General features: G+C 40.9%; 3 protein-coding genes across 7 annotated transcripts in view; 2 read left to right on the forward strand and 1 right to left on the reverse strand.

Annotated features, from left to right (window-relative positions):
* The first annotated feature begins 25,740 nt into the window (after positions 1 to 25,740).
* Positions 25,741 to 50,762, forward strand: ZC3H12C (zinc finger CCCH-type containing 12C). 2 transcript variants are annotated; one of them, XM_086481794.1, is made up of 6 exons: positions 25,741 to 25,764; positions 31,185 to 31,951; positions 44,206 to 44,345; positions 47,169 to 47,403; positions 48,306 to 48,412; positions 49,143 to 50,762. In XM_086481794.1, exons 1-6 carry the CDS (start codon positions 25,741 to 25,743, stop codon positions 50,534 to 50,536), a joined length of 2,667 nt encoding a protein of 888 aa, XP_086337920.1. In that variant the 3' UTR covers positions 50,537 to 50,762. The 2 variants fall into 2 exon arrangements, with proteins under 2 accessions (XP_086337920.1, XP_009944421.1); XM_009946119.2 differs by lacking the exon at positions 25,741 to 25,764 and having other exon boundaries at positions 31,182 to 31,951.
* A 13,926-nt stretch (positions 50,763 to 64,688) lies between these two features.
* RDX (radixin) lies at positions 64,689 to 113,539 on the reverse strand. 4 transcript variants are annotated; one of them, XM_086476117.1, is made up of 15 exons: positions 113,503 to 113,539; positions 105,593 to 105,664; positions 95,589 to 95,672; positions 90,497 to 90,592; positions 88,051 to 88,325; positions 84,068 to 84,151; positions 83,459 to 83,605; positions 81,930 to 82,026; positions 81,112 to 81,275; positions 80,325 to 80,455; positions 78,038 to 78,198; positions 77,050 to 77,142; positions 75,949 to 76,191; positions 74,807 to 74,967; positions 64,689 to 65,398 (listed from the first exon to the last, which is right to left on the reverse strand). In XM_086476117.1, the coding sequence occupies exons 2-15, from the start codon at positions 105,602 to 105,604 to the stop codon at positions 65,362 to 65,364; spliced, it is 1,785 nt and encodes a 594-aa protein (XP_086332243.1). In that variant the 5' UTR covers positions 105,605 to 105,664; positions 113,503 to 113,539; the 3' UTR covers positions 64,689 to 65,361. The 4 variants fall into 4 exon arrangements, with proteins under 4 accessions (XP_086332243.1, XP_086332250.1, XP_086332258.1 ...); XM_086476124.1 differs by lacking the exon at positions 64,689 to 65,398 and having other exon boundaries at positions 72,587 to 74,967; XM_086476132.1 differs by lacking the exons at positions 64,689 to 65,398; positions 113,503 to 113,539 and adding an exon at positions 105,128 to 105,489 and having other exon boundaries at positions 72,587 to 74,967; positions 105,593 to 105,619.
* Positions 113,540 to 135,511: 21,972 nt separating this feature from the next.
* Positions 135,512 to 144,179, forward strand: part of FDX1 (ferredoxin 1) — a 16,007-nt gene continuing 7,339 nt past the window's right edge. The window contains exons 1-2 of the mRNA XM_086481795.1: positions 135,512 to 135,678; positions 141,962 to 142,086. Coding sequence (XP_086337921.1) covers positions 135,512 to 135,678; positions 141,962 to 142,086 — 292 coding nt within the window. The remainder of the gene's footprint in view (positions 135,679 to 141,961; positions 142,087 to 144,179) is intronic.

Raw genomic sequence — 144,179 nt, forward strand, 5'->3', positions numbered from 1 at the left:
TGCAATATACTGTGCGAGCAGAAAATCTCGCATGCTATTAGACAATATCATGAAGCAGAGGGTATCCAGTCAAGAGTTTGATTGGTCTTCGATTTCAGAATCACAAACCAAATCAAGTCTTGCAAGGTTTTTAACATAAAAGCCTTCAATCCATGTGTCACATTACATGCATAGCTGGGGCTCACCTGGGATCTTGACCCTGCATAAAACAACTGATCAAAAAGCCCACTCCAAGCCTTCAGTGGGCTCCGCCCTGATGATCTGGAGGTGCAAGAACAGTTCAGACTTGAAAATCTGATTCAGCTCTGTCTCCACAGAGAAGGGAATGTGCTATCTTTCTTCTCAGATGATTTTGAACCCAGAACACCAAAGAAGCAGGAGCTAAATATGATGTTTCTAGATGAACAAACAGCGGCAACAGCATATGAAGTAAATTTCCTATCTTCTATCTTGGTTTCTGTCTTTCAAATTGCGATGAGTTCTCTAAACCAGTGATATCCATTTGAAATCAGAATCCCAGGTGCATTATGGTCATTATTAGTATCATAATGCTATTAAAATCAAGGTATGATCAAAGTGTAATGGATTTACCACAAACGCTCTTTACAGATACTCATGTATTCTCCCACAGTCCTAATATTAGCCTGGTCATTTGTAATTTTTGTATCTCCTTTGAACTCAGACCACTCTCTCCACTTGAAAATTGTTCCGTTATTCTCACAAAACTGTTCTGAGTTTCTTACAGATTGATTGACACACGAACAATTAGAAGATTCAGAAACAATTATCCTCCATCATAAGATGCACTATAGTAATAAGGAATTTTTTTAAGGAACAATTATAAATCATTTAAGCTGTTTATAAAAATAGAACTGAGAAGACTAATATTTCTGAACACTGAGCTGCAATGGAGCATATTTTTAGATCAACTTGCTTTTTAGATAAATGCAAAAAATCCTCTCACTACTCCTCCCCCACATACGAACTTGAAAATTTACTCCACAACTTCACGAATGAAGGCAATACCTTCTTAAACTAGCGATTGAGATAGACAATAATGTTTCTTAAGAGCACTTCTGGCATCTTATTTTTAAGAGCTTCTTTTTTAAAGCATTTTAGACATAAGTCATCAAGAAACAGCCAGCACACTTTTGCTGATGTGACACTTGCCAATTTTGATACTCTCCTACCAGGCCTTGTGGCTCACTGGTATCCAGCATCAGCTTTACAGTAAGTATAGCCTGAAGTGAGCACTACACAGCCGCACACATTGCTTTTGCTTCAATGGTGATGTAATGGAAGAGAGCTTTTCCTCTGATTAAGTTCCCCACCCACTGTCCTAAATGATAAGCCGGGGTTCACACAGTGTACATTTAATGCCATGCAGTCTCTCTTCCACCATGTTTAGTTTCAAGTTCCTTATTATGAGAACTGTGAGCCAGCTGGAAGGAGTCCAAGAGGAACAAAAAGGATGATTTGAGAATAAACAGTGTTTAAAGAAATAGTGGACCTGTTTAGGCTATAGAAGATGAGAGGCAACATGATAAACAAGGGGAAAGGGTACAACAAAGAGGAAAGGAATAAATTGCACACCATACCTGTCCTATGGATGAGACAGAGCGAAAAGGCTTTTGATATAGGCAAGCTGTTAGGTGTGCTCTTTCCATCTCAGACGGCTCTAAACACCTATCTGTAGACAACTGAATCAAGATGCAGACCTTCACTTCCAGCAGAAACTTAGAAATCTATAGTATTTGTAGATAATATACCTGTAGACATCTACACTTAGAGAATTAATCCCACATTGACTATTTTGAAAGACATTTTCCAGGGAAATTATTCCAACAGTAGAGACCAGTCAGTGTTGTAGCATTTTGCCTACAGAGTACACTGTGTCGTCATCACCAGACATTCTCAAGAAGTAGGACATCTTCAGAATTAATTTAGGTGAGATGATCCTGCTGTGGAGTATAATGATGGGGCAAATGATGTCTTTTCTCATACTATTTTCTATGACTTCTATGATTCTGCTTATAAGGATGTCCAAGGGTGGCCAGGAATTGGGGAAATAGGCCCCAAGAGACTCAAAGACTAGAGTAGATAAAAAGGTCAGTGTATAAAGTCATTATTGCCTCCCAACTGAAATATAGACACTGGAAAATCTTCTGTTAGTTAAAAAATTGGAAAAGAAATCAAAGTGAACCAAAATCTGAGAATGTGGCTGCTCAGTCCCAACTATCATAGAATTGCTATCTCAAATACAACGAATAAATAAATACTGAGATGATTTAATGCTTGTTTCCTTTCAGGACTTTGTTCAAAAAAAGGGGGCAGAAAAATTATATAAACGGAAGGAATAAAGAAAGTAGAGATTTTCACCTCCCAGGAGATGAGGTATAAAGAACAGCAACCATTAGGAGAGAAGATATTACTACTATCTCATTAATGATATGCAAAAACACTAAGAAAATGGTAGTGTGCAGTTAGCAGCTTTTGGACAAATTGCAGTTCCTGAAAAAAAAATGAATTCTCACTCCAGCTGAAAGCCTTGCTGTTCATTTGTGATAACTGTTGTGTTGTGTTCACTTCTGAGCCATCGTGAAGCAGAACTATATACAAAATATGTCCCCACCCACCTAAGAAAACAAGGACAAGCATTGATTCTTTTTTTTTTGTGTCAGTAAGATTAGCCTTTATCAAAATGAAGGAAACAAAATGGTATCACTTCACCTTACAAAAGCACCGACTACCCACAGCACTGAGTTATAAAACCTATAATAAAAAATACTGTCAGGTGAAACAGCAGAATATGACTAAGAGTCATACTGGCTGCAGAAGGACAGAAAAGAGCTTGTTCCTCTGTAGTGCTCTGCTGATTTTTGCCAGTTGTGAAGAAAATAAAAGAGCTACAATCAACATTTGATTATCTGAAAATTACCACACAAGTGCTCCTTCATTTTAATTTTTGGCATTTAAAATATTTTGATATAAACTAAAGGAAATTTCAGAGTGAAAATTTCTTCCTAATCAAGGAATCAAAACACCCAACTAAGGATGGAAACACAAATTACTTTACTTAATGAAAATTCTGTAAAATTTATGTGTCCAAAAGTGCTCAATGTTTTAAGGTTTTTGACTCAAAATTTGAAATGCCGTAGCAACTACTTTTGTCTGAATTTTCATTGCTTCAAAACACAAACATTCAATAGTAAATAAATGGGATGAAAGCATTTTACACTCCTGTATCCTTCTCTCCCTTATTCATTATACCACAGCATGACAGTAGCAATAGATGAATATATGGGGTAATAAAGACCTTCCTAAAACAGGGACAGAATTCTTTCTCTTATGCTGACATTGGGTTTCTCCATTGCTTTCTCCCAGCACTTTCCCTAGCCCAAAGGGGATCATAGGTATGAAGAATCCCTCAGCACCGACCTTCTTCCTCTGGCTATACAGTGTCTCACAGTTCTCCAATAAGCTGCTGCCTGAGGTGACTTTTATCCTTCCTGACCTCCAGAAGCCAACATGTAGGCATCCTGCTAAGCAAAAGCCCGTTTAATATTCCTGCCAGTCAGACTTTCTCAAACATCAAATTCTTGCTTTCCTATGCTCTGCTGGGAAAAAGATTCCCACGCTAGTTTTCAATCATACCTCTGGATATGTTGACAGTGGATAATTCTCCTTCTTGCTGATGCTCTGGAAATTTTGAGAACCGCGAGCATGACCCTCGCCCTGACCCACTTCAGGGATTCCCAAAGTGATGTCTCCCAGCTGCAGAAAGTAGGTTTGCATCCGCTTGATTCACTCTCCAGCAGGCACAGCAAGGGAATTTCTTCACTGCTACCCCCACCCCCAGCATTATTGACCCATTTTGTGGCCTTAAAGTGCCTTAGGATTTTGCTTGGCTTTTTCATGATGAAGGAGAAGGTGATAATGGAGTCAGGCATCTGTCCACACTACTCTGTGTCCACGGATGTGGGAGGCAATCTTTTTTTCTTTTACTAAAAAAAAGGGAATTCAAAAAAAGCTCTGACTTACCAAAGGCAGATTTCTGCCTCCTGCTCATTCTTTTGATCACTTCCCAGGCTAAGTGTCTCCTGCAGTGCTGCAAGGCTGCAGAAGCACAGCCCCGGACAAGTCAAAGGGTTTCAGAGCCTTCTCAGTGAGCAGGCTAATAAACAACAAAGTAAGAATGCTCACGCTGGGACAAGCATCTCGGTCCAGCCCAGGACCCCTCTCTGACAGCAGCCAGCTTAAGGCATCCTCTGCCAAACACAAGAACTAAGCAAACGTATAAAGGCTTCAGCAGGGCTGGAACTTGGGGCTTGGGGCTGGTTTAGGAACTTGCTGAAACAGAGATCTCTGCACTTCAGTTTTTAACAGCTCTAAATGGATTTTAATTCCATGAACGTATCCACTTGCTTTCTGAAAACATTGGTAGTTTCAGGGAATTTCTCCTTTTTGCTCGCTGAAACCTGACATCTCATAATTTTACCTGATGCTCCCTAATTCCTATATTAAGAAAAATGGGTACTCTATTCGTGGGGTTTGTGCCATCCATGATTTACAGATCCCTCTCATACCCTCTCTTGGCTGTGTCCTTTTTCAGGAGTGAAGAGTCTGTCTATTCAGCCACACCTCACAGAGACACTGTCCCATGTCCCCGATCACCCATATTACTCTTTTCTAGTTCTACTGTATCCCTTCTGAGACATGAAGGCAAGAGCTGCTTGTGGCATTCAAAAAACTGGAACACCATAAACAGTGGTAGATTGATGCTTTCTGTTTCCTGTTCTTTTCTTAATACCTAATTCTTTCAGCCATGGCTGAACACGGACATTTTCCTTGCAACTCCAATGTCCTTTGCCTCACATGAAGTCGATGGTTCTTCAGTGTTGGATTTTAGTTTTTATGATCATGAGAAACCAAATATTATCATGAAATGCTGCCACTTATTCCCTGCCTCTTCTGCCACATCACCTATGAACATGTTGATCAGCACAGGTACAGGGGCAACACATGTTCTGTGTAGAAAAGCACACTATTCATATTTAACAAGAAATCAGTACAGGAAGAAAACCCTCATTCTCTGAAAGGATACAAAATTTGCCAGTTGTCCCTAAAGTAAAAAAGGGTAGGTTTAAACTCCTGATGAACATTGTCTTTAAAACCTCAGCAAATAATGTATTCAACATTGGCAATTATTGCAATAGCTTTTTTATTCTAGGATGCTCAAAATATGCATGAGTCTGCTCTCGCAGACGTGCTGATTTAAGGCTATACAAGCAAAAATTTGTAGAAAGAAGCAATATCTAATTAGAATAGATTAACATGATTGCAAAAATAGAAAACCGATCAGGAATGCCTCTGTTGATTGGATCTGCCAAGTAAACAAATGCCAATTGTTCTTTGTATAAGCTATTTATTTTAAATTGAAATGTAGAAGTGAATGTTCAACTTTTTTAAAATAGACAAGACTTTTCAAAATGAAATCATGCCTAGAAAATAAGCAACATAGTACAGTTCACATTAAAAACTTCTATGGGTTCCTAGCAGTGAAGATCAGAGAATTTAGGACTGTGCGCATTAGGTAGGTCTGGAACAGAGTAATATTTCATGAATGAGTAATTTTATCTTGTATATGCCTAAAAAATCTCAGATTTATGTTAACATTATGTGGGGTTTATGCAGAATGTGTTTGAATAGGCTAACAACAGTCATCTAAATAATTTTTATTGCATGTTTGACTCACATGGAATTATCAGCATTGTCAGCAGCTCAATGCAGTACAACTCACCAGTCTGTCTGTTGCGGGCTACCAGGAAAATGAGAAAGGTTTTGGTCTTCAACTACGCTTAGAGAAAAATGGAACAAAACATTTTTTGTCCTCCAAAGAACAAATGACTAGGGATCCTACTTGAAAAGAAAACAGAATGTACAGTGGGACCGGATAAAGGAATGATGATTAACAAGAAGCCTCAGATCACATATACTCACAGAAAAACAGGTCAGGAATGGACCTTGATTAGTCACCTAGTCCATACTCCGATTCTAATGTCAGATCAATAGTACTTAGTATTTGTCCAGTACGTACTTAAAGACATCCAGTAATGGAGACACTGTTACACTCTCTGTAATATAAAGCTGTGCCTCACTAATGTTGCCATTAAAAAAGCTTTTCCTCCTTGATGCAATTTAAGTCCATTACATCTTACCCTACCTACCAAGAACAGAATAGTCCCCTTCTCTTTGCAGTGGCCTTTTAAGTATAGGAAGACTCCTAGCATGTCTTTCATCTGCCTTCTTTTGTTTAGCCTGAACAACTCCAGCTCTTTTACTCTGCCCAGTCCACTGTTAATTTCTTGTTGCCACCTGCTCTGTCTCCTGTTGGTTCACATACTTGAGCTACGGTGCACAAAACTAGCCCTTCCATGATGTCCTACCAACACTGCATAGAGCCCACGGATCGCTTCTCGCAGTTCATCTTCCTAGAATGTTTACTATTTTTGCCATGAAAACACATTGCTGACTCATGTTCAGCTTGTGACTTACAGTAGACTCCAGATTCCTTTCTGGAAGACTAATTTTTCACCAATTGTTCCTTTTCCTGAATTTGTGCCATTTTTTTACACCTTCCTAGGCTCAGCAGCTTGCTTTTGTCCCCCCAACATGTGCTTTATGTTTCCTGGGTCAGTTTTGTATTTGCCAAGTTCCTAATCCCCTCCTCTATCATGCCTACAATTCCTCCTAGAATTGAACAGAACTGGATTTAGATTCCTAGAGGATTCTACCTGGTAAACACATTTTGACACTAGCCATTGATACCTACTCTGTAGGCACAGTTATCTACCTAGTTAAGCCCCCAGCTCCATTGTCGCTCAACACAGACTACATTTCCCTAGCTTTTTATCAGAATACCAAGTACAATACCAAACAATGTAACATCACATTTTCGCATGACTCAGTTGCTGTGGTAACATAAATTAACAAAATGTACATTGTCGGAGCAGCTTTGTCATATAAAGTATGTAGGCTTTTCTACGCAAATTACAGCAGAAACAGCACAAGATTCTGAGACAAAAAAGTAACTGGACAAAATGTGTGGCTGAGAAGGGAAAATAATTCCAGGTGGCAGCTAAACAAAGAGCTGACAAACCATCTAGACATTTCAAGGATGTCAGTTTGGAACCAGGGACCATAACTGTGGTTAAGTGGAAGGAAACGATGAAGGTCTACCTGCCAAGGCACTCAAACGACTGAAAGCCAGCAATAATTAGACTTAATGTTTAGGATCTTCAAGTACAGCAGCGATTATTTAAGAAGACAAAAGCAACAGGCACTAATAGTGATGACACTCTGCTGAAATCAGTTATCTGTTCTGGCATACCTGATAATCTCAAGAGCAAGCTGGATCAAGAGAGGTTTGGGCAGAGGTTACCTGAGAAGTGGGATGTTGTGGATGGAGGCATGATTGCAGGCTTGCCAGGCCGAAAGGGTGAGGAATAGGTTCAATTACAGGGGCTGGCCAGCTCTTTGGACAACTGCAGGAATAAAAGAGGCATTCTCCATGTCATAGGCAGAAAATATTCAAGTCATGGAAAACAGCTATAGCTTGTAAGGGTGGCATGGAAATGGCAGATTAAATGCACAACATAACCGAGAAGGTAAAGAAATTTTGAAAATAAGAATGTGTATTTTTTTTATTTTAAAAAAAGAGGTAACTGATGCAAAGCTGCTAAAGCAAGTCTGACTTGACAGAGATTCATAAAGAAGACAGAAGGGAAATCACAGATAACATGTATAGGAGGCTAGTTGTATAGAGAATGTATTATTTATAAACTTCTGCTATTCTGTATCGTTACGTTGTAGTTATGCACATACAGATTCTGGAAACGAAGGAGGTTCTGGTTTCAGAATGGGGCAGCTGGTCCTGTTTGCCCTCTTCTTGTTTTTAAGTACTGATTAATCCCACGAGCATGTTCCCATTTATTACAACTTTTCCCTCCATTTGCTGACCAGGAAAGTGTTGTACAATGTGTGAAAGTCCCAGAGAAGCTACAGAAATCCTGAGTTTCAGCAAAACCTCAAGAACAGTGATGTGGGAAAGACTGTGGACATACAATGGGGAACCAAACCCAGAGGAAGAGAGTGACGTGGGCAGTTCTGGAGGTATATGAAACCCCAGCCCCTGCCTGTCCTACGCAGAGAAAGTCTTTTAACACTTAATGACATGCCCTGCCCCGCCCCCCCCCGCCCCACTTCCAACGAATACTGCCATATTTGGAGTTTATGGTCATGGGACAGAAAAATAGTAGATTCTGACTCTTGGATGTCTGTTTTAATTGGGAAGTAACTTGCTTCCTAAGACAATAGAGAGGAAATGCGGCTTTACCAATGAGCAATGTGATGACATCAAGCAGTTCATTTTGAGTAAACCTCACATTTGGGCAGACTTCAACTTATGCTTATAGCTAGCATGTTTTAATCGATTACAAAGGTACTGTAGGTTTACAGAATCATGATCTCTTTTAAACAGGAGATGAGGTCAAAAAGATCCTTTAAACAAACTCAGCAGGAACTATAGTATACTAAGGAAAAAAAAAGTTAATATGAAACTCTCTTGTGACTTTAAGTAGTTTCAAAATCAATTCCACTCCAAATTATTCTGTTCTCTCTTATTCTGATAATTGAGAATCATTTTCTCCAGTACTGCAGTGCTTTTAACTGACTCATATTATCCTCAATCACCAGCAAAGGCTTCCATAATAAGCAGCAAAGTAGGACTGCAAGTGTCTAATTCTATAGCCTTGCTTTCACCCATTTCCTCTATTAAATTAATATTCATAGTTGCATTTGGACACCACTCTGACTCTGAAGCAGCATCAGCATGTCTGGTAGTGGTCTCAAACTCCTCCTGCACAGCCAAGCAACTAACCAGAGGAGAGAGCCAGCCTTTTGCACCATGAGCTAAACCCTTCAAACTCACGTCTAAGACAGGGATGAGATGCACTGAGAGATTTAACAGACCTTGTACTGAAGGTGTTGAATGGACAAAATCATGCCACCGCTCTTACAGACTACATCAGCTCTAAGAAGAGGGATTTATTGAAACATATACAGGAAAGCAGAATAGCCCTGTTCCTCTACAATCTTTTGTCCAGGCAAATCTATCACATTTTATTGGAAAAATAAACCCTGCAGAGCGGCCCTTCAGGCTCGTATTTCTGTGCAGGATTTATGCACATTAGCTGCCAAATTTAAAAACCAACTTGTTTTCTGCTGGGTACTGGAAGACATTCTATAAACTTCAATAGTAGAACAGGAGGGAATAATTATTATATAGCCACACTTCCAGTCTGTGAGCTGCAATAGTTGTATGTCGCATCTTGTGCACGATATGCTCAGTCAGCTCACAAACCGTAATCACACCACTACAGTTTCATTCATGTCTTCTCACCAGCCTCCTGGCGCTCAGCCGCCCCGGCAGGAGCACAGAAGGCAGAGTGGGATGGTGAGAGGTAGATTACTTCATCTGCATAGAAGTAACTGCGGGGTGGGAGGAAACATCGCCTAATTAGAACACAAGACGGAAATTAAGGTTTCTACCAACTCCGCCACAGACCGAGTTTGTAACCCTTGGCAAAGAGCTCTCCGACCTCCCTTTCTCCACCTGCAAAGGCAGGGGCAGTAGGGCACGGGCGGACTTGAACAGTAAACGTCCACAAGCACCCGAAGATTCTCTCGGATGGCAGCAGGACCTTGGCCAGGCCGGGAGGACCAGCTGCCCAGACCTCGCCGCCGCCGGCCAGACCGCTTCAGCGCGGTGCCTCCCCTCTAGCCCAACCGCAGACGGTAACGTTTTGATGTTTCGGGAGGGTGTTACTACGGCGGCCTTCGCCCCCCGCGGGGCGAAACCACCACACGGCGGGTGACCTGTGGCCCTCCACCGCCCACCACCGAAGGCCGCTGCGAAGGCCAGGCCGGGCCGGGCCCTCCCGACGCGGCGCCGGGGCGGTCGGTTCCCCCGTCAGGTTTCGTTGGGGCCCGGCAGCAGGTGCCGCCCGGCTCTGCCCGCCCCGGCCCGGCCTCCCAGCGGCGCGGCGGGAGGCGGGCCGCCCGGCAGGCCCGGCGTGCTGGCTGCAGGGCCCCGCGGAGAGCCCCTCGCAGCGCCGCGGGCATGAGGCGGCGCGGCGGCGGGCGAGGTGAAGGCGACCTTGCCGCTGCTCCTCCCGCCCGCAGCGGCGGGGCGGGCCGCCTTCCTCACGGCATGCGGCTGCCGGCAGGCTGCAGGTGGGTGGCTGCGGGGGCGCGGGAGACCCGGCCCCGGGTGGGGCGGGGTGCGCGGCTGCCCCGGCGATGGCGGCGAGGGGAGCGCCGGATTGCATCGTGCCGTGCTGCGCTGTGCCGTGCCCGGCGGCGGCCCCTGCCCCTCTCTACGCTGCGGCCGCGGCGCCGCCCACTGCCAGGACCGAGGCGGCGCGTGTGTCAACACGGGGCCGCGGCGCCGGCCCTGCCCCCGGCGCCTCCCCGAGGTCGCCCGGCGGAGGTCGCCCGGGCGGCGGAGGCCGCGGCGCGGCGGGGAGGAGCCGCCGCTGCCGCTCGCTGCTTCCCGGGGAGGTAGGAGACAGCCCCGTCCCTCTGCCCCGCCACCCCGGGGGGCGGCGGCGGGCCGGCGCCGGCCGCCCCGGGCTTCGGCAGGCCCCGCGGGCGGCCCCTCGGCGGGCCCCGGCCCTGCGGAAAGTTTTCCTCGACCTGGTGGCTGCCGACCCCGGCGGAGCGGCGGGCCGAGCCGGCGGGAGCGGCCGTGCCTCCCCCCGGCGCCGGGCTGGCCCGCCCGCGGGGCTGCTGCCGGGGCCCGGTGCCGCGGCTGTTCCAGAGCTGCAGCGGTCCCGGGGGGACACACGTACCGGGAGTCTGAGAAGGAATTTAAAAGTTATTTCAGGTACTCTACCTACCCTGCCCTTCCCCTGCTCCTGACTTGTGGGTTTGGTTGTTTTGGGTTTTTTTAATAATTCTGTGAGAACAGTGGAGACTTATTCTCTGCACTTTGGGTGAGAGAACGGCTGCCTAAGTTGGCTCGTTCTAGTTAACCAAACCGTAATAGGCAGAAACCTCTAAAAACACTGGCTGCACCACTCTCAGATGTAGCTGTGGCTTTTAAGTTTCAATTTCTCATAAAAATTTTCATTCACCTGCATGTTTTGGACCGAATTCTGCAGGCAAGTCTGAGTAACGCCGGGCATGTACGGCTGTACTTGTGGAGCGGTGACGTTATTTTATAATGCCCCCGGGGGAGGAAACTCTGCTGGGCTGTTTGTTCAGCACCTTCTGCAGCTGGTCCTGGTCCTGTCTGGCACTGCCGTGGTTTGGTGGCTTTGATAGGGCCTTAAGCGATGATGTTGCTGAAAGTTGGGCTAAGTAAGCCCATCCTGCTGAACAGTAAAGCCCACTTCTTTAACAGCAGATGTATCAAAATGTCTTGTTTACTGTGTCTTATTCTCTTGGTCTGTGTTTGCAAAGCAGAGGCATAATTCATAATTGTGGCTCTTGGGGTTATGCAATTAACAACATACTTGAGATAGCAGTTGCATAGTCTTTTGATCTGGAAAGAAAATAAACCATTCAAGTATGTCTGGGTTTTCAAAGTGGCAGGATACTTCCTCTGCCACCGTCTCCTTAGCACTCAGCATTTGCCCATATAAGCAAGCCAGTGAGTTCATGATAACACTTCTTCCAATACTGTATTAGATGAATCTTAATGAACTAAATTTTCTGTCTGGTGATGCTTTAGGGTGAGATTACACTTCAACAGAATGTACTGTAGTGAATGTAGAGCATGTAGTCATTTTAAAGAGAATTTGTTCTGTCAGTATAAAACACATTTGCGACTGTTTTAGGGAAATAGGGAGAGGTTTTGGTTTTCTCTCTCTCCCTCAACTTTTTTTTTTTATTAATTAGACCAATTAGTCTTGAGAATTCAAGAACTTTTTTTTTTCCCTAATGGAGGTAGTTGAACCAATTCAAGGTGTTTCATCTCTCCCCAAACCTTGCTGTGTTTTTTGGTTTTAGTCCAACAGGGTACCCTTTGTTACCACAGTAGACTTCCATAGGGCAGCAGTCACTCAGTGGTCTTAGTGTTTGTGATACTTTTTAAAAGGCAGCTATTATTTGTGAGATCCTGATAGACAGTGCTCCACTAACAGTATTTTTAGGCATCTACAAATCAAAACATGCTTTAAAAAAATCTCATCTTATAATGTAAATCCAAAGAGAAGTGGAGTTTATTGAAGGTATGCAATTTAAAAACAAACCCCGTACTCTCAGCCTGACAGAGCATGAAGGGATTATCCAGACTTGACTCATCTGTGTAGATTGTGCATTTCAGGCTGACTGCTGAGCTGAGCAACAGTCCTTTGGAGTGATTTCAGTGCCTGCTCCTCTGGGTTGTACCAACGTTTAAAAAATTATTGGTGTTCCAGAGCTGTTTATTTTTTTGAAGAAAACTAGGCTTGCAGTCAATGAGACTTGAAAAGATTGGAGATTCAGTTCAATATTTGATGAAATTTATTTATTGTTCAATTTTACATAGGTAAGTCAAAAACCTTGTGGGATTTTCTTCTATGGGACCTTGTACATCCTACATGTAGTTGAAAGTACTCTGTAAGCAAGCTAGAGGAAGGCAGTTCAAAGTCAGCATGAAGTGAAACAAGGAACTTGGTTGGCTCAGGTCAGTTTTTGTTGTACTTGGAAATGGCTATGGCTAAGCAATTTCGTGTTCAGTAGAAAGGAGATGTGTGATTTAGATTGATTTCTTTCATTACAGAAGTCATAAAATCTTGTTTGATATTTTCTACATCAGATCTACTGTCTTGAACCAGTAAATTAAAAAAAAAATAATCTGCCCTTGAACACTTAAAAGTCTGTGCAGTTTTTTCACTCGTTGTACTTTATTTTTTAATTAAAACAGATCCTATTCTGAATTTTGCTAGCCTCCGCTTTCAGTCATGGATCTCTTCATAGTCTGTACTTTAAATAATTCTTTAAAATGTAAGTGCTTGAAAGAGAGCGACAGTAATAAGAAAGCTGGGAAGGGGGTTATACTCTGTAACTAAGAAGAAGGTTAGAAAATGTGTGATGTGTAAGGTTATGGTGTAAAACCCTTTTTCCTGTTGTGTGAATACTATTCTGCTGCTTTTGCTGTTCTGTGAAGCGGTGTCCCACATGTAGCTAGGAAGTCATGGATAAGGGTTTTTTTAAGTTATTCAAGAGAGATTTCATCGTTCACTCATTCCCGTGGTGTTTGTTGCCATGGCAGCTAGCCAGCGGCCTTATTAGTCATTAAGGTGGTTACACTTCATTTTTTGTCTTGTGGTACTGGAAACTATATCTGATGTACTGTAAGAGACAGATGTTGTGCAAAGACTGCAGTGAGTTGTTTCTGTGAAGAGACTGAAATGTTTCTGTCCTCAGACTGAAGTTACTGTATAGTGGTGCTTTGTATGTCTTCTTGTGCATAGATACGTTTAAAATGCCTCCTGTCTTCAAGCTTGCTAAATATTTACGATAAATGTACTGCTTCTACCATATGTTTGAAGCAAGAAACCCATTGATTGAACAAGCCTGTATTTTTATGCTTGAAAGAATTGACACTTACTTCATTTTAGTTACTAAATTATATGGTAAAGATTGAATATAACAAAAGCAGAGGTGAGACGGTGTAGCAAGAAGCAGAGTCATTTTTTGTACCTTCTGGTCTCAAACTGTAGTCATTTCCAGTTAGCACATAGATAGAAAATCAATCATAATCTGCTCATAATTGCCTTCCTGGTAGAGTTATGAGGCATTTCTCTCTATCTCTGGCCCCACCCACCCCCGCCTTCTTTTCTTCTTCTTTTTAAATTTTGTTGTTTTCTCTCTGTATCTTTTCCTCTGCATGTCTTGTGGAACAGGCAGCCCTCCAGAGTTAGAGGAGAAAAATACGGGTATTTTTCCCTGTAAAGCTCTGCATCTTAAAATGTTTTTGTGTAACAGCTTGAGGCTCTGTCAAAAAGCATGTTCCTTACCGTGTTGTTTAGTGATGAGCAGAAATTGAGGGAGGTTTTCATAACCTCGGGGCTTTCTGCTTAAATGAACTAGGCATTTCTCTTTTACCTATCAGGATTGATTACTTCAGGTTAGATCACATTTCTTGTCTAAAAGGCTGAGCTTGCACTACCAAAAATCCAAATTGTATTTTGCTTAGTATGAAGTGCTGGGCTTAACACTTGACACTGACTTTCCCATTCTGCAAGGATTTTGTATTCCCCAGTTAAGGAATTATTTTAGCTTTCAGGTAGACTTAAGCCGTATTCATTCTTGAATCATAGCTGCAGAATGAGAATGTTTTGAAAGAGTACTTTAATTTTAAGACTTGTACTTCTGCTGTCTTGACTGGAAAGGTCCAAACAAGATCTTTTCAAAGTTTGCCCTGGGGAGTAACGAAGCTCACCTTCTGCAACTGTGGGATTCATTGTTGTTCCAGGCTCACCTCACAGCATGCACCAGACTACCTCTCCTGACTGCCTGGCCATTTTAAGGTTGTATTTGCTTGATTTATGATACCACTGTAACAATTTAAAATTTGACATAGGTCATCCTCCTCCCTGGGAGGGGAGATGTCTGTTTATATATATGTGTGTGTGTGTACATGTATATGTGTGTTTATGGGTAGATACATACAGAGTAGAATGCTAGACCATCCCAGGGTCTGCTGTCCTTTAAATGTAGAAAGCTCGTATGTACTTGCAAATATAGCTCCCAATACGTCTGGTTTAGACCAAAGTGATTTTGGTTCTGAGTTCTTTCAGGATAAATATGTCCTTTGCATAAAACTTCTGCAAGATTATACAAAGTATTTAGAATGTATTCTGTGTTAAAATTACAGATTTCTTGAGCATGGATAGTGAGGAAACTAAAGCTATGTTCAGGAGGAGGGGGTTTACTTAATAGGAAGTTGCTATTTTTCGAGAAGAGGAGGGAGAGGCAAAGCAAGACATTCAGTGGTTGGGAGTGCAGGAGAGTTTAATGGATGTTAATAATCCTCCCAATGGAAGAAATACAGTGATTTCATTTGGTATGAAAAGAATGTCTTGGGAGACGGTTGAAAGTTGCAGAGGAGTGCCAGAGATTGGGGAAGTTAGTGAAGCTGGAGGTGTTCAGCAGTAAATGTGTTCTGGAAATACTTGAAAAGTGGTCTGCATGCTGTGAGTAGGTAAATGTCAGAGGCTAGGCAGAGTCTTCAATCCTTGAGTCGTTTACTAATTGACAAAAACTGTCACGATAATTCCTAAATGACCATTTGTCTGAGCCGTCCTCCCTTATGAGCTGTTAAGTTGCAAAATCAATGAATCAGTCCCATCAAACTGAAGTTTTGCAATGAGCTGAAAATTTCTATTGTGCTGGGACTTAGACCGTTTGTCTTAGGGCTAATGAAATTTGGTGGTTTGGCAGAGATTGGCTGGAAAAGGGACAGATTGCATTTCCTTTAACAGAAGCTACTTTCCTAGTCTCCTTTTGTTCTGAACCTAAGTAGCTGGTATCTATAAATCCTCACCTCTGTGCTTTCCTAGTCACCATTATAGATGGTGCCCTGACTCTGGACAGGTCTCTTCAATCCTTTGTCATCTGTAAAACTCATGTTTCAATCACTGAATTATCTGATCTTTCAAGCATCAATGCATGGCCTCATCCTTGATGAGAGACATTTCTCTTGTATAAAGTACCATCGACATGTTCATGGAGATCTCGGCTTATCTAAGTGGAGGGTCTGAGAGCCTCATATTTTGTAGCAACATCCCCTAAGGCCTTTCTACCTTAAAACATTCAACTGATTTGAAAACCTCAGGTGATGTCTCCTTCAGCAGTAATTCCAATATGTACTATTTGTGATGCCAGAGACACCTCTGGAAATGGTTTGTTCTGGCTAGGGAAGGGCCATGATGTGCAAGTGCCCAGGGCTGTGCACCTGGGTTCACGAGTCTCTGTAGCAGCTGGTTCTGGGATGGCTGCTGCCGTTCTTGCTGGCTGCCAACTGGGCTTTTGCTGCTCTTGCTGAGCTGCGAGTTGGACTCATTAGTGTTTCTGGAACTGTCGCTGTTGGGATTATAGTCTGGGTTTCTTGAAGTTGTTGCTGAGCTACAGCCCCTGCTTACTGCTGAAAGATTAAAATCAGAGCTTTCTGCTTCAGCTGCTGTTTCCCCAGCCACTTGTTCATTTGTCTGTTAATAGCTTTTTATGGTAGCTGTTGTGTGGAAGCAAATAACATCTGGTATCATGCATACATTGATGCGACTTTCTTCTGGTTCCAGCAAAAGACTGTGTGGCTCCTGAATGTGTTTAGGTCATGCCCACAACCTGGAGTTTGACCCTATTACCAAGACTCATTCAAAGTTCTGACTTTTTTGGGAGTTCTCTGCCACCTTCTCTGAATTGACCATCGCTTATGTTATAAATAAAACTTGGTAAACCACACTTGCCTGGTAAATTAGGAGAAATTAAACTGCAGGTCTTCACAGAGATTTAGCATGCGTTTGGATTGTGGAACTATACAGCCAATCTTTTTCAAGACTCAAAATTTAATTGCTCTTTGGCTTTGATAAGTTTAACTGTGTTGGTACGATGCATGGTCTCTCCATAAGGTTTTGTTCAGTATTTGGTGATGGTCTTCCATCTGATTTGTTTCATAAAACTAGTGGCTCCGAAGTTTGGTGAGGCTGTATTAGCAGTCTATAGTTCATACGGTATACCTTGCTAAATTTCAGTCATTAATGTGTTACAAATTGTTTACCTTTTGATGTATACAGCTGTTGCAAGAGAGACCTCAGATAAGCAAACTCATTAGTGTGAAAACAGGCATCATCATCTTAGGGCTGATCTTTCTTGCTGTGCTCTACGTACTTCCGTGAGCAGTTTGAATTGTTCATTTGCAGCTTGGATAAGCTCATTGGTATGCCTGCGGGAGCTCTGGAAAGAAAACGTTTGTAGCGGGCAGGCTGAAAACAGATGCCTCCAGTGGGCATTGTAAATAGAGTTTAGTTCATCTGCTGACATGGAATGCTGTTGTGGAAAGTAAAGCCTCATCCCTTGATAAGTGCGAGATGATGTTGCAAAAATAGGTAATAAGACCAAATAGGCCGTATTAGCAAGAGCGTAGCCAGCAGATCAAGTGGAGTGATCTTTTTGCACTGATGAGAGTGCATTTGGAGCACTGTGTCCAGTTTTGGTCTCCAAAGCACAGGAGAAGATACTGATTTACTGGAGCAAGTCCAGCAGATGGCTACCAGGGTGATTAGGAGGCTGAAGTACATCATTTACAAGGAGAGCCTGGGAGAGCTGAATTTGTTCAGACGTACTAAGAGAAGATTAAGGGGGATCTTATTGCTGTCTTCAGCTGCATAATGTGAGGGTATAGAGAAGACAAAGTAACCTGTTTGGAGGCATGCAGCAAAAGGACAAGAGAGAGCAGTCACAAATTACAGTGAAGAAATCCTGGCTGGAGATTAAGAAAAATGTCACCATGAGGATACTTAAACACTGGAATGGATGCTTGGGGAGATTATGGAATCCCTGGCCTTGGAGATACCCAGAACTTGACTTGGAAAAGGCACTGAGCAACCTACTGTAGTTGACCCTGTGTTGAGTGGGATATGTCGGACTAGCTGACCTCCAGAGATCCCTTCCAAACTAAATTATTTAATTCTAAATGTTAGTAGCATCAGCAGTTCTGAATGAAGTCTTCCCATTTGCATCTGTCATTGTCAGATCTAACTTCATAACTCTGAAAACCGAAATGTGAGCTGTGGGGGCCACAAATGGCTTGAAATATTATGAAGTAATCTGTGCAGGTATTCACAGGACTAAAATGTATTCGGCTTTCCAACTTAACAAAAATAAAAGGGAGAAAAAACATTCATGAAGCAGAGACTAAACATAAGGAAATTTGATGTGCAGTATTAATTCCTACTTTAAAAGTTGCAAACTTCTGAGCTCAGAATGAAATTACTCTGAGACTCTGAAGACCTACAAAAATGACATGAAATCACTGACAGATGGTTTGTCTCTTTTTGATATATTAGGTTATTAAACAGAAGTGAGCAAACTGTTTTATTAACATATAAAATACTAGGATTTCAAAGTCTGGTGTACATAGTTCAGTGTGGGGACTTCCGGGTGGTCTCTCCTGAGTTCAGGGATACAGTGAATCTAAAGAAAAGCCATACCTAAATGACAGGTAGCAAGGTAGACTTCTGTGTAGCTCTTTTATTTCTATTTATTTTTTAACTTGGATTTACAGCTACAGTAACGCACTTTCTGTAAGAGCTGGCTATTGTTGCTACTTGTCAGGTCTATTAAAAGCTTCCCCAGAAAGTAAGAAATAATTATATACTAAGTGTGTCTCGACAAACCACGTGACCATCTCTGTCTTCCCCGATTCTTAACTTACTAAATCTCGGTAAAAAATTGGACCTTAACTTATTCTCTGGCTCTTTCATCCCGGTAGAGAGTAAATGGCAAGGCTTAAAGTCTTGCAGAAAATCCTCTGCTGGCAGCTCTCTTGCAGAAGGCTACAGTCCAAAATGACAACTGCAGCCATGTGGCACAGGCATGGGAATTGTCTCTCAAATAAGCATAACCCTGTGAAGCCATTTAGGGCAACACAGAGTCCAACCAACACCTTGAACTCTGTCCAGGAACCCTGGAGATTATGGAGCTCTGTTGCCAGCAGCATGACCTGAAGCACAACCTGGCCATGTCGCTAGACAGTTTGAGAGGCCTATTTTCCTCTGACGAGGCTTTCAAACTCTTAATAATAGTCTGTGGCACAGATAAAAGATGTTGGGTTGACTAGCTAAGTCTCTTAAATTTGTATTTAAATTAAGAGAATACTTTTTTTTCACATAACCATGTTAGTTTTGTTAGAGGATTTTCTTCTGACAGAACAAATTTGAATGAAAGTACTTTGCTAAGCATGATGGCATACACTTTGTACAGTTGTAGGCATTGTCTGGCCGCCCAATATTGTCACAGGGAAAGTTAATTAGACAGTTCAAATTTTCATGCTCAGAAAGCATCCAGACAGCGTGACTCATTCTGGAAGTGGGAAGAGATCAAATCTAACGTATATCGCTGGATATTTTTTTTTTTCTACAGCATTTTGTATCTCAATGTCTCTGCTTCAATTCATAAATAATAAAATTAAGAAAGAACTTTAAACAGAGTGTCCTCCAGTGATAATCCTAAAATAAACACCGTTCCCCCATTTGTTGCAAAAATCTGCGGCGTATTCTGCACTGCCCTGGTGTTGATGAGAGCTGTTGCTCAACAGCCATCTTAGCTCATGGCAGGGATTATCAATGTTTTCTGGCTTGCAGACCCCTGAAAACTTTCCGGGAAAGCTGGAAGGCCCAACATCGACATAGCTGAACTGCAGGCTGGATTTTCTTGGGTTTCTTTGGCAAAGTGTGTAAAAACAGGATAGACCCTTTGGTGTCTATAGGCTGGAATTTGAAAACCAATGGCAGGTGCTTTTTTTTTTTCTTTTTAAAGATTTTTAATTTGGATAATTTTCTTAACTTAAGATGTTTTAGGCTCCTGCATCCCCAAAAAGGGCAGAAACAAATACAAGATATTGTATTAAGTGGTTTTAAAGAAAGCTAAAAAGACTAGTAGACCTACCTCTCTGTGCTAGTGGCAGCTGTTGTATTTTATTATGAACATGAGCCAGCAGTGTGTGCTTGCAGCCCAAAAAGCCAACTGTGTCCTGGGATGCATCAAAAGACATGTGGCCAGCAGGTCGTGGGAGGTGATTCTGCCCCCTACTCTGCCCTCGTGGGGCCCCACCTGGAGTGCTGCATCCAGCTCTGGAGTCCCCAACTCAAGAAAGACATGGAATTATTGGAGCGAGTCCAGAGGAGGGCTACCAAGATGGTCAGAGGGTTGGAACACCTTTCCTACGAGGACAGGCTGAGAGAGTTGGGCTTGTTCAGCCTGGAAAAGGGAAGGCTCCGGGGAGACCTTAGAGTGACCTTCCAGTCCCTGAAGGGGGCCTACAAGAAGGCTGGGGAGGGACTTTCTACAAGGGCCTGCAGTGATAACATGAGGGCTAATGGTTGGAAGCTGGGAGAGGGCAGGTTTAGACTAGATATAAAGAAGAAGTTTTCCACCTGAGGGTGGTGAGACACTGGAACAGGTTGCCTAAGGAAGCTGGGGATGCCTCATCCCTGGCAGCGTTCAAGGTCAAGTTGGATGGAGCCTTGAGCAACCTAGTCTAGTGGGAGGTGTCTCTGTCCATGGCAGGAGGGTTGGAAGTAGATGATCTTTGAGGTCTCTTCCAACCCAAACCATTCTATGATTTTCCCCTTATATTTGCATTTTTAAATAAAGTAAAAAGATTGGGTGGCGGGGGCAGGAAATAGTAACTGAGGTCTCAGTCCTAAAGGAAGATGTACAGTATGGGGTGAGGCTTACACATGGCTGTATCAGAGCAGGGAGTGAAGGGATCTGTCCCTACGACCACAGGCATAGTTGCAAAATTAAACGTTAACCAGCTGAGCTGTGGAAATGGTCACCCCAGAGGCAATGGGCACAGACTGAAACACAGGAGGTTCCCTGTGAACATTAGGAAACACTTTTTTACTGTGAGGGTGACTGAGCACTGGCACAGGTTGCCCGGGGAGGTTGTGGATTCTCCATCCTTGGAGATACTCAGGTGCTATCTTATCAGGGTCCTGGACAACTGGCTCTAGGTGGCCCTGCTTGAGCAGGGCGGCTGGACCAGATGACCTCCAGCAGTCTCTTCCAACCTCAGTGATTCTGTGATACTGCAGAAGGAGCATTGCTAAGGGATCCATGCCTGCAATGGATATCCAAAGTCATGGTGCTGAGGCAACTACTTTTTCATTATCCTCTTAGGTAAACATAGTGGGTTTTTGTTTTGTCACATAATCAAAACCATTCACTTTCAAAATGAAAGCCTTTGCTTCAGGAAACATACCTCATTTCAGGAGCTACTTCTCAGTGTGGTATTGATAGGTGAAGCCAGTGGTTTTGCTGTTGCAGAATGCTGCTTTCTGTGTGGTTGGCTGCTATGGCTCAAGCCTGTTGGGCTCCTAATGTAGACAAACCGTGCAGTTAGGCGCAGCTGCGGGCAGGCACCTTGTCATCTCATGATGAACAGCTCATAGTCACAGCCTTTGTCTGCCCACAGACAAGGAAAGACTGGATGTGTTTATACCCACGGTTAGCAAAAAAAGTAAATGTTACTTATGATAAAACTTGGGGGTTTTCTCTTCTTTTCAAAACATATTAGAGAATGTCATGATACTGTTGCAATCATTTGCTCAAGTCTTGCATCCTGTCAATACTGATAATGTAATGGGATTATACTAGAAACTGTAGATCTTCTAGCCTTCTTTTAAGATGATGGAAAATGCATCTCTGCGTTTCTGAATTTTAAGGATAGCTACAGACAGCTGTGTCCTCTTTCAAAGAGTGAAAGAACTCTTTGCCGCTTTGTTTTAATGCATTTGAAAGGGCATATTTTTCTATAGAGGAATTACGCTGCATTTGAAAATACAGTCAATCCTTTTTAAGTATGTTTTTTTTAAAGGCTAGTTATTCTCTAGGCAAAGCATTACTCATGTTTATCATAACATCAGTTGTTTTTCTGAATTTTAGGCACTTTTGACTAGTCGTTTAATTCACTCCTCTGTGTGGCTGTAGAGTGGTGGTATTTTTTTGGTCTTATGATTGTGTGTAGATACAGTCTAGAGCACCGCTTGCTATTCCTCAAAACTAAGTAAACTTCTTTCAAAGTGTTTTACTTAGTTTGCATCTCATAACATACTAACTGGAAAAGAAGAATTTCTGTTGTATTGCCACCTTGTAATTTTAAAGATAATCATCTCTCTAGCAGCTCCCAAGTCAACAGTAAATGCAGGATGTTTTGCAATGACACAGCAGTGAGTTTTGTCTGTAGCATACAACCTTCGTTTCTATTTCATAAATGCAGTTGTATGTGATGATTTGACTTGTACAGTGTATTCTTGCAAATGCATCATTTAGTACTGGAGGCTTAGCATAACGTTCTACAAGAAAAGATAATGAAATACTTCAATGGGACAAGTTGTCTTTCTAATTGCTGCAATAATACCACTTGAGTTACAGAATGACCATTTTGTATGCTTGTATAAAATAATTTCTTTTTAAATAAAGCTTTGTTTTCAACGTGTGTGAAACAAGAGTTGGCTGGAACTAGCAGCTTTTTTTTTTTTTAGGATAGTTTTTTTTTCCCTTTATAGTAGTGCTTCCCTAGTATCTTCAGCCCATGCTGTCTGAATTTCCCAGCTGCTCCAGCTCTCCCTCCTTTGGTCTTTCTGATCCTCCCATGCGTGCTTTTCATACCAAACTGGGCAGCAGGGGGGAGGGGACAGGACGCTCTCCTTCCCACCCGTGCCCAGCTGAGAGGTTTACCCTGGTCCGTGTCTCTCTGCAGCATCCCATCACCTTGCTGAGTGCTGTTCAGAAATCTCCTTCCACCATGGAGTCCCTGAGCCCATCACCTCCAGCCAATTCAGAATTTTGTGCTGGCCTGCTGTTTAATGAAGGGGCGTTAGGGACCTGATGGCACTGTACGCAATGTCTAGTCTCTAGGAGCCACAAAACTAGGTTTTTATCTTACTGATCTTGCAAGACCAGAAATTTGAAGAGCTGTTACATTTGCTGTATTTTGATGACTGAATTTAACTTACTGACCCTTTGTATTTTAGATATAATAATAGGAAATTGCTGAACCAGTCAGGTGGTTGGATTTTGAGGTTTTGGCACAAGAAGCAGAACTTGCTTTGTCCATTTGCACTTCTAGTGGTGCTGTTGTAGCCTCTCACAGATGTGATGGGAGAGCCACAGTGTTTCTTACTAAGGTTTCTTTGTTGAGCTTGTCGTTCCCAGAAGGAAGTCCGGTGCACTGGTTAAAACTTAATACGAATGCTTTTCTGTCGTTACAAGCATGATTTTATGGGATGATCTGACACCTTGTAAAGCTTGGACAGCCCAACTGCTTTTAGGGAAGAGTTGAGAAGATGCCTGCAGAACAGGCAGCTGGTTTAAGTAACTGATGTTGTGCATAAGGTAGAATTAGAAAATGTCTTCTTAATTCATGCACCTACAGCTTGCTAGAATATTTTCTGTAAATTAAACAATGTAATGTAAGTCTTCAGATTGCATCTGTTCTGACTTTGGTCATAGTCAGTGCTGCAGCATGGCATTAGCATGAGCATTAGTCTGCAACTGAAGTTTAGACCTAGTTCCCTGAAGACATGCACTTGGAGTACAGAGAGCTGGGGGGTGGGGATAACACAGACGTGACAGTATTCTTATTGTTACCACAGAAGACATTCAGGTGGCAGGTCTTCACAAGTAAATTTCTTACAACCTTATTTTTAAGACAGATTTTTAAGCCAGATCGTACACGTGCCCAAGTTGTGCTTGTAGGGCCCTAACTACGCCACTTTTGTGCTACAGAGTACTCAGTTTTTTACAGATGTACGTAAAGGCTATCGTAGGTGTTCGCTGCAAAACAAGCGTTTCTGGTATTGCAAAAGAAGTGCCTGGTTCTAATCAGGGAGCTACTCAACTAAAGACTAGCCAAGTGATCCTGCTTGCATTTAAGGGCAGTTCTTGGGCAGAGGTGAACCGGACTGGCTTCCTATTTTGCTTACAGAAGTTTTAATATGCTTAACATTATCCAATACCAGCAACTGAGGTAGTCTAAATACCGCAGCAGGGACTGATTAGCTTTTTCAGATCACTGCTTTTATTCGCTGTTTGCAAAGAGGCTTAATCCAGTGCCGGAGATCAGGCGTCCCACTGTGCTCGTGGGTAGCTTTCTCTCACTCTTTGTGTTCACAGTGGCAGAAATTAGTGAGGAGTCTACTCCTGCCTCAGACTTAAAAGCTCAAAAATAGTGATGTTAGTAGTTGTTCTTAGGAGTGTTTAATGGACAGTGCAGAGAAACTACAGTTGGGGTTTCTGCTTTGCAGCTTAATAATTGGGCACATGATAAATGCATCAGTGTAATAGCATGATGGTATGTGATTTCAATTGCTGTGTTGAATCACTTTAATATCCACATGAAGCTTGGGAAATGACTCAAAACAGTTCTAGCAAACCTATTCTCATTCTTTTCTTCTTTTAAATCACAGTAGATGTTTCCCAGCAGATCACCTGTCCTCCCAAGCAGAGGAGGACAGCTGCCTCTGTGGTTCTCAGTATTGATTTTAGTCGTGTAATGACGCTGAAGTTCAGTAAACATGCTTTTCTAGTAGTCAATGGGAAGAATGTTTGCAAATGTAGAATCTCCTCCTCGGTGCTGAGCTGTCTTCACTGAAGCTACCAGCAGTGGCAACTTTTTATTTGCAAGTCCACGTTGCTCCACTTTTATCAAGCATCAAACCTTGCTACTGTTACATTGCTAAAGGTGTGTGTTGCAGGGCTTGGTGGTATTGGAAATGTTGGGCAGTGAGGGGAGGTGTCGAGTGGAGTGAATATTTCTATGTGGCTTACTTCAATTAAAAACAAACAAACAAATAAAACTCAAAAAACAACACCACCACCACCCCCCCAAAAAAAAAAAACAACCCACAATAAAAAGCTGGCTATGGCCTAGCTCCTGACTTTTGTTCAAATATTTTGTCATTGCAAAGAGACAGGAAGATCTTGGCATCTAGAACAGATCTGTGAAATAAAAGGGAAAGAGGGAAAGAAGTTGTGTTGCAAACAAATGTGAGTGACTCCAGAACAAAAGAGTGGTTCATAGTTTCTTTCTCTCAAGTGCCTTAATGTTTCAGTGCCACTGCTTGAAAATACCCGTTATTCTACATATTAATATTACGTGGTTTTAGTTTAATCAGTTTCAACTTCCAATGAAATTACCCACAAGTACTCTGTTAGAGTTGTGTGTAAATACAAGTTTATTACATTTATTGACTGATGTACAAAAGTGTCAGGAAATTCAGAAAGTGGTTTCTGAATACATTTCAGTGTTTAGTGTGGGCTCCTTTGAAACCTCCTTGCACTTTATACCGATATGATTAATTTTGCTAACAAGAAAAGGGGACTACAATAGCTACTGATAGATTTATTTCTCTTTAATATTTTTCCTTTCAAAGAACTTTTTGTTTCTGTAATAGAAGGGATTATAGTCCTTAAGACTGATATCTTTTAATGGAACTCACAACTTTTACGACTTAAAAATAATTCCTTTCTTTGTTTCATGAATTAGAAACAATGAGGAGAAGCTGAAGTCTGCCCAAGCCAGGTGTTTCTTGTTGGCAGCCTGCTCCCTAATGACTCTGGCTCTCATACAGCAGCTGCCTGCTAGTCTCTTTTGTATGGCCTATTGTTGCTGCACACCCCTCGTTAATACACATGCTGCCCGGGGCAGACCCTGAGAATGACATCAACTTGCTTATCTTAGAAACCTCCGAACCTGATGCAGGGTGGGGAGGTTGCCTTGCATCTGCCCGGCCAACTAATTGTGAGCTCTGTGGGCCGTGATTGGCTCCGCATCCGCTCAGTAATAGGTTAAGCAAAGACATCGCGGGTCCATCTGTTCGTCCATTCATTGTTCTGCTTGCTTGCCTGAAGTCTGCAGCTGAAATCGTGTTAAGGAGTTGCTTCTGGAACAGCTACAAGAAACCAATGTCTGTGTGTTTTCCAGCGAACGTAAGTATATGGGCTTCTCTCTGCAGAAATGGGACGTTTCACCTTTCTGGTGTTTCAGCATATCAGTTTGCATTTGGACAATGTAGCTAGCATGTGTGTCAGTTGAGATTTGCACACTTTGGGTGACTCTTGGAAAAAAAGGGAAGGAAAAACAATTATGTCTGAAGATTAATATATTAAAGAGCAATGATCTCACCCAGTGCACTCAATTAAGCAACTCTCAAAAGCATTGGTGATGGTGTATTTCCCAGAATTTGAAAATGGTAGGCAGTAGCCATCAACAGAACCAATTCTCTTCTAGCCCCCTAGGGAGAAAGGGAGGTTTCAACTTTAAGTTATAAGTATTTACCCTTTTTTTGCAAATAAGCTATTATTCACTTTAATTTGTGAATGGTAGAAAAAGCTTTTAAGGAAAAGAAAAAATCAAACATGTTTCCATTATACCATGCAATAAATGAAGTTTCCTGTTTGTGAAAATAGGAATAGCTCCTTTGTGGGCTATCTGAAGACACTGTGGTGCAGAGTAGAGCATTAGCATGCTCTCAGATGGGAACATGTTCCAGTTAAAGGTTTTGTGCTTCAAAAGCTATTCATAAGTGTGCAAGATCTAGCCTGACTATTTTTATAAAGTTTCTGATCTGTTTTATGTTTTGAGTTCAGATGTTAGGCTGAAGAACAAACACTGTATACTCCATAAGCCTGTGTTCCAAGGATCCTGTAAAGATAAAAACAAAACAAAGACCTTCATGTATCAGTTGGGAGGGAAAGAGAGCACATAAAAGGGTTAAAAAGAGGTTTGCATTTCTACCACATGCCCTATTGTGTGAACATATGCATGAGTCTATTGAAAGTTTTCAGAAGATGGGCAGGCCACCAGTTGCTGGTCTCCTGCAGTTCCAGTAGACATCTGTTGCCCCAGAGCATTAACCAATCTGTTCAATGGGACATCCTTCCTTTGTTGGACAGAATGATGCAAACAGCACTCACTGAAATACAATGGTAATTAAATACATAGAAACTACAGCAGTAGGTATTTATTACATATTCATTATTTTATTTGCATTGTTGCAGCATCTTTATCATTTGGCTAACTGATAGATTCATTTTTTCTCTCTTCTGATCAGCTCTGCACTTCTGTTTGTGACAAGTAATGACAGTGTTTCAACAAACTGTGATTTCAGTATTTTCCATTTTGTGTTTAGAAGACTTAGAAAAAGTCTGCCTGTGTGAAAATATGCTGAACTATTTCACTGTAGAATGTGTCTTCAGAAACTTTTGATGGTCTTTGGAGAATACAGAATTTCTGTTATACTGTATCACGTGACACAGTATTTTACTCCTTGTTTTTTTCCTCTGTGAACTAAATTTGCATTAAATTGCTTTTCTTATGCTCAGTTGTAAGTGGAAAATATTCTGAATACACATTAAAAGGTTAGATGATCTACTTGCCCACATCCCTTTGAGAAGGATTTGTTTTGTGTAAAGGTGAATTAATGGGCTGATTATTGTTAATGGTTAGTGGAAAATAGTGGTGACTTCTAAGAAATGGGGAAAGATTAGTCTTCTACAGTGTAGTAGCACAGTGCTCATCTGGAGTATTACATTTGTACTTGATAAATGTCTTTGACTCAGTAACACAGTGTTTTAGGCCTTTAACAGTGAACCTCGTGTGAGATACTGTAGTTTTAAGCAGGTTATAGTTTAAAACTCATGTTGACATAAGAATATCTAAATTGTGAGTTACTCATTTTATTAACTTTTTCATAAATACAAACTGTTATTCATCTGTGGTGAGCTTAACCAAAAGTGAAATACTTCCTTGACAAGAATTTTTAGGCTGATTTTTGTTTGTTTGTTTGTGTCTCAGTTGAGTCAGAATTCATAGCAATTATTTTTCTTATTGCATTGTGTCAGTTAGCATACTTTAAAACCGTATGTGCATAATGAGAGCTCCTTGTAAACAGGAGTTCTTAGCTAATGTTACTCCTTGGAGAAATGTGGCCTTTTCTGGTTTTCATGAGCTTCATTGTCCTATATATAGGTACATTAGTGTTTATTTGGAATACAAATTCATTCAAATAGACTGGCTGGCATGTTGCTCTTCACTAACCAAATCAAGATAAAATAATCAATTCCAGCAGTGTTCAACAGTGACATCTGATTTTCATGGTTCTAATCAATGAATCTCATAAAGGACACCGTGTTGGGAGCTCTGAAGTCTAGTGTTTCTAAGAGATGCTGTTGTCCACAAATATGCTGTACAAAGCCCACAGGCATTGTAAAAATTTGTGTGTAAATAAATATAGTTTGCATGCCAGGAATAGTGTACTGCTTATGCAAAACTATTTCAGAAATCTTTACATTTGGCTTTACAGTGTAAACATAATTTTATCTATCCTTTTAAAGCAGTAGTATGGTGACTGTATACTATCTGTGGCAGATTTTAAAGCTGCTGCTCTTATTACTCTATTCTTTAAATAGTCTCTGCAAAGGAGTAGAGTTCTGTGCAAAAGAAGCAATTATGTATTGGAGCAAGATGGAGATTGACAGGAGACTTAAAGCAGATAGATGTGAGGCTGATTATGTATACATTCCCAACAATGGACAAAGCTCAGTTTACGGTCATTTTTCATATGCAGTTGATGTGCAAATCATCTAAGTATGTTTCATATAATGGCTGATCTTCAGACACATTCATATGCTAGTGACTTCTTTGAATCCTGCTGGAGGGTGTTACGATTGTAGTTGCTGTAAAGCACTTAAACTTCAAGGAAGAAGTGATTGGAGAATGACTTAAGTATTATTTTAACTAACACTAAAAAAAAATAATTCCTCTTTCTGGTCTATGCACTTCAAGCTTTGTTTATTCCATGCTGTTAATATGCAACCTCCTCTTCCCCCTTTCGAAAAAAGAAACCCACCTCCCTCTACTTTTAGTTCAATACTAAAATGACATTTCACAGTACACGGATTTAGGCAGTGACCCATTATCTCCTTGTATTCTGCGATGGCAGTACATGAGCCAGCTCAACTTTTCAGTCCAGCTTAAAAGTGTTGCCCATTAACTAGACTTCCTCGAGTCAGAGCAGATTGTGGGGTTGATGGAACAATGATGTCGGGGCTTCCAGATCGGTTTGGCAGCTGCATTGTTCTCCGAGGGGAAACCAGACGCACTTAAGTCCCGCTCTCTTTCATGGGCTTTTGTTCATACCAAATTATTCTTTTGCTGTGCTAGTATTCATGATGGTATGTTAAAGGAGCGCATCCTAGCAACTACAGGCTGGTTGCTAAGCAGCCTCACTTCCAATAGGGGTTTCTTGTTTGAGATTTTTTTTATATTTTGTGTGTGTGTGTGTGTGTCAGTTCTGTGAAGGCCATAGTGTTGGTTTTTAACTGTATCCTTTTACTGGGATATTGTTGTGATTTGTTAATAGCACTGTGCTATCGAGTGCATTACATTAGTTAATAAATCACTTGTGAAAAGGTTCATTTCCTAAATTCTTGTTGTGTTTAATCTGTGGTGTTGCTTGAAATCCTAAAGCTTTGAGTTAAAAGAAAATAATATTCATTGATACGCTGCCTGAGGATTACAGCCCTACTGCCGTCTAACGAGATCAGATCTAAATAAAACTTGAGAGTATTTTCTTCCCTATCAGTCTTGCCTGGATTAAGGCATTGGAGATGAAAACGCTGATGATAGATTTATTTATTTATTTTAACTAGAAGAAGTAAGTTTTTGTGCCCCATAGCCAAAAAGCTCCACCCCAGTGGTATGTCTTGGCACTCAGCGCCTATAGAGTCTGCTTTTACTGAACCACAGATCGGATTTGTTGCTTGATTCTCTATAGTCTTAAGCCTGGATGAATTTCTCTTGTGTGTGCTCTTAGGTCTTTATCCCAAGAAGAGGAAAGTATACCATATTTTAAAAATACTGAATCATTCTTAAATGATAACTTGTATGGGGATGGGAGAGTTAATCTATCTGCTGACAGAGATTTTGTCTGTTAGCGAGACATACCTGTAATTTGTATTGGTATAGATGAAGAGGTTCTGTTTGACATAATGTTTTTTGTCAGTGTGTCCTCCTTGATGAAATTACTGTCTGTAATGTATCTGTCAAGTTCAAGTGAAGTTCTTTGCCTCTGTATCTTGCTTTTATATTCTGCCTTGCAAGATGAAAGTGTGAAAGAACTCTTTGTTTCCTAGTCTTCCCTTAATGTAAATTCTTCTTTTTCATTATAACCTTGCGGTACAATTGGTCCATATGGTCCATTTTTATCTATGAGAATTAATTTATCTTTTACTTTCTTTATTGAAGCAGGTAGCAAAGATTCCTGTTTAATAGAACAAAATAAGGGAAAGCGGTAGTAATCTGCCTTTAAATGTAGATTGTGGAAGTAATCCTTGTGATGAAAAGGGTAACTAGCTTCTGTATAATTACTGTTATGCAAAATTCCTCCAAAAAAATATTATGTGGCAAGGGCATAAAGTCCAGAAAACTGCAACTTTTCTTCTTCCGTTCTTCCTACATGACTTTTTTATTTATATATATATATATATATATATATATATATATATATATATAGTTTTGATTCGGGAAAAGGCTTGCACAAGTCTAATCCAAGAGTTGAAATCAGCTTTTAATTTTGTTGCCTTGTTGGCTTGATGAATGGTCTGTTGCAATCAGTGCAAAGACTTCCATTGGCTTTATCGGCCGTTAGATCAATCCATGTCTCTAAATGCTGTATGTGTTAGTAATGTTAGCACTCTGAGAGCAATTAGTCTTTCTTGACTTAATTATTGCTTTATAAGGGAATTCAGAAATAGTTTGAGTGTATTGAGTTGAACTGATAGTGTCTTTTAGGCCAAATAAGTTTTTTATTTAATCATGGGTTTTGTTACTAATTCATTTTATGTATTATGATATCTTATATTTGCCTAGTAAGCCAGATAATCTAGTACTATGCTAATGTCTTTCTATTCATAGAGAGTTTAAGGTATTTAGTTTTAAAAGCTTTTCTAGTACTTGTATTTTATAGCTGCATTTTTTTTCTTTCATTGTTACTATACTGTCTTAAGCTAGAAGAAATATCTGGGTTTCTTGAAATCATGACAAGACTTCTGTCTTTGTTACAGTAGGTAAACTTGCAGTGCTTAGTTGCCTATTCTTTCATAAACCCATTTCTGGAAATGTTTGAGTAAAAGATGATGTTAAGAAAGCATATGATCAGTTGTTTATCCGCTTAGCAATGGATATTCCTTAGGAAAAGTTTTCCCCAAAAAAAGTTTTCCATGTTTAGAAAAAAAAAAGTCATATTTCTCTGCTGGGAGACAATATAATGCAGTTCTGAGGAAGCAGCAAGAAAATACAAAACGAGTAATATGTGTAACCAGTTGCAACATTTTTGTTCTCTCTTCAGGAATACGGAACACTTTATATTCAGGAATACAAGAAAAACAACAAAGTGGAGTCAAGTACATGCAGCAGCTTCATGGGCTTGAAGGATCATCTGGGGCATGACTTAGGCCACCTTTATGTGGGCAGCACTAGCACACAAATAAATGCAGTTGTACCTTGGTCAATGGCGGAGAAGCCAACAATGGATAAGGTTAATTCTAGGAAAGAAGATGTAGACAAGGAGGCATCTGAAGAGACTTCTGGAAGCTCCAGCTGTGACTCTGAAGAAAGCACAAATTCTGATAATGATTCAGAGAGACTGAATAATTCTGCATCAGAATCACATTTATTGCCTAAGACTCACCGAGAGCTGTGCCGGTCTCCTTGCTTAGAGCCTCATATACTAAAAAGAAATGAAATCTTGCAAGACTTTAGGATAGAAGAGGCTCAGATAGTACCTAAGGAAATCAAAAAGCCCCCTGATGTGGTGAAAGAATATCAAACCAAACTGGAGTTTGCACTTAAGTTGGGTTACTCTGAAGAGCAGGTTCAACTTGTACTAAATAAACTTGGTACTGATGCTTTAATAAATGATATTTTGGGAGAACTTGTCAAACTTGGGAATAAAACTGAGACTGACCAGACTGTAACTAATGCTAACACTAGTGTAATACGTGAAGCATCTTCCATAGAGTCTCAGAGGTCAGAGTCTCCACTGCAGGAGGATGTGACAGAGGATGGTGATAACCTGAGGCCCATAGTTATCGATGGCAGCAATGTTGCAATGAGGTATGTGACCATGAAGCTTTTGCATTTATATTTAAATGGAAACAGAGTGGTATTGTCATGTTCAAGCACTGATGTTTGGTATAACTGCCTAATACTGAATGCAGATTCTCTCACGTCTTTGTTGACCACACAGTATGTCGGTCTTGCAATCAGACTAGAGGTCTGTAAGAGTCCAGTGGTTTATACTGTTAGAACAACCATAGGTTAATGCCAGTCTCCCTTTGTAGGCACCTGTCAAATATCTCCTTCCTACTGCCAGTCTAGTACTTACTTAATTTTTGGTAGGCAACATTGATATGGGCAATGGCTGTATCCAGTTACGTACAGGAGGTTAAAATAAATGTAAGATTCTTTAAGATTATAAAATAGTGATTTAGAATTAAGGTGACTTAAGAGATACTTCTCCTTGGTCGGTTATGGTCTGCCTGTAAAATAGGTCTTGGTTATCAGATTTGGAGTTAGGTTTTATTGCTATTAATTCCTGAGGTTACCATGCTTTAGACTTACACTTACATGCCCACAGATAACACATTCACCTACAGCATTCACTCATCCTGACCCCAGTCATCTAGGTGCATAGCAAGAAACTTGTCTGTGTGGAGGCACAAGGTTCGTGCTTCATTAGAGGGAGGAGGAAATGGTAGAGAGATGGGGGTGTTATGGCTATGTAAATGATCAAATGCCAAATTGATTAGTAGTTAATTGGGTAACTTGTAAGGATTATCTGATTACTAACAGCATGGTTTAGAAGGTCAGTTTTAGTCTTCTGATGACTTCATGTGGTTTACATTAGCTTAGCAATAAGACCTAGTGCAAGACATTTCTGGGCTAAAGGCCCAGGTTTTTTTAGCTCCTAATCAAGTCAATTACCTTTAAATGAGGCTTTTTAAAATTAAATTTAAATACAATTCTCTTTTACACCAGTCTGGTAGGTTTTGTTTATTTAAGTAGATGTATTAGCCCTTAAAGCAAGGATATTACTTCTGTGTAAATGGGGTATTCCTGTGACTTTTCTACCTAATTTTTTTGTTCAACTTGAGCTGTAAAGGAAGTATGTCCCGTTGAACAAATAGTATTCTGGTACTCAGCCAAGAAGTTATCCAGAGACTTCTAAAGCAGGTTTGGACCGTTTCTCACATAAATCCAAATCAGTTGTGTAAGTGTTAGCTAGTTAGCCCAGCTCAGACTTGGTGGGTGGACATAGGTTCGACTTCTCCCACAAACTGCACTGAACACGTTCCAGAAGTAGCTCCAGATCAGTCAGTTTTCCTTAATGTGTATTCATCTATTAGCGTAAATATTTAAGACCTGCCTTCCTATGCTCAGTTTACTTTCTTGACCACCTACATAAAATGACCCAAATATGAATGCATGCTGTGCATGCTACAGGGCCTTAAAAGAGATTAAATCTATTAGTATAATAGTCTTTCTGTATCCAAGAGTCGAATTAACAGGTCTTTACTTGTTTTCTACCAAATTTAATCACAGAATCGTTCAGTTTGGAAGGGACATCTGGAAATCTTCTAGTCTAATCCCCTGCACAGAGCAGTGTCAATTCAAGGCAATGTCAAGCTGGATTTCGAATGTCTCCAAGGGCGGAGACTCAACATATTCTCTGGGCCAGTGTTTGAATGCCCCCACTGTAAGAATGATTTCTTTTTTCTTATGTTTAAAGAACATTTCTTGTATTCCAGTTTGTGCCCATTGCCTCTTGTCCTGTCACTGGACATCAGTGAAAAGTCAGTTTCTGTCCTCTTTATTCCCTCCCATTGGGTATTTTTACATGTGAATAAGATCTCCCTGAGCCTTCTCCTCTCCAGTCCCAGCTCTCTTGGGCTCTCCTCATATGTCAGGTGCTACAATCCCTTGATTAACTCTGTTTTATACCAGAGAGCCCAGAACTGAACCTCGCACTCCAGATGTGACTCACCAAGGCTGAGCAGAGGGGAAGCATCACCTCCTTCAACCTGCTGGCATCACTTTTCGTAATGCAGCCCAGGAGGCTGTTTGCCTTCTGTGCTGCAAATGCACATTGCTGGCTCGTGGTCAGCTTGGTTTTCACCAGAACCCCAAGTTCCTTTTCTTCAGACTTTCTTCCCAGTTGGTTGGCCCCCAACCTGTACTGATGCCTGGTATTAGTCCTCCCCAGGTGCAGGATTGGCATTTCCCTCTGTTGAACTTGCTGAGGTACCTGTTGGCCTCTACCCTGCCAGGGTCCCTCTGAATGGCAGAACATCCATCTGGTGTACTCCTTCCAGTTATGTGTCCTCTACAAACTTGCTGAATGTGCACTCTGTCCTGTTGTCTAGGTCATTAATGAAGGTGTTAAGCAATGCTTGCCCCAGTATCAATCCCTGGGGTACATCAATACTGACTGGCCTCCAGATGGACTTCACGCAACTAATCATAACCCTTTGGATGCAGCAGTTCATCCAGATTCTCTGTCCCCTTATCTTGCCCATACTTCATTAGTTTTTCAGTGAGGGTATTATAAAAATAGTGTCAAAAGCTTTGTTAAACCCACAATTAACAAGAGCATCCACTGCTCTCCTAATCCACTGAGCCAGTCATCTCACCATAGAAGGCTATGAGGTTGGTCAAGCCTATTTTCCCTTCGTAAATCCCTGCTGACTGTTCCCAGTCGCCTTCACTCAGTCTCCATAATTTGTTAGGAAAGGGCTTCCAGGAGGATTTGTCCGTCACATTTGCAGGGATCACAGTGAGGCTGACCACCCTGTAGTTCCCTGAATTATCCTTCTTGCCTTCCTTGAAGATAGAAGGGATATTTGCTCTCTTCTAGTCCTTAGGAACATCCCCAATCACCACAACCTTTCAAAGATTACCAAGAGTGGCCTCACAGTGTCATTAGCCAGCACCCTCAACACCCTTGAGTGCATCCCATCAGGGCCCAGCAGCTTGGGAATGCCCCATTTCAGTGTTCCCTAACCTCTGCTGAGGTAAAGTCTTGTCCTGTCACTTTTGTCCAACTTCCTGCACATCAGAGTGGACCAATCTTGAGCTTGGCAGTGGTGATCCATGAAAATCTACCAGCTTTCCTGTTACTCTGGAGAGAAGAGGTGTTTTCTCCAGGGTCATATCATGTGAGATTCTCCTGAACAGGCCCAAGTCTGCTCTGCTGAAGTCTGGGGCTGTGATCCTGCTTTTTGCCTTGCTCTTTCTTTACAGGATCCTGAATTCCAGCACTCACAGTCACTGCAGCCAAGGCTGCCCCTGATCTTCACATCTCTGACCAGTTCTTCCTTATTTGTAAGTATGAGGTCCAGCAGGTTTCCTCATTGGGTCCTCAGTCACCCATGTTAAGAAGTTATCAGCAATGCACTCAAGAAACTTCCTGGATTGCTCTTGCCTTGCTGTGTTGGCCAGCCTATTGGCAGCAACACTTTTGCTCTGCTTTTGGTCAGCCAGTTGTCAAAGATACTTTTTTTCTTTGTCAAGTGGATCCCACCTTTTCCTAGAAATGAGTCCTTAAGTATGGAAGCCAGCCCCGTGTTTGTAGAATACGAGTTCCAGTTGCTGACACCAGCTGTGCAACCAATTGTTTACAAGGATCTGTCCTTTCCCCTTCAAGAAAAATATGTGATAGCAAATAAGCACTTTAAATACTTGAAAGGAAAGATTTCAGCTTTTACATGTAAAAGACCAATGTTCAAAGCAGTGGGGGAGGTACAGGAACTCACCTGCAGTTCAGACAATCTTGTTCAAATTTATATATCTAGATGTCCAGGGTCCTGTTACAAGTACCTAACCCATAAATTGACACAGTCTGTTATTTTCTTTCTTCTTTGCTTTTCCAAGCTGTGGCCAATGAGTTCACCTTGGAGTTGCTAAAGGGAAATGGGCCTGTGCTCTAAGCCAGACTATTGATAGTCTTTCGAGACATATTCTTGGGAGCTCTCTCATTTATTCTCACAGAAATGGGTAGACTGTGATTTTTATTCTTACTCCTGTGTTGTAATATGTATACTTGATGATACCATTTACTATTAAAATTATTCTAGATAAGAATTGCTAATTTTCCTTTAAAGGATGTTATTTCATGAGGGAGTGGGAAGTTTTGTGGAGAAGGTTGAGATGAGTGATGTCCAGTAATACAAGTAGGATATGACAGCTGTCCTCTTCTGGAAGGATTGCTGTATGCTGTGCTGTCTCTCCATTGCATGACTAATTAAGGATGGGTTTCACAGAACATCTAATGAGTGACACAGAATGGCTTACTTCAGTCTCGCCTCTAACTCGCTGCCAGGGATGCTTTCCTGCCTGCATCTCATCTAGTGACTGTGTGGCTGCAAAATGAGTTGATTCAACTTCCTAATTCAGAGAAAAAATAAAACAAAAATCAGAAAAGATTATTTTTCCATTAGACCTGTAAATGAAACCCAGTGTTTTTGTGGTTGGGAGAACAGCTAGGTCTGACACAAAGGTGGAAGGATGTATCCCATTATGTTTGTACTTGTGTAACTGGTTGCATCTAGTCAACTGATGATGGGTGGATTTGTGAGTTCCTTAAGGGCAGCACGGAACAAGGCTTGGGCCAGAATAACTTAGTCTGGGCAGCCAGAGCCAGCATGTATGCTGGTCTAGTCTGGTAACTACTACTGTTCCAGACAAACTGCTTTAGCAAACTGCAGTTAAAACAACAACAACAACGACAACAAAACCCCAACCCTCTCAATTTTTCTGCGTTTTGGTAATGCTTGGAAAGCTTTTCTACTACTTTGAGATGGCATTGCTTGTCATTTGTGCCTTAAACTGAAAACAGTTGATCAGATGCATCATGTGTATTTCAAGTTTAAAGCCACGATACTGGCTAAAGAATATGAATTGGTTAAAGTTGTGTTTTTTTTAAAAAAAAAAGCAAAGCCCCTCTTTCAACTGAATAGTAGAAAGGTGACTTTTACAGGCTATGACTTGAAGAATTGCCATTTAGTTTCTATGGAATACTTCAAATCTGTTCTTGTTCTTTCATTTTTCTAGCTTTCATGGTGTTGACTTAATCCTTTTCCAGAAGAGGAAAGATGACTACGCATTTAAGCCTAATACACACAAAGTCTTTTATTAGAACACTCTTACAGATGAGACTGATTTTTCTGTGTGTATGTAAACTTAGAATCAGAGATGAACAGCAAATGAGATAATCCCCTAGAGCAGCTGTGGCGCTCTTGATAGACACTTCCCACAGCTGAGAGTGAGAATGGACTAAGGGATAGGACCCAGGATTCAGTCATGCCATATCTAAGCAGTGAGCTGTGTTGGCTTTCCAGAGAACTCTGTAGCTCTAACCGTGCTTCGTAAGGTGAGGGGGTTTTGCATGTAGGTGATGATGTTGTAATGCAAAATCTTCGTTTAAAACCTTAGTCCACGTGAGTAAGAAAGGCATTTGTCCATTGACATAAAAATGCACTCAGGACATTGTTTAGTGTAAACTGCACATCATAGATACTAGACAGATAGTGCATTTCAGTCATTAGTAGTTCTGTATCCCTGTGTGATGAGATTTAAGCTACCTTAAATTTTCTCTTTACGTAACTGAGGTAGGCAAAAGAAAGTGATCTCTGCCCATTTAGTAACAGCAGATCATCAGCTCTTCTCCCCTACTTCTCCAGTGTGTTCTTGGACCTGCTATTCATGCATCCCTGGCTTCCTTAGCTGAGCCTTCACAGTCTGGAATGGAGGGCGGAAAGTCCTCTTTCTCCATGAGGCAGCAGAGGCAAGGTTTTGAGGTTCTCTTCTGCCCCTTCATTTTAAGACTTCCTTATACTGCTGAAGTTGAGAGAGAGAGAGAGTTCCTTCTGAAGAGAGAGATACACTGCAGCATATTTGCAGTCCTTTTCCTTTGGTTGTCTTTTTCAAGGATAAGGTTAGGATACTGAAAATTGCCTAAAATTGGTTAGTGCTGTGATACTTTGCTGAAATCAAAGTCAGGCTTTACCACCAAGAAGTAAGGAATAAGGAACAGAGTTGTTGGTTACAAAGACAGTGTGAAAAATTTAACTATTTTATTCATTTGCTTCTGTCCATATTTGTTAGTTTTCCTTGACTACCCAGAGTGCCTTCGGACTTTTTCTGCCAACAGCAGAAAGAATGAGTTTCGAATTTTACGTAAATGTATATAATACTTCATGTTGAGAATATATAGCCAAAAAGAACTCTGCTGTGCCTACAGAGTGCACAACATGAAGATAACACTGATAAGCTAATAATTGTATGTTTTACTTGATGTATTACAATTTTTAGACAACTACTTTCAGAATTATATAGGCAAAAGAAAAATATTTTGATCATGTGCCATCTGGGTTTGCAGGTTGAAATCAATTAATCTTGTTTTGAGCAATTAGATTTTTCTGAAAACTTCACCCTTAGGATTCTCGGGCCATGGAGGTGATGCACTTCAGTCTCCCCTTTTGGAAAACCTTGGCATATTTAAATAGCGCGTGATGGTACTTCGTTGCACAAGGGAAAATGCAACGTGAGATAACCATTGAATACTTAATTTTTATTTGTGAAAGTAAGATGCTGATTTGGGAGGTTTGTTTTTTAGTTAAATGCACTCCCACTTGAGAGATTTTGCAGTTTTCTTACAGCTTTTGTGCCCAGCTGGCCCTGCAGGTGTGGATGTTCTAGGTGGTTGCTGGCATCAGAAACATACATCCAGGCCTGACAGAAGTGACAGAGACCCCAGTGCCATTCAGGAGTGGCAACTGGAGGAAGTGTGAGATGCCCAGAGGTGCCTAACCAGCATTAGACATCTCTGTTTAGGCAACTGAGTCTTGACCCTATGCATTAACTGTGAAGCAGGTCATATGGTCTTAGTAAAAGGTTCACTGATACCCTGTCTACAGAGAAGTTTTTCCACAACTGCAAATTGTGTCAACCAAAGGATGGTTTCGTTGTCTTATCTGTGCTGTATGTAGTTTTCATATGGCAATTTAATTGCATGTGTATTTCAGCAAACTAAAAAATTAGCTGCATTAGCCTCTTCTCAGATGGTGTGTTGCTGAGCTTGGTAGACATGATTGTATCTTGATACCTTGATTCAAATGTTCTTCTTTCAGTGGTACCAGCTGTCTACTTGCTTAGGTTATGTTGAGAAGTCACTTTAAGGAACAGATAAAAATATTTTTCCAACAAGTAACAATCATGTGGATAGGAGCTTGTCACTGGCAGCTTTGACTGCCTGTTTTGACCTCTGACTACTGAGTGTGTGACTCTTGCTCCGTCAGACACCCACCTGCATGTCTGGCTGGCAACCACGCTTGCCATACTTTGTAGAGTACCCTGGCATTGGAAGCCCTACAGACAAAAGATGTTTTGAAAGATGTTAGAGCTTCCAAGGATTTTTTTCCTTCAAAGACTTCGATGCACTGGAGTAATTTGTCAAGGGCTAATGGGAAAAAAAAAAAAAACATTTGGGAACTGTTTCATCTGCTTCAGGTGGGCAACAAAATATATATAAGGAACAAATGCAGGACTGATGGAAGGCCTGGGTTACTGAGAAATGCTTTGGGACAAATTATTTATGTGATTAGGAAATTAGTAGAGCTTTAAAAAAAAATAAAAAAAGGGATGAGGCTAGTGACAAGCTGCCAGGCTGATGAGTCACTATTATGATACAGGTTGGAAATTCTTATCTCTTTGCTATGGACTGAACACTGTTTTCTTCTTATGACATGATAGAAGAAAATAGTTTGGTAACTCTCGAAGTATCCCAGGCAGATCTGTGTTTTAGTTTTGTTCTTCTTGCTTTTAATCAATATGCTTTTGCATGGGAAGCACCTTGCTGTGGCCAGATTTCAGTTGTATAAACACCTGTATCTGTATTGCAACAGCCATTATTGTAGACCTCAGCTTTAATGTCTCTTGTCATTGATGTCTATGTTTTCTGTAGCTCTCAAAATCTGAGAGCTCTGCATTGAATATTACATTAGAGTACCCCAGAAGTCTTGTAACTATTGTGAGTAGTCAGTGTTTTAGGAGTGTATACCACAACTCTTTTTTAAGATAGTCACTTGAAAATTCAGTTTGGGGGCTAGGTAGCAGAGGAAATTAAAATATTCTCATCAGATGTTTTACCACCTGCTACTAACTCTTGTAGCCTAGAAAATGCTTGCTTGATTTTTGCTCAGGAAGTGTTATACTACTTTTTTTTTTTCATTTAAAAGTAAAACCACAGCTGTCAACAGGCCAAATATAAAAGTGGTGATAAAAAGAATCATTCTTGTATGGTATGAAAGAGGAATAGATACTTCTTCAGGAATATACTTTATCTTCCTTTAGCTAAGAGTGGTAGATTAAACATAGTCAGCAAGCAGAACCAAGGCAGTGAACACCAATGTCTCATTCAGGGCTACAGCAGTTGCCCTGACTGCTCTCAGCTTTCACATACTTCTAATAATTGGGAAGAGATTTTTTAAAAAAAAAAAAAAAAAAAAAAAGTTTCTTGACAAAGAAATACAAACATTTCTCCTCTTTTTTTACAACTAATCAGAAGGAAAAAAGTCAGAAGCAGCAGCATGATTTCAGTCTTTTCACCATATGATGTATCATAAAGCTGATGAAGCATGAAGATCACAAAAAGGAGAGCATCAAATCTGCATGACAACAAAACAGAAGAAAAGAACAAATTTTAATTGCGCATCTTTTTCACAGACTTTCTCACTAATAATTTAAATTTCTTTGAATTTGTATCCACTTGGATACCAGCTTAGGCGTGTGTCTGAAAAGGAGCAGAAAAAAATATGAAGATTTATACAAGCTGTAAATCCGCTTGCTCAGCAATTAGAAAAGCTAGTATGCACTGTAATGCATTTCCCATTTCTGTTTCATAGAGTTTAAGTGTATTTAAAATTTATGTTCTGGATGAAAGAATTTTAGTAATCTGTATTAGCCAAAAGAAAACTAAGAAGCTGAACTGCTTTGTCCTCCCTCTGCCTTTAAAAGTGTGGCTCGAATTCCAACCTGATGGAAAGCAATAGGCAAGAACGTCCACTTCTTTCAGAGGCCAGGATTTCATTCCAGAAATGATTTCTCAGGCTTACGGGAAGAAACATACTGTTACAAAAATGTAGGCTAACAAAACGCTTTTTCGCTGTCAGGAGTGAAAAGTGATTTCATCCTTTTGAAACCATGGAGATTGTTTAGAGTAATAACAGTACAGTGATTTCACTGGAATTTAGTAGCTGAAACAAGCCCTTCCTGACTGTTTGAAATGGATTGTAATATGTTTATGGGTGCACATGACCTGCTGATAGCATGAACAGTAACTTCTTCTATCAGGCATTGCAAAGGAGACTTTATGGCTGGGTGCTGAATGTGCACCAAGTGGCCTGATTTTGTGTTGTCGCAGGGAGATGTAATTGCCATGGCTGGAAATACTGTTGGCCATTTTTTCTATACATGTGTGCATGTACTTTTTAAATCTGATATAACTGTGTGTGGTTTGGTTACCCATTCCTGGGAAGTTATGAAGTACAAAGATACTACTCTTTCAGCCAAACAAGCGCAAGAATAATTGTATAGTATAAAACAATGGCTAGAAAAAATATTGCTAAGTGTTTTATTATTACAGTGTTATTACAATGTTATAGCATATTACATGCTATTATCATACAAAACAGGGAATGTATTATTGCAGAGGCCTGTAACCGTTGCTAAACAGGATATTGAGATACATAGATGTCTGTCTCCTGACAGCGTTCCTAGTATAGCCCTATAGGCACAGAAGATGGGCTTAAACTATCCTTGCAGCACCCTGGGCCAGCTAAAATCTAGAAACTTTTTATGGCTAGCAACACTTCCAGTATCTTAGTATATGACTATGTTTCCAGGTCCTCCTTCTTCCTACAAGAGGAAGTAGTACAATTCCTCACTTAAATCCAGATAATGGTAGTGGGCTCATTTTTTCTCCACCGCTCCCTCCCCCCCCCCCCACACACACACACTTTTTTTTGCTTTTGTTTGGAACCTGTGCCCTTCAACATAGCCTCTGTTGAGGATGATGCTTTGTGAGAGGTGTTAGCCATGACTCATTCTCTCTTGACACCTAGACACAGGTGAACATGTACACCGCCTCCTTGGCAAGCTTCTGGAATCTGAACATTTTTTTCAAAATTTTTCTCACTTTTACTGTGCCACTTCATCCATTGCACAATTACTCAGGCTCCCTCAAAGTATCAAGGAACATACAACAGTGCTATGTTTTAGAAAGCTAGAAATAGTAGGTGCTTTAAAATGTCCTACTGAAAAAAAAAAAGTTTTTAAGTAACTTTCTTGCGTTTTTATTTACCTCAAAACATGCAAGTTGGAGGAATTAGGATCCCTGTGGCTATCCATCATCATATTGTCAACTTCATACATCACTCCACCGTGAAAGAATTGTCTTTTAACTTTTCTGGAAAACAAATTGTGGCATAACTGCTATACACAACAAGCCAGTCAAGCAAAAAGTAATGGCTTGCTGCCATGCCCCTGTGTCTCTTCTGCTACATAGAGCTGTGGGGTTGGGAAAGACCTCACAAAAGTTGCTCATTTCCTCCTGAGTGTGGAGAACCCAGACTGGCCCCAGAGGAGCCGTCTGACTTGTTCTGCAGTGTCCCATGAGGAGATCCCAAAATCCATGGGCAGGCTGTCCCACTGATCGGTTAGAAAGCTTTTTCTAACATACTGCTTAACTGTTACTTAATGCTAGTTAGGGATGTTTCTGTCAGTACTCAGTGGGTATATGGTGGGTCAGCCGTGGCTCCTCCCACCAGCAGAATCAGGGAGAAAGTAGGAGGAACAGGAGCAAGAAAACTCGTCGTCAAAATAATGAAAGGGAAGTCACTCACCGGGTACTGTTGCATGCCAAACAGACTCAGCTGGGGGAAGTTAACTTAGTTCATAGCCAGTTAATGTCAAGATTTAATTACTGATGTGGGTATTGGGAAACAAAAAAAGACAAACATTAAAATACTTAGGGGGAAAACCATCTCTCCTTTTCCCAGGCTCAACACCTGTCCTCACTTCCTCATCACTGCCTCACTCCAGACACCTCTCCTATGCCTTGTCATGGCTGTGGGTGACACCCGCAGGGGCTTGGGGTCAGGACGTCGCAGGTTTTTTCTGCTGCTCCTTGCTTCTTGCACTTTTCCTGTTCTCCACAGGCCATAAGTCCTTCTGGGGGTGCACCTGCCCTTCTTTTAGTCTTGGTGTTCCCTCATTCCTTTCTCCTCCATGGTGGAGCCAGCTAGGGTTAGGCATGCCCGGCATGGGGCAGCCCCTGACCTCTTCTCACAGAGGCCACCCTGCAGCTCTCCACTACCTTTCCATGGAAACCTAATGATTGATCTCTGTCCTATATATCGAAGATTGTTCTGTTCCTCCACAGGCTGCCTTTTTTCTTCAGGTTAACCAAATGCACTTCCTTCAGTCTTTCCCCGTACGTCTCACTTTACTTTTGGATTCTTTCCAGTTCATCTGTATCTTTTGTAATATGTTGTGCCCGAAACTGGATGTAGAAGTTGGCTGAGGACTCATCTGCCTTTAGAAAATGACATAATTGCGTCTCTTGCCTTACCTCAGACAGTTATTGTACAACAGATGCACATCTTTTGTTTTGCTTGGGTCTGATCGGATTCTGCTTAACTGTCTCTCCACAGCTTTTTAAATACACAGTTAATTTCTCCTTCTGAAGTGCAGAACTAAGTAAATTCTTAGTTTTGTCATGTTGATTTTGGACAGTCTCTCAAGCTTGCCTAATCTGTTCTGCAGAGTGCTTGCCATCCCCCTGGGCTTGGAGACCTCTCTCTTTTCCCGTTCAGATGGGACCTCACAGAGCTCCTGCAGCGGGGATCTGCTGTCTCTTCCCCTGCTGCCATGCACACCAGTGCTCAATACTCATCTGCTGGCATTTCCTAAACACATTGTGTTCTTTCATGTTGGTATTTCAGGCCTCCTGCTTTCTTTCATCAAGTCTCCCCCCATACTTTTGGTTCAGCTATGAGGATTTTTAACACTGCCTACTTATATTTTTGCTTGTCAAATCTGTATACAGATGCTAAAAATGTTTGGCAGATTTGGTATCCCTCTCCCATGCCATTTTGCAGTGTTTGGGCAAGGCTCATGACTGGCTTCTACTTGCCTTTAGAACCCACGGAGCAAATGAAGAGCGTGGCTTTGAGATCCGCACTTCACTATGCTCCATTTATGGTCATAGAAAAGCAGAGTCATATAATAAGGAATTTTAATGTGTGTTTCAGCCACGGGAACAAAGAAGTATTTTCTTGTCGAGGAATCAAATTGGCAGTAGACTGGTTTTTGGAAAGAGGCCACAAGGATGTTACTGTGTTTGTGCCAGCATGGAGGAAAGAACAGTCGAGACCTGATGCTCTTATCACAGGTAAGCTCTGTTCCACCTTTGCTCATTTGTGTGATGCTTTGCACAGCATGAGTGCTGCTGCTTAAATGGATGAATCTTTAGAAATGAAAGACTATAATAGGAAGTGTATTTGGTGTAGTTACTTCATTGTGATCTTCAGGAAGGAAAAACACAAAGCGATGCCCTCTCCAAGTCCTCCTTTGCTGCTCACCTGATAAATTTTCTGTTATCGTTGCTACTTCTTGAAGAATGTAATTGCCATTTTTAATTTTTTTTAATTTGTTACGCCTATCTAACCTTGGCAGCGAAGGTGTTTGAAGCTAGTGATTTGCTGGATGATCTTTCTTGTGGTGAGCAGATTCTGCCAGGCTGGCCTGTCTGCTGGTCACCTGTGGTGAGTCACAGCCTGCACTTGGGGTTACAGGAATTATCCTGACAGAAAGGGAATTGTTCCTCTTTCCATCATTACTATTAACAAGTGAAACAGCTTTTGAAAATTTTAATTTGGAACATGTTTATCTAGAAAAAAAATTGTGTGGAGGTATTTATTTCTTGATCAAACTAATTAATCTGTATCAAGGCTGGAGAGTTGTCCTTCCTCTGCCCTAAAGTTGAAGCAGAGGAGAATTTGGGCTTGGAAAAAACCCTAGAATTTAGGGGGGAAGGGGGATTGGGTTTGGGGGAGGTGGTTTGTGTGGAGGGGTTTTTAAACATGGCTAATTTAAAGCGGTGGGAGCTTTTGAAAGTAGCAGCTATGGCTTCTAAATGAATATGGAAGCATGTTTTGATTACCACATGAATTTTCAAATATCTGGAAAGAGCTTCACAACACTTCATTTCATTGACTTGATTGCTACTATCATGTTGATGCAAGAAAATGTTTGGAAAGCTGCTGTTCTCCCCTCATCACAGACAGTGTGGAGCCTTTCTCTTGAAGCCTTTCTTTTTCACTGTACTAGTGTTTGAGGTATGAGAAGAGCATTGGCTAAGTAGTAAAGATTTGGCTGTTTAGAAATAAATTGTGACCTCTGCTAGAGCTGTGGATAGGGCTAGAAGCCCCAAAAGGAGTTGCAAGACAGTAGCAAGACTTAGAATTGACCAGTAGTCTAGCAATGAAAAAATCAGTTTGCCACGTGTCATCATGGACCCTGAAAATGGGAGAAAGATTAAAGCAGGTTATTGTATCTTCTGTAAAACAGAGGTTCTTCAGTTTTCTTATCAGGATGCAGGGAGCCTGATTGCTACCCGTCTTGTGAAATACATTGTGGTGAGACTCCATTTCCAGAGATATGCACCTGAAATATGTGGCCACCTGAAATTTTGAAACAGCCTTAGATGACTAACAGGAGGATGATTCTAGACTGCCAGTATTCATGAGAAGCTTCTTGGACTAACCAACAGCTTCATCTTTCTTATTATTACCTGCCAATCATCATATTACATGGCAGATTTTTTTGTTCTTTCTTAGTGGGGAAAAAAATCACCTTCCATCACACTCTTATTCGACATTTGCCACATGGCAGGGGGACTGAATACAAAAAGACTAGATTTCATTTAAAATCTTGGTGCTTTTTCTACTAAGCAGATAAATGCTTGTATCAAATATATTGCTTATATGTAATATTAATGATGTATTTCTTCCTGTTGGAGTCTTTTTTTTTTTTTTTTTTTTTCCTAGATGGAACATGTTCCCTGTCAAGTTTCTTGTGCTACAAAAGTTATTTGAGATCTCAACCATTACTAAGAGCTGTGACTCATATTCGCTGCGCAAGCATCTTCTGCTGCTTTAGATGTTGCCTAGCTTTTTGTTTGGTTTTGTTTCATAGTTTGTCTACGCTGAGGAGAGTGATAGCTAGGAGAATCGACACCAGGGGTGTATGCCCCAGTACTAGTACAACCTCCTTAGTAGCCTGAGCCGATCTTTCAAAGCTCCTTGGGATCTCCAGGTTCCACACAGAGAAAGAGAAAATGCTTTTGGATAGGTGATTGACAGGCTGTGTAGGACAAGAAGGAATTACATAAAATATTAAAACATGCTTATTTAGCAGGATTAAAGAGAAATCTGTTTACATTTGATAAGACCTTATATATAAATTTGTAAACCCTTCAAGGAAAGATACATTTTGAACTATTACTGGAAGTAAAACAAACAAAGCAAGCAACCCAAAGTCACATTTGCTGTTGGTTACGAGATGACATCGGAGGTCTTTTTAGAGGATGCTGTTAATGTTTGTGAAGAGTCTGAGTGTTTGTACAGAACGTGAGTTTTCTAGTCCTTGTGGGTACTAGTAGTAACCCCTTCTCTCAATGGACAGTCTTTTATGAGACAGTCCCATTAACATGAGCTACTGGAATTGTTTCAAAAGATGTTTCTTGCTGGGTACCACAAAGAGATGGAAGAGGTCTGTCTTTACCAAGGAGCTCAGTTACAGGAAACCATTCACTGTACTTGGGTGTAGCCCTCCTATTTGCTGAAACATTAGGTAATGTTTAAAACCACCCCTTCAACCAGAGGGGTGTTTCACAGGCATTTTGATAAGCAGTGTTTCTTTTGAACCACAGCAGCATGAACAAGGTCTCCTGTGTTAGTCTTGGAAAAGTGGCATGGAGCAGGAGGTTTTAATTTGTTTGTGGGGTTTTTTGAGAGTTTTATCAGTTGACTGTGGACTGTGACTTCAAATATCATATATCAGACACCTTCTGCTGGACCATAACCATTTAAGGCTTGTTTAGTCCTAAGTGCTTGGGGTTTCTTCTTCAAATCTAATGTCTTTGGAGATTAAACCAACATCTTTCTCTTTTCTTTCTTTTTCTTTTTTAACTTTCGATTCTTATTCCTTGTAGATCAAGAAATCTTGCGTAAATTAGAAAAGGAGAAGATTCTTGTGTTCACACCATCCCGCCGGGTGCAAGGAAGAAGGGTGGTATGCTACGATGACCGATTTATAGTGAAGTTGGCCTTTGAGTCAGATGGCATCATTGTTTCTAATGATAACTACAGGGATTTAGCTAATGAAAAGCCTGAATGGAAGAAGTTCATAGATGAACGCTTGCTGATGTATTCATTTGTTAATGACAAGTAAGTCGTTCAATCTTTATATGTGCCACTAAAATAATTGAGGAAAGGACAGTTTGAAGACTTGTATGAATTTCTTATCTTACACCTAAATCGTTAGATACATGTAGGAAAACAGGAGGAATGGTCGATCGTAGATTTGGTCTTCTGATTAAAAGTACTCAAACTCTTTTTTGCTAGAGCTTTTTTGTAACAATATCTCTTTTAATGCTATTTTTTTCCCTTTTGGTGCATAAACATTGGCATACTATGCTTGATGTATGCGCTGGTATAGTATTCCAATTCTCTTGATATACTGAGCCAGCATTTTTGAGTGCCTGTAGTTAGACTACTAAATCCTAGAGTCATAGAAAAATCCGTGTTGGAATGAACCTCCTCAGGACGTCTCTAGTTCAACTGTTTGCTTAGATCCATCTATGGTATCTTCATACCCCAGCATACAGATCAATTGCAGTTACTACTGGTGGCTTCTTGTAGTGGGAGGGACTCGGTACACTGCCAAGCAGACACTTCTGTTTGAGTGCCTAAATACTGATGCAAGAGTCCTAGACAATCAGCACAGTCTTGTAAAGTTAGTTGTGGTGTTTTAAGAGATCGCTGTCTGTATTGCTGCCCTTACTTTGATTTAGGAATGGGTTGTGTGCAGCCCTGCTTTGCCGCAGTGCAGTCAGCTGAGCCAGCCTACAGGTGTCCACGCAGTCTATTTCGAGGACTCATCTCTCAGGCAGTACCTGCAGCAGAAAGGAGGCCTATCAAAACAGCTCTCAAAGTACCCAGGCTTAAAAATGTCAGCATGGCAGGTTATGGTGGAGGGCACAGTCATGAGGTTCTTGGTCATTGCTTAAGAAATATGAAAAGGCTTGTTTTCTTCCATAATAATTTTTTTTTTTTTTTTTGCTTTGTAGATTTATGCCTCCTGATGATCCTCTTGGCCGCCATGGTCCAAGTCTGGACAATTTTCTTAGGAAGAAGCCTATTGTGCCAGAACATAAGAAGCAACCGTGTCCTTATGGTAATTTGATTTAACTGCTGGAACTGGAGACCAAGCTCATGCTTTGTTTTAACCCTGCCAAAAATGAAACGCTTTTTAACACAGGTTTTTATGTTGTTGTCTTAGCCTGAGAATGATTGAAATGCTGAGCTGATGGTGGAAACCAAGGTGATTTTTTTCATGTGCTAGTTAGAGAATGTTTCTATCTACTAGTTGAACTAAAGGAGCAACTTTATTAATCACTCATAGGAATAGATCCAAAACATCAGGCTCCAGAAAGCCCTTTTCTACTGTGATTTGGTCATAATCTAAGTTTTCTTCCAGAAAATTGATTGAGCTGTCTGAAGTTTAGCTATTGAGCATCCCTACAGGCACACCATCTTGACTTAGCTGAAACCTGCTGGTCTTACGACTCTGTGGGACTTTCCTATTAAGTTTTCTGACTGTATATCTCCTTGGCCCAACAGAGTAGGTGTGTACAGACACACTGACAGTGTCACGTTCAGCTCAAAATGTGGCTGGTAGTGTTGGTCTGCGTTCCTAGAGCACTAGCTACTGCACACCATGAGTGCCTTTCTTCCCCCACAATATGAGAGAGGAGATCTTAGATCTCTCCCTGTGTTGCACAAAACCATTTGCAAGATCTTTCAAATCATCACTAAAACTTTAAATGAGGGGCTTTTCCGTTGTGCGATGATTAACAGATTTTGGTTGAAGTTTTTTTTTTTATCTGATATGTTTGTATTGATAGGGAAGAAATGTACCTATGGACACAAATGCAAATACTATCATCCAGAAAGAGGAAATCAGCCTCAGCGATCTGTAGCTGATGAACTTCGTGCCATGTCTAGAAGCACAGCTGCCAAAACTACAAGCGATGGAGGACTGGTAAAAAGCAATAGTGTTCCCTGTAGCACTAAAAATGACGGCACTTCTGAGCTGAAGCGTGCTGCTCCAAAGAGGCAATCGGATCCCAGTATAAGGACTCAAGTCTATCAAGACTTGGAGGAAAAGCTTCCCACCAAAAACAAATTGGAAACCAGGTCTGTACCTTCTTTAGTTAGTATACCAAGTTCTGCTGCAAAACCCCAAAGTACTGCACCTTTAACTAACGGCCTTCCATCCGGAGTTCACTTTCCACCTCAGGATCAAAGACCACAGGGACAGTATCCTGCAGTGATAATGGCAACCAAAAATCACGGAACGCCAATGCCTTATGACCAGTATCCAAAATGCGAGTCTCCTGTGGATGTAGGGTATTACTCTATGCTGAGTGCATATTCAAATCTAAGTATGTCTGGGCCACGTAGTCCTGAAAGGCGCTTCTCCTTGGACACAGATTATAGGATTAGCTCTGTAGCTTCCGACTGCAGCAGCGAAGGGAGCATTAGCTGTGGCAGTAGTGATTCCTATGTGGGTTACAGCGACCGCTCTTACATGAGTTCGCCAGACCCACAGCTAGAGGAGAACTTGAAGTGCCAACATATGCACCCCCATGGCCGCCTTAACACTCAGCCCTTCCTGCAGAGCTACCACGAGCCTCTCACGCGAGTGCAAAGCTATAGTCATGAAGAACCAAAGCATCACCACAAACCTCCGATTCCATACATGGCTGTGCATCTACAGCATCCAACAGTTGGTGCTCGTTCTAGTTGCCCAAATGACTACTCTACATCTCAGAGTTCATCACATTCAAAGACCATGCATCTGGGGAGAGCCCTCGTGTCCACCAGAATAGACAGCATTTCAGACTCACGTTTGTATGATAATTCTCCATTAAGACACAGGAAGCCTTATTCTGGCCAAGATGGGCTTGGAAGTTGGGATAGGCAGAGTTACGGGATGGATGCCTATGGCTACCGCCAGACCTACTCCTTGCCAAGTAACCCCACGCAGCCGTGTTATGAGCAGTTTGCCTTCCAAAGCTTACCCGAACAGCAGGACCAGACCTGGCGCGTTCCTTACTGTGGAATCCCTCAAGACCCTCCAAGGCACCAGGACACCCGGGAGAAGGTTTACATTAACCTCTGCAACATCTTCCCCCCTGATCTTGTGAGGATCGTTATGAAGAAGAACCCTCACGTGACGGACGCTCAGCAGCTCGCTGCAGCCATCTTAGTGGAAAAATCTCAGCTAGGTTATTGAGAGATGATGCATCTTTGTGGTGTCCAGTAGTTTTCAGCTCAGCTCTAAGGCTGAGGGAGGTTTGCTACAATAGCATTTGGGATCTCCTTCTCAGCAAGGAGGTTATATAGTAATCCGTTTATGTGAAATACTGTATCATGGAGTCTGTATGTATAGCCCCATGCATCGGAAGTACCAGATATGTTTTGTGTTCTACTTTGAAAATTTTTAAATGGCTATTTTCACAGCTGGAGAATGTTCCAGTTTAAATTAATATATATATATATATATATGAAAAAAAAAAAAAATCTGTGGTCTCTGGTTATAATATTTGGTGCATCAGGGGTTTATATGCAGCACTTTCTATCCTTGTTACATGTTGTTGGGATTTTTGTTTTCATTTTTTAACTTGCTGGATGTTTGTCCTTGGGCTGTATGGTATTAAAACAACCTGCAGAAAGAGGATTTCGCTACTTCTGGCAGGCATTTTTCAAGCCAAGTTTTTGAACTTTTTACACCACCATAAATATGTATGTATGTTTGTTTGTTTGTTTTTTGTGAACTTTTTTGTGCTATAATCATCTATTTATAGAAAACAAAGATTTACTGCAGCACTGACTTCATTTTTTTAGAGAAATAATTAAGTTACCAGTTAACAGTGAAATGGGTAACAATATATTGGTAATTTATAGTATGGCACTTTTCATTACTTTGTTTTGTTTAAATAGTTATGTGTTTTGTTGATGCAGTCAATTAGTAAGATCAGATGCAATCAGAGGAGGGAAAAAAAAATTATTTTCTTTTTTACTAATTTTTGGTAAGGTAAAATCCTTACTGCCTGATTTTTGAAGGTGCTGAGCATTTGCAGCCCCCTTTGAACTTAACAGAAGCTGCAAATGCTCAGAACCTCCCCAAACTAGGCCACCCTGTTTCAGTTCCCATGTGTTGTTACCCAGCTCTGTGTATTTCTGGTCAGTAGAAGGGGACCTGAAACCGTGGGGTCCCATTTAGTTGTTTTATGTGTTTTTTTCTTTGTATTGCTGCACAAGTGTACTGGATAAAATATGCTTTTCATAAAATATTTACTTGTTTTTAAATGAATTTAATTATCTCAATGCAAGTTTTGTATTTAAGATACTGTTTGATTTTTCTTGCTATTTATCAAGGCTGGCCTGAAAAGGTTTTGTGTGTTGAGGATATGCAACATTTATTAACTGCACTATGGTAATGATATTGTAGCTCAAAATAATAACTTAACCTTTTTTTTTTCCTTTTTGTTTCAGCTGGGGAAGGGAGGGTTGCGGGGAAAGAAGATACTGTATGTGTTCCTGAAGTTAGTTTTTGCCCTGTGGCATCATGTAGGCCTGATTCTTGCCACAAATAGCGTAGTTTAGAAACAGACAAACCAAGTCTGTTTTAGTATTAGTAAGGGATATTTCTGGTTTTAAGTCATGGGTTTTACTAGCACCTCGTAAGCTTTTTTACATATATATATATATGTAATAGAAATAGATTTTGCAGTTGATGTCAGATGTACTTATGTAACTGACTGCCGACAGTTTTAGGTTTCCATCCATTGTAACGATGTTCAGTGTTAAAAAAAGAATCACTAGTTTACACTTATTACTGCTGATAATTTTGGTACACTTGCTGGCATTTAAAGTAAGGCCCTGAAGAACCAGAAAGTACCTTTTACTGTTGATACAAATTGTATCTTTTTAACTGAGAACTATTTTGATTTGTAGATTTAGTAGAAACACAAATGTATAACTATAACTAGTCTTTTGGGCAACATTTTATCCCTTATTTAAAAATTAGACATTTCAGACATAGAATAGACTTAGCCAAGTAAAAGTACATATTTATTTAGGTGTCTGTCTCAGTTTCACATGTTAAAAAGAAAAAAGAAACTATTGGCATCTTCTTCCTTCTAAAATCTTTGTAGTGGGAACTCACTAAAATAAAGGTAAAATGCTGCCTGAAAATGATGTCCAAGCACCTTTGAATACGAAGACGTTTTCACTACTTGTGCGACACCGTGTGTTGCAGCGAGTAGGGTTTGGGTATACAGTAAATGCTTCTAAAGAGCATTGTGCTTATAGACATATCCAATAATCTGAACCATGTTCAGCAAACCAATTCAGGACTACGTAGTGCTCATGCAGCTTCCGCTGCTGATGTGCTGCGGGATCTGCCATCGCCTGTCCCTGCGGCGATTCCGGAGGGGCTCTGCACCATCTGTCCTGCGTTGTCTGCTTAGGGAGAGGACCTCTTCACCTGTGGCAACAGTTTTTCCCTGGATTTGGTTGGTTGCCATCTGTAGAGCATGTTTTAATGTAGAGATTGATGCAGTGCTGACGCTGAGGTTTGGACTGGGAAATGGGTCTCGTCTTAGTTGTACACTAAGATTTTTTAAATTGAATTACACTTAAGTACTACACCATAGTGTAGATGCAGCTGTTTTAATAATGCAATTATAATATTTGTGTTTTTAATGGGTTTCTACATTTATTTTTTATGTAGGAATTTACTTCTGCAAAAAGTTGAATTCCTTTAAGCATGAACAGAACATGTACATAATAAGAGGCGTTTTGTCTTTTTCCCCGATCACGTGAGCATCAGAATGCTTCCTGCCACGTACCTGTAGCAGTCTGGCCTAGAGTTTTGGATCAGCAGGCTTAGCCACGTTGTTAAAACGGTGTGAGGCGGCGCTTGGGACTGTGTGCTGCAGCACCCAGACCTGGGTTATCAGTGTTGATTGCCTCTGCGTACGCTTAGTGCAGTATTGATTCTCTGAAAGCGTGTCAATTGCTAGAGGATACTTGTAATAGGTTCTGTGCTTTGTACTCAAGCACTGAAAATGCTTTAAAAGTATAAGAACAGGAGCAATTTGGTCATTTTTAATGTTGTGCAATGATGTGATAGTTCCCCTTAGACTATTATGTTGGGTAAAGCAAATTTGCTGTGGACAGAATATTGGCCTTGATATTTCCTTTGGTTTTGCTGTGATAATAGAATCAGGAGTTGCGTGTGAACTGCTCCACGATGAAGAGATCAGTCTATATATTTAACAGCCTTTAAAGAGGACACCAGTAATAAACATGAACGCAACGATAGTGGTCAAATACTACATTTGTCAATGTAATTGTGTTGATGCAAATAACTGAACTGTAACATCCCGTGTAACTTAGACAGTCAAGGTAGTTCCGTGATACTGTCTTTGCCCTAGCTGAGTGCTAGAATTGCAGTGAAGGATTAATTACCTTCGAGTTAGGCCTGTCCTACCACTAAGAGGGCAGCGCTTTTCCTTGTCTTCAGTTCTTGAGAGTTGTTTTGTTGCTTAGCAGAAGCTCTGTGTTTGTAGATACAATCCCAAGCTTTATAGCTACATCAGTAACGGTATATAGATACACACTGTGTTTTGAATGCACATTTACATTAGGCATCTACCCACAACTGGTTTGTATACAACAATGTGTTGCCAACATTTAGAGTTTTTATATACGTCACATGGCTACCTAACTTTGAGGTAAATGTGCCCAGGCTGTGACAGTATTAATTGCTTTGGTTTTTTTCTTTTTTTTTTCCTTAAACGTGCGTGTCTGTATATGCATATATACACACTCACATGTACTTGGCAAGTGGGTTTAAGACTACTGCTGATAGTCTGAGGTAAGATTGTATCTTTTCAGGTGTCCTGTTTTCTTTGGTATGTCTGAATTATAGCTTGATCCTCCACTGCAGAATAGCTCTGGGGAGAGCCAAAAGCCTGATGGGTTCATGTGACACCCCAAAAAGAAGGTGTGCCAGTCTGGCGAAGCCCTTGAAGGGGATTTTTGCAGCCTTGGAGTATGTGGACTGTTAATGATCTTCTGCTGTGAAAGTTGTAGCTAATGGTGAACACTTTTCCAAAAATATCAAAGCTATCACTGTAAACCAGAGTACCTCACTTGGAACGGAAAGCTGGGGGCGTTCGCCCCAGCAAGGCGAGCGCCGGAGGGCTAAATGCCTTGGGTGAGAGATGCTGCAGCATCTTGCTGCAGTAAGAGACTAGCAAAACATTTATCAGTTTCATCAGTTGATGGTTTGACCAAGGTATTTTCGATGTGTAAAGCTTGAAAAATGGGACACAATGCTTTCAAACTCTCTGGGGCATTTAGAAAGATACCCAACTGACTTTTCATTGCTACTGAAAATTTAAAAAACTGTGCAATTAAAGAGACCGTTTTTTTTAAACTAAAAATAATTTAGAAATTATTTATTTTGATTTACAGTGTGACTCTTGCTAATTTATTCCTTGCATTATAAGGCCATGGTGGAGTGCCGTTTATATTTTTTATTTATCATAGGAACTAAAACTGCTGAGAAGAAAAAAAATAGATTTCAACTTAAAACAAAACTCTATGGCCTTGTTTTGTTTTTTATGAAAGGGCTGAGGTTTTATAAATGTCAAATCACGTGTTTTATATACTTTGTAAATTTTAGAGAAGCATAGTTTAAGAGTTTTGTTCAAATTAAATATGTACGTGCACGTTGTTTAGACTAACCATGTAACTAATCCTAAAATCATCTGTGTTAAGTAATTATTCCAGCTAACCTTTTGTTAGGTAACGTGGGAGAGATTGAGACATCATCTTTAGCTGTTCTAGAATACATTTTGTGTATCTTAGTTTCTCCCAGAAACTGCTGATCGAGTCACCTAAAGACACGTGAAATGTCTGTTTGCATGTGAATCATCCTACTGTGTGCTGGGTTTTCCTTGCAGTGCATTGAAATGTGCACACTGGTGCGTGTGAAGTACGTAGCAGACATTTATGAAGGCACTGTCAAATACAGCGTACTGGTCATAGTTAAGAGTATGCTTTAAATAATTTTCCGCCTTCCATTTTGAGGTCTTAAAGGGTTGTCATAACTTGTGCTTGGAGTGTTTATTACTCTGTCGGCCCTTTAACCTAGGTGGTTGCAATAGTTCTTGTCCCCTCTCTTAGACTTAACAGCCATTGGAGGGCCCAGGCTCCTGAACACTTACACGTCTGCCTGAGTTCAGCACGAGTACTCGCACGGGCCAGTTTTAGTGGCATTAGAGAAGACCTGAGTAAAACGGCGTGTGTGTAAGTGCGGGAGGGCTGGGGCCTTGAGGAGCGCAGCTGGGGACCTGCCTGCTCCCAGAAAGAGGTGAGATCTTGCTGGTGCTGCCAGGTCATTCGGCCAGGATTGCACTTTGTGGTCGTTGGGAACACCTGCGAAACAAATCTGCTTCCATGTTTAAGCGCATCCATCCTGTGTTTTAGTCTTCATCTATAAAACAAAACCTCTTCACTTTATGTAGAACAACCTTTTTTCTTTTGGTCTCAGATGAAGTCTAACTTACCACATTAGGTTGGCTGGTTGGTTACTTTTTATTTATCTGAATTACGTTCTTAATGAAACTGGTATTCAAAAACTGTTTTACCAGCATATTACAGAACATCCTGCAAGGAAACAGAAATGCAGATATAGCAGCAATAATTGTGTTTTGTAGTTCTTTTTCCCCTCATTATCTCTGTACTTGTGTTGAGTAGGCAAGATTTTAATAATGTCCTGAAGTCCGCTCCGGCAAAAACATTAGTTAAAAATAATGTTTGGACTACTTGATAAAGCAATTGTCAAACTGGCTCTTCATTCCTACACTGGTTGTTCTGTATTATTTCTGTGATGTGACTATTCACATCTTAAAACCACCTTCTAAACCGTACAAAAAACATGTACATGGATTCTGCTTTTAGAGAAAAAATAATAAAGATTACTTTTCCTCATTGATGGGCTGGGTTTGTTTCATAAAAAAAAAATATCTTGAGAGCAGTTAGGAGTGAGTTATAGACAGCTTTGTGTTCCTACCTGCACAAGAAAACTGCTCACTTTGAGTAAATTTAAACAGAGTTTCAAACATACAAATAATTATAAATTATCAGATAATCTTTAATGTAGTAATTCTATGTAATAGGCTCTTTCCCCTCATTTTGCATAATACGAAAACTAAAAACTCCAGGGTTAAGTAGTCACATCCGTCATTTAGTAGCAGAATTTGGATTCAGATGTCATGCCAGTGGACCAGGTCTCCTTTCAAGTGCTGCTACACATCTGTTTATCTTATATGCGTAATTATTAGTGGCCTAGCTCAGAATATCGTGGGGTAAATAGAATAGAATTTAGAATAGAATATTTACCTGATGAATGCAAAGGTACAGCAGAAGCTGCTATAAGCTGTGATAAAATGACTGTTCAAAATCCACGGAGCTGTTGAATTGTCTTTTTGCCAAATCGCATTGCCTGGCTAGGGCTGTGCAGCACGCCAGACTCGCTGGGACCCCTTTTCCTCCCCTCTCCAGCCCTGCATGCGGGCGCAGGGGCAGCCTGCCAGCCCTGCACCGAGGAGCGAAGTGGGGTGATACGAATGCAGATAAAATGAGCAGTTGGCCTAAAAAAACCCCTGTAGTGTTGCACTTCATCAGTTGTGACCACTGGTAATTTGCTTAATGCAAATGTTTTGCGCAGCTGTGCACGTCTGCTGTTCTACTGCATCCAGCCTGAACATATCCTATGGCTGTGCCGCCTTTCAGGGCAAGCAGAGGCACTGGAGTGAAACGGCAAGGTCCCTCCCCAGCAGCTGGGTGGAAATACTACCGCGATGTACCTCTGGGGCTGCTGATCTCCAAACTCATCATGGTGTGCACGGACCATGACTGATCGCATCGGCAGCGGAGCGGAGGAGCGATTGGAAGCTGCGTGCCTGTAACGCGAGGGGTGGGAAGCGCTCCTCCGGTTTGCGGGGCGAGTGGTCCCCTCCCCAGAAATACCTGTCCTGCCTGGCTTCAGGGGGTGGCTCCTTCACAAGCTCTGGTGTGAGGTTCCTTGGTCTCTAACACACTGGTTTGTGCTTGCATTGTGTTTTTCTGATCTGCTGCTGGACTCTGAGCACCTCTGTTGCTTCCTTGTCAGAAGGCAGGCTGGGTATTGCTGGCCCAGGTGTTCCCATCACCCTCAGCTCAGCTGAGCCTTTGTGCTCGCTGCATGGCAGCACATCATGTTTTCTGAAGTGCTGTTTGAGTCGGCGTAGCTACTTTTCGGTGAATCAATGCTTGCAGCTTGAGCAAAAAGCATGTACCTCAACAGAGAGAGGACTCAGGGGGGAGGATCGCATCTCCAGCGGGAAGAGATGGATCAATGACCCGAGGTGAGGTTTCCTTGGCTGCTGATCTGCACAGTGCAGCACTGTTGGCTTCTTTGGCCAGCTGCTTCAAGTGTCTCTCTAAAGCGCTTGCGTCATGTCTCTGCATGATAGATTCAGAAATCTCCTGTTTGCAGTAGATGAGGAAATTAAATAGCATCCTCTGCACACTTTCCCTTACACTTCTTAAAATAGTATCATATTATTCCCCTGGCAAGAAAATGGAAGTTCGGAGGGCAGAAGCTCCATCCCCCAAAGCACAAGTAAAGGGAGGACTCCCTTTACAGCCTCAGAGGTGTGAGTTACTTCTGCTGTATTTCTCAGGCTGAGCAGAGCTGTCTGAAGACCCCACATGCATGTCTCCAAGGGCCCTGTCCTGCTTGGCTTGACCTGCAACCTGCACCCAGACGAGTTAAGGAGAAGACAGGTTTGTTTTCCTGCAAGTCACTGTTTTCTCAAAGGCATTGCTTAGGGCAAGGGAAGAGAAAAACATTTCATCCATTTCAGATACAGAAGCAAACAGCAGTCAGGAGATATGTTGACACTGTGCTGCTCCAAAGCTGAGAGCCGCTCCAGCGAGGTGAGGAGCAGAAGGTAGGATTGGGCGGATGCCCAAAGCCTGACCACAATCGTCAGCTAGTCCTGGCAAAGAGCAAGAGATAACGGGGCCTGGAGCATATCCAAAGCTTGGGCCGCAAGCCTAGTGCAAGGTCTAATGAACAGGTTATAACTTTTCTGTAATTAGTTGTTTAGCACACTCAAGTTATTTATTTTCTACAAATTAGTTGCCGCTTCCCTGGTTGTATTGCTCACTTCCCTGCTTGATTCGTGACCATAGGATGCTCTGTTGAGCTGTGGGATGGTACATGGTGGGGGATGCTGGGTGACCATCACGCATCCCCAGAGCCCTGCTTCCAGTGAGCTTTCTGTCGCAAGTACCCTAGAAATTGCTTAATTACTGAACTCTTTGCTTATGTTTATGGTTATGATGCTGCATTCAGCCCTCTGCAGCATGCAGAAGTAAAGATCCACCCACTCTGTTCTGTACAGTATGTTCATCGGTGGCAGTGTTAAACACTGAGGGAAGTGCAGTAGAAGTGCTGCAGCTGATCTTGACTGATGAACTGCTTTAAACATCAGTATTCCCAGATGGAGATCAGTGACAAGTGGCATCCCTCAGGGGTCCATACTGGAACCAGTGCTGTTTAGTATCTTCATCAATGACACAGACAGTGGATCGAGTGCACCCTCAGCACGTTTGCAGATGACACCAAGCTGAGTGGTGTGGTTGACACGCCTGAGGGACAGGATGCCATCCAGAGGGACCTGGACAAGCCTGAGAAGTGTGCCTGTGTGACCCTCATGAGGTTCAACAAGGCCAAGGGCAATCCCTGGTATCAATACAGGCTGGGGGGTGAAGGGATTGAGAGCAGCCCTGCCGAGAAGGACTTGGGGGTGTGGGTGGATGAAAAGCTGGACGTGAGCTGGCAATGTGCGCTCACAGCCCAGAAAGCCAGTTGCATCCTGGGCTGCATCAAGAGAAGTGTGGCCAGCAGGTCGGGGGAGGTGATTCTCCCCATTTACTCCACTCTGGTGAGACCCCACCTGCAGTGCTGCGTCCAGCTCTGGGATCCTTAGCATAAGAAAGACATGGACCTGTTGGAGTGGGTCCAGAGGAGGGCCACAAAGATGATCAGGGGGCTGAAGCACCTCCCCTGTGAGGACAGGCTGAGGGAGATGGGGTTGTTCAGCCTGGAGAAGAAAAGGCTCCAGGGAGATCTTTTAGCAGCCTTCCAGTACTTAATGGGGGCCTACAAGAAAGAGGGGGGCAATCTTTTAGCAGGGCCTGTTCAATAGGACAAGGTGTAATGGTTTTAAACTAAAAAAGCATAGATCTAGAACAGATACAAGGAAGAAATTTTTTTATGATGAGGGTGGTGAAACACTGGCACAGGCTGTCCAGAGGGGTGGTAGAAGCCCCATCCCTGGAAACGGCCAGGTTGGACGGGGCTTTGAGCAACCTGATCTAGTTGAAGATGATGTCCCTGCTCACTGCAGGGGGGTTGGACTAGACAGTCTTTAAAGGTCCCTTCCAACACCAACTATTCTATGATTCTCAGCTATAACTTCTTTTCAGTGAGACCTCACAGCCACTACCAGCGTCCTGCTCATTCCTCATTTTTTTGAGGAAACCAATATGGTGGATAATTCAGAGGAGTTGCAAAGCCACAACTGTGATTTGGCAGGTCCCTGAACACCCTCGTTTCTTCATAGGTACTTTGCTGGCACAGGTTGGATTTCATTTTTTGAGATTGCTTCAAGAATGCCAAATCCAGCCTTTGTTTGCTCAGGACACTGAGCTGCTCATGTAATCTGGCTTGGTCTCTCCGGGTGGTGGTCACACCACTGCCCTAGGCTTCTCCTCCATAGCTCTGATTTCTCCATTGGGCTAATCAAGGAAAATGAATTTTCCCAATTCAGTCCAGTCTTTTAAGTCAGTCCCATGAGGATCAGCTTGCCTGCATCATGCAAGGCAGGCTTGGAAAGTCTGTTACCAGGTTACAAATTTCTCTTATGGTGGCCTTTAAGAAGAGTCCGTGTGAGCCCGGCCAGCATCACAGCAGCGCCTGATGCAGGTTGAAGTGTTGTTACATTGGAGATGAAGGGGCCTGTCAATCATCCTGGAGCTGAAATCTGAACTAGACAACCTGTGTGACCTTGTCTAGAGGAGCTACAAGAGAGGCTGTTGTACAACCACACAGGGATACTCCTTGCAAAACTATTTCCAAGCAGGACAAAGTGTCCAGCATCGCAGGATCTTGGAGCTCATTCTGTGCTGAAGAAATGGATGAGAGATTTTTCTGCTCCAGTGCACCGACTGCCCCCTTTGCTCCAAAGGCTCGCTGTGACTGTAGAGAAAAGCTGACAAAGGACTGGGCCCATTAGGAGCACATGCATTAAATACCACCATCATCCTGCTCTTCAGCATGATGACAGAGGACCTGTGTTCAGTAACCCCAGGACCCACTCCTGAGACACCCAGCATGGCAAGAAGCAAGCAGCAGAAGTGTTGAAAATTATTGAAATTTCCTCCACCGATCGGGTTTGTCACACACCTTGTTTCACTGCAGCTTCCCAACCGCACAGCATGCCCCTGGCATCCTACAGCCACCACTAGGAAGGAGCTGCTGCCCTGCATTTCTCTGCCCAGCCCTGGGGATATATCAACCCCACAAGCCTCTCCAAGGAGAGGTAGGAGAGCAGGAGGTGTTCCTGGTGTCACTATTTAATGGCCTCCATAGAAAGATTTAGGCTTTCTTATTTTGCCTTTTTTTTCCCCCCTTACAGTTGAACTTGCCAGGAGCAGCAGGAAGGTATAATGGAAATTAAATACCACTATTAATTTACACGAGCTGGGCGAAGCGTAAGCAAGAGGAGTGTTGGGAATGAGGAGCTGGCGATGGGTGCTCGCCAGGAAGGTTCCTTATGTTGGCCGGGCTCGCCTTACAGAGATCCCCGATTGCGCCCTGGAACCGGAGCCGCGGTGGTGGTTCAGGTGACCTGACACTCCACCCCTCGGGAAGGGGCTTGAAAAGGGGAAAATTGAATTGGGGCCTTGCCTGGGATGCTTGGGAGGCAGGAGGAAGGAATTTGTTTTTCATCCACTTACACAAAGTTTTCAGGCATGCACAAATCTGGATTTAATTCATGTTTTGCCAATTTCAGAAATATAAATGTGTTGTTTTTTTTTTCCTCAGGGGAAAAAATGAACTGAATTCAGTAGCTAAACTCCCCGTCTCAGGCAGCATGTTTTCCTACCTGGTTCCTCCACTGCAGCCACCTCGCAGACCATGGCAGCACCTCTTTCTGCTCCAGCAGTTGTTGGCGACTCTGGCATGAGCCATGTATTTGCAAAGAATCATAGAATCATTTTGGTGGGAAAAGACCTTTAAGATCATCCGGTCCAACCATTACCCTAACTCTACCAAGCCCACCACTAAACCATGTCCTCAAGCGCCACATCTACACGTTTTTTGAACACCTTCAGGGATGGTGACTCAACCACTTCCCTGGGCAGCCTGTTCCAACGTTTGACCACTCTTTTGGTGAAGACATTTTCCCTAATGTTCAATCTAAACCTCCCCTGGCACAACTTGAGGCCATTTCCTCTCATCCTATCACTTGTTATTTGGGAGAAGAGACCGACCCCCACCTCACTACAACCTCTTTTCAGGTAGTTGTAGAGAGCAATAAGGTCTCCCCTCACCCTCCTCTTCTCCAGGCTAAACAACCCCAGTTCCCTCAGCCCCTCCTCATCAGACCTGTTCTCCAGACCCTTCACCAGCTTCGTTGCCCTTCTCTGGACCCGCTCCAGGACTATAACCACCCACCTGCTGGGGCTCAGCCCCAGTTAAAAGGTTTTTTGGGGGGGTGTGGGGGGGTGTGCAGACCACAGTGGCCCTCAGCACTAACCTGCTCCCAGTGTTCGCAGGCTGAGGCTCTGCCCCAGTCTCATCATAGTCACCATGGCTGAGGAGAGGCAGATGCTCCAGGAACTGCTTATTGCTGTATTTTATACAGGAAGAAATGGGTTTCCCCTTCTGCAATGAAATGATTTATTTAATGCTGAAACTCCCTGCATAAGGGACTCAGCAGAGCTGCTCATGGCTGGCATGGGCTACATCTAGAGAATTATTTCAGAGAAAGGAAAATGCCAGCATGACAAAAATGGAAAGTGTTGGTGTGGCACGTGCCGCCAGGAATGGGGCTGCTACCCAGTTCTAAACCTGGATCAGACTTTTAATGAAATTTAACTTGTTCACCTCACCTTTTTCTTATGACATTTAAAACTAATTTAGTGGGATACCACCCCCTTGCTGAGGGTCAGCAAGTGCTGCCGTAGGAGCTGCTGGGGTTGCATGCAGGCTTTCATTCACTAACTTGCCAGCGCACATCAACTATGGAAAGCAAAGTGGTGGTGAAACTTCAGTCATGCCATCATAGAAACTGGGGAAGAAAAACCCCAAACGTATGTAGGTTTACAATACGGCCCGCTGCAGTCAGGGCAGACGAGCCCTGAGCCCCAGGGTGTCTGCACCCCAGCCACTGCCTGCCCACCTGGCCCTGGCCAGCTGCAGCACAGCTGCTTCCAAATCCAGCTGCGGCCACAAATGCAAAGACCGCTTGTGAAATGAGAGGAAAGACCCTCGATGAACTTCTGCCGGGACCAGCAAAGGGGCTGGCCAGCCACCAAGTGTGGAAATAGCACAGAGGCGAGGGGGATAAGGAAGGAAAACACCACTTCAAGTGGTGATCAAGTTGCTTTCTGCCTTACAAACCAGGCATCACTTTTCCTTGCAGGGTATTCACAGGCATGATTGAATTCACGTTTTCCTTCCCTGCAGGACAGCATTTTTCATCATTCAACTCTGCTACAACACTTCAGACAGACCTTTACCTACGGTAAATACCAATCTGCTGTTTCAACAACAACATCCTCCTCAGGGAAAAATCCTAACTCCCCTCGAGGTGACTGAGAACCCTCCTGTGGTCTTCCCACATGCCTGATTGTCACCCCGCATGCAAAACCGTGACAATTTTCAGCCATCAAGGCTTATATAAAGTGGCTGCTGCAGTGGAGGAGGCGATGTCCCCGGGCTGGGTCCTCCAGCAGCTGCCAGCGGGGAGCTGCCACCCCTTCGCAGACCAGCTCCTGCCGGCCACAAGCAGCAGGTGTGAACCTGCACCTTCCAGCTAACCACCAGCCCATCTGATCTGTTACAGCTAGACCAGAGCCACTACTTTTTGAACAAGCTACAATTAGCAGTGAGAAAGAGCCCAAAGCTTTCGTCACACCAAAATCACTTTTTTCATGTTTCTGTTTTTAAATCTGGCTGCTAAGGTACATTACACTTCATCTTGCCCAGTTCCCCCTCTGCAAGACATCCATCAGAGAACTTCAACACTTACAACCGAAGCCAAAAAGCACCGTAGGCAGACATCAACAAAGGCAGCACAACAGTAAATAAAACCCTTGGGAACATCTTGCAGTTGTACTGAAGATGTATTTGCATGGAAAGATCTTATTACCTTTCACTGTTAGTACCTGAAGCAAACACGGCCTTAGAGAAGGCTACAAGTGGCAGCTATTGCAGAAACACTTTAAAATCTAGCTAGAGATAAAATTCATGCAGGCCCTGAGCACCCGGAACATCTTTAACCCCCTGCATGGGTGATGCAGGGCAAGGGAGGCTGCGGAAACAATTTTAGAAGCATCACTCAAGTGCTGAACAAGCCAGTCCTGAGGCCCCGGTGCTGGCCTAGATGTGCAAAGCAGCCCCTGAAATCCCACAGCTCTGGATTTTATATTCCTTTCAGCATCCTGAACCTGAACCTTGCCCTCCAACGGCTGAGGCAGGGTCTTGCTTCAACTGGTGGTGCCCTGGTGTAATCCACAGCCAGTTAAGGCGGGGGAGGCTTCCTTCTGGACAGCCCCCCAGCTCTGTCAGGGTTTCAGCAATGACCCACCACCCGCCCTGCCCACCTGCAGTCCTGAGGTGTGGGGGGACATGGCTCCAAACCCTGCCGGGACAGAGAGTCCCCTGCATACAGGCCCCCTCCATCGGCCAATGCAGGCAGCCATTGTGCAACAAGGCACCGCAAGGAACACAAGTGTTTCCAAGGTTTGGTATATTCCCAGGGGATGCTAGCAGAAGTGGGGAATAAATCAGGCATCCATCTACTCAATTACCAGCGTCCTTAATTAGCAGGTCCCATCTTTTCCTTCCAGAGTGATCCCTTCTTTGCAAATCCAGCCTCCCACGGTTTATCTGACCACAGCCCAAGATGTTTACCTGGAAACCGCTTTGGATTGGTGCCATAGAACGAATTAAAATTCTCAGAGAAGTGAGAATTCTCACTAGCAATAAGCAACACTGATCACCAAATGAATAGTGATTCTTTGGATTAATATTAAAACCCATTTATTCAGGCTCCTGTGCAGGGTGCACAATTTAACGCAGTTACGTATACACAGTATGCACATCCTAATAGCGTACAAAAAGGCAAGTAGCAACAGGTGCTTACACTGGAAATGTATGTACAGACATATTAAACTGGGAGTTGTACATTAGAAAGTTATCTGACACTATTCATATATTGTCAAGGCTATTAGAAATTGTGTAGAAAACCAATAAAACTTGGAAAGTATCTACTCTTATTTCACTTTACCCAGGTTGGATATAGTCAGGCTTCCCACACTACACCACGTGTGGGCAAAGCCTACAAGATACCCCAAACACTTCGAAGGGTCGCATAACCATTCACTCTACCATGTCCCATTACATGTTAAAGATTAACATATTAGTATTATTTCCTGCTTTTCTGGGAAGAACAACAGCTTAAATACTTCAAAAAGCTAATTTTCTCCTGGGAAAAGACAACAAAGGAAAGATTTAGAGAGACCGTGAGAGAACCGAACATTAGCGAAATGTCGTAACAGCACTTCCTGGTCCTTCCAAAAAACTCTTCACGGACCAGGCAGCACCTAATTTAAAGCGCTGTAAACTGTCCAGATTTACAGAAGCACAATAGCAGGCCTTGGCAGACCCCAGGTCTTCTGCTGATCTTTACCTTGTTCCTATCCTAAGGGCTGCAAGAGATCGTACTTTTGTAACCTGCACAAAAAGACACAGAGAGATCAAGCAGATTTAGAAAAAGGATACTAAACAAAAACAATAAACAGAAATACGCAGCAACATCGTAAGAGCCACACTTCACTCCTTGTAACTATTCCGAATTTAATTTCTGACTGAATTTTGTTTCTCAGACATCAGCAGAACAAGGGAGCATCAGAATAAGAATGGTTTAAGAAACACATGGTTCTTGGGGCCAAGGCCCCCAAGGACACCCAGAACCTGCCCTCATTGACTTTCAGCTTGAAGAGCGGGTCCAATTCTCTCTAAATACTCTTCTATACCAGAGTCCAATTCTTGTACATATCAGTACAGTTTTGATGCCAAATTTTAGCACTATAAAGAACCTAACCTAAAATCCACCCAGGGAGCAGCTTTAAAGGACTGATTTGCTAATGCAGATGATACAAACCACAGCTGATTGCAACGCAGGTAAGACTGTGTTAAAACTGCTCCCAAAGGTGGCTGAAACAAGATTCCTTGTGCACAAATACACCAAATATAGGACATCTTTATTAGAACATTCAATCACAGCCAATATTTCAGACGTCGCTTCTTTTCACCACAGCACATGTGCCATTTGCTGTATAAGCTCTGGGGTTTAGTTTATTCAGTTTGTTGCCTTGCATAAGCCTTTTGGAGAAAAGGTGAGGATAGCATAAAGAATCTCTCTCAGGTTTATTTCTCTCCTGAAGTTCAAAGTTCTCTGGTGGAAATCTACAATGAGTAAAAATTCATTTGAGTGAAGATGCGTTTAAAAAAAAAGTATATTTTCCATGTTGATTTTTATGAAAATTTGTCTTTGAAGTGGCTTGAAAAATGTTTTCCTTTTAGAGAATGACTTCCTTAAATATATTTCATTATTAACAGGCAAAGAATAATCAGTACTTCAAATTCAGCATTCCTATAGTGCGAACCTCTCATTCTGATTGTTTTAGAGAAACGCTTGAGCTGTAAGTATTAATAAATTAGAATTTTATTCAAAAGGAATCAGGAAAAAGATTTAATTACCAGACTCTCTTTGTCATTCAGTAAGCACAGGGAACGAGTTGCTATTCAAAAGTAAGAAGCCCTCAATAGCACTTTTTTATGTTCACAAGTGCAGCGACAGCATGTAACACGTCGGAACATCACATCAAATTTTATACTACAGCCTGTTTCCCACACAAATAATTTTCTGGCACAGAAAGTCCGTGGGAACTTCCAGGGCTTGAACATAAGCAAATAAAGACCTGTGGTTAAGATTTAGAAGTATTAAAACTACTCTGGTGTTTTAAAAGTCTGACGGCAATTCCTGGCCAGGGGTGGGGAGGAGAAACAGGCTTCGGGCAGTGAGTGAGACTGCACACTTGGCAAGGTACCACCGAAACCAGTGACATGTTTCCTGGTACTAAGAGATCCCCAGCAACAACTGGCTTTTGCAGGAGGGTAAAAACAAACATGCAGGTAAATAGACCCGATTTTGGTAGCAAGAACAAAACCGAACCACACTCACTCTGCATGCTGTAATGCTTTTTAAATTTTTTTTTTTTAAACACGGCTTTAAAAAGTTTGATTTCTAAAACTATTCAACATCAAAATCTATATAAAAATAAGTAGCAACTTGTGTATTTCACCTTAATACAGCCATTACAAGGCCTGATGCCACATACTGTATTAGAAATCTCCAGTTTAACCGTGCTAATATATACACACAGATATAAAAAAACGTATATAATGTATAAAATTATCAAGCTCAGTTAAATGCAAAGCCAATCACACTACCCTTCGCTCAGAAAATAGTTTCATCCATTAAGCTCCAGACTGCAAAGCTAGTTGCAGCATCATAGGCAAAACACAATTTTACAAAATCACTGGGGAGGAAAAAGGCATTTTTAGTCTTAAATTCATAGACTAAGCCACAACAGAAGTAATGAAAGGAAATATGAGAGAGATATCCGGCATTCTCTAAAGAATCCATCAACTGTAAATAAACAAACAAATAAAAAGCCTGGTGAATTTTACCAAAGAACTTTGCTACCATAAATGCAGTTTGAGAAAGTCTACTTTGCCATACGTAGCTGCCTGCCTCTTGTTTCCACCTTGCAGTCTAAGCAGACAGCTGATGTAACGTGTTTCTGTCAGTAAGTCTTAAGGCTTAAACTTTTTTTCCTCACAATGTTTTTAAACTAATCTTCCTTCCCTGTCTTAATTTGCATTCTCATACTGAAACAGTTATTTAATTGCATTAAAGCTCTCTATGATCTAAATTGAAATCTGCACTTCAGATGAAGTAAGTAGCATGACACGCTAGCAAGGACAAAGAAACCCCAAGCCAACAGCAGTAAAGCAAGGTGAGAAGTAAGAACCAGTTTAAAGACTGGATGAAACACGTATGAAAACAGGCCACCCACAGAAGCCACCACTAGAAAGAAGGTTCTCCAGAATTTACTTTCATGGTCCCATATTAAAATGAACAGAGACAGGTACAAGACCTTTCCCCCCACACCTGCCACTGCTTCTCCAAGTCAGGACGGGCTGAAGAGCCACCGGGTACCTAGCTCCTCAGAGAGACCTGCGCTTGCGCCACGGAGGAGTTCAGCTTTTACCAGGGTGACTGCAGACAAGGTTCAAAGCCAGGCAGGAATAGAACCGTAACTCTTTTGAGTCCACAGGAAAAAGTCGACTATTTCAACTGGATTTTTTCCTTTTCAGTATTTTCATATCCGGAACAACTGCTGTGCAGAAAAGCAACACCATAGCAGCACGCAGTCATGCCTGACTGCTGTGCTCTTTGAGCGGGCATACCCCTCCTCTTCAGAGCCTTCCCTCGCATAGCCCAGATGGACAGGTAAGCTACACAACGAAAGTAGGGAATTTCTCTCCCACGTGCTCCCTTGTGCGCCTGACTAGGGCTAGGCTCAAAGTTGAACCTCATGGATGTAAACACTGTGATTGAGATCTCCCCTAGTTTTCTGAATACGTTCTCATACTTCCTTGCTGACATTTTCTGTTCTCAGAATGCTACAAGCAATTATTAACTAGTCAATCCAGTTATTTCTTCTGTAAGGTGGTGTATACTATGCATGCCTGATAAGAGAACATGTAGCCAAAGTTAATCCAAAGATTATTCCACGAAGTCGCAGTAACAGTTCTAAATTTAAATATGACGTCTTGGCTGGCTCTGTTGAAAACAGCACTGTAAGATCCCAAACGCAAAAGAGGAGGAGGAAGAGCTGTGTTTTCAAGTGGTGCAGAGAAGTACAACGACTGGCACTGAGCCGTGAGAAGGATGCCTGAAATGCCATTTGTAAGAGAAGAGATCCAAGCGTTCAAAACATGAATGAAACTGAAGAAAAAATATCAAGGACAGGAAGCGTACAGCAGAAGCGACAATTAACGATATGAAGATTTCTTATCATTTTTACAAATTTTTATGATGTGTGAACAAGCTTGCTGTCCTGTCCCAAACCCCTAAACACTGAATCTGCTACTCAAACATAAGTGAGTTTGTTTCCAGCAATAAAGGCAGCAGCAGGATCAACTGGTCTGTGTATTCTGGACGTTACCTGCACATTCTCAATTCACTTCGTTGAAGATCAAAGTGCACTTGGCAGAAAAGTTTTTAACCTCATCCCCGATGCAAATGAACCTCTTTCTGGCAATACAACTGCAATTACCATATTCATAGAGATTATTAATTAATCAGAAGTGCTGCTTAAATAAAGTGTGACTATTTCAACTCATCAGCATAACGTATTTTAAGAAAACATTTGACACAGTAGTCAACTATTTATTGGAAGCTCAGTTTAGTAGAATATTATTGAAGTCATAGATTAAGAGGTTAAACACCGTATCAAGTTTAATGAAGAAATCAAGGGTGAACAAGGAGCCTGAAAGCTGAGGCCGTAGGGAGCTGTAGACTTGATACACGATCCCAGAGAGCCCAGCGTATGTGGTCACAGAGCCCATCACGCGATTACGGGTTCACACGTGGGTTTCGTGCTGCTGAAGCAAACAGCGGGGCAGCTGGAACTGTGCATGTGCACAACTCTTATCTTGCCAGTGCAGAAATACTCTAAGGCAAAATTATCAGGCTGCAGAGGATGTCTTTGGCTGAAATTTAGCAAGTTGTAGTACAAAGGCCAGTCTGGGTACACGTGGCCTTAAGAACTCCAAGACCTTCTAGTGCTGGGCAGCAGCTTTCTGAAAGCCTTCAGCTAAACATTCAGATAACGGCAACCCCTCTCATTTAAATAAGGTAGATCAAAAGCAAATACACAAAACAAACAAAAACACCCAAACAAGCAAAAAAAAAAAAAAAAAAGGGGGAATGCAATTGTCCTACCTCTCAGCTTGATCTCTTTTCACCTGATCCACTTATCCAGAGCACAGGGAGCATTAACTCTTACACACACGTGCATTAGGAATATTTGCACCGACCACGCCGCCTCCTTTGATGTGCATTTCCATATCCCCTCGTTTCTTCTGCTGCCTAAAGCCTACTGCTGTGAACAGAAACACTCCGGCACGTCATTTGCAAAAGCCAATATAAACACCTAATAGAATCCCGGTGATTCAAAGAGCTCCATTTTCCCTTTGCTTTGTCTTTCCCTAAGGTATGAAGGCATAAGCTACCTCTTTCTGAATATCTAGAATATTGCAGGCACTGCTGCAAATACTGGAGTGGCTTCTTGGGAAGAAATTTGATGGTTTGGGATTGGAGTTTTGGGGGGAGGCTTTTTGGGCTTTGGTGAGTCCACTTCATTCACATTACATGAAACATACACATTCGATATGTCAGCAATCTCTCCGCAGGGAAGGGAGAAAAAGCAAAACAAGTCGAAGTTTCTCTAACTGCGCTCCAAAGAAGCAGTTTATCAACTTGGAGTCTGCATGCCATAAAAAGTGAACACAAGTGACAGACTCCATCAATCAAAACAAAATCAGGTGGTAACTACAGGCCTACAGATCTGGGCTCAGCTCAGTAAAATGAAAAGTGCAACTCCCTCCAACAAATTGGCTGCTGAATTGGCTAAACAAGTTACTGGTCACACACAGGGAAGTGGTGGATGCTGCAACAGCACACTGAAAAGGAGTCCTTGACACAAGTGAATGAATGGGCCAGTTCAGGATTCTAGCTCACCACACTTGGTTTTGCGTGGGGTGGTTTTTTCCTTACAGCCCTCTACCATTACTCTTCAACATCACGGCATCCCTTCCAGCCCTGAGCTGCTCCTTGCTGCTGACTGGGCCCCCAAACTGGGAAAAGGACCGGTTGTGTAAAACTCACATGCTTGCAGACCAAGGGGCTGGGGAGGAAAGGTGCTGCAGGGCCCTGCTCGGGAGCAGAGCAGAGGGACACGCTGCCGGGCAGGTGCCCACAGCAGCCAGCCAGAACCATCTCCTAGCCACCCACCCAGCTGACCAGCCAGCGCAGCATCTCGGCTGGGAAGAAGGGACCCTCCATCCCTAAGCACAAACAACAGAATATGCTCTGAGGGGGTCAGAAATTACCAGTTTGCGTGCTGATACGCTGACGCTTACTACATTTTCCAGGAAAACCTTAGCACCCGGCCAAGATACATTAAGTTATGTGCATGAGAAACTTCCATTAATAAGTGAACTTTGCTCTTTCGTAAGGAAGCCTTCCATTTTCTTATGTTGATGCTTTTACTCAGAAAGTTTATGAACACTAACACCAACCACCTCATCTCACTGGAATAGGTCGTCTTTGTTAAAATCCCCAATTCTTGAAACTAATCTGACGTCTTGCAGAGAACAACCTTTTAGATTATCCACATGTGAACAGACGTGGAAAATGCTTGCACAGAAGTTCCTTTTCAAAGCCAAACAGTTTTAACTGAACATTTTAATCTCTATATTTTCTTTAAAAAAATTTAGAAAATACTCTTGAGGTATTTTCTCCTCAGTTTAAAATACTTAATTTAGAACAAACCTCCTTTTTCCTCAGAAGTGTTTAAGCAGGTAACTTGAACAGCCCTACAAAACATGTTTTAAAGAAGGAGGTGAAAGCACAATAATGCTTTCCAAACTGGGTTTAAAAAGGCAGATGTGAATTTTGTTCTGTTTTGGACAAAATGAATGGAGTATACAAGAAACATGTACCTGAAGAGTAATGCAACAGAAAACGTAGGTTTTGACTTGCAGAGCAGACTACTTCAAGAAGACAGAATACCTTCTTTCATTTTAAAGCATTCTGAGTGATTGTATTAGTCTGGCCTGGAAATCGTAGCACTATTTTGCATCTTTTTCTCTCCACTTCCAAGAGCATATTTTAAAAAAAGCCTTTCAAAGCATTTACCTCCCCTCTTTCAAGCACAATATTCTGAAGTTACATACCTATGCAGAAGCTCTCTAACAAGCGAAAACTCTCAAATCTAATGCTTCAGGAGGGACTCCAAGAAGAGAGAAGTATTAAACGAGAAATATGCACAGTTAAAAGCATCCAGTCCACACGTTTTAATTCATCATAGCAATCCTGCCACATGGAGTAACAAAGAGGGTCATGCGCTTGTACTGAGTGCAAGGCCAAACAAACACAAGACAGAATGGAATGCCACCTGAGAAGAGGTCTAAATTTATGAGAAAGCCGCTTAGCAGATTAATTTGTATAACTATTTATATGGGACTGTTCCTGTCTTCTCCATGTGTATTAGACAGGTGAAAAGCCCATAAACTCGTCACTGTCCAAGACATACGGCCATGCATATATTTGATGGCACTGTCCACTATAGTGTGCAGTATCAAAAAAGACAGATCAAGGTTTCTCAGCACTTAAGACATTGACCTATTACACCAAATTTCACTTAACCTGGGGCTAAACAGTATGTAGGCAGTGATTGAAAGTTCTTACATTACCCATAGAGCTCTTATGTGGCCACATCACCCCTGTTCTCAAGAGAGCCAATTTGCTCTGATGATTCACATCCTGTTTTGAACTGACAATCACCAGCGCTTCCTCCCAACCGCATGTGGTAATTTCTTAAGCGGAGTACCATTCTCTAGGGATACAATTTGATTTTTTTTTTTTAATTTCATTTTCACCAGAGCGTGAAACAAAAGATGATAAAAGTTTCTACACTGCTCTGGAAAAAGGTTATTACAGTGTGTTTAGTAAAGCTGTCAGAAATAAAGGGCATTAAATAACAACAATGGACCTCAGAGAAATTAACTGTATCTCTTTATTGTTAACCAATGAATGTTATCCAAAATAGTAGATGTAATTGTAGCTTAATTGTACAACACAAAACATGATGCTAAAAGAAAAAGCATGTGGAAAATTACTTCACCAAGTAATCATTAAAAGTATTCTTAGTATTTCTGCACCAGTAAGTGTTCCCAACTGCTGGTGACAGCAGCTATTACCACTTTGTTCACTGTGAAAATCCGTATTACAAATGGTTGTTCCTGGTTGTTTAGGAAAAACAAAAAAAATCACACAGCTTTATAAATGGATCTAATCCATTTAGCCCTACTCTATATATTGTAGATTTATGAACAGCAAACTTTACCAGTACTTTTTTCCAACACTGAAACTGATGTTATCAGTGTTAAGTGCACACTTTCCAGGGAAAAATGAAAATTCATTGGAAGCACAGTATTTCACTTGCTGTGGCAAACTGTTTGAATACTTCAGAAATTTGTTTAAGCTTCGGTGTAAGAAGCCTGTGAAACAAAAACTGTTCTTACAATGTACTGCAAGTAGAAACACCAACTTCCACCAAGAAGCATCTTGAAGCATGTGCACACCATCTGCACATCAGTCTTCAAGGTCAGATACGTTTAGCCCCACAAACCAAAAATATATTAATGTATCTTTATTTTATTTTCATGATGTCACCCCACATACCCAACCTTTAACTCCACAAAATAAAACCCACAAACTTAGTTGGACTGTTCATAAGAAATTTAAATCTATTGTGCATGAAAAAAAATGTTTAATAAAATGGCAAATTTTAATAGATAAGTGTAAATTTATGAGTGCATAATATCAAACAGAAAAGAGCTGAACCATCCTCAGAGAAAGCAGGGTTCTTCCACTGTAGGTATTTGCTAGGGTACTATAACAGAAGGAATAACTGCAGTCCACGTTTTAACTGTGAAGTTACTTCTAAAGTTTAATTTCTAAGCAAATTTCTCAAAAAAGAAGGTCTCCTTTTCAAGGGGGAAAAGACTTAATAACAATGATCTGACATCAGGTATGACAATTACAATACTAGCTTCACTGAAAACCGAAGCTACAAACGCTTTTACTCCAATTCTGGGAACTTTCACTTTGCATTTGGAAACCCAAAACAAACTGACTGACACAGACGTTCTACACCCCTCCCAGGAGATGATATACCAGTGACAGGTTACAGCTTTAAAACACGCAAGATGCTTTTACAATTTAAACTCAACAAAAGGCAGTTAGACAGTATTTAGCACTATAAAGCCATCTCAAAGTAAAACAAAATCCTAGGAGTAAGGGCTCCTAGCATTCTATGATACCCCTGCGTAGCGACAGTCAATTTAAACAGGTTTTTTCATGGTGTTTGAAGGACCAGTCATCATGTACATAGTAGTGAGGTAGGATACTGTCCCCTCCCTGGGACTGATGTTTTCATATGCTCCCTTGCCAGAAAGGTCCAGGTGTCCCTACTGCAAATAAAATAATTACAAGCAAATAGCACATGAAGTTCTGTATTTTTTTTTTTTTCTTTGCTGCATTAGAACATTTTGCACATCTAAAGGGTTCAGCTAGGAAAAACAATACTTATTCAAGCCTAGCAGCAGCCATGTGCTGCCCACAGGTAGTGTTCCATTTAAAAATATTTCCTGGAACTACTACCTGCCATCCAGACCTTTGTGAACAGGTAGGCAAAGAAAACCATCAATGATGACAGGACATGAAACACCAAAAAATTTCACTTGGGAGAAAAAAAAACACAAAAACAAAACTGAAAGTCAGCAATATCAAACTCTTAACGGTGTAGCTATGTTGAAAAATGTAATTTCAAACTTCATACTGAAATCATAATTATCCAGTTTAGGTTCAGTTCCATTCTTCTTTCTATTAATGTTTAAGCAATATATACACTTGTCAGTCATTATATACTTCATATCAGTTTCCAAAGAAAAAAAATAACGAAAAAACGAAACTGAAAACATGATGGGGCAAAACCTGCTATCATTCTCCACACCCTCCCCCCAAAAAAGCTAGGGATGGCAGACTGCCTAACTGTTGAATAGCTTCCCCTAAATTTGTCTTCTAGCCACTGTAGTCAAACTGGTATTAAGTGCTTTGGCAAAGTGGGGTGCAATCCATCAAATCTGCAAAGGCCTGCTTTTTTCTCTGTTGGTGGTTCAGCTTTACGAGGAACATATATGCAAAATAACAGCTCTCACATTGCTTCAAACTCATCAATACGCTGCTTTGTATTGCCTTGTCGGATTTGTCGAAGAGTCTTGTACTTATCACGGCCTGCTTTAACATTCTCAGCATGAAGGACATCATTTTGTGTTTTCTTGGTTTCATCTCTGGCTTGAGCCAACTCAGAACTTAAAGCCTGTTGAATAAAATATTCGCATTTAAGTGCTTTGACTAACCTTTTAATGATTCTGGAATTTCTGATAACAACTACTCTGCAACTTGACTAAGAATTTCTTGAATGCCAACCTATGAAATGCTTGTTGTGCTGTTCAGTAACTCAAGTTGTGAGGTCTATCAGAAAGACTGCAGAGGGAAAGAGAAGGAGAGCATAGGATTCTTTCCTTAAGTGTGGCAATCGAACAAACAAACAAAAAGGCCTCATACCATAACATCCAAGAAGAAAAGCGACCAGCAGCAGAAAGCATGAGAATTTTTCAGTTTCTGCTTGACTAAAGACAGCTCTTGTTTATCTCCCTGATCCTGTTCAGTGATTGGCCGAGCAGAAAGGATATTGCACACACACACACGCTACTTGGATGTTGCTGCCAGAAAAAGCAGCAGTTTTCCATTTCTTTTATTTCCTTCCCGAATACACACTTCATAACAAGGCAAAAGGTTACCACCAATATAGTATTATAGTCTGAGAGGTAAAACTAGACTAGGAGCAAATGCTCCATTTCAGGGAAATAAGATTAATCCAAAATGGGCATAATTCAGGTTTTGCATTTACGGTGTCTGTGAATAACTGCAAATAAACAAATTCTATTAAGCAAGCATCTGTTCATACCACTTAATGCATTTCAGTACTGAGAAAAGAAAGCATTACACTTTAACATTCAATGTCTCAGACATTTTATCATTATTAGGAATGCTTACTGGCCAATGCCACAACATACTAATACTTTTAAGCTGTAAAGCACAATCTTACATCCAATCCTCTATCTATTCCACTTCTAGTACACTATGAATGATATTGGTTGGTAAATTAGTAATAAACCTAGTAAATGATCAAAAGGCTGTTTCCCTGGCACACTGTAATTTCAATGAGATTTTTGACAAATAAAGAATGAAACCTCAAAGCCTGAGTTATGTTGATATAACTATGAATCTTCATTACCTGGAGCTGTTTCTTAACACGTTCATTTTTCTGTGTTTCTGTTACCCGTTCTTCCTCACTCCTGTGATTCATGACACCATCAGAAGATAGTTCTGCACTGGCTTCAGCATTGTTCTCATCATGTTCATCGTGTTCATTCTCTGTCGGAGGAATAACTGGTGGGGGAGGAGGTGGAGGAGGAGCAGACATCACAGATTTCAGTTCTTCTTTGGTCTTTTCCAAGTCCTCTTGGGCTGCAAAAGCCTAAATACAGTGAACAGTACTTAGCATATTTTAGAATTATTTATGAATAGTCAGAAAAATAAAAATAAGTATTTCAGAGGTTGTCAGACAGATGGAAACTATCCTTTAAAAATGACACAACTAGCTTACACACTGAAAGGTGTCAAATAAGAATATAGGGTAAAAAAAGATATTCGACTCAAAACCAGCTGTACCAGACTCCAGCTATTTCCAACAGTAGGCAAGAGAAGAGTGAGAAATTAGGGCAGTCATACTGACTGCTTTCCAACTTTCCTAGCCTCTTGAAATTTGAGGTTCAGGGACTTCCTAAATCAGAGGTGATGTCTTTGAATTTCATATTCAACCAGAACTTACATAATAAGAATTTGTTCAATCACTTTTTGAACCTGTGCACACAATTAATATTCATATCCCACAGCTAATTACAGCTTTTGTGAAGAAATACTGTTTTGCTTTAAACTATTGTCCAGTTGCATTTGATGTGCCTTTGTTATTGTTCTGGTTCAGCTTTTCACCACCACTCATGATTTTATACACCTCCCTCATGAGGTGTTTTCTTTTCCAACACTAAGTTCCAATCTACTTCATCACCATACATAAGGAAGTCATTTCAAATCTTTGATCATACCTTTGTGATGAGAATCTCCCCCCCTTCATGTCTATTCAATATCAAGAAATGAGTTAAATAGAAGTATAGGCTGACTTCAGTAGACAGGAGAACAAAAACCTCTAAGAAAAGCTTCTCTGAAGCCTAAGGGAAAGAGACAGATTCCACCCCATGGACATCCAGTGGGATTTCTGCACTCATCTCCCTTAGTTTCTTTGAAGTTCTGACTTCACACAGCATGAGCTCATTACTTTGTGCTGCCATTCTGAGGCTTCCTCCTCTTTCTTTTTCTTGGCCTCCTCTAGAAGTGCAATCTTGGCAGTAAATTCAGCAAGTTCTGCTGCCTGCAACAAACAAACAAAATGAAGTTTTAATTTGCTATCATTTTGGCTCTGCAGTGGAAGAAAGCAGAGCCTTTGCTGTGATCCTACTTGAAGAGATTTAGCTTCCATCCATCACTTCTCTCCTAAGAACAGAAATTTTAAGCATACATGACAGAAGGAATGAATTAGTACTCTTGCCTGATGGAAACAAGTCCAGAAAAAAAAAAAATTATCTTCTGTACTTCCAAAGCTTGCTGGGAAAGAGCAAGCTGTAGTTACAAGTTAGCATTTGGGGCTGTTTCAGTTTAATATAACTTTAATGGTTCAAATAAGATTCTGGATCATAGTCTCAGTACGATTAAGCTAAATCTTGCCTTCAGAATTGTGTTCTAAATTTACAGAAGATCAAAAGCCATTTTAGAGTTGGAAAAAATAATTTCTTCTACTATTTTCGTGCCTGTCTCAGTTGTTATGCACAAATCTTGAATTAAAGAGGAAAAAACAAACAAACAAAAAAACCCCAAACCACAGTGTCACCAACTCCCCACCACCACCAAGCTCTGGAACAGACCTGCCTCAGAGAACAGGCTTCCCAGTGGACTGCAGAAGGAAGCTACTCCTGTTCTCAGCTGGATAAGCCTGATACTATTAGAAAGAGAATGTAGTGAGTGTCGTCAGCCTGAAACGTCTACTTCATCATTTAATTTCTTACAGCTCCAGAGTTTTATTTCTGTCTTACAAGTAGTATCAAATCTAATCTAGTGTTCTAAAAAAGTCCCCACAACAGTATTTCACATACTTTTATCTGTGTTTCAACATACTTGTCCATTTGACAAAACACGTAAAACCAAGAATAAATGCTAAATTGTCAACTATCTTTTTCAATTTGTTTCATAATAGCGTTAAAGCTTCTTACTAGCTGCTCCTGGTTCTTCATTTGATCAGCTGCCTGCTTGGCTAGAGCAGCTTTAGCTTCTTCAGCTGCTCGACGCTCTTTTTCCAGGCGCTCTGCTTCCTCTTTTGCACGCTTTCGTTCTTGATCCAGTTCTAGAGCTCTTCTAGTCTGTTCCTCTAGCTCTGCCGAAAGGAAAGTTTGCAGACAAGACATCACTATCTAGCTCTTCCTCATACATAGCACAGAAAACAGCCTAACATGCTCAAAATAATCTAGAAAGCTGACAAAGATTTAGGAGGCTGCCTCAAGCTAAGAGCTGCTGAGCATGTTACCTGAAGCTATGCTCCATGTCTGATTACTTTTTTCCCTCCTCTTCAAGACATACTTTGGATATACTTCATCTCACCTGACAGTTCTGGCAGCCCAGTGTTTCAGAAAGTTATCACCCCACTGATAACACTAAACACCCAAATACATGTACATATACATGCACATACACCTTCACTCTTACTACTGAGGAGATTTTATAGACATTAATTCATATTCTCACAGCAAAAAAGCAAAACACTTCTACTCTATTGAAATGCCCGACAAAGATTCCTTAATTGCCACAGACAATTTAGGTGTGTGCTTCCAGCAAAATGACCTAAGACCCATTAGAAGTGTCAGAAAAATTCTCTGTAGAACAGAGACAAAAAGGTGCAAACAAGAAAATTTTAAATCAAGGGAGGGATAACAGCTGTCTAGTTAGCAAAATATTGCAATCTAAAGGGCAGAAGCCTGAATGAAAAAGGAAGAAATAATAATCTACGAGGACTGCAAGGTGAGATTTGCACAGGCAAAATACACTCCTCTGATGTGCAAAAATGAAATGACTATGAGAACAGTCTTTCTGAAGCTTCTTGATGATTTCTAACAATAAATTTTCCACTGTGTTTTTGTCTAGGCATAGCTGCCATAGATTCCTTCACCACAAACCTAAACAACTACTCAGTTACTGGAATGACCCATTTGCCCTTCACCATTCACTTTATTATTAAAAAGTATCTCCCTAGGTATGCTGACACATACTTAATCCTTGCACTTGTAGTTTTAAGTAAGACTCATATAATCAATGTTCTTCAGATGGTTTCCCAGGCCTACTGCTTCAGTTATAAAACTAAATGAACAGCATTACAAGTACATGGAGTTGTACAACTGCAGTACTTATCTAAGTAAATAAAATGCATAAATATTTAAAAACACTATTCAAACAAAATCTTCCTGTGAAGAGGGAGAACACTTAACTACGAAGCCAACCACAGAATGCAGACACCATTTACATAAACGCTTTCCATATGTGAACAGAAGGCTAAAAAGACCAGCCACACTTGAACATCACGTATTGCATCAGAAATTAGGCTATATTGCTTCCAAAAGTTACAAGAAAATGTACACTGTTAAACCTTAGAATCACCCTGACACCGTTTTGTCCTGGGCGAAAGAGAGCTCTCCCTCAAACAACTCCAAGGCACAGTTCATGTGTTACCCAGCTGGACGTGTCCAACCTGTTCTGATTGAAAGACTGAAAAACGTGGGGGTAGAGCTGGAGAACAGTGCCAGACATATGTAATTTATTTGCACAGACTTAGTCAGTGATTCCCTCTATCGTGCCTGAAGCCAACAGTTATGAACAGAAAAGAGAAACAAAACCTTTATCAATATGAACCGAATCTGAAGCAAAGAAAATGAGAAGAGAGGAGGGACTGGGAAGTAGTGGAGGCAGGGACTCTGTGGGGTGGTTAAACACAAATAACAGTGATTGGTAAGGCTACGTTTATTCAGTAAATCTGACAAGATTTTAGTTTCAAAATTCTCAAATCTTACAAGGGAATAGGAAAATGAAGGAACAAGGCATTTCCCAATGAAAAGCTAAATTCAACAAAATCCTAGAGGAAGTACTTTGAATCTTCCTCTCTCATTCTCTGTTTCCCCCAACTCCAGGTTTTCAGCACTTCAAGCTTTTCATAATTCTGAGCTGAACTGTGTATGCATTAATTTCCTTCTTATTAAAGAAAATGGAAACTTTCACTGTATTTGGAATTGGGTTTATATTACAAATATACACACATGTGCACACACACCATCTTTTAACTCTCACACTGAAAATAAATCTTAGATCAAATACACTACTAAATTCTTGTTATTATTGGTAAAGTAAATTAAAAAACCCTCAAAACCCAAAAACCCCACACATATCAAGAGAATTGTGGAACTGAACTAAACATTGTCATCAGATGTAAGAAATCCAGGACCAGTAAGAGCTCACCTTTCTGAGCTTTCATTGTTTGTTCCTCAATTTGTCTTAAGCGTTCCATTAGTTCTTCCTTTTCACGCTCTATTCTTTCCTTTTCTTTTTCTGCTATCTCCCTTTTCTTCTTCTCATTTTCTAATTGTGCCCTGGAAAAAAAAAAAAAAAAATAGTAACAAGTTTTTTAAACCTCAAACAGATTAAATTCTACTCTAAGCATGCTGGTAGCCTCTTTTTCAGTTTACTCAGCTAGCAGAGAATCACATCATTTTAAACATTTCAAATTCAGTTTACAACGCAAGAATCACCAAGTTTCTGCTTCAGAATACCATACAGAAAAGCAATTTATGAACAGAACTGATTAGCAACCTTGGTTGTGGTTCAACAGGTAAAATCCACAATTATACCTGCGTTTTAGACATGGCTGATGTTTCATCCAGGCTAGAAATGGCAACGGTATTTTATAAACATACAAAAGGTAAGCCACGACATTCTTCACTGAACTGGCTTTAAAGGTTCACCTGTAGAGCATAAAAGTTCCTAAGGATCAAGCAACAGAGAAGTAAGACTGTTGCACAAAAACACAATGAGAAACAACAGTACAGCTACCGATGCTGAAAGCTCAAAAAAGATACAGCTTCCTATTAAGACAGGTGAGCCATGCCAATTCACAAGCCTGCTTACGTACTACAGAAAAAAAAACAGCTCTCTCTTCTAGAATGCTAAGATATCTGATACTCTATGACTTAGTTTTCTTAAAAGGGTAGAAGAATTTTTTTCTGTTTCATGGAAGTGTGTTAATTACCTTTCCAATTGTTTCTGATGTTTCTCCTCTCTAGCTTGGGCCTTCATCTGTTGCACTTCAATTGTATCAGGTTTCCTCCTCCTCATGTACAATTCATGATTTCCCATACAGAGTGCCAAAATTCGCTTGTTAATTCTCAGACGGGGTGCATAAAAAACAAAATCCTAGCAAAACAAATTGCAGCATTTCCATTAATCTAAAAATACATTTTTGATAAGACAAAGCATTACTGCATGTTTGCATTTGTTAAATTTAAACTTACGGTACTTTGATATTCATCCTCTGAGCAATCCAACACCATAATCTATAAATCTAGTTACTCTCAAGAACTTACAAGATAAATTCAAAATTACACCTGGATTCCTCCATGTAGACGTTACGTAGTTTACACAAAATTTATTTAAACTTCTAAAAAAGTGAGACTTATTGTCCGTTTCTGAAGAGTTTTGACCTAGGAAGTCTCATGAAATGTGCTGCTATAGTTTAAAAAAACCCAAACCAAACAAACAATACAAAAGACCACAGAGGTGGGGGCCAGAGAATTTAGCATCTTACACTGTGGCTTTTCAACACATCACAAAATATTAGTTGATTTAAAAAAATAAAAAATAAAAAAAATCCTGAGAGTATCGACCAGAACGAAGAGAGAAAAACATACAATACCGCAAAAAATCAAAGCTACCTTTTGATTACTGACTATTGTCCAATAAGAATAATAAACAGCACAAAATATTTACTCATGCCATATCGCCAGAGCAAGTCCTTGCAGGCTTAAATCTCTTCATATAAAAAGACATACTATTCTACACACTACTTACAGGGGCCTTTTTGTCAATTGGCTTTATGACAAATTTTTTGTCGTTAAAAGAGATGTTTCTTATTTCACTCCAAGGAAAACCAATCTTGGGTGTCAGCCTTCAAAGAGACAAAGTCTTCATTAGAAGCAGCAAAGACATGCATTTTATTTATCTCCACTAAGTCTTAACTCTGTACCACTTTGACTATCACATAGTTACACTTACAAAACATAACAGTTCAAGCATATTTTAGTAGACTTTTTTTTTTGACCTTACTGCATCAAATGAATAAATTATATGACACTAACAGAAGGAATTTTGATTTGTGACTTATTCTACTACCACTAAACAGATGCTAAACATCACAATCATGTACTGAGTCTCTATAAGCTATTGATAATTTTATTTTCAGGGAAAAGAATAACGATTTGAGAAAAGTCTGACATTTCAAAGACTTAAATTAGCTTTCAGCAATGTTGTACTTCAGTTTAACTCAGATGTAAGAACACATCTTACACTTCCAAAGTTCAAGTTAGGTTTATTTCCCTTGCATCTTAAGTAACACAAATTCAGTTCAGAAACTGTGACAATGTTAAGGACCAACGGCAAAACTGTAAATATTTTTCTCCACAAGCACAGAAAGTTTTTTCAATTCATATTATCTTAATTACAAGCCTTAGAAAATAGTTAGCAATCAAATACTTAAACATCGGGAGTTAAAGAATACCAAAAATCGGTTGATCACTCAACCTGGTCTGAATATTTCCTCCTTTCAGGAGTTATATTGCCATCTAATGGCAATTAAGCCTTACAGAGTTTTGTTACAGAGTATTATACACATCGAAGAGCACGAAGTCTCAGTTCAGTTCACAGCTGTTACCTGGTGTTTGACACATCAAGTTTAACTTCAATGTACTGTGAAAGGTCTGTTGACATCAGATACTACTAACAAGTGTTTGGAAAGAAACAAAAGAATAAGTCTGTTGTTCTGTTTCAGAATCTTCCAATTTCGCACATTTCAGCTTTATCCCTCTTCAAGTAGGACAGAATATTTGATTTCTATCGGGACACAAGCTTCATCTATGTTCTTTGATGTCTAAAAGCTTTCACTTTTAGATACCAAGGTTTTTCATGCTCTAACAGCTATAATCCTAGTCACTGCTCTTACAAAGCGTTTCTCATTAAATATGTTGCTCAGCTTCTCAATGTCCTTTTCATCCTGTCTTAAGAGGAAGTCTTGAGGGAGCGAAAAGCACAGAAAGAAATCCTATGAAGACAGTCTAGCTATCACCTCCATATTAAGCAACATTAATTTAAGTTTCCACAGAACTGCTCTTCCTTTCCCTTCTTTTGCATCCCTATTTACATTTTTAAATTTAAATATTCTAGCAGTTAACATCTATCTCTCTTTTTCTGTCTTTTACATAGATTAGCAGGTCTTTGAGAACCTGTTTTGCTAGATGTTATTGAACACACAGTAAGGTGGGTTTTGTATAATCTCAGATAGGCTCTTCTAGGACAGAACTGCAAAATGAGTATCAGCCACTTACTTATCGTCATGCTCATAAATATTCAGACCCAAAGCATCAACTCCTAGCCACAATTCAGTTCCTTTTTTATTCTTTATTTCAAAATAGTTGACTCCATACATTTCCAAGTCTTGTGCTATCTTAAGGTATTCCATCATAGAATCTTCCCTGATGAAAGAAAAAAAATGGCATAGTGTAGACAAATCAGAAGTACATTATAAGAATAAGGGAACTGCAGAATAACTAACTAGTGTAAAACTTAGTTAGGAATTAAATCTCTCTTCAAATTTTATGTGTATGTTGACTCAGATATACCCTAACTCCCAAGTACAGTCCAGTCATTGCACTTTGCCTTTTCACCCTGTGAGCTAAGGGAATACTAAATGTATTTCAGAGGCAGGCAACTGTGGACAAATGCAGTTGACAGCCTTACCAGAAATCACATACGTAAGTCAATAACCTAACTGGAAACTCAACCCTCACTGAAACTTTTGTTGAAGTTTTTGATAACCGCCTACCCTGGTCGGAACAGAAGCAAGCAGTTTCCAGACAAATATGCCGCCTCCCAAAATACACCCGAGTAATAATAAAAAAACCCCTAAAGGTCTTGGAACATTTTTATGTAATTACCTTAACATTCCCCTGTGCTCTTCATGCCAGTTCTGTATTCTTTCTTCCCACTGTTCTTTTGTCAGTTTGTGCTGTTCTAACACGCTGTGAATAGAAGTTGGTGCTATTAAATGTAACCTCTTAAAGCTATAAAAATAAGTCTGGTTATGCAACATAACATATGCTATAATTGAATAAACTTAAACATGACTTCCTATACACCATTCATCTTTTTAACCCAAACAGACACAGAAACTTTGTATTTCAACACATACACTTCTAAAATACTGTGAAATCACTTACTTTTTTCCACGGTATTCTATACTCTTTGTATATATAAAAGTCACACCATGGCATATCTCAACTTTCAGTGAAGTTATAAAATGTAATGTTTGGAATACCTGAAAATGCAAACCTATAAAATCCTCACACAACAGTGATGCAAATTAATCTCTAGGTATGCACAGATACACTCAAGCTTTCATTCTGATGTCATTTGAAAGAAAATGTAACAGTAAGACCAGTTAGCAGGCTAGTTTGTTGGGGGGGAGCGTGTGCTTGGTTTTTATCGTTTTTTTAATAAATACAACTAATAGTGAAGCAGTTTCAGAAAACTTTGAGGATTATCTACAGCAGGCTGCAACAATGGAATTTTATCTTGACATACTAGAACTTTCAATGTAGTACTACAGTAAGAAATCAAATGCACAGATATCTTTATTATGCTTTTATTTCATGCACCTAGCATTTCAAGCATTCCTAGAAAGATTATTTTAAAGGACAATTAAAAAAAAAAAGAGACTGCAAGATAATCTTCATAAGCAAGTCAGGACAGTTGTTTGCCTTCCTCTCGCTTTACTCAGGAAAGTAAGGATTTACTACTTTTCCCTACGTTTTTTGCAAAGTACAATAAGGAACAGACTGAGTAATGCAGAAGGTACTAATGCAGCGTTCTTCTGTTACAGGACCTACTCTAGGTGGTCCTGCTCTGGCAGGGGGTTGGACTAGATGATCTTTTGAGCTCCCTTCCAACCCCCAACATTCTGTGATCTTTCTGTCACTCAATTTGCTACTCTGCCCCATATCTAGTGAAGTGCACTTTTCAGCAGTGGCCATATCACATTTTGATTTGCTCAGTGTACACCCCTATGAACAGTCTTTCCTCCTCAAAACTGAGGCAGATTTTGATTTCTGCACCTGCACAAAGCTGATGTGTTCACAGCTAAATGATACAAGAACATGCAATAACAAGACATCCTTTTTGTTTGTTTGTTTTTTCATCTTTAGCCTTGAACATATATATAAGCCCTAAATATAATACTTACAGAAGTCTGTTACAGAACGCACGAAGTAGAACTGCCTGCTTTGGCTGCAATAATCTAAAGCATCCTGGCAATCATTCACCAGTTCCTATTACATAAAAAGTTTTATTTCAAGTCTTCTAGGACAATGTTAATTTATTAAAGAAGTTCTGTAATTAAATCAGGCCTGATTTTTACATTGTGACATTTACACTGTGAGCTGCTTTCCACCATTTTTCCTTCTAATCTTTCAGCAGGTATTCACAAAATGTTCAAAAGCTTTCATAGCAGTATAACATAAAGCTAACAATCAAAAAAAAACCAAAAGGACAAAACAGGATATTGCAAAATACACTATCCCAGGATTATGTCACACAAGTGCCCATCTGAAAATAAAAGCCCTGCTGCCAAGCTCTTCTTCACAGAATGGCTGAGGTTGGAAGTGCCCTGTGGAGGTCAACTCGTCCACCACTCTCTGCTCAAGCAGGGTCACCTACAGCCAGTTGCCCAGGTCTGGACAGCTTTTGAGTATCTTTAAGGAAGACGACTCCACAAGCTCTCCAGGCAACCTATGCCAGTGCCTGGTCACACTCATGGTGACTTCTGCTTTCTTGGACTTTCCAAATTAAGTTAAATTTCTACTTCCACAGAAATGCTTTGCACTATCCTCTTGTTGAATTGAGTTGAAAAACCATGAGGCAATGAGCACAAGTGAAATACACTTGAACAGAATTTTTTATTTTATTTCTTTACTGCGAAGGTGGTCAAACACTAAAACAGGTTGCCCAGAGAGGTTGTAGAGTGTCCGTCTTTGGAAATGTTCAAAACCCAACTGGAAAAGGCCCTGAGCAACCTGCTCTAATTAGAACAGAGTATTTTAGTCGGAAGGGATCTTCAATGACCATCTAGTCCAACTGCCTGACTACTTCAGGTCTGACCAAAAGTTAAAGCATGTTGTTAGGGGCGTTGTCCAAATGCCTCAAATACTGACTGGCTCAGGGCACCTACTACCTCTCTACAAGCAGAGGGACTGGACTAGATGATCTTCAGAGGCCCCTTCCAACCTCAAATGATTCTGTGTTTCTATGATATCTTCATAGCTGGCAATGTCTTTGGTGATGCTCATCTCGTCATCTGGTCCCCTCCATTCTCCCTTCACATGCTACTGATGAAACATCACCAGCAGATATGCAAGAACTATTGCAACAGAACAACTCAGCAAGGACTTGATGCCTGGTTGCTATCCAGCTCATGGTTTTGAGCCAAGAAATATGCAGTAGTTATGGCAGGTGAACATTAAGACTACAATTAACAGGAACTTCAAATCTTTTCTCACCTTTTTGAGTACAGCTAGTCTACTTTTGGAAACTACTAAGTATTTTTGTCATTATATTGCATACTGTTCCGAAGTATTTTTACAATGTACTTGGTTAATTTTCTGGCAAAACCATGGTGACAGGAGGCAAAACAGGAATAACTGTGTTAGAATGAAAACAAAAGCTATATGCTCACTCAGTGTAGACTGGCACACAACTGGTTGAAAGCATATGCTGGGAAATCATCTGAACTAAAAAGGAGCATCTTAACTATTTGAACTTGTGTCGTACACAAGCACTCCAGCGTTCACAGGCTGTCATCATAACTGAGCAAGAAAACAGGATTTGTGAACTAACATATCCAGTAATGACAGTTTTACTGGTTCTATATCTCCCTGCCTTAGGAAACAAAGGGTATTCTTCTAGAAAAAAGGTGTAGACTTCACTGTCACAAGAGGGAAGTAAACAGCCAAAAACAAACTCTTAGCCAAGATTTTTAAAAATCTGAAACATTTTGAGCAATATTTTTCAATACTTCACCACAGTCCTTTGAAATGCTGTTTTGCTTACTAGAAAATTCTCAAGCTTAGTTACACTAACAGTGAGTTTCCACTTTTAGTTTTCAAACCAAAGAAACAAAGCATATAACTTTTAAAGAAACCTCAAATTATTCCATGGCTCTCATTTCTTTGAGGGTGCATTAACGTTACATATTTAGTAAGCATACATTTGCTGACAATGCATCACTACAGATTCATCTACACTAACATAATTGACTGACTTTCTACATTTGTGTTGCGATGCTTCTCTTGCTGCTCAAACATGCCAGGAGCATGGTTTCAGTTGTGTAAAGAAACAACTGTAATCTTGGTGCTTTTCCTAATCAATTAGATGAGTGACTGATACAAAAAAGTTTATACTCAACAGGAAGGACAACAATTTAGTTTCTAAATTTTCTGTCCAGGCTATCATTTTTCTGCAATATATTTTATTTCTGATATACTTTGTAATTATTTTCAGGAAATTATCATCATTTGACTGTACAAAAACATCACGAACTGAAGAAAAGGAGTATCAAGTGAATCTTGATTTTAATTTCACAGAAGCAAACCTCCAGGAACATTATAGCATTTTCAAGTACTTTGGAAATTTCAACTAAATCTGTGCACATGGTTGTGGATGGGATAGGAAACAGGTGTCAGGAAACCCATGGTTGTGACGCTTCTTTGTTATTTAGAGTCTAAATTAGGATCTTGAAATTTTACTGGCAAAACATGCATTTTTAAGAAAGCTACCATTAAATGCACATTATCATTTGATATTTTAATTATAAAAAGATGTGCTGTAATCAATATGCAGCAGACGACGCAAAAACAGTCTCACTCACCGCTGAGGGAGAAGCCTGTCATTGGCTAGGTAGCCTAGTTTATGTATCTCCTTACTGTAATCTCCATACTTGGACTGGACAGCATAAGAAGCCAGAAGAACTGCAGTTTCTGGTGGGCAATATATTTCATCATTTAAGATTGCTTCTTTGACTTGCAGGAAGAAAAGTCTCTGAGTTATTTCCTGAATTAATTCTTCAGATACATCCTCTGGAAAAAACTTGGCCCTGAACTTAAACTGCAAAGGATTTTCTTTTCTTACATCTTGCTGTGTTACCTGAGGAAGAGGAATAAAGAAAAACATAAAAAGAACACTAAATGGTATATTAAATATAATTAACTCAGTAGTAATGAACTCAGTAGCTCCTCTACACTGAAATTCAGTGCTTCCTAAGAAACCCACTGTGGAACTCGCTGTAGGTTCACTTGGTGCTGAATCAAGTACACCAATTTGGAAAAATCAGACCATTTTGAAATACTACTCAAATGCTGTTTAAGATGGTTTCTGTAGGCTTCTGTAAATTTGTACTTAGCATAACGAATACCTGGAAAAAAAAAAGTTGTATTACATACTAAAAAAAAACCCTATATCCAAGGATGAATTGCCAGAAGTAACACATTAGGGTCTAACAAGGTTTCTTTAGCAAGAACTGCAGCACATCTCTTCAATGTAAATGTAAGTTGGATTCTTTTAAAAGTCTTTGAAGTATTGAACTACATACGTGTGCTTTGTTCCTGGGCAAAAAAATGTAATTCCATTAATCACATTATTTCTCTAGAATGGATAAGCCTTATAATAATTTCTGTGAAGAGATCAGTTGTGGCCATCTTGAGTTTTAAGTAAGTGTCTACTTCAAGTTTCAACAAGAACACATTCTTACGTAGAATTTTCCATTTCATTTAGGCTTAGCTTTCAGCACTGATTATGACTAAAGCAAAAACATTTAAAATTACACTAATTTTAACATCAAATAATACAGTGACTTTTAAAAGGTACATTCATAATAAAACAAATCTCATACATCCCTACTCCTCAAGCACTTTATTACACATTTAATTTCATGTGCTCTAGTAGTCCCTCTCGAACTTCTTCACTACACATGAAATGATGCATCTGTTTGCTTGACTTGTAGAAAGCATCAAAAACTGTAAATATAACGCAAACATCTAATGATGTATGTAAGGCAGCGTAAGTACTATATTCAACATTTCAGATGCCAATTTTAAGTTTTGCTTGCTTTTCATTATTGTCCATTCGCTTCTGATGATCTCACCAGTGAATAATTAGTTGTTCTCTTGCCATAATAAAACCTCTCTTGCACGTCTGTTTTGCAATTTATCAGATCTTATCTATATTTACCACAAATATTTAAATAGTAACTTACAAGTTAGAGCCAGTTTATGATGATGCATTTAAGAATTAAATGTAACAAGCTTAAAAAAAAAAAAGACAGATAAGTGCCTTGGTCAAAGTTAAAAAAATTAGCACGCTCGCTGCTCCTGAACTGCACCAGCAACTTAACTTTCATAAAGCAATGTCTTCTGTATTTTTCGCAAATGATGTGCCAAATCCTGTAGTCTCTAACCACTGGAGGCAAGTCATTAGGGCTAACTCAATATTTGTAGCTCTACAACACTTATTGAATATGAAGTAAGACACATGAAATTCTAGGAGACACCTTTGGTGGTTTGCAGGTTTAACTTGATGGATTTAACACAGAGAAGAATGAAAGATCATATGAATGCAGACAGTGGGACTTGCTCCTAAAAAACATCTCAATTTACCTCCTAATATCGAAGATAAAAAAGGTATTCTTAGTCTAAGTTGAACTCAAAAAAAAAAAATCTCTATTCTAAACAGTGCCATTAATAACCTGTCAGCCAACATTAAAATAAAAAGTGACCGTTCAAATTCATAAATATAATCTAAAGTAAAACGATCTGGTTCACAATAGCTGGGAGATACAAGGTGCTCAGTGTTGAGGGGGAGAAACAAATCAAACTTATCCTACAATGCACTTATTAGATACCTAAACAGAAATTTAGGAACCTGTTATCGGTGCCTTGTTTAAAGATCTATAGCTGTGTACATGTAAATTCTTGAAGCTGAAGAACTTCCCACACACACCTCCAAATAGAAAACATTTATTCTATTATATTCTGCTACATGAAGACAGGACAATCATATGAATTTAAGTTCTCCTAATGCATGCATCACTATGGTACTGGAAATGCAGGAAAAGGCATCTCCTTCTCAAATTAAATGTTGATGAAGCTTTGCATATTCTTTTATAACCAAACTCACACTGTATTTTGTCATTTAAAGCAAATTAAAAGCAACTTTTCAACTAAATTTGAAGCCAGCTATATCTCACCTACAACATTACAGAAGCAAGCTTTGTGTAAGTGTATTTCAGTACACTTGCCTAAATATTAGGGACTTGTTACCTTTTTATTTAGCTTCAGCCAAGTTGAGTAGCCTTTGCTGTCCACATACTGTAGCCCAAAAAACCAGACTTCACGAAGACCAACAGTTTTCACCACCTAAAGATAAATGGTCCATAATCATCAGTAATCACTACAACAGGATTTTTTTTTTTTTTGGTAATTAAGCTACAGAAACCATCTCAAACTGAAATGTAATCAAGTTTTAGAAGAACAAAAACAATTAAAACAGTAGCAAAGCATCAGGTTCAGGGAAGCATTCACCTCAGAGTCCTAAATAAACTCAAACACCATGTTACCAAACTACCAGCTGGAGTGGGCAGCTTACTGCATGCATCAAACTCAGTGCCTGAGGAATACAAGGAGGCAAACAGGACCCTGGCATTTGAAAGCACATCAGGGAAGTGATCTGCAGATCTACAGACAAGTCAGTCCAGCAGAAGACAACTGGTGAAACTATAATAAAGAATAATACTTGTGGACAAGCATGAAGTAATGAGAATGAATCACTTCCTTCAAACATTCCTGAGTTCTTTTAAGAGTTAATGATAAAAAGGAAAAGGATGATCTAGCTGATAAACCATACATTGATTTCCTGTGAAGTTTCTCATCAAGTCTATCACCAAAGACTACTAAAGAAACAAAATTGCCCTTAAAGAGAGGAAGGGTCTTTTTATGGATATACTAGTTAAAAAGAAAGGAAAAATAAACAAACTTTTCACAACAGACTTGTAGTGTAACCACTAGGGACTTCATATGTGATCTGCAAAACAAAGGATGAAACTGATGTGACAAAATCTGCAGTAGAGAACCTTCCATAAAGATCTGTGAATGAACAGTAAAAAGGAAGATGAAACTCAATAAAAAATGATATTTAATAAAAACAAAATATGTAAAGGACAGCGATATGTAAAGTTCTTGTTGTAAAGGAAAAAAGTAACAAAGCTGTTATTACTATACACATCTATGGTATTCCCAAATCCCTAATGCTACATATGGACTGGTACATCAACTTAAAAAAAGGATGCTGCAGCACTGGAAATGTTTTGGAAACATTAAAAAGAATGATCAGTGATATGGAACATTTTCTGCATAGCTAAGACGAGAACAAAGGCTACTGACAGAGAAATGAGGAAAGGAAAAATATGATACAGGTGTCTAAAAACTGCATGGCACGTAGAAGGAAAATAGAGAACAATTATTCATTATTTCTCATAATGTAAAATTTGTAAATGTAAAAAAAAGAGAATCAACAGAAATCATTAGATAGCAGGTTCAAAGCAAACAAAAAGAAGGACTTTTACACAGTATAATGAAACTGTGGAACTATCTTACAAGTCTTTTGCATAGTAGAAGTACACGTGGATTCAAAAAGCAATTAATCAGAAAGGTCCAGCAAAGATTATTAAATAACTCTGTCTCCAAAAGAGCCAGTATGGCAGTACTTACGTATGTTCTCTGGTTGGACCATGCTGGCAAGCTGGTCTACTGAAGGCTGTTTTATGGAAGCATTCAGATTCATGTGAAGTAAACAGAATTTTACACATAGATCCTCCTCCATTTTAAAGTAGTACTATCGGGTTGCAAAATTAAGATTTTGAAAATTAGAAAATGTCACAAGATAGCTGTGCAAACTTACTTCTGAGGCCTTGCCTATTTGTATTATTATTTAACAATCCTTCAAATGTGCACCTTTTTTCCTCCTCTACCCCTTCACCTTCAAGCTCCAGAGCACAGAATGGACAGTGTTCATGGATCCAACCCGATTCCTTTAGTGAGCACGGTTACTTTCTCTAGAATTCCTACATCATCTACTTTAGAACACAAGAAATGATAAGAACAAGTTCATGTTACTAGTATAGTCCTGAGTAACTTTACATTTGGTGTCCAACACAGAAATTTCAGACCTGCTGCTTCTTTTGGCACAGATCTCCTATATGATGCTGATCAAACTACTTATGGCCTTATTGGATGGCTGAGAATGCTCTTTACTTTGCAGCTGAACGAGTCGAGTCTTTGTACCTAATCAGCTCTCGGAGCTGCAAAAGAAGTCAGTAGGAACTGCAGATGCTCAACAGCTCTGCCCATAAGGCATAAGGAGACAAGTGCTTATGCTCACATCAAAACATTTTGCTCTCACCTGTTAACTATGGCCCCGTAACTGAGGTGCACATTGCACATTATTTATATACAGACAACTTGTCTACTGCAATGCAGTTACACGTGCTTGTAAATCAACACTAAAACCAGCTTACACATTAGAGTGCTTTATTTCAGACTCCACAAATAAGGAAAGAGCATCGTCTATCACTACCTCTCAGCTCAAAGAAAAAAGTGTTTCCTGAAACTTTGTACCAAGATAATGTAAGCACTTATGCACTTCAGTAGCGTGATATGACAAGTAAGTAGGGAATGAGAAACTTAGGAATTTCATTCTGGCTCAAAAGATTCATTTAGTGGCTTCAGGCAAGTCTTCATGACATCTGTAAACCAGATTTATCCACCACCACATCCTACAACTTGACTACTAACAGGCAATAAAAACTTCTGGGAGAAGAGAAGCAACCAGAGCAATAGACATGCTTTGGCAAGTCAAACCATACATATAAAGACAACCGAGCAAGGATTTCATTGAGTCAGCTTCCAAAATATCACAAGGGAGGCTTCTGAGATAGCAGGAAAGGACAGTAGGGTATAACTTGAAATAAAGGAGACAACCCTCCCATTCTTTCTGAATGGCAGCTACAGTAAACCAGAGATACTGATGCTCAGTGCTAACACCCTACTGAAAACAACAAAGCAAAACAACCCAAACCATCACCACCAGTGTGAAAACATACCCATCACAGGGTTCTTCATCTCCTGGGAAAGTTATAGGTGCTAAATTGGTTGAGAGATCCCCTCTTGCCTATTCTGACCACTGATGGAATAGATAGAAGGACTAACAATAAATATGTTAGGACACCTTCTGAAATAGGAATAATTTAAAAAAAAAAAGGGGTTGTGCAATAAATAAGAACTTCACTGAGTCTCACAATGGAACAGAAAAGAGAAAGCCACAGGCATCAAATGCTGAATACTTGTCTGCTAGCAGATGAAGATGATGAAAATACACACATGGAACGGGAAACAAATTAACAACTCCAGCAAACACCAATTAAAAGCTTAAAAGAACCATTGACTGGAAAAAAAAAAAAAAGACAAGCTGTTCACCAAAAATGCAGAAGAGCACATGACAACATCTAAACTCAAGGAGAGGTTATTTTCTGCAAGCAATAATCAATAAGACTACTGTCAAGTCCATCAATTCTGCATAAACCTTGAAGACCAGTCCTCTCAATAACAGTGCTATTCAATTCTCTTTCTATAGAGAAACAGCATAACTTTGAAAATTTCATGCTGGTTTTGCAATATAGTTCAGCTCTTTATGTTACTCTGTGAAACTCGTATATAAATTTAAGATCAGGCTGAAAATGCTTCTCTCCTCACACACAACTATGCTGGTTGATTTTGCTAGACCTAACAATTTCTCAACTTAAACTTCCAGAGTTTTATTTTACAAGAGTTGGAGAGATATCAAATACCACACAGTGAATTGAGGAACAAAGCTGAAGGGAGCATGAAAAAGAATTCAGCGCTGTATCTTTGTTCCCTGATTGTGAATGCCCCAATTTGGATGAAGCTGATTACCCGGGCACAAGACATTACACAGCAGAATGTCACTCCACCCAGTACTGCATGGCAGAAGATAGCAAAGGTTGGCAAAAGACAAGTAACAGCTTGAGGATTCTGTGCCATAGAATACCGTACTTTTTATTTGATGGTGATGTTGGTTAGATAAAAAGCAGGACAGCCCCTTTCTTCAAGAAGTCTTTGTCAGAGTCATGAAGTCTATTCCTATGTAGAGGCTGAAGATATACTGCTACTGACATTAGAGAAAGGGGAAAGGGGCAGGGAGTAGAGGTGTCAAGAGTCAGACAATCATTCCAAATAAAAATTGCAAACGAAATTTCATTCATCTAAAAGAAAAAGCTCAGTTTTACAAAACAACAAACTTTCTCCTCCTTTCAACTTACATAGTAAAACATTTAATCAACTCTAAAACGACAATTAAAAGTTTAAGAGTCCTCAATGTGTTACTTTTTCTTAATACCCATTATTACATACTTTAAGCATCTATAGTGGAGTAGACAGAAACAACAGTTCTGTTAGGCATAATTGTTGATACAGCTAAAGTGTTTGTAAGAGTAATTTCGAATATTTCTATATTTTTAACTAAATGCATATATCTTGGATCTAGATAACGTAATGTATTTATTGGTTTCTCAAGGAAAAACATCGACAAGCTTCTATTCTTAACATTTTCTAGAACACTCTACAACCTAGACCAAAAAATTGTTTCAAGATTCTGACAGTTAACGTCACATGAAATGAATGCAAGAACCACCCTTTTTAAGAAATCGTTCATTTAGCCCATTTAACTGGCATACAACAGAAACTCTACCAAGTGAGAATGTGTAGTTCTGGTGGGTCTACCACCCATAAGCACACGAAAGCCATCATTTTCACTTTTCCATTTAGTCTTTTTTTTTTCTTGTTTGTTTAAACTTAAATTTCAAACTGGATCATAGGGCATTACTTTTCTAATACTCGGGAAGTGAAAAAAAAATATGCGTAGCTTCCATTCGCCAAAACAACAACAACAAAATGTTAGCTTTCCTTAATGAACTTTTATCATTACATTCGTTATTAAACAGGGAAGGCATTTCTCATACACGCAATTCTAACAATTATATTGCAGTAGCAACTATACTGTGAGTAGACATTAAAAATACCATTAATTTCAAAGTAGATCTGTACACATTATTCAAATGAAGCTTCACTGTTGACCTATTTACAGAGTTGTGTTTGAATTTAATACATTCCATGATAAGTAATGAGGAAGTTCAAACTAACTGCGAGCATAGCTTAGATAATGTAAGGAAAAATATAATCTATACATGAGAACACTTCCGCTTTCCCAAACTATGCATTAATACCCACAATAGTGTTATGTGTTTGTACACATACATACACAGAGACACATCTAAGTTACCTGATCAAAGAGCTGCTTGCCTGTTGTATTGGGCTGGATGGCAAACTCCAACTCTGCATCCATTGTGGTTACTCTGACATTGATCTGCAGAAAATAAAGAAATATTTAAGTCATACTGTAACAGTGTAATGCTTCTACACACTGTAGTTAGCCTGTAAGAAACAATATATGGTAAGTAAATTCAACCATTTTAATGGTCGTGCATACACAAAGAACATAGCAGGTACAAAAATGGAAAGTCTGAATCTGCAATAAATCCCATCTTTTATTTAGTATAAAAGCATATTCAGGATAGCATTTAACACTAGGTTTGAAGATCAAACCAGGGAACAAAGTTCAAAATCAATATAATAGGAGAGCCGACATGACTACTGAACATTCAAAGAACACCAAGACATTCAGCTACTGGGCACTATCTTTCACGGGCTTCCCAAACATGTGCAGAAGTCCCTAGTCACATACATATTATTTTGCGGTATTTATACGTGGCAATATAAAAAGACAAGCAGCCTCCTGCCCTGCAATTTCTAAAATTAAGAGGTTCAGTGGTCTTAAAGTACATAGGACTAGAGCTTGTACACCTCAGGACAGACTAATAGCAGATTTTTCATCAATGGAAGGAGGAACTATAGAAGTTACCTCCCCTTAATACTGACCCCATTCAACTCCCTTACTACAAGACTGATAAGTCACCACTATTCAATGAACTTCTTCCTTCTGAAACAGACAACCATTTTCCAGATGGACTCCTGACAGTCACTGTTTTTATTTGTTCTAAAACAAGCAGTCAAATATTCAGGAGGTATCTGGAAGCCTGCCTTACTTGGAAGTACAATAGTGCTCCAATTTCTCTTCAACTGGTACACACAGAAGTGAGAACTTTCATGAAACAGAACAGAGTACTAAATGCACAGTACTGTCTCCTCACTCTTAGAATGGTCCTTCATTCCTACTGCCAGTGTATCACCTGTTATTTATCTTTAGTCAGTAAGAATATAAAGTATTAAAGCTCAAGTCTACTTTGCTATAAATGCAAAACCCAGAAACATTAAACTTATTTAAGGCACAGAGATATATTCCGATTTCTCTATAAAATATGGAACAGGAATACATGAGGACTTGTATTATAGGTTCTTACACTATTTGATCTATGCCATTAACTATTTCCCTAATTTTGCCACCAGGTGGAATACTTTGAGAAGTGAGAGTCTGTAAAAGTCTCTGCAAGAACAAACACAGACAGATCTAAGGTGTGAAAAAGAAAACTGGATAGAAGTTTGTCCCTGTGCAACAGTTTAAGCTTGTTCACTCCCTTCTTTAGTGTCAAGGTAAACAACTTTGGCATGAGCTGGATACACAAGACAAGAGCAGCAGGAGTCGAGGACCTCTAGGTTACAGACCTGCAAATAAGGAAGATAGCAGCAGGGTAGCAAACTTTTTTTGCAAACACTGATAAAGAACAAGAGTTGAAGGCTGGAGTAGAAGATAGTGAACTCTTATTTGAAAAAAAAAAAATTAGAGAGTGTGCGTCAGAAGGAGGGAAAAGAGGCGTTTTCTGTAGATTCTCTCACTTTGCCCATTTTGAGAGGAAAAAAATGCTTATTCTGTAACAGAACAACCCATTTTAAACAGTAGGTCTAACTCACTGGCAGTTGCACTGGTTTAAGTGCAGAGGGTCACCACTTAATTAGTAGTTAAATTTTTAAAGCAGTTTTTCAATTTTAAAAGCAAAGCCTGCTTTAGGGCAGCTACTAGCAGGCAAGTGACAAAGGAGAAGGCTAAAACATAACTTTATTAAATGTCAAAGCACTCTGTTATGTAACAGCACCACTGCCAAAAACAAGGACCATCACAGAAGATCTACAAAGCGCAGCAAGTTCAACTAACTGCAGCAGAATTCTTAAGAGTTGCAGCTGAAACTCCTTACATAAATATCCTTATAACAAATGTCATCTTCTACAAATGCAAGAATCAGTACCTGAAAGTCTATATCCCTCACAAGAACTAAAATACACAAACAGTAAAAACAACAGATGTAATAGAGGCAAACTCAACACAGCCTGTAGATTCAGTTCGCTTCTGGATGTTACTGCCTGAAATAAAAGCTGAAGGCTCCAAGAGTACACAGCTGCTACACCTGCGATGGATACAAACACACATTAGGAGCTCCTGGTCACTTACATGCATTCCAGTAACTGCTCAAGTCTTCAGCAATTTTCTTTTTCTTTGAATTCCTGATTAACAGATTACCCAACTGCTAATTATTATTTCCACTTTCAGTTCTACTAAGAAAGTCACAAATTAAATTATAGCAATATTAAAATATTACCTTTTATTATACAAATTATTTAAGAAGATACTTACAAAGTTAACACTATATTTGATCATTTTCCTTCTCAAGGCATTTGGGCTTAGATTTTTGGCATACAAATACAGAGCTTTTACAACCTTGTTTCACAGCTTCAGTTATTTCTGGGCATGGAAAAGTAAGGTTACTTTTAGCAAAACCTACGACTGAGCCCAGGTGGCTTATTCATCTAATCCAAACATCGATCACACAGCACATTCCCAACAAAGTCAACCCTCTAGTGTTAGTTGCATTGTCTGTAAAACAAAGCTAACCAACTACATTAAGAAGAGTCACAGGGGAAGTTTCCACACTATAAATAAGGCAGGGAATTGAGGAAATGCAGGCAGAGAAAGAGGGCCCAGTAAATTCAGCAATGGACTGTCACACATGTAATCTGCTGTTGGGTATCCAGCTACTTTGAAGCAACACTCCTAATGTGACATTGGTGACAGGGGGAAATTATCTAAACCACAAATTACAAAGACAGACACTAATCTGAACACAAATACTCTGAACCGACTTTACCACATGAATAGGGAAACAGGAAGGCACTCTTGCAGTGGTGACGAGAAATGGATGAAGGTTTCCTGCAGCAAGTGTTGAAGGCTACTGCTACTCGTACCACAACACCCATTTAATGCCTGCTTTTCAGTCTTGCTCTCATCAGGATTACACATCTTCCTTCAAACTTCAGAAACAATAACAAAGCACTAGACAAGACTCAGACAATTACTTCAGCTGCTTGTCATGAGATAAATACCGTTCTGCTGTGCACGGGGTCAGGGTAAGACTACAACAAGTCTCATCTGGTATATTCATATGTAATATTGACTGAACTCTTGAGTGAATGCCTTCTAAGGATCCTACTCTGGTAAACTAATCAAGAAACTCTAAGTGGTTCTACAATTCATAGGAGTATGCCTGATCAAACATCCTTTTTTTTTTTTTTTCCCTTTTTTTGTTAAAAAGTGGCTGTACACAAACATTCTTTTTGGTGCCACAATTTAACAATTTATATCACTTATTACTGACACCGAGATCTCTATGCAAATACTAAGTACTAAAATATCATGGTGGTTATGCCTGGGAAATACTATTGTAGGCTTAGTAACTGGGTAACTTGGACTTTGTGAATCCTCTGGCAAGGTGCATGTGGTGAGAGATCCTCCCCTCCTCCTCCACAGATTGGGAAACATCACACCTGAACGGCAGCTCCGCAATGACAGACACAATTGACACCCGACAGTACAGCACTCCTAGACAGCCCTCTTACATCCACCACCAGAAATCACTGACTTAGGCCACCGCAACGTACACAGAACAAACCAAAACAAAACCCCCAACAACCAACCAAAGAACTCCAATGCTTGCAACACCCAATCCATGGAGCTATACAGAGTTTTAACACAGAGGATATAAGTCAGCTTCTCAGCGCCCACTTTAGATAGATGACTATACTGATGTTCAACCAGTAAAGCTAGGCCAAGAAACATGCCCTTGTGCTGGGAGGAAGGTGGCATTTAAAAAAAACCCCATAAGCAAAATGTGAACACCTTCAGGGTTTGCCTCTTTCTGGCAGACTTTCATCCTGAATAGATTGCCTTTATGCAACTATACATTAAATTATATAAGCCAAGCATCTAGACAAGCAGAGGCTGTATTTAAAAGGCCACCATGGAACAGAGAAAAGGGCAAGTTAACAAGTTATTTTAATTTTTTAAAAATTCTAAGAGGAAGAAAATGCTTAGTACAAAGTTTTCTTCAGCTGGTTACCTTTAAGAGTGCATTTTATGAACACAGCTGCTGTAAAAAGGTATAAAGAACACAGTGAAGTTTAGCATAGCATACAAAAAGTCTGCTGGACATTTAGAAAAAAGCTACTGCAAAGCTCTATTTCAGAGAACTGAGTCTCTGTTTAGAATACCTCAAAGCTTTTAAAGTGACTATTTAGCTTGGCTCATTTGCCTACCATAGAATCATAGAATAGTTTGGGTTGGAAGGGACCTTTAAAGTCATCTAGTCCAACCCCCTACAATAACCAGGGACATCTTTGGCTAGATCAGGTTGCTCAGAACCCTGTCCAACCTGACCTTGAATGTTTCCAGGGATGGGGCTTCTACCATCTCTCTGGGCAGCCTGTGCCAGTGTTTCATCACCCTCATCATAAAAAATTTCTTCCTCATATCTAGTCTAAATCTACCCTCTTTTAGTTTAAAACTCCTTGTCCTATCACTACAGGCCCTACTAAAAAGTTGTCCCCATCTTTCTTATAAACCCCCTTTAAGTACTGGAAGGCCGCTATAAGGTCTCCAGGAGCCTTCTCTTCTCCAGGCTGAACAACCCCAGCTCTCCCAGCCTGTCCTCACAGGGGAGGTGCTCCAGCCCCCTGATCATTTTTGTGACCCTCCTCTGGACCCGCTCAAGCAGGTCCATGTCTTTCTTGTGCTGGAGGCCCCAGAGCTGGACGCAGCACTGCAGGTGGGATCTCAACAGAGCAGAGTAGAGGTGCAGAACCACCTCCCTCAACCTGCTGGCCACACTTCTCTTCATGCAGCCCAGGATGCTATTGGCTTTTCACCCACCCATATGCCCACCCAAGCCCTTCTCCACACAGTTGCTCAATCCATTCAACCCCCAGCCTGCATCGATACCGGGGGTTGCCCAACCCCCACCTTGCACTTGGCCTTGTTGAACCTCCTGAGGTTCTCATGGGCCCACATCTGAAGCTTGTCCAGGTCCTTGGCATCAGAACTAGCAGTCTGAGTTTATCTGTATTTTTACCAGACTTGCTTCTTAATTATTAAACACAGGCAAGAACGCACACATACACAAATGTTGCTTATTCTTTGTGAAGGAAGCAACTGATGTTTTGACAACAAATGTTGCTAAAGGGTTATAAGGACATCTGCCACAGCTCACAAAACTGTTTATAAAAGACAATCTAAAGCAATTTATACAAACCAATAAAGAGTATAGTCAGCGAACATATCTGGAACAATAAACATCCACATACACATGTTAAAAGCGTGAATTTCATATGGGAATTATATTTTTGCGGTATTTTTTCACTGCTTTAAGAACTTGAAAAAATATTTCTACACTTCCTTGTACTATCTAACTTCAATCCTCCACAATTTAATGGGATATTAAACAGTTACCACATCAACCTTTGGACCTCTCCTCAAGTCTAGATACAGTCCACAGAATATGCAGAAAAACTGTTAGCTTAATAGTCTAATACTTCCTATTACTGTATTTCAGCCATTATTCACAGATATTCATCATGGCACTTCAGCTTTCATCAGGAAGCCCAGAAGTGAGTAGGTACCAATATTTAGTAAGAAAGCCATTTAAAAATCACATGAAAAAGGTTTCCAGTGGTTTTGGTTTGTTTTAATAAATGCAGTATGAATTAGTGACATGTAAAAGCCACAGAAACCAGTCCAATTCTTATAAATAAGAAAACTGCATAGAGCAAAAATAGTTTCTTTCAAGGGTTTCTTCACACTAGTTCAGCAGATCACTATATCATTTGCCTATTAAATTATTTGTGTTAAGGAGTAGCAGTATATTGGACCTGCTGCTTTACACACTGTACAAATATACACAGCACACTCTCCATATCAACCTTGAAGCAGACACAGGAAGAGATGCAAGAGAAAAATTAATGAAGAAGATAAGGTAAAAAGCATTAGGTAAACAGCATTAGGAACTGAATGCTACTGAGTAATGGCAAATAGATTTTACTAACAGACAAATCAAAAGAAAGCAGTCCTCCAAACTGACAGCAGTTGTCTATTTATGCCGCAGAAATAAATCATATATTCAAACCATAATCCAACTACTGCACATCTCAAAGATTTTACTGTAAGACACTCTAGTCAAAAATTAATTTATACACCATTTCAATTCAACTGCTTCACAGAAATTAACTTGATCTTGTAAATATTAATTCAAATTTTAAACATCCATATTATTCCAGAACCTGCTATCTACTCCTGAATACACAATATCGTAAAACATGGAAGCCTAACAAAAGAATTCTTTTTTAATCTTAGTAACCCTGACATCTACCCCTGTTACTACCCAGTGTAATGCTTCCTCTTTCACACCTTGCATCTTGGAAAAACTACCAGCAAAAACAGCTGATAATTTTAACTCCTCTTACATCCTATAAATGCAATCAATATTTCAGTCAATTAAACCTAATCTTCTTAGCCTATGAAATGATTAACAGTTATGTAACTAATGATGTCTAATTTTAGTTTCTATGTTTCTATTTTTGGTACAGATCTGGGAGAATGGCATACAGCTGAGAAACATTTGTATCTGTTCTTTTAGGACGAAAGCACTGAAAACAAGATTCAACAGTCTCTTTTTCAGTAAGCAGAGAACTAAGCACACTGAAAATAGCCCTATTAACAGCCCCAATTTTGATTACAGCAGCAAAGACCTAATTAAACAAAGAACTCACCAATTATTTTTTTCAGATGGATCACAACAGAAGCTAAATGAAACCTAATTTTCCACTGCTAGGCAGAACCGAGAATATTAAGTCTCAGAAATATTTTGTTTTAAAAGTACAGGAGATGCTGAGCGAATTGTTTGGAAGAATGGAAAGCCACTTTGTTACAAACACAGCCAAAGTGAAGAAACAGACCTTTCTCCTGAAGCAATCAAGAAAATGTTCAATAATGTTTATTTTTCAGACAGATTACCTTACTATCTCAGGCCAATATATTGAAGCCACTTTTACCCTTTCAAGACAGCCTTTTCACTCAAGCTATTTAACCTAGTAGCCTCTAAGAGAGAAAATCCCAAACACGTAAGAACAATGACCTTTTACTACCACGTATAAGAAGATCATTCACAGTGGCATGAACCTTATTTCAGACTGAGGCTTCTGGGAAAAATGAGAGATCATCTTTTCTTTAAAATTCAACTATTCCAAGTCTTCATTTACTTAATTTTGTCTGGAATACTACATAACTTTTCACCATGAAAGCAGAAAGGTGAAACTGAAATCACTCCATTGTTTTTTTTCTGTGATTTAATGCTTACTGATTTAATTTAAACTAATCTATAGCTTAATTTTGTTACGCCTAACAAAAAAAATCATTCCAAAAACATGCAGGGAATTTACTTATAGTTGTATTGCACAGGTTCACATATTTACAAGACGACCAGATTTTCTGAAAACTATCAATTGGATCATTAGAGCAAATCTGGAAAAATAAATATATATACCTAAATAGGTCAGAGTAGTAGGGAGAAGAGAGCTATAAAAGAACACTGTCAAAACTCTCATCAGTTATGTTAACTGGGTTTTCTTAGTTTTCATCCATGATTATTTCATTAGTTTTCAGGTTAAAAGACCTCCAATAATAAAACTACAGAACACTTGACAGCCTTATTGCAACAGCTGTCAAAAACAGAGAACAAGGACTTGAAGCACAATTAGTTTCCGGACTAGAAGTACATTTGCTTATTGTGGATTGTCTATAAAGACAACTGGTAAGAGCTACAGTGAATGTCCAGAGCAAGAGACCTTCTATAGTCCAGTACTATTAAACCCTAGCAGAACAGCAAGAGTCTTCAAAGAACAATATCAGATTCATTAAACATAACCAATGACAAGGCTCTTGCAGTCTCTGAAGACGGAAAAAAAAAAAGGGGGGGAAAGCTCCAAAGCAATCTACCATTTAAGCAGCAACCAGAGCTAAATCTGAGGTTTGATTTTAATAGGTAAAATTATTTAATCTTTGGCTTGTGTGCTACTTCTTCATTCACTGATTACCAATTATAATTACAGCAACCTGTAGTTTACAGGAAGACATCCAGATGACATTTTGAGAAATGTAATCAATTTAATTTCATTTCTTAATAGCTCCTTTCATGATCTCACATGTGCCTACATAGTCAGGAGACAAAAGGAGAACATCCCAACATATAAACACTTTTTTATATAAAGCCCCTCATAAAAGGAAAAAAAAAAATCTCATCTTTGACATGAGTCCAGCTTCTTTCCTAAGATCTGGTAGCTAATTTCCATTCCTAGGGTGGATTGTGAGCTCTTCCAACACCTCTGCAATCTCAGTTCTAAGGATATTGCTTTTCTTGTAAACAACCCTAAAACTATTTCGTATGATTTTCTCAGGTCCTTAAAATAGAGGGAACCCTGCCTGCCTAAATTTCATGGTTCCAATCCCACACTTTAAAAAGAAGGAACCTCACTCAGGGTGTCTTTTTTTTCCAGCATCACTTCTGACTTCATTGCTCTGTAGCTGCATGGAGTTGAGGGCCTCAGGAACCACATAAGCTCATTGTGACTTTTTGCCTTCTTAAACCAGAGTTTTCCAGTTGAGAAGCTCTATCAAAGGCACTACTCAAATATCATAGCCAGTACTCACAAAGGTCAGAAAACAGCATGCTGCTAATTCATTTTCCTGCCCTTAACAGTGCAGCTTTCTGCAAGAAGGGGGCAGGGTAGGATACAAATAACTACTTCCAGCTTCAGAAAGTGCTAAGATATTGCCCTCAGTGCACAGGGGATGGAAAGAAGAAATTACAGAAACAGCATAGCATGGCCAGTTAGTTGGTCAGTAGACCAACAGCAAAGCTCACACCAGAACTTCTAGCCCTGGGACAGTCCCATGCCCAAGTACTGGCATGCAATACAGACTACTTAGATCGGTAATTTCTGATTAATAGTAAAAAACCTTTTATACTTCTATGTATATACTTACACATAGATGTGTATACACAGGCACACAAACATATTTCTTCTTAGTAATAGATCCACCCTGCTCCTAATCTACTACCTCAATGAAACATCAGTAAACAAAGAAAGCCTGAAGGCTATTACATAAACCAACTGAGTCGAATAGAAATCTCCCCTGACAATTTGGTTCCCTTTCTGAATGCTTTGCTCACTGGATACAAGGGGAAGAGACAACCAAAAGTCATTTAACACATGGCAGACAAAGTCCTAAGCAACCAACATCACATCAACAGCAAAAGAATCAAGCTACTGAATTATCTCCTCAAAGAATTTCAGAATTGTCATAGAAACAAAAGTTGGAGGTTTTTTTTTTTCCCCTGGATAGAAAGCAAACAAACCCTCATCTCAGCTGAAGCGAGATGAATAGGAGGCCACAAACATTGCGTATTTCCTCCCTTCAACACTTACCTTCTAGGTTATACCCTCTACCATGCTAAAACTACAACCTAACTTAGTGCTGCTGCTGTCACAGACACTTTACACATGTTCTGTCTTCCACTGCCAAATCCTGCAGCAGATCCTTCCACCGATTCTCACAGACGTTGAGTCAGGCTTAAATGATGCCTCCGTCTCATCTCAAAGTCAACAGTTCCTGAAAAGTCATTCCTCCTGCCAGCCAAACGGGCTCTAAATTCATTGTGGTTTGTAAGTACTGCCCCCGTCACCAAGTGTGCTCCACGCAACTTGCAGTACCGAGCTTTCTTGATTTTTTCGTATGTTGGTATTAAACTATCTCAACTCCAATTGTACATTATCAGATCTTCTGAAATCTGGAAAGAGCAGAGTCAAAACAACTAGAGCTGTTATAAGATCATCACTCTACAATGCGAAAACCCAGTTAGATTTTAGAGGAGTAAGAAAAGAGCTACTTACTGGTTTCGGCATTTTTCTTGTTTTCTTTAGTCTCTTGTCCACTTAAGTCTTCTACAAACTCTTTGTCCCCCTCTGTCAAAAGCAAAATTAAAAGGGTTGGTTTTAAATTAATCAAAACAGAGTTCATGTACATCACAGCAAATAGTACAAATTCCAAAGCAGGTAAACAAGTGCTCTACATGTACAAAACACACTTTTCAGTAGACGACATAAATAAAAAGCAACTAAGTTAGCCAGTACCAGAATCTACAGGTCTCTATGTAGTAATCTCCTTTCTAGTTTTCATAGAACATTAATCCACTAACATTAGAATAAAGAGACAACAGTTCCCCGAGTGTTATTCTTTTTAAAACTTTTTGTATAAGACATCATCTAGTACTAAAAACATTTAACATTATTTACGAGGAAGTAAAATTTGCACAAGGAACTCCAAAGCTGCAATTTAATCTGTCAACTCTAGTCAAACTTGAAACATCATGAAAACAAAGAAAAAAACTAACATAATTTTAAAGCATCGAAACTGTATTTTGCGTCTATAAAAGCCTCCATTTCTCTCAGTGAAGGAACAATATGGTCATTTTTCCTAAATGAAGAGAAATGCAAGTACACCATTGCAGTAAAAGGAAGAAAATCTGCTCTGTCTAAAATAGAGCTTTTTTTTTTTTAAGCATGTCTACATGGTAATGAAAGTATTCACTATTGTGTTCCGCTCCAAAAAAGTTTTTACACCTTCAAAAAAAATATGCCTGCAATGTTATTGGTAGATAGAGTCCTGCCTCCTTTCCAATTCGATCAAACTCAGAAAGAATAAGCAGCTAGTCACCTTCCTGCACACTTTTAAAGAAATTACTTCCATGAATCAGTCTTCTGCTGGTCTGCAAAGAGTACCAAAGATGGCCTTGCCTTCAAAAAATAATAAAATGGAATTACATTTATACTAAGAAAAATGAAAGTGACACACTACTCAGAATAATCCAAGATTCCAGTATTATAACTCCATGACTGCATTAGATGAATAAAATTTTCAGAAGTGCTTAAAAAAAAAAGATAAGGAGAAAACCAAAATGTTTAGAGTACTTATTTATCAAAAGCAAACTTTATGAATGAGAAATCACTTATATAAAAGAAAAGCACAAAACATTGCTATATATATATATTTACAAAAGTTGTATTTTCTTGCTTCTGGCAATTAAAAAAAATACAGTAAGTACTAGAAACATTTGCACAGCAACCTAAGGAGCACTAGCACTTCATTTTTATTTCTGTTTCTAATCTGTAGAGATATGTTTGAAAGGAGGGATTGGAAAAAACAGATAGAGGATGAAAAACAGAATTTAAGAAGCTTCAATGTTGTTGGCTGGTAAAGAAAAATTAAGACTAAAGATTACAGAAAGAGAGATCTAACAGTATAATACAGATATGGAGAGAATTTTAACAAAAAAATCAGCCTCAAAAAAATTAAAACAGTATCTTTAAGTTATATTCATTATGATATAATTAATGAAGCACCACTATAAAGGTATAATACTACATTTGCCTGGCAGACAATTACATTCCAGTGGATTTTTTTTTTTTAATTACAGAAGATATTCTAAAGTATTGTACAGTATCAGTAAGACTACTATTCTAAGTTATTGTTCAATATATTCTTAAAAAACATGAATACACTCTTCTGCAATTTCCACTCTACTCCCCCCCGCCCCTCACTTTTTTTTTTTTTTTTTAAACAAAAAAGACTTCACCGGGGGGGGGGGAAGGCTGTAATAAATGAGGGGGTTGGGTGCTTACAACACTGGCTTTTGATAAAATTCAACAGCACATTTCCAGTTCACAGAAGAGAATGCTCTCTTTTTCTCCCCCCTTCCCCTAACGTACTCCTCAGAAAAATTCAAAAGAGTAGTAAAAAGCAAAACAAGTTTGGCTCTAATACCTGCTATCAGCAAGCAGGATTCCGAGCTGCAGTAATCCCCGTGTTCACCTTTTTGACAGTAGAGGCTCATTGCCTGCAAAACTGAAGGCAGATTGAAGCCCTAGAGTTAAACTCAGTTAATTAACGATGCAGAAGCTAAATTAGACTCTCAGCCACCATTTCATAAGCGTGCCAACTCAACAGTACTAAAACGAATAGAAAGTAGCACAACTATTTTTATGTGCCTATAGTTATATCAGCACTGAAAAGAAGGGGTATGGTAAAATGATTGACAAGTAAGTCCAGTCTTCAGAAGACAAATGAGAATGCATGGCACAAGGCTGAGCTCTGTGTTATCTGAAGTCTTGCTAAGAGAGACCATGTCTATTGCTTTCTGAAGTCACTGCCATACCTTCATACATTTTATCACTGCAACTTCTTCCACAAGTGTGTCCCAACTTTTTTGCTTTGGCTTTTACTCAAACATTCTGTTAAACTACTGTCAACTAACCCTAAATTATTTATTTGAAAACATTTTAAAACCATAAAGTAATTTCTAAAATTAGAAACGTGACTGCAAAGTGTTATAGGATAATTCTACATCATCAAATCACAATTGGTAGACATGTAATTTAAATGAGTTTACAGAATTAACATTTAATTGCTCACATGCAATAAAACAAAGCTATCAGTTACAAGTAAGAATCCTCTTATGCAAAACTCAATAAAAACGAAGTCTCACTGTCAGCCCCACAGATCTCATCGGCCTGATAAATTATCACAGTACACAAGCAACAGAAACCAAATCTATACAAAACAAATAGCAGCCCAGGTATTTTCTGTTGAAGTGTTTGCTATAATATTTTCTACTAGAGTTAAACAAAATCTACCATTTCTTTAAAAAAAAGAAAGAAATTTAATAAATTTAGAGCCAACTATGCTCTTGTTTCTATTTCAGATCATAAAGACCTTGTGCCATATTATAAGGAAAAAAAATAATCTAACTCAATTGATAGGGTCTGCAATTTAAATTCATGGTCTGTTGTTTCCAATGCATATAAAATGCAGAAAAGCAGCCTGCGTCTATATGCTTTCATACTCAAAATGTTATGCAATTTCAAAACTGTACATTCACACAAGAGCACCACAACTAAGCATTATACATATATAAAAATCAAGTTCACAGACTTTAAAATTGTGCAAAAATTGAAATCAAATAAGCACCAAATAGAAAAATAACACCCTATCTTTCCCAATTTTTGGCAACAGTTAACATTAAAAACAAACCAAATATAACGAAAACGTTTGGCCAAAAGAAACCAAAAATCACTGCCAGCCAAAATATTGTGCATCTCCACTATTATTACTTCAGTGGGAGCTCACTTCTGCCACTTAATGCATTTCAAATAAATTTATACTTAGTGGATGCAACCATATGTTTTACTAAATTTCTATCTTTGAAACCATTAATTCCTTCTACTTACTTTTATCTTAACACTCATGGGAAATGCCATTGCAAACAGAGGGGAAAAAAAAAATAACAGCCAACTGGGACTGGGAATTACATCCCTGTCGGTTTCCTGCATTCTGAAACTAGCTTGTGACCTACTAGACATAAAGGCTCATCACTTTGGCATTTCAATTCCCAAAGGTGCCTCTTCCAAGTCAGGATTAGCAGGGCTGTGACTCTGCAGAGTTCCTACTGCGACAACACTCCAGCCCTTGAGACCTTCACAGCATACGCAGTAATCTGGACTCTGGACCAAACCACCAAAATATCAGCAGGCTCCACATCACAAACAAACAAAAAATCATCCCGAACTTCAAGAATTCTCTTGAAATGAAGAACTGTGACTTCAATTCGTTCTGCTGCAAGGCAGTTAGGATTCTTAAATCAGTATCATCCATGTCTCCAGTTATACCACAGAAGCCAACAAATAAAGCAATTGTTGAAAGATGACAAAGAAAGCTTTCTTCGGAAAACGATGGTGCATAAAATTCTTGATGCCAAAATTCTGTCGAATAATTTATGCAGCAGCTGTTTTCAAAAGAAACATTCACACACATAGCCATGGGTCTGAGGTCAGGTGAGGATGGGATAAGAGGCTTGAGTGGGATGCCTGGCTGGCAGAGAACCAACCCTCAAAAGTGGGATCCCCATCCAACAGCTTAGCACCTTCTCTCAGAAGCAGTCTCTTCAGCAGTGTGTCTCCCAGGCTCTGGCAAGAGGTTCATCATCTATTTTCCTACATACAGATGGCAGGGACCACAGCGCTTTAGCCACAGCGATACAACTAACTCATTTATTTACAGGAATTTAATTTTTTTTTTTTTTCTTTTCAAAGTCTTATACCATTCCATTGTTTGCGGCATCTGAAAGTTTTAGATCTTTGGGGAGGCAGCAATAGGCAACTTACAGGCCACTGTACCTGACTAACTGGTCTCAACTGTCTACAAAAAGCCTCGCCTCTCTACTCCAAAGTAGCCTGTGAATGCCTGCAGGGCAATCACCTTTTACACTAGCAGCTCCCTAATGACACACTTGCTGCAGTCCAATAAAGAAGTTCATTCGCCACGGACTTTATTTCTGCATACATCTTTTCCAGACAGGCAGAGAGGTCGTCTAAACAATTGTCTGTAACGTAAGCAAACCAAGAGGGGAACCAAAACAAGACCTCTATCTCACAAAAAAGGAAAAATAATAAAAATAAAGAGCTGAATTCTACAACTAATATGTAATAACTGAGATTTAACCAGTGAGTTTTACATACCAACTTTTTTTTTGGTTTTGAGTACTGTATCTTTACCTGCTTAAAAATCACCATTTCCCCCAGTCCTCCCTTCTCTGAAATATTCAAGATAGGCTTGATGTCTGTCTGAAAAATAACTGCAATATAACCAGTACAATTGTTATGCATTAAATCTATTTATAGTTAAAATATATCTTGAAGAGTGAAGCGTTTCTTCCAAACTGGAGTTCCTGAGAACTTCAGAAGTACACATGAAAACTTAGCAGTTGCCAACACAGTAGTTACAACAAAAAGCAACACAGACCAGCCAAAGAATATTCGTGCAATACTTGCAGTTTTACCAGTTAATAAACTGGTATGCTATAGATGTGCTATACAATTTACATACAGTTAATATTTGTTAAGTTTAGCAAGCTTAACTTCAAATTTTAGCTTCAAAGTACCCACAACTGCACTGTTTGAAATAACTCTAAGATTCTGAAGAGCTGTACAACGATGGGATGGCCAGTCTTCCCATGATTGATAGACAAGCAAAAATGGAAATTAAGAACTGTGACTGATGCAAGTACTCTGTTTCAAGGTGAAATAAGTCTTTCTCTAGAAATACAGTCAGCAAAGAATTATGGCATAACTGAAATTCTGGGTATATCCCATGTCAAGACCAGGTATTATATTGTCTGAATGATACTGTTACCTCTTTTAGAACTAGTTCCATAAAACAAGGGAAACTTACGAACATGAACTGGCCACTTGCATCAGTCTCCATTTACACTAGCTAGAGGTCTTAAATCAGAATGTTCTAGTGTAAAGATTAATAACTCCCTTCTTGGGCCACTGTAATATTTGTTTTTCCTTGTACTACATGACTTAAAGGTTTCATTTCACAGAGTGATTAATAAATGTCTAAGGCAGAAAAGAAAAAAAGGTTTTAAATTCAAAGCACAGCTAAGAATCAGCCTACTGGTAAAGTTAACCCACAGATGCAACCCTTTAATTTTGAAGGAAAGAGTTTACCTAGGCCCCTTCAGCTCTGGAGTAAACTTGCTGAGCATGCAAGATACACTGAGTGCTGCTTTAATGGATCAGTATCTTTCAACAATCAAGACTTTCTTCAGAAGCTTGTATAAAGCTTTGTTTACATTTACAGACTTGAAAATCCTCCCTTTCCTCTACTCCCACAGACTCCTAATGCAACACAAAGTGATAGGACAGCTTTGATGTATTTAACACACCGAATAGAAAAAAAGCAGTATCTTAAAACAACTTCCCTCTTCACCTCTGCCAACAGAAGTACTCGTTCTCAAAAAGCAGGGCGAAACTGTTGAAGAAGAAATGGCATATACCTACCCTGGCAATGGGTAAAGTACCATTCTTTACCAGGAACTGCCTTCTAATATCATAACCTCTACACTTCTTACCCTCTGATTTTACATCTTGTAGATAGATCCATATTCTTACCCTCTTTATAGCTTCACCTGATTTTCTGTGAACCAACTTTTTTCTGGCAGTTCTACTATCATCAAGACCTGCAACGGTCTCTACTGCAATGACAGAAATAGTCAGACAAGAACTCTTTTTCTCATCTCTACAAACGCCTTTACACCATTTCTTTCAATTAGCATCCGAGGAAAACTCTCTGGACAGCTCCTGACATATCACACCATGTCATTTTCCATGTAATTTTTAAAGCTGTTTGTTGTACGTTTGCTCTCTAGTCTCCCAACCTGACAGAAGAGCTGTGGCACTTCAGCACAAAGGCTGCAAATATACCATTGCCTTGCAATTGCCATTTGCTGGGGCGTTGCTTATCTGGGATCATTGCACTGACTAGTAGTTTATTTTTCTCACAGCCTCTCTTATGCTAAATCAATAGATCAATAGAGGTAAGTTTTATAATCCAATGAACAGTTACTACTCGTCTCTTATCTTTAACGATCAAAAAACTACCTCATCACAGTAGCCATAACGTTTCTGTATACCAACTCCATGCCCTCCCTCACAACATGCACTGCCCAGCAGTATTGTGCCAACACACTATATAACAGCTGACAGCAACAATGGTATTTCTACAATCTTCTTAATATGTGAAGTGCTGTGCAGGCAGATGCATCCTCAAGACACTTCTGTGACATAAACACAACGACAAGCATCTTTGATAAAAACAAAAACAGAATAAGACGCAGGGACATGCCCGAGGCTTGACACAAACCAGTCACAAAGACAGAATTAATTAAAACTCAGAATTGCAACTCCCACAACTCAGTTAAAAAAAAAAGAACAGAATCTTTTTAAAAGCCTGTACCAGAAAGAGGAACATGAAATACTTGTCTAGGGCGTTACATAGACTGGAAAAGACAGCTTAATAGCACCTTACAACTGATGTGACTAGTTGTGCTGGCATAGAGTCCAAAAAGTTGTTTTTTTTTTTTCACGTTCGAATTAAGAAAACCGACAAAAAGAGAAATTAATTCCCCAAAGTTGAAACTAAAACCCCTTATCTGCGCTAGACTTTAAGCAGCAAGGTTAATTACAAATGCCCACGACTTGTACAAACCATTAATCCATTCAAAAAACAATGCACAAAGGCTCATTCAGGGCCGCTGTGCCCATTACGTCGGTCAGTATTTGAGGACTCTGAAAATGTGCATTTGTTGAAAACAATAGACAGCAACAGATGCTTCACAGCACTTGTTTATGAAGTAATTCCTTATTATTCTTCCACACCGCCACAGTCAGCTGGCCGACCCGACTGCCACATGTCTACGGTAACCTCAAGAGCCACGACGGTCGAGGACATGAATAATGCAGAGGGGGCTGCGCGGCACGGGCACGCCGAGGGCGCGTTCCCGGGGCTTCCCCAACAAAGCGCCCGCCGCCCCCTCAGCGAAGGCGGCGGGGTCGGCGAGCCGGGCCCCCCCTCCCAGGCGGCGGCGGGCGTTGCGCCTCGGACCCGAGCAGCGCGTTGCAACGCCGCGTCGCCGCCGCAACAAGTCGCCTCGCTGCGCGCCGGTGCCTCCCGCCTCCCCGAGGGCGGCAGGCCGATCCCGCCTCGGGCTGCCGCCGGCGCGGCGGCGGAGCGGGCCCCCACGGCCGCGGCCTGCCGCCCCCGCGCTGCCCTCCGGGGCGCCGCGGCAGGGGAGACCCCGCCCCCGCGCCCGCTGACAGTCGCCCGCGCTCCCCTCGCCTCAGCGCCCCGCGGGGCCGGCCCGGCCTGGGCGGCGGCACGGCCGTCCCCTGCGCCCCCACCTCACCTGGGGCTCCGCGCCACCCGCAAGCGGGGTGGGCGCTCCGCGGCGTCGGGCAGAGGGGGGGGACGAGACCCCTGGGTAGGGCGCTGGGCGCGGCGCTCTCCGCTCACTCGTGGGGCAGGGCGGTGTGTGTGTGTCCCCCCCCCGCCGCGCAGCTCCCCCCTCGCTGCGGAGGCAGGAGGAGCTGCGGGGCCGCCCCGTGCTGCTCGCAGCGCCGCCGGGGACGAGGCGCCAAGCGCGGCCGCCGCTGACAGCTCCGCAATATGGCGGCGACCGCCGCCGTTCAGATTTTCCCCCCTATCAGATGTTGCTCTTGCGCCCGCACTGGGCATGCGCAGCGCGGCCGGGCATGCGCGTCAGCCGGCGCGAAGCCTGTGCCCGTAGCGCTGGTGCTGGTGGAGGGGCGCGGGGGCTGGCAGCGCGCGAGCGGCCCGCGGGCGCGGAAGGAGCCGTGAGCGACCGTGAGGGGGCGGCGGTGCTGCGGTCGTAGCTCCTGTGGGTGACAGAGAGGGTGAGGGACCGGGGCTCCCGTGGGGGGACAGGGAGGGTGAGAGACGGAGCTCCCGTGAGGGGACGGCCGCGAGCACCCACGCTGTGAGGCGGTGTCCCGGGCAGGGCGGCCCCGAGGCCCGCCAGAGCCGGCAGCGCGCTGCGGCACCTCTGCACGGAGCTTCGCACGCGGGGGTGAGGCGGTGCTCGGAGACGGGAATGCCCCGCCGGAATTGCCCGAGCCTGGGGTTTGCTTGTCACAGCCGCTCAGCGGTGACACTGTCCTCGGGAAAACTTGGCTCACGTAAGTGAGGAGAAGATGAGGAGAAAAAGCTCCTCCGTTAGCACAGCTGGGCAGCCGGGTCTAAGGGCAGGCGGGAAAAGAATATGCCTGTAAAGCATGAGGCAGGGAGGGGGGAGTCGGCAGCATGGCTGTTTTCCGTTCGAAGCCCCACGAGGAAATAGCGTGCCCGCCTTTTTTGAGCGGGGAGAAAAAGGCAGGCGTGTATGCCAGGGGGCGCCGTGGGTGTGATGGGCGCGGTGGCGTCCGGGTGTTCGGGCAGATAGGGTGGCACGGAGCTGGCGGTGCCACCCGCCGGGGGGCCGCAACGGGCAGGAACCAGGCTCGGGGTGTCGTGGGATAGGGGCTGGAAAGGCTCAAGATGTGGTGGCCCTTGGGGAGAGCAAAGCCTTCAGAGAAAGGGTGCAGAATGCAGTTTGAACGGAGAGTGCTGACTCTGGTCCCCTCTCCAATTTCATCGCAACGATGGGGAGGGGGGGAAGAGTCACACTGGAGGATGGAATCGCACCTTTTTTTTTTTTTTTCATATACATACTTTCATATTTTTCATATACAATCCCAATGGAGAAGAAAACAGCAGTAAGGAGAATCCTTCTGAAGGACAGAGAGGTTGAGGCAGCCCCAGCCCCCTCTGTGCTTTTGCGGTTTATTTTTGTTTGCAAAAAAGTGAAGGTGCTCCCTGAGCTCAGTGGCAACGTAGCCAGGGAGGCCAAACAGCAAAGCTCAGTGCAAAGGGATCCACTTGAGCTACCGACTCTGAGTCATGCAGCTGCTATTAATACACCTCGCCCTCTGGCTGTCTGATAAAGAAAGAAAGGTTGGGGGAAGAACGAAGAGGAATTTTCAATTAAAGCTGCTTCAAAAAGAATAATAACATTTTAGGATGAATCGGAGGTGGGGAGAAGGGGAACAAGAGGGGAGCAGCCTGGCAAACAACAAGGAATAATCTCCCAGAGAATCTGTGGGAGCCTCACTGAACTAAATTTCTTTTAATTTGTTTGGACAAAATTTAAAGAACATTCTGATAAATTAGATGACTACATAATCCAAACTATGATTAAATTAAATCGAATTATATAAGGTTGAGTTTAATTGCTTCTTCTAGAGGCATTTAATGAGTTTAATCTATGATGATTTTATGCATTTTATTGTGTATTTCCAACAGGCATTTCTCTTGTAGTCATCACCACAGAACCTGAACATCTCAGCCTATTAAAGGTATGTTCAGTTTCCTCCCATGGGCTAAAATTTTAATACCAGCTTTGTTTATGCCATTTTGCTCCAAGAAAGAAGTGACAGTGGCTAGTTCCTCCTTCTCTCTGTTGTTCTTCATCGTGAAGAACATGCCGGATTGAAACAGAATATTTTGCAGTACATTAAACTTCTGAAGTGTCTTGCAGCCTCTGCAGATACGCAGTTCCACTGACTGACCAGATGCCATTAGCATGCAACATAGTCTTTCCTGTTCCTGCAGGTCAGAGTAAGATCCAAGGCAAATGGGGGGGAAAGAACAACCAAAACATGGAAAACCAAACCCTGTTGCATTCAGTTACTGAAAGAAATTGTCTATGATTCAGTGCAGTGCCCAGATAAAATGTGTTTACTTTAGTTAACTGAATTAGAAGCTCGCTTTTCTTCCAAAATAGTCCATTGTGAACTGGCTCAAACAGGATTATTGCACTAGAGCATGGTTTCTTTACTAGTGTTGATAGCAAGTGAAAGAAAGTTCCTTTCAATTTGTGCATTATCACCATAGGATATGCTTTATCTCTTACCCTGTTACATGAAGAATATTATTGCTCAAAAATGTCGAGGTAAATAACAGTCTTATCTTCCTTGTCAACAGTATAATGTGTTTTTCTTCTCACCTTGCTTCCTTAACAAGGTGTAATATTGCAGGTTGTCTGATAAAGCAGGGCAGTAAAAACAAAAGTGTAGCTAGAGATCTGATTCTTTTTAGCCATGAAACTGGAACTGCAGGAAGAACTTCAGGCAATAGAGAGCTTTCAGATACCCATATCAACTTAAATTACACAGCTCGTTAAGGGGTGGGTTATAAAGATAAAGTTAATGATAAGAATGCCATAACTGCAAGATATAAAAGTTTGTCTTCCAGCAGTAATGCCAAAATATAGCTCTTCATTAAAAAACAGATTTTAAACTTTCATTGCTCTGTCTGAGGAATCAATCCTAGAATCACTTTTGAAAGTAAAGGTTTCTGGGCCAGTGCTTCTCTTCTTTTTCAGTGTACCTGCAAAGACATAAAGCATTAGTCACTGAAGACCCAGTTGTGTGTTAGAATCTGCTTTTAATAAAGCTAAATGTACATTCCAAGAGGCACTTACTGGACAAGGCATTTTGGAAAGGAGAATTAAGAAAAAAAAAATCACCTTGAGGAATTTTTGAATTTTTTGGCATCTTAAATGGCATGCAGCACACCTTTAATTGAATTAGAGGGTGAAGTAAGATTTATGCCATTGGCTGGGATAGAAGTGTAGTTGTGCCCATACCATGCCCCTAATATGAAAAGTTATGCATGGACTTGGTCTACAAGCCTGGAAGCTGGCCACTCTGTCTGGGAATATTTATGCATGTGACTCAACACACGCACACTCATCTATTAATATGTTTACAGACCTTACATAGTCTAAAATTATTGCAGGGTAATTTTATTATTACAAATTGTATGGTCTAAACCCAAATTGTTTATTGCTTTTTAGTATTTGAATAACAATAATAGATATGTTACCTTAATGGACATTAATCGTATTTATTTTTCCAACAAGTACATTAGATTGCCTTTTAAAGTCTTTGCTAGAAACAAACGGAATTGAAAGAATTTTGTGGTCATTAGATGAATCCAATTCACAGCTATTTTAAATATTTGGTGAAATTACAGTAAATGTCTGAAGTAATAGGTTTTATGTCTGTTGCTACATTTGTCTGTCATTTAAAATTAAATGTATCTAATGCCAAAAAGTATTTTTCCTGCATTATTAAAATACCAGATTTCAATAAAAATATAAGGATTCCAGTAGCAACACTGAGCATTCCATCTTGCCTTTATTGTGTGCATATATATCATCTCAGCTTTGATTAAGTTCAAAAGGCAAAATATGATACGACTCTGGAGGGATTTGTCCTTTCCCAAACACCATAGCTGTGTGAAGCTCGCTTAGGTGTCCTTCAGTGCCAGCACATTCCTGCTGTGACTCTAAACTGCCTCATTTCCAAGTCCCAGCCTGTACCCGGCTCATTTTGTCTCCTATTACTGCAATGCTGGAGCTCATGCCCACCTTTGCAGGGCTGGTTGCACCCATTCCCACCCTGGACCTCTCTGCCTCCTGTCTGCTGTGGGGGATGGCTGGTGGGAATGACAAGCTTGGGGATAAGGTACCTTGGAGAAGGCAGCAGGGACCCAGGTTTGCCTCCGTGGGTGATGAGGGACTGCATCACCTTCCTGGGCTTTGCTGGCTGCGTGGTGCCTCCCCATCACTCACCCATGGGTTGGGGCACCCCATGAGGGGTCCCTTGAGCTGCTCCCGTCGCTCTAAATAGGCTTGTGGCAGGGCTGTGTCCCCCACCGTTTAGAAGATCAAACAGAAGCTGGGCAGCTACAGAAGCAGGTCAAGCAAGTGACCGGTCCCTTGCTGGACCTGGTTTCCTTTCGAAAAAGAAAGTCTCATCAGGAAGAGAGCACCTGGAAACACCACCACCATCCTTTGGTGCAAGGGACTGACTCGGGCAGCTGGTGCCACCTGGCTGCCGATGTCACCAGCTCCTGGTCTGAGGTCACCAGCATGAGGACATCAGAGCAGATAGGCACCATGGTACTCCCTGGCCTTTGCCATGATGGGTCTTGGAGTGCTGCAGCCCTCTCACTCTGTAGCAGAAGTCCAGCACAGGGGTCCCCCTGGGACCCCTCTTTTGCCATGCCTCAGTCCCCTCTGAAGAGGACAAAGCGGTTTGTACTCCAATGCTTGGGCAGTCCTTGACTTCTCTGCTCAGCGGAGCTGGGCTGGGACTGGGCATGTATTTCAGGCTTGTGCTCAACCCCTTTAAACCTGAAGGGCAGGAAGGCAAGAAGTGTGTGGATGTTAGCGTTGGCCACAGAAGCCAAGGGTTTCTCAGCTCCCATCAGCGAGGACCTTTGCAAAGAAGTGAGGAGTGTCCGTAGGGTCTTGGTCAATGAGTGCTTTACTCATTCCTGCTTTACGCCCCCAATTCTTCATCTGTAGCTCATCTTTGAGTTCCCCATCCTGCAACTGGCAGCACCTCCACAAGTCGCATCTCCAGGGAGGATGTCAGGGAGTCCAGGACTCTTCAGCTGGATCTTCCCCTGCGTGAGCATTGTGATGAGGGAGGACAGACCTAGCGTGCAAAAAGTCACATGGAAAAGGAGTTCTCCCTCCTCTTCAGGGACACGCAGGAAACAGAGGATAAACCAGCACCTGAAAGCCTGATCAAAACATCTGAAAAACAGTGGTCAGGGTCATCTACTACTGAACTGCTGCGTTGGCAGCTGGTTTGGTGTCAGGGCGTTCAACTTTTGTTTTAATGACCTAGCTGAGGAGGCTTAGCCTCTGACACTGAGACTTGGCTGGCCACCAGACACCTTTACCATTGGAAATTTGTGAGGCTGTTTGCAAAAGTTTTGTCCTGCAGCCCAAGGGATTCCTGACGGTGAAAGACTTAAGGAGAACGTTGCTTCTCTTGATGACTGCCCACCAGAAACGGACGTGTGACACTGGTCAAGGGCCTGGGTGAGTGAGAAGCTCAAAGGCTTTACACACACCGCTGCCCATCTCTCACACATGATGACCTCTTCCAACAACGCATCTCTTGGGTATTTAGTCTCTGGTACTACAGCAAAGACACCACAGTGGTGTCAGCCTGTCTCGGGGCGAAATTTTTAATTCCTTTTCTTCTCAAGACAAGAAGTAGTAAAATCACTTGTAGGGGAGTGTGTTTATTTAGCATTGTCAAATACGGATCTTAACAGTTCATTCTAAGTGAATCTGTATTTGCATCTCTGCTAATAATTTGCTAATTTAATTTTTGCACATGAAGTGTGTATTATGCAATCCTTATCTTCCACCTGTTATTTCAACCACCATTATCATTTTATGAGTTGTTTCTGTAACTGTTGGTAACTGGCACAAGAAACAAGTTAACAAATTAAGCTACTTTGCAATTAAGGTTGGGGCAAGCTGTCCGATTGCCTGTATCCGAGATGGGACATATCTGCTCATGTCACTGCTCTTGTGTCATGTCACCCAAACGTGCCTTCACTGGTACATAAGGTTGTCATCTAACAGCTGACATTTAGCTGTAGTCCCTGCTTCTGGCCACTTAATGTCTTTTATCTCGTTCGTAGTTAAAATTATTATGACAAGTGCAAGTCGTTCCACAGTGACAGCAAGCATTGTTTTTTTAGTGACAGCGTTTATTTTAGCTGTAACATGCCTGTAGCTGGTTCGTGTCTATGGCATGGGAAATCAAAGTCATTGATAATCACGGAGGTGCTCACTTCAGCGAAATAATGTTAAGTATTTGTCATGAAATAGGATAGGATGTAAGGTACTAGGCAGAGTTACAGGCACCAATCCAGACAACAACTTTTTTGGTGAAACTATTTATTTGGGGGGGGGGGGAATATAGTTACCAAGGAATTGTGTGCAAGTGTTTGAAAGCTTAAAAAATACATACAACTGTTAGAGCCAAAGCAAATGATTTTGGGTTTTGTGTTTTTTTTTTTTTCCTAAGGCACATGTATACTGTTCTGAGATGCAGCCGTACAACTTTGTGAATAAACAAAATCATATCAAAAAGTAGAGCTTGTCACTAGGAATCAGCCACTGAAGTATTTTTAGGTCCTGACTGCTAATTTTACTGTATTTATTGCTTCCTTATTAACAAGCAGAAATAAGCAAGACTGTGGAAGGAGAGTTACAAATTTTCAGGCAAAATATATTCTCAAGACTTTGTGTCATCACCCTGTTCTACCAAAATGGACATGCCAAAACCTCAAAATAGAAGTCCACCTTTCCCCTCCACTCTAGCCAAATGGAGTGGCTAAGACTCCTTTTTTTAAGATGGAAATTTCCTGGAATATTTATATGTATTTAGAAAAAGAGAGTGAAATTGAAGTTGATTGTTCAGTTTTGTATTTTCCAGATAGGGGACATTTTTGATAGCATGCCAGTAGCATCACAAAAGATGAAAAAATGCCTGCAGAATCGAAGGAAACTCCCCATCACCTCTTTAAAGGGGATATTCCACAACTGTCTCCCCAACCCACTTTTATTAAGAAAATGTTTTAGTTAGAAGAAAACAGATGGCAATTTTTGCCAAAGTTGTTTTCAGCTGAATCCTGTGTGGCCCTTAATCATTAAACTCTGCTGAAAAAAAAAAATAGCAAAAAAAAAAAAAAAAGTCCCAGTGTGAACATTATGTAGAGACTGAATACAATTCCTCTCTCATTTTAAATGTTATGCCTCCACTGAAATTGCTGGCTTATTTCAGACTTCATCGGCTAGCACCGAGTACAAGGTCACAAGTCCGCAGACATTCTGGGCTTCTGAACGAATTTAGGAATGACAAGGCTGAGCTGATCCTAGCAAAAGCGTGTGTCGTTAAAACCAGCCACGGCTCTATTGCCGAGGGGGACACCCCCACAGATTCATTTTTTTTTCACCTGACGAGCATAGCAAGCGAGGAATGTGTCAAGGCACTTAATTTGCAGAACTAGATTAAACTCAAGGCTTCATCATCAGCACACCTACAAATGCAATTTTGAGTCTGGAAGATAATTTACCCTTAAGAGGGCACCTGCTCTCGCAGCAGTTAGGATGTTGCGGTCAAACCTTATTCAGAACAAATCACCTGCCGTTAAAGTTCAGCAAAGAGAAACATAAGGCAGCAAGGGGAGAAAGGCAAGGTAATGCTAGGATGCTAAGATCTTCAGTGCGCTACGCCTCCAAGTATATTTTTGCAGGCTGCTCCTTTTTCATTTCACTGTGCATGAAGAAAGTCTGAAAGATTTAAGAGTGTTTATTTGCTTTTAGAAAAAATATTAGAAGACACAGTCTTTGGCTATCTTTAAGGATACCTCGAAGGCAGCTGAAGAATCAGGTGGACTAGAATATTATGAAAATACCAAAGCAAAGAAATAGGATTAAATTGAAATGGAAAATTAGTTTGACTTAGTCCCCTTAAGGGTCTGAATTCCACTAATGGTTTTCTATTGCACATCATTCATGAAGTTTGCTGGTGAGCAGAGATTGAAAGGGTGGCGCTTAAGGACAGATTTGATACTTCAGATGCTGCTGAAGTTGAAATTACAAAATAGCCAAGTTGCCTCATGAAACTAGATTGACTGAGGTTGTGTGTGCTTGGTAACTGGCTGACCTGGTGTAGCTATAATCCTTTCTTGTGGCTGAGGCAAACTTGAGAGCTCTGCCTGGTGTGGATTCCCTGCTGACCGAGAAGTTATGAGATCGTTCAGTCAGTCCCTCCCAGCTGGGAAGATACTAATTTCTTCCAAGGCCCCTACCTTTGTTGCATTTTGTTGAAATTGGCTAGTAGGTTTTAAATTTATCAAGTAAACTTGCAGAGGAACCTAGTTTGATGACAAAAGCTGGGCTGAAAATAGTTATAAAACTGAGATCCACTATGAAGGCAGAAGAAGTAGCAATGTAAGTCATTTATCTCGTTAAACAAGGAATGATTTTTTTCCTGTATCCTGAACTAATGTTCAGACTAGACTGTAGACGATGCATTTTTAAGTTCAACATTTGGCATTAAATGCTACTCGCAGCCTACATTGAAACAAGCAGGTTTAGTTACTACTTTTTCCATCTGAAAATTCAAAATTTTTTTACATCCTGGAGATGATGAATTCTGGGAGTAGTTTGAACATCTGTCTGCCATGTGCATCTCTATAGCTCAGATGTTCACCTTTTAATTAGACGAGATGAAGCATTCCTCCTGCTAAGACCTCTGGTTTGATCATTTTTTGTTTCCTTTAAAGAGAATACATTCCTTGCTCCCACGTAACAGATCAAGAGGAGAGCTACTCTGGTTGCCTTGCTGATTGCTCATCATCATTTTCTATATAGAGTTTCTTCTACATGGAGCCAGTCAAAACCACTGAGGCTTTGCATGGAAACAGAGGTTTGGTAGCTTGAAGAACTGCCCTTTCTTGCTTCTTTACATTATTTCCTATCATGTAAGTACAGTTGAGAAATTTTTTCCTCATCACTTCAGCTGAGCCCCACAAACTTGATTTCCTTGTCAATCTACAAAAGACAGGAATTTCATCAGTGTTGGTGTACAGGGAGCAGAATGGCAAATGAAGCCTGCACAAGGTAGAGAAGATAAAAAATTAATCTTGCACACTGTATTTTAACAATATTGTTTCCAGAAAAAGACAGAGCTATCAGTGCAGACACCACAGTATGTGGCTGTGATCAACAAAATGTTTAAGATTCGTATAGATACAGATCATACAACCTCAGCTGAAATCTGTGTACAGCTCTGATTGTTGTTGCAGCCTAAAAAACTACAGAATTAGGAGACATTTGGAGACGCTGACGGGACATGAAAAAAAAGGCCTCTAACTGAATCAGAACTTTTTGCCTAAGAAATGTGATCAATAAGAAGAGATTCAAATATGTAAGCCTGAGGCTTAGGAGAAAAACACTCAACAGCCCTTTCCTGAGCATTGTAGAGGAATGGAAAACCAAGATGGGGTGAGTGCTCCGTTGGCGTCTTGTGGACAGAAAAGGAGCTGAACAGAAACAGGCAGGCTTGAAACCTGCTGTTGGAAGTTTATGCTTTGTTGTATTTCTGTTAACAAGTCAGCCACGGACAAAAAGCACGGTATAAATTTGAAACAGTGATGTAATTACAGTAATGTGTGAAAAGCCTGGGCGAACTAACTCAGCGTAAATGTGCTCGGGGCTAGCAGTCATCCTAATCTAAAACCTCCCTTTAGCCTGAGGTTGCAGCAGCTCCTAGAAAGGAAATGGAAAGCACTGTAAAAAACAATCTTCCTGGGGCAGGGAGGATTATTTATGTCTTTATATGTGATCTCCTACGAAAAAGCACAAAGGCACCAACGAGTGACTAACAAAAAGAAACAGCCCGCAGGATGATCAGTAGGAAAGGACAGCAGGTGACTGGGAGCAACTAACCCAAATTACATGGTGACGGTTCGGCAGGCAATAGCCTAATCTGAGGCAGGTGTTCAATCCTCTGGACTTGACGCTAAGTACCAGTGAATAAAGTACTGCCTCAGGAGGTAAGTAGCTGGCACCTGCCCTAAGAAATCAGAGGACAACTCTAAATTATAACTGCTGTCCTTTAGGGAAAGTATAATTGCTGTCCCGTTTCCCTTCCTTTACTTTCCTCCTAAGTTCTGTTTTGTTAAGCTATTTGTAAATGGGAAGTACAATATTATTTAGGTCACTTTTTAATAAATATTCCCTAGAAATTCTGGGTCAAGATCTAGCAAAAAGCTTGCAAACATAAAAATAGAATAGAGAATGTGATCTGTGAGCTTTCGTTTTCTTAGTCTTGTAGTACAAGAGGAGGCAGACTGCGTAGCTGACAGCTCATATATTTGAAACCAAGTGTTGTCTTTTCATCAAAGAACAAAATAGACTGCGAAATGCACTGCTCCAGGATGTTATTGAAGTTAAAACACACAGCAAGAGTCTAAGAGGGAGGGCAATATTCTCTTGTCCTGAATTACTGTATTTCTGGATATTCCTCTTATTTATGTAAGAGGTATTAAAAGAAAAAAAAAAACCAGCTTGAAACGCAAAGTTTAAACAAATTACTAATTAGGATGAAGTCTCCGTGACCCAAATTCTGTCGAAAATATGTTTTGGTTTGTTTTGGTTTTGCATCTTCTCAGAAGCATTGGGAATTCACAACAGTTAGAAATACACAACTGGGCTTAATGAACATAATGCAGTATGGCAAGTTATATGCTCCAGTGAGCTCCACATTTTTGTAGAAATAAAACTAGGTTTAGCCCACAGAGAGAGCATGTCAGTGATCAAACTATACATGCCTTGAGGAAAAACAGGGGAAGGAATCTCTAAGGTTTAATTCTGTAAAACAAAGTTTCAAAGAGACTACTGAAGAGCAAGTAATTGCTCCCAACTCCCCCTTTCTGAAAGGGCCGTTTTTAGTTCCCTTTACGAGAATGTAAGAAATACATCTTACAGAACTGTTCAGAAAATCCTTCATTACTACTACAGGAAATCAGTTCTTCTAGGCAACTTAGGCTTTTGGGAAATTCATTTATGCAGACGTCCATTTCAGGTGTTACTGTACAACTATTTGGGCTCAGAAAGCCTTGTTTGCAAATGCAACAGACCATGAAAATGGTGACTTAGATTCCTGTTTACCGCTCTGCTTAGCAATTAAAATTTTGAACTTACAATGCAATCGCTGACTATTAAGATCCTCAAAAGCACCATCATTCCCTGTGGAAGGGTCTGTCATGGTTCCACCCAAGATTCTGTGAAGTTCACTGTATTTGCAAAGGCTCGTTTTGATATTCGTTCTCCCACGTATACAAAATCTGATGGCAGTAGTCCTACTATACAACTCCGTATGGGAGAAAAGAATCCAGATCTTACTGTAACCTGCTTATCTTTCACTAGTAGTGCAGTCACACCATTGCTAATGGTAGCGGAGCAGAATACAATATTTTTGCTTACGTGTCTTTTTCCATTAGTAGTTTTATGATAACACTGAAACACCACATCCTGGAAAACACAGCAAGGGAGCCTGTATTGTTAAGGTGGTTTTATAAGCAAAATGAAGATACGCCTGCAGTCTGCACAGGGGCTTTTAATGCAGGTATTGTGAGTAAAACCAGCAGCTGCATTGTCACCTGCACTGAGATGTAAGCACGTTCTGTGTTCACTACTTCACCTTGCTGCATGAGAACTGCTGCTGAAATTTCTTCATCAAGACTAGAGCTTTCAGAGCAGCGCTTATGTAGAATGTTCAGGCCTTCTTCAAGATGCTAGTATAATCATATGTCATTTGCTTCTCATCCCATTTTCAAAATCCCTGGAAGATATTTTTAATTGCTAACATTTTTCTTCATCAGTTTAAGATACTCAAGCTGCTAATCTGTATCTTAACATATTCAGAAATCAGTTACAAAAATATTTGTGTAGTACCTAACGTAATCTATTACTCGAAGGCTCACTACATTCTACTTCAGTAAGTTAAAATACAGAATAAAGTCTCACAAGACCGATAAATCTCACTAGTAGTCCTGATCATTTCAAAGAATGCTCATAAGCATTTTGGTTTGCAGAACTGGCGATCTGAATTTTTCCAGATTCAGTGTAATCTAAACCACTGGACTGGGCTTTTTCCTGTACAGTAGGCAAAGTGACTAACAAATCTGTGGGACAAGAAAGATAATTCAGCAAATCAAGTAAAGATGGATTACAAAATACTGTTTACCCTAAATTAAGCTCTTGTAGATTTCTTTACACAAGATGTCAGAGCTCTAGCAAAAATCTGGGACGAGAACACAGGATTTCCCACAAATTTGTTTCTTGTGAAGCAGAGGAAGATGCAGTTGAGACAGTGATACTGCAGAGAAGGATGTGGGTAATTCTGGTTTGGTATTTGGTCTGAGTGGGTGTATCTCAGCCGCCCTTTGAGGGGTGCTCTACACTCTTCCTCCAGAACAGATACACTCTGTCAGGCATAAACCCAGCTGTGCCATGTCAAGGCACCTGCCAGAGCATGGGGACCTGAGACCAAGCCAGCACAGCTGAGCTTGGTTCACAGTACCTACGGCTCAGTTTTGGGCACCACGCTGCATCAGTACAGAGACAGGGTGCCCACAGGTTGCCTGTGAGCATTTCTGCAGGTGTCACACGGGTGCTGGACAGGCTGACATCTGTGTGAGGGACAGGCACACCTCAACACAGGTTGTGCTCTGGTGTATAGGGGGCTGCTGTCATAACTGCTGATATCTGTTGTACTTCTATTAAAATATAATACACTCAAATAAAAGCATGGAACTCTGTAACATTGTGTTTGAATTGAAGTATTTTTGCTTTCGTAAAATTTTAGCATTTTTTAATAATACAGCTGTAAAAATCCAAGTATTTTTGCTTTAGCTGTTGTGTGATGACATCTCAGTCTTTCGTGCAGTGAGACTAGTCTTTTGAATAAAACTATGCGTATGTTTGCAGTGCCAGGAACTTCAGTCTTTCATACACACCCTCTAAACTATTAACCCAGGATGAGTAGATACAAAAGGAAACAAGTTCAGTCTAATTAATTGGATGTCCCAGCTCACAAATGGCAAAGACACAAGCAATTCTGCAATGACTGCAACAATGGTGGCTCAGGAAACAGCCCACACACCACCACCCTCCCTCAATAAACAGTAATTTCTGGAAAAGCATTTGCTTCTCCATTATATAACTGAATAGTTCAAGTTTCTTTCACCTTAGTAAGGCACCAGCCTACAGATGAAAGCTGTCAAGTGCAACACACATCAGTCCTGAAATCCCACTTGCAGGCAAGTCAGCGAGACCAGGATGTTACAAGGAACCTTTAAAAGACATTTGCTTTTAAGATTACTAAAAGAAGTATTACGCTTAACCACATAGGGCATAAACACTGGAGCTACACATTCATTTACTTGTGTTTGCACAGGCCTCTGCACCGTGACGGTGAGCTCAGCTCTGTGCTGGTGTAATGCAGCAGGACTCTGCTACCTTCACAGCTGTGCCAGTTCAAAACAAAGAATTTGGCCAGTTTTAAGACTTGAGAGCTGCATGATTCTGTTACCTTTGTTTCTACATGGAAACCAGAAGCGTATAAAAAAAGTAATGGGGTAGAGCGCTACCTCAGCAGTTTGGAATGACAGTGGTGCTGCTGTGGGTTACTAACTCCAACCTTGTGCCAGCAGTTTGGCTCAGAGCCCTCGGAGCAGTGCAAGAGAAACCTACTATATGATACATAAATGCCAGCAGAGTGCTTTGCTTTGAAATAAAAGCTGACCGGCAACGGCAGTGCAATACATTGGAAGCATTGTTTTATTGCTGCCTTACTGCTGAGATTGCTGAACGGTCACGAAAATGCCTGGCGCTGCTGCTGCACTGTTCCAGCAGGACGTGACCTGCTGCAGGAGATGGCTGCACACTCTGTATTTGGTGTGCAGCAGCAGCAGCTCGTGTAAATGCTGAAAAACTGGAAATATCAGACGAGTTCTCTCTACGCAACTGAGTTTCCAGCAGCTGGATTATTGCCAGCTAGACTAGCACAATTTAAAACAGAATTTCTACACCATTCGGAGTGTGTCAGATGCACTAAACCCACGCAGAAGCTGGTCCTAGGGAAGCAGAGCGGGCTCTTGGCTCCTCACCCCAGCCCCACAGCCCGCACCGCCAGCCGGGCCCCACGGCTTTGGGTCACTTTGTTCATTTCCCATGCTTAAGGGTTCCTGACTGCACACAGCAATCCTGGATTACGAAGGAGCATAGGCCACATCTCAACTGTTTTAAGTGCTGCCAAGAAAAAAGGGGACTTGGGTCAAGCCCAAGCTAGCCAAGCACAGAATTGCCAAACCAAGGCTTTCAATAAATCAGTTCCCAGAAAGTCATGAGACTGGCATTAAAAAAAAAAACCCTCATGAGGCCTTAATAATGGTTTGGGGTTCTCTTTATTTCCTTGCCGTGCTGTTATATTCAGGTTTCTCTTCAAGCCTGGTAAGAGAACTTTTTGTTTGCTTAGTTTTAGCTTTTCAGTTCCTAGCTGATTAGCTGATTTTGAAATGACAGAAAAGGCAGCTTTGATTACAATACTTTAAAAATTACAAAATTTAGCAGCTTTGAAAACACCACTGTTCACATTCTTGGTGTGACATACATGCTCCCACGGTGTCAGAGAGAAGGATCACTGTTTCTAACTCCAGTTACACTGTTGAAGGAGAACCATAACCTGGACTCCCATGGAGTCCCAAATGTGCAGGTATTTACTGCACAGCCTCTGGCTGGTTTTGTCATCTCTTTTATATTTTTAAGATATAACAGATATGATCACTCACATGCATAAATGTTTGCAGCACCAAAACTTTGTCCTTCTCCACATGTAGATGGAGGTATCTAATTTAGCCTCTTACACAACTGCTGATGTATGCCTTAAGAAGCTGAGCGCCAGTATTGCTTTATACACTGATCAGCATTTTTATTTTCAGTCGTATCAATTGTGACTTCCAATGACTGTGAACAACAGCAACAAAATTTATTTGCAACTCCAGTCTTTGACCAGAGAACATTTTGACATATATGCATTTTATTTCTTCGGCTTCTTGCCAGTTCTCCACATTTTCATTTTTATTCTAGAAATCTCTCAATTTCCTACTTCCGGATGTAAAAATCTGACGAAAACTTTTGTCTCCCTTCACTGCTGGTACGTGCAGCGCGTTCAGGGCTGTGAGAAAGATGGAGCCGTAGCCTGCTATGCCTCCTGGTGGACACGCAAACCCCCTGCCTTAGTACGCTACCTTTGTGCATCATATTTTCTCTAAGAATCTTACACTAAAGCCTTTCTCATGTGTAATTGAGCTGCTTCTCATTACGAACCAATAGGCTACCGCTAAAAGTAAGGGCGTTCCTTCCTAGCAGGCTGTACGAAGGTGTAATTTTCAAAGGCAGTAAAGACCAGCATGCAGGACCTCACACATCACTCACTCCACTGACAGGACAGCAGGAACTGCAGCATCTACAGCAATGAACAGCCTTGCTTAACAGAGAGATTTTGCTTACACTTTGTTGCATGTGTTCTTACGAAACAATTGTAAAGACTCCTGGGAAGCGAGTAAAAATGTGTTACTGATAATTCCAGAGAAGTGGGCACCAGTAGGCAACAGGAGTGGGTATCAGTAGTTTACTGTCAATATGAATCTTTCACAGTCAGAAAATGGCTTTTTTTGTTTAATAGGAGATTCTCATGACTGGACCAGGAGTTGGGACACGGGTAGTAGTGAAAAAGATGGCCCCAGCCCAAATCCAATAGGGAAGGTGTGGTGGATTTTGGTCCTCAACTCCTGTCCTTCAGTAAGAATGCCACATCTTCAACTTCAGGGTTTTATTATGTGTGTGAAAATTAGGAAGGAGTTAGACCAAAGAAAAGTCTGGTTTATGTTAGACCAAAGGTTCCTCAAGCCTAGTATTTTGTTTCCAGCAACTGTGAAAGTTGAGACCTGCGAAAGAATGTGAGAATGGAGCAAGGACTGACTTCCCCAGAATACCTTCCCATCTTCCAACAACTTGCAGATCAAGGACCTCAGACATGAGCTGGACATGGCGGTTTTGTATTTAAATGCCTGCAGTGGATTTCCCTTTCATGACATTGTACAGCTGTATTTTGAACACACTTTAAGATCCCCTGTTGAGGGAGACAAATATTCACAATGGAAATCTGGCTGTAACTCAGGGATAACAAATTCTGCTTTGTTTTGAAAATTCCACATTAAACTGTGCGCACACTTTTTCAGCTCATCATAGGAAGGAGCCGTTGCTATGAAATGTTATGCATAACATGAGGTAGAAGAATTTCAGAAATTTGGAAGAGTAAGAAAAGCTTTCCTGCGGAAAAACTCACACATCTTTCTGTTAAAGAGTATCAAGACAACTAACTTTAAAATCCTCTACTCAGAGACACAAATTCTCACAGAGATTTCACAGTCTTTTAAGCATGAGAGAACCATGGCTTTGAAGCAATGAATTATTTACAGTTTAGCAGAATTCCATGGCAGTAATTCACCTTCCTGTCATAAGACAGACCCACCTCCTCAGCTTTCCTCTCTGAGTGGATAATACTGAGCTCTGGCTTATTTCCAGAGCTCCACCTCTTTGAATGACAAAACTCCAAACATCTCTATCTGTTTCCTGCTGTATTTCAGGTGCTACAGTGAAATCAGCAGAGAAAAAGCAATTGCAAACAAAACACCCTCCTGCCCTGCTGCACTGCAGTTACCGGATCCTCACCGACAAAGTGCCAAAGTTCCCAAATCTCCCTTTAACTGCAGAATCACTTGGCAGCTACGTACGCACTTTGATGGTACTCAGATTACCTGCCTTTTACAGAAATGCCTGCAAACCACTTTAATTCCCAAAATAAAAACAACCACCCCATGAGCATTTTCCCTATCCATTAATCCCCCATTGGTTGATGACCTCTCCTTCACATTCCTGCCTTGCTTCAAGCATGGGTTACTTCAGACCTCACCGCTCCCAAGTCCTGTGCTCCTGGGCTGAAGGTAACAACAAAGTGCCCAGCCTGTGTGTCCCATTCGTTCAGCTACAGACTGAACCTCCAATGGTTTCTGACCAGTTGGAGCTTCCTATGGTCAATGACTACATTTTATTTAAGTTTGATTGCTTAAAATTAGATCAAGGTCTGTGTTAGTGAACTGCCAGGGGCAGGTGGAAAGAAAGATCTTGGTCATTTACACAGTTTCGGAATTAGAAAAATCAGGTTGAAGAGACAGCACAGTTTGGAAGAAAAAACATGTAGAAAACGTTCTGTGTCAGAGGCTCACATGACCGCTCTGGCTCGCAGTCACATGAAGGTTGCCAAGTTGAAATAATGTGGCCCACTGCTCTTCTGTCTTTTTGTTTGTTTGTTTTTTGGTTTTTGTGAGGGCTTAGTTGCACTCCTGTAACCAAAGAGAAACTGTAGCCAGAGGACTGAACTGGAAGAGTCAGGCCAAAAACCAGAGTGGGAAATATCAGGTTACCTTAGAGAAGAAACTTTGGATGAGATGGTTCTGCTCCCACGCCAGTGAACAGGAGATGATCACAAAAGGAATACTCCTCATGGACCACAGATCCTTTCATTTCTCTGTATCTCCTCGAGTATTTCAACTGAAAGGGATAATTTGAAACAATTTTGCTTCCAAGAAAATCCAGGTTAAAACACATGTTCACACAGGACTGATAATGACCATAAAAGCTAACAGTATAGAGAAGTCTGATTACTTGGTGGATTTGTTATTTTAAAAAAATATCTTGAAAACAGCTGGACTTGCATTTTGTAAATACACTTTCTTGCCATGTCTCTTGTAGATAGAAAACCAGGACTTGGAGATATCATCTGTAGTACCTTACAGAAATTATCTGCTGATCATCGGTATACATATGTAACATTTTTATCATCCTGGAGCTTGGAATTTTATGCCAAATAGAAGAATATGTGGTACCTTTGCTCAGCAGCATAAAACAATCCACGCTGGGACTGCTGTTCTGCCAGAATACATCATCTTGTTTTGCACAGGGGGTTTGTAGGCTGGTTGGTGGAACTGAAATGGCCGGAAACCACTTAACTTCCTTCTTTTTGCAGTCTTTTTTTTTTTTCTAGGTTATTTTTTGCATAGATCACCTCTATGAATCTACCCCGCACCTGCCCCATGAACAGTAGAACAGCAAAACAGAGGGAGACTCAGGGAGGAGAAGGACCGTATCATCTTCACCCCAGATTTCTACAAATTGCCATGGGACTACCCTCCATGGCCTCGATGATGAAGCTAAGGACAGATGATTGTGTGAATACTTGTGTATTATCTTGCTGAAATTGTTTGCCATCTAGTGGTTTGTTAGCCTCCTACAAATATAAAATTAAAAAATAGTAAAGAATTGGAGGGCATAATTATAAAAAAAAAGGTTGTATTACATCTGTTCCCCAATGTGCAAGGGAACATATACAAATACCCAGGAAAGATGAAGTGCCTTTTGTAAAGTGTTTACCATTAGAACGAACATGCCATGGAGACAAGCCACAAAAACCTGCACACAACTAAGGTGAGACTCAGAGAGATGATGATAGGTGCACACAGGTTTCATTTTTCTCTCTTTTATTTCACTTTGCTACTCCTACTTCATCAAGCTGTCCCGACCTAATTTGCTCCACCATTGTCTTCAAGCTTGCCCACCCAAAAGTGTATATTATATAGAAATTATGAGGGCATTAGGAGAGTTCTGTGTTTGGGGGTGGGGGAAGAGTTGGCTGCTTTGCAAAGGAAGGTGTGCTGGGAGCTAAGCACAATACCAAGGCAGGTGAAAGAAGTCACCTCAGCAACAAGGAGCCAGGATGTGGAGCGGCAAGCCAGGGTCAAGATTGGGCTGAGAGACAGTGGTCAGGGTCAGACACAGTCCAGTGGTCACCCAGCAGGGCCGCAGTGAAGAGATAGGTCTGAGGCCAAGCCAGGATGCCAAGTCAGCATGGGCTAGACTCGTGGAGATCCGAGATGGTGCAAACAGAGCTGCTGCACAGCCACCCTGTGGCACAGGCACAAAGCCTCAGCTTTGAAGTGGCTCTCAAGGGAAAGGAGAGGCAGGCTCTCTCTACTAGCTTTTTTCACAACTGCTCTTATCAGTGAAGGATTGACCTTGGGCTCTGCCAACTAAACTTCTGCAAGGGGGTAACGTGCTCGGGGCCATGGCAGTCTGAGGGCTGGAACAGTGTTATGGAACGTGTCCAACATGGGGGTAAATTTGGTTAATGGAAATGGCCTTCTTCATCAAAATGGTGTATGAATGAAAATCCTACAGGAAAGTAGATTGAAGCAAAGTTCAGAGAGTTAGTACGGTGTTTGGTTTGGGGCAACCCAGAACTCTTGCTGTTGACAATGGCTTCATTAATGAGAAGCAACAAGGGACAGCTGATTGATTTCAGGCTACTAATTTGATGACTACATGAAAAAAAAAAGCAAATACAATCCTAGGATGTATTGGGGCCACACATTTCTGTTAGACACTGTACGAGACCTGAAGTGAATGTACTAACTAGTCACCTGTGTTTTACAAGGATGAATTCAAACTAACATACGCACAAATAGCTTAGTGGGATAATCAGGAGAATAGTAAGAGTTTCCTGTCTTATGAGACTAGTAACAACAGAGGCTAAAATAAAAGGGCTGGAGAGGGTACAACAAATGATGGGTGAACATCACAAAGAACAAACACTATTTAAACTCATGGGCAGCACTGGCCAGGAACAAATCAGTATAAATAATCCTATACTAAGAATTACACTAATCAAATAAATTATTTTAAAATTAATAAATAATTAGGCCTTCTACCCTTCAAGGAGTGAAATTTTTGGGACTGTTTCTCACTGTAGTTAATACCACTAAGAAAACCTTAAGAAATGCAAAAATACTTTGATATTTAGTTACTTGAATTGCATCTGACAGCAAAGGTTTACATTAGAAGGTCCCCCTCAGATTTATTTCCTGCATTAACCATTAATTTACGACAAGCAGCCTTCAGGTTAACGTCAGACTGGATTATCTGATGTGCTGCTTTGGCTTTACAATATTTGAAGTCCACATAAAGCTGTATGTATTTACCTACATACTGCTTTTTGAGTATGCATATATGATCCTATGCTTTAGTGACAATATTGAAAAACCTGTATTATTTGTGGCCACATTCGCTTGTTTTACAAGAGTGAAACCTAATGAAAAACACCTCAGCGTGGGTGAGGGTATACCAGTGTACTAGCTGAGGATCTGGCCCTCAGAGTATTCATTTCAGTGACTGCTGTATGATATACTCACATGTTAGCTGCATTTATATTAATATATGATTTAATGAACATATTGAGTGCATTGATTTCAGTTATATTTAAAAAATATTACTCTCTGAATGGTGTATTCGAACAAATGCAATTATTCTCCTAGTAATCAAAGAACTGAAAGCTATTCTGCCTATATTACACAGTGGCAACCTGTATAAAGTTACTGCAGCCTCTGTGACACATACAGGTTTTAAAGAAACTGCCTAGGAAAAATGGTCAGCTTCATGTCAGCTGCAATGTAGAGATATACTGTGTACCTAGGTAATTGTAACACTTTTAAAATACTACGCTAACTCTAGATGGGGACAGCAGCAAATTTTTTTTTATGGAAACTGGATTGTAAAGGATAATGACATGAAAAAAATCTGGTATAACAGGATTCATGCAGCATAGATGCTATAAAAGCTAGTGACATAGCAATAATTGAAATAAAGCTTAAAAGACAAGATTCAGACTATGTAGAATCTTACCTTGGCCATATTTGTAATGGGTAAAGGAAATCCCTCTAATGACATTGAGTCTAACTTGAAGGGTAGGACCTATATATCTGAAGCAGAGAAAACTGGCACATTCAAGTCACTTGTTTTATGGCCAGTCATTTTGGAGGCTCTTGACATTTCCACTACAATCTTCTCTCCTTAAAGAAAATAAACCAGTTTAAGTTATATAGTATAATGTTATCTCCCTCTTTGATCTTACTCTGATGCAACAGAACCACACTCCTAAAATCACAAGGCATCAGGAATAATCTCAGCTACCTCAAGTGTGTCAGAAATAACATTTCATTCTTTTCGCTATTTATTTCCACTCCTGTTTGAATGAATTAATTCCAAGTAAATGCTCCATTTCTTCCTCAGGCACTCATCACTCCCCAGCCTGGGTGTGGTAGAGTGAAGAGGATCTACACAACCATCTAATCCAAACTTGTAGAGCGATGTGTACTTTGCGGAGAGCAACTGAGGAACTGGGAATTTCCCAGTGGTCCTACCTGGGCAGCCCGGTGGCTAGCTGAGACCCCTGAGCTGCCGGCTCCACTTCCCTGGGGCCGTGCTTCTTGCCCTGTCTGGAGCCAAGGAGGGCCAGGCCTCCCAAAGTGGCATTTGGGGTGTAGTGACCGGGCCAGGCAGTGCTGAGCCCTCGCCTTGGCAAGAAATCGCTCACAGACCCAACCGGGCAGGGGGGCAGCACATGTCAGGCTCCACGGCAAGGCTAAGGCTAGGGCTTGGATTTGGGAACTGCAGAGCCTTCACCGGCCTGAACTGCGGCCTGAGGGAGCAGGACAGAAGGCGGCGAGAAGCCAGCTGAGCGGCCCCTAGGGCGAGCAGCACCCTGCGCCTCATCCATAAGGCCCGGCCCCTTCCCTCAGCGCATCGCTCCGCACTTTGCGTAAGCCCACGCTTTCCCGTCGCGCTGTCACCTCCCGCCGCCGTCAAAGGGGGCGGGGGGGCGGGAAGTGTGCTACGTAGACTGCTGCCAGAATCGCCGCAGCTCACGCTAGAGGCGTAAGCGGTGGGACTTTGCCCCGGCCCCTCCCCCGGTGCCGGCGCGGAGGGCCAGCGCTTCCGTGCTGCCGCCGCCGCCATGGCTGCCCCGGGGCCGGCCCGGCTCCTCCGGGCTGCTGCCGCTTCCTCCCGCCGCTGGCTCTTCTCCGCCTCGCCGGCAGCCGGGACGAGGCCGGGCTGCGGCAGCACCGCCGCCGCCGTGAGGGCAGCCCGGCTGTTCAGCCTCTCTGCCCGGGCGGTGCTCAGGTAAGAGGGTCGGAGCCCTGAGGCGCAGGGCGGGCTCCTCGCGGCGGTGGCCACCTTTGCGCCGCGGCAGCGCCGGGCCGTGCCGGGCCGCTTGTCCGGGCCTCGGCGCTGAGGGCGCCCGGGGCCAGCGGCCGGCTGTTGCACGGGCCGCCCGGCGCTGCGTGACCTTCCCCGGTCGCTGGGCGCGCCGCGGCCTGCGGTGCCCCGCTGTCCGGTCCGGTCGGGGCTGGTGCCGGCCTCCTCCTCGGCCCCTCACGGCCGCGCTTCGCCCCGACTGTGGCCATCCCGGCTGCGGCTGCCGTGGCGGTGGCAGTGAAGCGCCCTGCAGGGGGTACCTTCCACCAGCCGCCCCGCGGGCTGTCGGGTGGGGCGAGCTGTGTACCGCGGGGCCGGGCCGGGGCTGTTTGCTGGAGCTGCCTGCGGCCGGCCCGGGTTGGGCACCGCACCGACCCTGCGGCGAGGTTAAGTCGCAGGGCCTCTGTCATCTGGCTCTCTGTCGAAAGAGCTTATAATGTTATGGAAAGCTAAACTAGGGCTTCTGATATTCAAAGTCGTTTTGTGGAAGCTTGTCCCGTTATCAGTGTTGATTTTTTATGCGGTGCAGCGCTTGCCTTTTTTTTTTTTTTTTCTTTGTGAAAGTCTGGCTAGGCTTGTGGTAGAACTACAGCACATACCAGAGAAAGCCCAATACTGAAGGTCTGAAGATCTCTTCTGCCTTTGGTATAGTTTTTCTTTACTGAAAAGCCCTTGTGCATCTAAGTGTGCAGACCCCCTCCTCTCCTCACCAGTATCTGAGTAGGCGTTTCAATAAGCCTTACATCTGTAGATGTTCCACAGCCCACAACTGTAGATTTGCAACTTACCACGTGTAGTCAAAGACTGTGTTTATGGATGGCCTTCTGGCTTGTGGCTTGTATATTCAAAGATAGGTCAGAGCCTACAGTTAACTTTCAGTATTTAAAATACAGAAGTTTTAAAAGTCCGATTTCCTTGTTTGCCAGATTCAGCTGCAAGACCCACAGTCACCTGCTCTGCATTAGGGGTGTAGTCTAGCCTCTTTTCAGAGGGTTGGGTAGTGCCCTTGCCATCAAAGCGGTTTCAGTAGTTTGCTTTTAAACTCGCCTGTAGGTGCTCTTTTACTTTGTTCCAGCAGATACTTTTAAAATGGAGACAAACTAACTTTTTAATGTAGGACTCCTATATGATGTGGGTAAGTTGCTTGTTTAGATCTCTTCTCTGAGTGACCATGCTGAGTGTTGTAACAGTAAGTCTCCACTGAGTGAGTGCCCCGACAATCAGTTACTTTGAGGTACCTGATTTGCAGTTTTTAATTCAAAAACTCAAATGGTCTTTGTAAAGTATTACCAAGTTTTTAAAAGTTATTAAAATTATTGAACAGGATAAATGGTAGAAAGAAGAATACTAAAAAGGGAAAACATTTTCTTACCTAATAGTAGTGTAAGACCTGTAATCCCTCAGGTCTTTCACAAACTGTATATGGCTGGAATTTATTCACGTTCATTGAGCAAGCATACCAACAAAACCGTTCATGCAAGCAAGTATTTCAAAGGTAGTGTTTGTATACTCCATGTTATATGGAGTATTTAAGGAGTTATTAGGCCACACCTCAAATACTGTGTGCGGTTTTGGGCCCCTCACTACAAGAAAGACCTTGAGGTGCTGGAGCGTGTCCAGAGAAGGGCAACGAAGCTGGTGAAGGGTCTGGAGAACAGGTCTGATGAGGAGCAGCTGAGGGAACTGGGGTTGTTTCGCCTGAAGAAGAGGAGGCTGAGGGGAGACCTGATCGCTCTCTACAACTACCTGAAAGGAGGTTGTAGTGAGGTGGGGGTCGATCTCTTCTCCCAAGTAACAAGCGATAGGACAAGAGGAAATGGCCTCAAGTTGTGCCAGGGGAGGTTTAGATTGGACATTAGGAAAAATTTCTTCAATGAAAGGGTTGTCAAACATTGGAACAGGCTGCCCAGGGAAGTGGTTGAGTCACCATCCCTGGAGGTGTTTCAAAAAACATGTAGATGTGGCCCTTGGGGACATGGTTTAGCGGGCATGGCGGTATTAGGTCAATGGTTAGATTTGATGATCTTAGAGGTCTGTTCCAACCTAATGATTCTATTACCTGTCTGAGTGAGTCCTGAGAAAAAGAAAACCTTTGTTTCTTTTGTATAGTGTTGTTTTCTCCATTTATGTGTAAGTTATGCCATTTCTGGATGTCATACTATTTGAGACCCAGTTCCTGAACTTATGTAGTCAGTCAGTGTTATTCCAGTAAAAGATACATCATTGTTTGTGTATGTAAAATTAGCTGTATTTGTCTAGAGGATGAAGGCCTAGCTATATAAAATCATCAGCTGAGGTGATTCTTCAGAGGCTCCGAAGGGTTTCAGCAAAGCATCAGGCGTTATGCCTTCCTTTCCATTTCATTCTCTCTTGTGCTCCATTTTTATCTGTTATCCTTCCTTTTCATTTCATGGCGAACAGGAGTGATCTTGGAATTCTTTCATACTGGTTTAGATAGCTGTACAATATTTTTGGTCCACCACATAATTACTCCATGTTTTAAAGATTAGTTCAGATCTGTAACTTCGGTATTTTAATTGAAGCCTGTGTAATAGTTTTATCCATTAAACTCTTCAGGCAATTAAGTAGGGCTGTTAGATCTCTTATTAAATGGTAAATCTGGAAATAAGAGAGTTGGTCTTGCCATGTGCAACACCAGGCCACAGTCATTATGGTTTTTTTGGAGGAATGTAAGAGTTGATTCTTAACTTGGGTGTAATAGCTGAAGGTTCAAAACGATACTTCTTTTAAGGGAGAAGAGGTAGCTGTAAGGATTCTTGCAGTACTTACTCTTTTTTTTTTTTTTTTGCATAGGAGGGTCAATGAACAGCACTTACTGTTTTCTGTGCATTTGCAGTAAGCTTAATTTACGGTATCCTAGAGAAGCTTGATAAGAAAGCTGATAGTACTGTGGCAACCATATGAAGAAATTAAATGTATTTTACATCTCATGAAAAGGGTTCATCTGAGCATGAATTGGGGTATTTATACTTTATGCAGATTACCCAAAATATGTTTTGTTCTTCCTGATAATCCTGAGGCTATTTATACTTGTGTAGACCTGGCACGTGTTTCATGTTAATTGCCTGTGACTAGTTCACAGTATGGTGGTATTTGGTTGTGGTTTTCTCTTCATGCAAACAATGTCTGAGTAGACAAAAGCTGTCTCACTTGAAATTTGTAAAGCCTAAATACTGCTTCATGCAGGTGTGATTTTTTTTTTTTAATTACAGCTCTGCAGAGTGTGTGTTTTCAACGTCTGACTGGTCTGGGTATTATGTACACACACTTCTGAAAGTATTTTCACCACTCGGGCTCATGTACAATAAAGCCTCAGTGATCTTTTTTAAATTAAACATTTTGGCGATGTGAAGAGTGGTAAAGATGGCAATAGCAGAAAAACATCTGACTGAAAGACTTAAGGAGGCTATCTTTAACTTTATTTCAAATGAATAAATCTTAGTTTCAGTTATCACCTGGGGTGGATTAGGTCTTGTAGAAAAGATTAATTACTGAAGTGATCTCTAACAAAGTCAGGGCCTTGGTGCTGGTACTTTGGTTTGTCCCCTTGCTGCATGCCGCACCAGTTAGGCACGCACAGACACAGTGCAGTTCCACAACTGGCTGAAGCCAATGTAAGATTGTTACTACTGGAAAGAGGATCCCACTCCCACTTTCTCATTTTTGTTGTGGGCAGTGGCACTTGTGTCAGTTTTGGTTGATGATTCAGCTGGTACTACTTTGTTTTTGTGGTTGACTTTCAACCAGATTAGCAAAATGAGTTGACTCATGGTAATAAAGGTGTGAGGATGACGGCAGGGCCATTTGGAGTGGGGATCACCCAAACCCACATTTTTATATTAGAAGGAGATCGGTTTAAGCTGATGATGATGCTTAGGTTGTGTTATTGTATCATAAAGTTGCAGTAACACACTTGTATTAAACTGACGCAAATTTCATACAAAGGGCTGATCTGTGTACCACACCTGACATTCACACGGCCATTGACCTGCGAAGGTGGGGCTTCAGCCAGTTTTGTTTCCAGACCCAGTTTACTGCATGACAGTGAGAGCTGGACATAGCAGGCACAAAGGACAGAGGGCAGGACTGTTCTTGTGACACCAGATTAAAGTGTGATCACAAGTGAAGACAGTGTCAGGGGTGCTTTGAAAACCGGGAAGGAGCTGATTTGTCTTGCCATTTGGTCCGTGTTACTTGTGATTGCCTCATCCTATAATAGAGGAAAGGGTATGTTTTGGATATTGAACAAATATTTAATACTTGCCATGTCAATACCTTGGGCAGAGGGTGCCCATAGATGCAAATACATCTTGCGTTGTGTCTCCTGTCGGCATTGTGTTTGTCGCGTTTGCAGAAATATTTCAGTAAATGAGTGTATTTGGTGAGCTCTGGTTTTGAAGCACTTTAAAATTCCACCGTTAGTGGTTTACTTTGGCTGTCGGAATGTGAATCTGTATCTTTCCAGATGCAATCTAAACGCATCAAGTCTTAAACTGCCAGTGGAGGTGGTGGATTTTGTACTAGTCTGTCTAAGAAGTGGGTGCTTGTTTCCTTGGTTGTGCTGTGGGAGGTGTTAGCACAGCAGAGGAGCAAAACCAAGAGCAGAGTGATAACTTAAAACCCCATAAAACGATTTGCTGGAGGTGGTCCTTTGGTGTCACAGGTGACTGGGGAACATTAATTATATTTTGTAAAGATATGTCTTTAAGGTTTCTGAATTTTACTGTAGTGCATGCTTCAGTTGCATTCCACAGATCAGCAAGGGCAATCCTTCATTACAGATTATAGTTTTGAAATGAATGCATAGTTAATATTAGCTTGTGGCTGCCTTCTAGAGAATGGACTGAGGGATGATCAGACAAGAATTGAACATGACATCATAGTGAATCACGGCGTGTACTGCTGCCAACTGAGCTTACAGTTGTGGCAAGTGTATTAAGTGTAGAGCAACAACATTTGTTTTTCAAAACAAGCTAGGACTCGGATTGCTAAAAACGTATTTTCTTTTACAGCCAGTTTCAAAAATACTCTGTTCACTGGTGTTACAGTATGGCCACTTTCAAATTTTTGCTTTAATATTCAGCTCTACAGATTAGAGTTTTCCAGGGGTGACTTGATTTTTCAAGCTTGTATGCTTTCCATATGATAGATCCTTCAAGGCCTACATTAAGATTAAAGGTAATATTAAGCGTGCTGTTCTTAAACATGGATTTCACATTGAAACATAGATTTTTGCATTAGCTTTCAGTTGTTCTATTTCTATCTGTTATCTCTTGGCAGGTTTCTTCACTGTCCATCCAACAAGTTTTTCTTGTTTTGCTCGCTTACTATGGGAAAGAAAATAATCTGTTTAAAAACAAACAAACTGTGTTTTATTTGTTAGTATATTAAAAACTTTCCATTAATTTCCTTGTGAAATAACATAATATGGACCACAAAAAACCTAATTTTTTTCCATATTGAAAATGTTAGTCTTAAGAAATTTTTGTGCAGACTGCAAGAGAATTCTTTCTTAAATAAACATAATTGTGTTTTCCTGCTTTGCTTTTCAGACAAAACCTTTCTTTGAAGCCAATGTCAAAACTTTGAACTTCACTAGAATTAATGTTTACAAGGTGAAATCATAAGAGAATCTATCCTCAAAAAAAGCAGAATGCTTTTGAAGTATTTCTGTTTTGGGGAGGAGAGGAAAATTAAATTTTGGAACTAATAAAGTAAAATGTCTTAAACTCTAAGCAGAAATGGAGAAATTGTAAGATTTGTCATAAATGATAATGATGAGAGAACAATTAAAATTTCATAAATCCAAAGCAAGAGTCTGCAGAAAGATGTGTAGAGCATTTAGAATAAGTTCTTTTATGTGATAAAAATACAGATATTGTGCCAAAAATAAAATAGCTCTGACCCTCTTCAATGAAAGGCAAAACATCAGGATTCTGTGTAGCTTCTAGTGGCAAAACACAAATGAAGATTTTTTTTTTTTTTTTTTCCTTATTTGTCATGACCTTTGCTCAGTGTACAACAGTAGATGTCTGTAGCTGTTACAGCTTTTAAAAGTCAGTAACTTAGGTTTCTGTGCTCTTAGAGTTGATAGTGATTACTGGTTTAGTAGTATTCAATCAATTTGAAAGATTTAAAAAATTTTAGAATTCTTCCTTTAATTCTGTTACATACTTTTCTTTTTCAGCTCAGAAGATAAAATAACTGTTCATTTCATAAATCGTGATGGTGACAAACTAACAGCCAAAGGAAAGCCTGGGGATTCGCTGCTGGATGTTGTTGTTGATAATAATCTGGACATAGATGGTTTTGGTAAGTAGATTCGCTGAATACTGTATTCAGTGTCTAGAAATTATGTTCTGTTACTAGTTTATTCATAAATATTTATAGACTCATAGAATCATTTAGGTTGGAAAACACCCTTAAGATCATGTTAATGAATATTTATGTATGAATTTGTTTGTAAAACCTAGCTGTACTTTATCTGGATTTTTCCCCATTTTTTTGTTTTCTGCAGATGCATAGAATATTTTGGGTCAAGTTCTAAAAAAAATGTTTGGGGTGAGCCTTGCTTCAATGTTGAAGGAGGGGAATGTGGACAGAGTGCTGTCAAAGTGGAATCTGAAAGACTTTTCTGAGCTGAAAGGTTCTGGAGGCAACACAAAACTAGTGTATTTCTAACAGTGTCTGGTTACTTCTGTATTGCCATACTGTCTCAGTTTATTATCAGGCTTTTTGTAGCACAAATTGCTGTAGTATTTGAATGCTTGAGAAACAACCAAACAACAAAGACACAACTAAATTTGTGCCAGTTATTAGGGAAGAGCAAAAAGTTTAATTCTTATTAAAGGACTGGGGTAAAGGAGACCAATGCCCTGGTGAAATTCTAACCTGGTACAAGTTCTGTTTAAAATCAAAATAGGGAGAAGTTATAACACCTCCCTGTTCTTTAAACTTCTGCACTTCCATAGTTAATTCAATTGAAGTTGTAGGATTCTGCCCATGGAAAGCAGTGGTATTTGGTAACAGCAATTAAATACCTCAGGACAGGTATTTATATGAGCAGGAGCTTGAGAATTAATAGTACAAACCAGAGCAGGAAGCGGCAGTACAATTTGCATGAGTGCAGGCATAGCATGAAGCAATTAAGCAGGCTAGTGTAGCACAGTTTGAAATCTGAGGTGTGTTTTATTTAAGTGCAAATAAATTTCACTGCTAGTAATAAAATCTTTGATAAGATTTTAAATCTCAGACTTATGTCTGAGACAACTCTCATGTCTAGAGTTGCATACATCTGGGGAAGAAGAATTGTCTCTTAAAAATCTGTAATGCGTTGGGATAAATAGCTTTACGTACCACTTATTAATTGTGTCATATAGGCTTATGGCTAGTCTGCTTGTATGCTACAGTAAATATTCTCTCAGTTTGTGTAAATATCAGCCATGGTAAAACGTTGGGATAAAGTGGGGAAAAAAAATGTGCTGTCAATAAACAGAAGCCAAACTAAAAATTGGAGATAACGTTTCTTTAATTATGACATTTGCTAGTCCCATTTCAGTAATCGTTTGATAGAGAAACATCATGCTAGGGCAGAGAAATAAGGCAATATAAACCATGTAAAAATGTATGATCTGTGTTTAGAAAAAATGTAAAATGTAAATTACCTACTTCTGTCGCTAGGGGGCATCTCATGTGCAGTAATAATAACAAATATCTTTGTATAAAGACTTACAAAACTGTTGAATGATTCAGCCGCGCTCAGTTTGTTTGCAGCTGCTAGCTTGACAGCTGCAGAAGGACCTTTCACTGTTCAGATAGACTAGTTGGTGTTCTTACTTTTTTTCCCCCCACTTCTCCCCTCACCTCCCCTAACATTAAAATGTTTAAACTGCTGATATGACAAATTTTACATTATTTGTCACTTGATTTAAACTCTGTTTTTTCACTTGCATTTGTACATACGTGAAGACGTGGTGTATTTTAAAAATGAAATCTTCTAGTACAGTGTCGTGCCCGCTTTGAATATGTACCGTGGATGCCATTACCATGTGTAACAGCACGGTGCTTTCTGCACAGTTCTTGTGGTCTGATGATGAATCCCGCTGTTCCTTTTCATAGCAGTGGTCATACAGGCAGCCTTGCTTCCCTTTGTTTCTGTATAAATACAAAGGTGATGTGGTCACAATACTCTTGGTTCTGCCTTCCCTGGAAATGAGTAAATGAAACCTGGCTAATGTGTTACCTGCTTCTCTCTTATCCTTTCCGATCAGAGGTGGGGGCTTGTGTGCCCCAGCCCCAATCTCCAAGCAAGCATGAAGAGTTCAGCTTCCTCCTCCTCCTGAAGCTGCATGTTTCTTTTTCAACTAAGTGGAGAACTCTGTGCCAGCCCTATACGGTGGCAGAGA

This window comes from Leptosomus discolor, chromosome 1 (genome assembly GCF_034619465.1).
Source record: "Leptosomus discolor isolate bLepDis1 chromosome 1, bLepDis1.hap2, whole genome shotgun sequence".
NCBI classification, from domain to species: domain Eukaryota; kingdom Metazoa; phylum Chordata; class Aves; order Leptosomiformes; family Leptosomidae; genus Leptosomus; species Leptosomus discolor.

What these genes read in the sequence shown, in the direction of transcription:
- RDX (XM_086476117.1), bottom strand. An exon ending in GCAAGCAGCTCTTTGATCAG is followed by an intron (nt 90,593 to 95,588) that starts GTAACTTAGATG and finishes ATTTATCTTTAG; the next exon opens with GTGGTGAAAACTGTTGGTCT. An exon ending in AACAATGAAAGCTCAGAAAG is followed by an intron (nt 78,199 to 80,324) that starts GTGAGCTCTTAC and finishes TCCTTTCGGCAG; the next exon opens with AGCTAGAGGAACAGACTAGA.
- ZC3H12C (XM_086481794.1), top strand. Translation starts at nt 25,741, where the DNA reads ATGTCTGTGTGTTTTCCAGCGAAC. An exon ending in ACCTGATGCTCTTATCACAG is followed by an intron (nt 44,346 to 47,168) that starts GTAAGCTCTGTT and finishes TATTCCTTGTAG; the next exon opens with ATCAAGAAATCTTGCGTAAA. An exon ending in TATTCATTTGTTAATGACAA is followed by an intron (nt 47,404 to 48,305) that starts GTAAGTCGTTCA and finishes TTTGCTTTGTAG; the next exon opens with ATTTATGCCTCCTGATGATC.